Source organism: Ranitomeya variabilis, chromosome 3, assembly GCF_051348905.1.
Source record: "Ranitomeya variabilis isolate aRanVar5 chromosome 3, aRanVar5.hap1, whole genome shotgun sequence".
NCBI classification, from domain to species: Eukaryota; Metazoa; Chordata; class Amphibia; order Anura; family Dendrobatidae; genus Ranitomeya; species Ranitomeya variabilis.
The window spans coordinates 440,633,200-440,777,378 of NC_135234.1; positions in this window are offsets into that span (position 1 = coordinate 440,633,200).

The window sequence follows — 144,179 nt, forward strand, 5'->3', positions numbered from 1 at the left end:
TCGACTCCTAACAAATAGTGCATGGAAATAGCATATGGTGCTTAGCATAATTTTGATCAACTGACAGTTATAAATATGTCTGATATGACCACTCACCTCCAGATGACCAGAGAAGAAGATGTATGATTTAATTAAATAAATTAGTTTATATTGTATTGTTTACCTTAATTTGCTATTGATGCCTATCATTTTAACTTACTGTGATTAACATTACCCAAACAAAAATGTATTTTTGGTTAGAAGATTGGATTTCTATTATTATCTATTTTACCTCCCTGCGTATGAGCAGTGTTTTCAACAGCTCATATCTCAAGTCCTTGAATTTAGCACAAAATGATTATAATTTAATTGAGGCCAGATTAGTGTGGGACATACTTTTAACTCAGGAGGCCTTAATTCCTCAGAACCATAATGAACTAATAATGAATGTACTAAAGTCATTAAATCACATTTCCTAAAAGGATGAACACTGCTTTCTTTTATATTAAAGCAATTAAACTCAAATACACAGTAGCAAACCCTATAACATCTATGTGCTTTACACAGTTAGCAAACATGTGCTATGTAATCTACAATAATGAGGCTGGTAGAGTTGATATTTTTTAAGCTAGCTGTGTTATCTAAATGAAATATTTCAAGGTTACTGTATCTGTATAATTTAAAATGGGATGGGATATCGTCTGAGTCCCCCATGACCTGGCCTTAGGAGTGTCTTTTTTTACTGTATGGAAAAGCGCTGTAAACTGCACTTTACTATACACTAGGCCACTCGTTGGGAGTGATAATAGCACTTACACTGTGAAGTGAATGATGACTGTTACATTTCCTTGCCCCGCCTCAATGACTGGAAGCAGATGCGAGAAGCTGCAGGTAGGACGCAAGTTATTTTTCTCCTTGCCGCTGATCTTCCAGTAAATCAGCCAAACTTGATTTAAACTTCATTAACCTGTAGATTTATACAATATCTGCAGGTAAAAAGTGTTTTTGTAGGTGCCAGGTTCCATGTAGGAATTAAAAGGAGCCAGTTACTAGTTTTGGGTCCACATTATCATGATGTTATTTAAGCGATGTTTCTTTTACTTATTTTTTTCTTGTTTATGTCAAAATTGTACATTGCACAATTCTGTTTGGGCCCAAAGCCAGGGCACTCATCCTCAGACTAATTTATAGCTTCTTCATCACATGCTCTAATCTGATGGTCTTGACCAGGTACGGACTGGGGCTGAAATTCAATCCTGGCATTTGACATCACACAAGCACATGTTGTCCCTGTCCCCATGAACCAGATGGGATATATTACTAATATAACCCTGGATAGAGGAAAGGAAGATTTTCTACAAGACCAATATTTCTAATGATACCCGTGGCCTGCTGGGGTAAGTGATGGTGTCAGCAACTTTTTGCTCCATCACAACTTTTAACTGTATGGGTATCTTGAGGACACCGATTCTGTTAACAACATAGCAGACAAATCAGCCCATGACCAGACAAGCCCTTCTGGCATTTGCCAGAATTGCCAGAAGGCCAGTTCGGCCCTGGTTTTGACATAGGCATGATTAAAAAGCTAAACGTCACATTCATAATGACATTTTCATTGTTTAGCAGCCCCAAACATAGTGACTAGATGATTAATCATTTTAAAATTATAATTTGCCAGGTTTTCCAAAAATGAAATTCAATTGCAGGTAGTCCAGTTAATATGAAATGAGGTGGCTATCACTCTGATAATTTATAGTATTGTATGCTGCTTCTTTTAATGTGTTTAATGGGCTTCTGTAATTTGGAAGTGTGAGAAGGAGATGGAGACAGGCACAGCTCTGGCTCAGGTCAATATGTGGTAGTCTTGTTGCCCTATATTGACATGTGACCTCTTTCTTCATTTGCCATAATAATTGAAGACTTCTTATATAAATTAAAAATAGCTGAAAAAGGAACTATACGCATGAAACGGGTGCCACCAAAATGGGTCAAGTTGACAAGTCTGGACAGAGGAGAAATCAGAAGCTAATTACAGGAAGAAAGATATCAGTTTTCAGAGACATGTGCCACAGGCGCTTTAAGCCACATTATGCACTTCTTGGCAGGTACTCAGCAGCAGCAAACATGAGAATAGTACCTAAACTGTTACAAGTAACTACTACTACTATTACCCACAGTGCATCATGCTCACCTCAGATGAGAATTATTACTTAATGGCTAATAAGAGTCCTTGACTTAGAGGTAGACAGACCAGTTCCTGATGAGGGGATAATGAGAGAGATTAAATGTATTTGGAGGAAACCCAGGCAGTCTGTGATTGATGCAATCTACTTCAACATATAAAATAGTGACGGCCATTATTGGGCGATTTGCATCATTTGAAATGCTCATTGTTCAATTGTGTTAGGACTTTTGAATTTCAAGAAATTCTATTCGATTTCAATTTGCTTTAAATCAATTTGAACATTTCTAATTGTAACCAAATAAATAATGAATAATAAACCTACAATAAATTGGCAAATTGTAACTATTTCATATCAGAAATTAATATAACTCAAAGTTATACCCGTGTGGTTGATTAAGAGAAACATTAAATTAAAATGATGTGAACCAATAAAGATGAATTATATTGAATATCTTTAGAATGACGTCACATTATAAAGGAAATTGCAATTAATGTCAGTTATATGCTACCTTAATTGCATGAGAAATATTCATCTTAAAGAAATTAAGACCTGTGCCGAATATCATGCTTCAAAGGGGATTTTTATGCTACAGAATCACATCTATGGTTTTATTTATCTAGATCACAAGCATCATTTCAAAACAAACATACTTTATTAAGTGCAATAGAAATCTTAAATTGCTAGTCGGATGCATTTCAGTATGTCAAAAAAATAACGAAAACTCAGCCATAGAATAATAAATTTGTCACAGCCTAACTCAGTGTGATAGAATTCACACAAACATAGGAATTTAGAAAATTGACAGTATTGTACAAAATGCTAAAACAGTTCAAATTTCATGCTGTTATATAAACTGTGTTGTCAGTTTGAGAGCAATAGTATGCCCGCTGCGTACAATTTTACCCTGGACAAATTCTGAAATTGAACATACTCTTTAGTGATATCCAGAAACTGGCATGGCTTCTTCTGGGCAGAGAATTAAACTTTAAAGTTAAGCAATAACATAACAGCATTGTAACTGGTCATTTAAATTATTAACTCACAGTTTTTAAGTTACCCCCGAAGTATGACTTGTGGTAAATTGTTTTACTGCAATTGGATTTATTATGCTTTGTATAACACAAAAGTTCATTTAATTGTTTATTTTAAAAAAGTTGAAAATAATGGCATAAATAGGATAGTTCACTATGACTCATTTTCCCACCACAGCTATCAAGGCGACGTGTGCAATTGAGGCTCATTTATTTCCAAAGTGAAGATTTACAGTTCTTTACACAGCACCTATTCAGAAAAAATGACGAAGGTCTTTTGTCATGGTTGATTTTAAGTTGATTGCCAATAATATCCAAGTGAAAGCAAATAGTAACCATTAGGCCAGGGTCACACAAAATATTGTTCTCCATCTGCTCCTCACAGTGTGATATGGTTCTCTGATCTGAAAGAATCAGATCACACTACGCTGACACTTGGATCAGAGTTTGATCAGATTGTCATTAGCATAATTGACCCAATTATTTTGGATGAGAGGGAATCTACAGTCTTATGACCATGGCCATGAGTATATCTTATGATGCTCAAATTAGCCAACTTTGCAGAATTTTCCTCAAAACATTTGATTCACGGCAATAAATAAGTGTGAATCTCAATCTTGAAAAGCTTCTAATTGCCCAGACAATACACGTGGATGAAACAACAGAGATAGATCATAGCTGACATAAGATCTTACACTTTAAAGACAAGAGAGAGATAGAGGACCCCACTGACCATAACAGCTTACATCCTACAGGAGAGGGAGACTTACCAAATGACTCTTGAGCTGAAAGAATGCTCTGCTGTACAAACTGCGCTCCACTGCAAATAGTTGACCTATGACAGTTAAGGTACTGGCCACCATTGTGCAAAGTATGATAATCCGTAAAAGGTCATAGCTGCATGGCATTATGGGGAGGCCCACACAGCAACAGAAAATTACATTACCCTGTTTTCTGATACTTCCATATGGGAAATGATGCTGGGCAACTTTTCTTTTTTTGAACTGCGAATCGAATCTTACAATATTAGAAACCCCTTAATCCTTGAATTTCAGGAAATTCCATTCACTCGATCTTCTGTGGATTGATCTGCTAATCTCTACTAACCAATTGTCATCAATTTGCTAGAAATGCTTCTTTTGATACTGTTGATACTTCCAAGACCATGAGAAAAATATTTTCCTCAATCAAAACTGTTGCGTTGAATTACCAAGGACATTACTGCATGCCTTGCTAACATTATTAATGTTAAAATGCATGCTAAAAAAGACAGCTTTTCCATAAGCTCAGAGGTTCCACATAAAACTTTTTCACTAAAATTAGGTTGTGTTCTACAATTTAGTGGATGGGAATTCATGAGAATTTTGCATTTTCTGCAATTCTGGTGCAGTGAAATATAATGAAAACCGGGATGAACAGTAGACCTGACATTCGGTTAGTACATTCAAACTTTTCTGGGATTGTATTGTCAGCAGTTACTCTAGTCAATGCCAGTCAGTCTGGCACTAGTAAACAACAAATGGAAGAAGAATGTAGCCAAAATTGTCTTCCCAAGTTTTCTTGTGCTCTCGTCTTTTCTGATCCTTTTTCCAAGAGTGATTACTTTTTAAGCTTTATATCAATAAATCTGGATGAGTTTTAGTTTGGAATGGCACCATTCATTTTATTCAATGTACACAAAAATGGGAAAAAGATTCCCAGTGGGGTGACATTGTGAATACGCAATTACTAATAATTACTAATTTTCCCCCAGATATTGATTACGGTGTAGGAAAAAATAATGGATAGGTGAGGGATATTGTTGTTTTTTATTTTTGCTTCATTACAGGAGAACGAGGGCTTCGGTGGAATAGGTGTTTAGTGAGTATAACTGCATTTGTTATTTTTGAATAAAAAAGTAAAACTATGTTTAGTATTATTTCTAATAAAGGACTTTATTATGTCTGTGTTTTTATTTACCATTTATTTATAGGATTAGTACTAGATAGGTGTCTCATAAATGCCTCTTCGTTAGTAATCCATGGGCTTGATGTCACCTGACAATACAAAGGTGACATCAACCCCATAAATATCAACCCCACTTGTCACCGCTACAGGGCAAGTGAGAAGAGCCGGGAAAAGCACCAGAATTGGCGCATCTAATAAATGCACCTCTTCTGGGCAGCTGCGGGCTGCTATTTTTAGGCTGGGGGGTCAATATTGATGGCCCCTTACCAGCCTGAGAATACCAGCCCCCGGCTGTCTGCTTTAGCAAGGCTGGTTATCAAAAATGGAGGGACCCACGCCATTTTTTAAAAATTATTTATTTAAATCATTTTGAAAAACAGAGTGGGGACCCCTCTATTCTTTATAGCCAGCCTTGTTGAAGCTGACAGCTGAGGGTTGCAGCCCTAAGCAGTGAGTTTTGCCTGGCTGGTGTTAGGGCTGGCGGAATGCACCGAATAAATATAAAGATAGTAAAAGGTAATGGCGGCACTACGTCAGAATAAACACAGGTTCCATCACCAGGTATGTACAGATGCAAACTCTGTTGATTCACAGAGTCGCAGGGAAATGCTGCACCCTGTTAGCAGTCACAAGGTGCAGCAGATGAATGCTAGTGGGATCCCTGCAATTCACCCCCACTATGCTGGTGATTGATCTCGCTCTGACCCTCGATGGCTTTTGAGCCCGCACCTGAGAACACCCTGAGTCAGATGCTGCGATCAAGCGGGAGTTCCCACCCTACACTGACCAGTTGTCAGGAGTAATTAAAAATTGCTGCACAAAATGCATACAGCGCCGCACTGGCGGTCACTGATGGCTAGACGCTGTAAGGATCGTCCTCTTGTGTATAGGTTAGCACTGTCAGGTGCTAGGTAGCTCCAACATTTGCGAGCATTCAACATCACAAGTAATGGGAATGATTAAGGAGCAATCACCAGAACAGGCATACAACCAGACACACACGATAACAGGTTTATACTAGCGTATGGCCGTGCGGCCATGCAAACCTTTTATAGCTGTAGCTCTCCAGGACCTTCCTAATGGTCCATTAGGAGCTGCTACAGGACCTGAGTCTGTGACCCCCAACCTCCAATGAGAGGTCTTCCCTTGGGCATAATCAGAAGAAGAAAAGCAGTACTTAGTCCCAGGAGCGCCTGCTCGCCGCTAATCAGTACTGGTTATAATGGCTGAACCGGGAAGGGCAGCAGTAACCAAACGCACAGTATCTGCCTGAGCCAGGTGCTGGGACCGACATCTCTGCTGAGCTGGCTCCACTGTGGCTGGAAGAGAATGAGAGACCGCAGCGGAGATGGCATTTTTTTTACAGTACAGGAGCCAGCTAATGAATACACCCATCAGCTGCTCCTACTCTCTCTGTTATTAGTGGCCGTAGGTGTCAGATGATGAGAGCTGTAGTTCCATCTGCTGACACCAGTGACCAGAGTTAAGTTTTATACCTCCGATCACAGCTGAGCGCTCATGCTGTCTTTAGACAACATGGGAACCATGGATCTCTGACTGGCGGGGATAATTTCACCACTGATCAAACGAGGTGTTTGCCACGCTGTCATGCACATGACAGCGTGGCAAACACTGGATGTTAGGGCTCGCCATTCAAGTGAATGTGGTACCGGTTCAGGTCCAGCTACTGTTCTGGTACCCGAATCTGAACTTTTTGTAACTGTTCAGCCGAACCCGCCGGACCCAAATATCCAGGTGTCTGACATCTCTAAAATTGATACATTTTCACATTTTCAATATTTTCATAAATAAATGCAAATCATATTGACCAAAATTTACTGCTAACATGAAGAACAACGTGTGACAAAAAGTAGTCTCAGACTCACTGGTTTATGTGGAAGCGTTCCAGAGTTATTACCCCAAAGTGACACTGTTCAGAATTAAAAAGTCTGAAATGGTCAGAAAGGTGAAAACAGGCTTTGGAGTGAAGGGGTTAAGTAATTATTGTTTACAATTAGTGATGAGCAAATATACTCGTTTCTCGAGATTTCTCAAGCATGCTTGGGGGTCCTCCGAGTATTTTTTAGTGCTCGGAGATTTAGCTTTTCTTGCTGCAGCTGAATGATTTGCATCTGTTAGCCAGGATAAGTACATGTGGGGATTCCCTAGCAACCAGGCAACCCCCACATGTACTTATGCTGGCTAACAGATGTAAATCATTCAGCTGTGGCAAGAAAAACTAAATCTCCGAGCACTAAAAAATATTCGGAGGACCCCCGAGCATGCTCGAGAAATCTTGAGTAACGAGGATATTCGCTCATCACTACTTACAATTCTACCATAATTGCATTTCTTTTTAAGTTATATTACAATTTAAAACAAATAAATAAATAAAACAAAACAAAGCAATTTTTGTTTCATCTTACTACAATATTGATGAATTTACAATTAAACACTAATAAGCTAATTCACAACTCATCTAATTTATAAAATAATGGAGCAACACTTTGAGTGATAGTTTAATAAATGCTTCAGGTCATTTCATCATAGTTTGTGAAATGTGTCTAGTATGAGGTTTAACATGAAATATCATGCTCTAGTTGACTTGTTTATCAAAGTACTGTGTACTCCAGCAGTCCAGTCATCAGATGATAAGGGAAAGTGTGTGAATAACAGCTTTATACTTCACTCTCATCTACTTTTTCACAAGTGGGCCCAAGAGGAATGTCAGCATCTGACTACACATCCACATTTATTAGGAGACTGTTAAACGCAGTCCGTGTAGTGATAGAAGGAACATTGGTAATGTCATCTTTACTCATTTGTCATGATGTCTGTGGAGAGATTAACTGTCAGATTAGAAAATATTCCTCAAAGCCTTTTGGTACCTGGCAGAAGCAATTTTATGAGAATGTTAGATATTATTAAATCCTCATGCTAGTGAAGCGAACATACCTCACAGTTATATTACACTAATAACAAAATTCATTATAGTACCGGATCTCTTTCAATAAAGCTGGCAGTGTCAGCTCTGTTAGATTTTGTTAAATGCACTTTACTTGGTTTCACATAACTATTTATGCATATGCCAGTCTTGATGAGTCGACATGCTAGAGTCGGAGGCTCTCAATTCATGAAAAAGTGCACATTTCTTAATGAATAAGGTGCATCTGGAAAGTGGTGTGTGTCAGGCGTCGGGTTCCTGCCGCTGCACAGGGGAAATCTCTTGTCCACTGCAGTCTCCTATTCTTCTCCAGCTGCAGTGGAGCCTGCTCAGCAGAGACATCAGTCCCAGCGCCTTGCCAAGAGAGATTCTGCACATTTGGTTACTGCTTCCCTTCCAGGTTCAGCCATTATAACTAGTGCTGTTCGGCGGCAAGCAGGCGCTCCTGGGACGAAGTCCTGCTTTTCCCCTCCTGAGCATGCCCAGGGGAAGACCTCTCATTGGAGGTCGGGGGTCACACGCTCAGGTCCTGTAGCAGCTCCTATTGGTCCACTAGGAAGGTCCTGAACTGCTACAGCTATAAAAGGTTTGCATGGCTGCACGGCCATGCGCTAGTATCATTTGTGTTTGGCAGTATCCAGTGGATACTCTGCCACACTGTATATAAGTGGTGTGAGTCTGTTAAGCCTTGGGTCTGTACACTCAGGCAGGCAGCTAGCATCAGTGGGGGCAATTAGCCTTGGCTTAGCATCTGGTTCCTTCATGTGTGCGGTTAGCACAGAAGAGTTCCAGAGCAAGCACAACTTTTAGTTAGGGTTTTAGTCCATGTGTACAGCGCGATTCTGTGAGGCAACAGAGCTCGCTTTCATTTCACACGGGGTGAAGTTTAACCCACATGTGAGCTCAGTGTCCATCCGCCATTACTTGCATCAGGTATCTATGCATGTTGGACCCTGGGCTGCGAATGCACCTCGTATCTATCACCCTATTATTTGGTGCGTTCCGCTAGCCCTAACAGTATACTAGCACCAGGGTCTGGCTAGTAATGGCGGACGAACAGCAACTGCTGCGGTACATCCAGCAGCTGGAGGGCAGGTAGGCGGCTCTCCAGCGCACAACCTCAGCTGTGAATGTTTACTGTTATGGTTCTCAATGGCAAGAGAACATAGCCCAGCAAACATACGAACTAGCTCTTGGAAGGATGGAAACTAAACTGACCATGAACTAAACCTGCCGCACAACTAACAGTAGCCGGGTAGCGTAGCCTGCGTTTTATCCCTAGACGCCCAGCGCCGGCCGGAGGACTAACTAATCCTGGCAGAGGAAAATATAGTCCTGGCTCACCTCTAGAGAAATTTCCCCGAAAGGCAGACAGAGGCCCCCACAAATATTGGCGGCCTTTTAGATGAAATGACAAACGTAGTATGAAAATAGGTTTAGCAAAATTGAGGTCCGCTTACTAGATAGCAGGAAGACAGAAAGGGCACTTTCATGGTCAGCTGAAAACCCTATCAAAATACCATCCTGAAATTACTTTAAGACTCTAGTATTAACTCATAACATCAGAGTGGCAATTTCAGATCACAAGAGCTTTCCAGACACAGAAACGAAACTACAGCTGTGAACTGGAACAAAATGCAAAAACAAACAAGGACTAAGTCCAACTTAGCTGGGAGTTGTCTAGCAGCAGGAACATGCACAGAAAGGCTTCTGATTACAATGTTGACCGGCATGGAAGTGACAGAGGAGCAAGGCTAAATAGCGACTCCCACATCCTGATGGAAACAGGTGAACAGAGAGGATGATGCACACCAGTTCAATTCCACCAGTGGCCACCGGGGGAGCCCAAAATCCAATTTCACAACAGTACCCCCCCCTCAAGGAGGGGGCACCGAACCCTCACCAGAACCACCAGGGCGATCAGGATGAGCCCTATGAAAGGCACGGACCAAATCGGAGGCATGAACATCAGAGGCAGTCACCCAAGAATTATCCTCCTGACCGTATCCCTTCCATTTGACCAGATACTGGAGTTTCCGTCTGGAAACACGGGAGTCCAAGATTTTTTCCACAACGTACTCCAACTCGCCCTCAACCAACACCGGAGCAGGAGGCTCAACGGAAGGCACAACCGGTACCTCATACCTGCGCAATAATGACCGATGAAAAACATTATGAATAGAAAAAGATGCAGGGAGGTCCAAACGGAAGGACACAGGGTTAAGAATCTCCAATATCTTGTACGGGCCGATGAACCGAGGCTTAAACTTGGGAGAAGAAACCCTCATAGGGACAAAACGAGAAGACAACCACACCAAGTCCCCAACACAAAGCCAAGGACCAACCCGACGCCGGCGGTTGGCAAAAAGCTGAGTCTTCTCCTGGGACAACTTCAAATTGTCCACTACCTGCCCCCAAATCTGATGCAACCTCTCCACCACAGCATCCACTCCAGGACAATCCGAAGATTCCACCTGACCAGAAGAAAATCGAGGATGAAACCACGAATTACAGAAAAAGGGAGACACCAAGGTGGCAGAACTGGCCCGATTATTGAGGGCAAACTCCGCTAAAGGCAAAAAAGCAACCCAATCATCCTGATCTGCAGACACAAAACACCTCAAATATGTCTCCAAGGTCTGATTCGTCCGCTCGGTCTGGCCATTAGTCTGAGGATGGAAAGCAGACGAGAAAGACAAATCTATGCCCATCCTAGCACAGAATGCTCGCCAAAATCTAGACACGAATTGGGTACCTCTGTCAGAAACGATATTCTCCGGAATACCATGCAAACGGACCACATTTTGAAAAAACAGAGGAACCAACTCGGAAGAAGAAGGCAACTTAGGCAGGGGAACCAAATGGACCATCTTAGAGAAACGATCACACACCACCCAGATGACAGACATCTTCTGAGAAACAGGAAGATCCGAAATAAAATCCATCGAGATGTGCGTCCAGGGCCTCTTCGGGATAGGCAAGGGCAACAACAATCCACTAGCCCGAGAACAACAAGGCTTGGCCCGAGCACAAACGTCACAAGACTGCACGAAGCCTCGCACATCTCGAGACAGGGAAGGCCACCAGAAGGACCTTGCCACCAAATCCCTGGTACCAAAGATTCCAGGATGACCTGCCAACGCAGAAGAATGAACCTCAGAAATGACTTTACTGGTCCAATCATCAGGAACAAACAGTCTACCAGGTGGGCAACGATCAGGTCTATCCGCCTGAAACTCCTGCAAGGCCCGCCGCAGGTCTGGAGAAACGGCAGACAATATCACTCCATCCTTAAGGATACCTGTAGGTTCAGAATTACCAGGGGAGTCAGGCTCAAAACTCCTAGAAAGGGCATCCGCCTTAACATTCTTAGAACCTGGTAGGTATGAGACCACAAAATTAAACCGAGAGAAAAACAACGACCAGCGTGCCTGTCTAGGATTCAGGCGCTTGGCAGACTCAAGATAAATCAGATTCTTGTGATCGGTCAATACCACCACCTGATGTCTAGCCCCCTCAAGCCAATGACGCCACTTCATAGCCAAAAGCTCCCGATTACCAATATCATAGTTTCGCTCGGCGGGCGAAAATTTACGCGAGAAAAAAGCACAAGGTCTCATCACAGAGCAATCGGAACTTCTCTGCGACAAAACCGCCCCAGCTCCGATTTCAGAAGCGTCGACCTCAACCTGAAAAGGAAGAGCAACATCAGGCTGACGCAACACAGGGGCGGAAGAAAAGCGGCGCTTAAGCTCCTGAAAGGCCTCCACAGCAGCAGGGGACCAATCAGCAACATCAGCACCCTTCTTAGTCAAATCAGTCAATGGTTTAACAACATCAGAAAAACCAGCAATAAATCGACGATAAAAGTTAGCAAAGCCCAAAAATTTCTGAAGACTCTTAAGAGAAGAGGGTTGCGTCCAATCACAAATAGCCTGAACCTTGACAGGATCCATCTCGATGGAAGAGGGGGAAAAAATATATCCCAAAAAGGAAATCTTTTGAACCCCAAAAACGCACTTAGAACCCTTCACACACAAGGAATTAGACCGCAAAACCTGAAAAACCCTCCTGACCTGCTGGACATGAGAGTCCCAGTCATCCGAAAAAATCAAAATATCATCCAGATACACAATCATAAATTTATCCAAATAATCACGGAAAATGTCATGCATAAAGGACTGAAAGACTGAAGGGGCATTTGAAAGACCAAAAGGCATCACCAAATACTCAAAGTGGCCCTCGGGCGTATTAAATGCGGTTTTCCACTCATCCCCCTGCTTAATTCGCACCAAATTATACGCCCCACGAAGATCTATCTTAGAGAACCACTTGGCCTCCTTTATGCGAGCAAACAAATCAGTCAGCAGTGGCAACGGATATTGATATTTAACCGTGATTTTATTCAAAAGCCGATAATCAATGCACGGCCTCAAAGAGCCATCTTTCTTAGCCACAAAGAAAAAACCGGCTCCTAAGGGAGATGACGAAGGACGAATATGTCCCTTTTCCAAGGACTCCTTTATATATTCTCGCATAGCAGCATGTTCAGGCACAGACAGATTAAATAAACGACCCTTAGGGTATTTACTACCCGGAATCAAATCTATGGCACAATCGCACTCCCGGTGCGGAGGTAATGAACCAAGCTTAGGTTCTTCAAAAACGTCACGATATTCAGTCAAGAATTCAGGAATCTCAGAGGGAATAGATGATAAAATGGAAACCACAGGTACGTCCCCATGCGTCCCCTTACATCCCCAGCTTAACACAGACATAGCTTTCCAGTCAAGGACTGGGTTATGAGATTGCAGCCATGGCAATCCAAGCACCAACACATCATGTAGGTTATACAGCACAAGAAAGCGAATAATCTCCTGGTGATCCGGATTAATCCGCATAGTTACTTGTGTCCAGTATTGTGGTTTATTGCTAGCCAATGGGGTGGAGTCAATCCCCTTCAGGGGTATAGGAGTTTCAAGAGGCTCCAAATCATACCCACAGCGTTTGGCAAAGGACCAATCCATAAGACTCAAAGCGGCACCAGAGTCGACATAGGCATCCGCGGTAATAGATGATAAAGAACAAATCAGGGTCACAGATAGAATAAACTTAGACTGAAAAGTGCCAATTGAAACAGACTTATCAAGCTTCTTAGTACGCTTAGAGCATGCTGATATAACATGAGTTGAATCACCGCAATAGAAGCACAACCCATTTTTTCGTCTAAAATTCTGCCGTTCACTTCTGGACAGAACTCTATCACATTGCATATTCTCTGGCGTCTTCTCAGTAGACACCGCCAAATGGTGCACAGGTTTGCGCTCCCGCAGACGCCTATCGATCTGGATAGCCATTGTCATGGACTCATTCAGACCCGCAGGCACAGGGAACCCCACCATAACATCCTTAATGGCATCAGAGAGACCCTCTCTGAAATTCGCCGCCAGGGCGCACTCATTCCACTGAGTAAGCACAGCCCATTTACGGAATTTCTGGCAGTATATTTCAGCTTCGTCTTGCCCCTGAGATAGGGACATCAAGGCCTTTTCCGCCTGAAGTTCTAACTGAGGTTCCTCATAAAGCAACCCCAAGGCCAGAAAAAACGCATCCACATTGAGCAACGCAGGATCCCCTGGAGACAACGCAAAAGCCCAATCCTGAGGGTCGCCCCGGAGCAAAGAAATCACAATCCTGACCTGCTGAGCAGGATCTCCAGCAGAGCGAGATTTCAGGGACAAAAACAACTTGCAATTATTTTTGAAATTTTGAAAGCAAGATCTATTCCCCGAGAAAAATTCAGGCAAAGGAATTCTAGGTTCAGATATAGGAACATGAACAACAAAATCTTGTAAGTTTTGAACTTTCGTGGTGAGATTATTCAAACCTGCAGCTAAACTCTGAATATCCATTTTAAACAGGTGAACACAGAGCCATTCCAGGATTAGAAGGAGAGAGAGAGAGAAAGGCTGCAATATAGGCAGACTTGCAAGAGATTCAATTACAAGCACACTCAGAACTGAGAAAAAAAAAAAAATCTTCAGCAGACTTCTCTTTTCTCTCCTTTCTCTGTCAATTAATTTAACCCTTTTGGGCCGGTCAAACTGTTATGGTTCTCAATGGCAAGAGAACATAGCCCAGCAAACATACGAACTAGCTCTTGGAAGGATGGAAACTAAACTGACCATGAACTAAACCTGCCGCACAACTAACAGTAGCCGGGTAGCGTAGCCTGCGTTTTATCCCTAGACGCCCAGCGCCGGCCGGAGGACTAACTAATCCTGGCAGAGGAAAATATAGTCCTGGCTCACCTCTAGAGAAATTTCCCCGAAAGGCAGACAGAGGCCCCCACAAATATTGGCGGTGATTTTAGATGAAATGACAAACGTAGTATGAAAATAGGTTTAGCAAAATTGAGGTCCGCTTACTAGATAGCAGGAAGACAGAAAGGGCACTTTCATGGTCAGCTGAAAACCCTATCAAAATACCATCCTGAAATTACTTTAAGACTCTAGTATTAACTCATAACATCAGAGTGGCAATTTCAGATCACAAGAGCTTTCCAGACACAGAAACGAAACTACAGCTGTGAACTGGAACAAAATGCAAAAACAAACAAGGACTAAGTCCAACTTAGCTGGGAGTTGTCTAGCAGCAGGAACATGCACAGAAAGGCTTCTGATTACAATGTTGACCGGCATGGAAGTGACAGAGGAGCAAGGCTAAATAGCGACTCCCACATCCTGATGGAAACAGGTGAACAGAGAGGATGATGCACACCAGTTCAATTCCACCAGTGGCCACCGGGGGAGCCCAAAATCCAATTTCACAACAGTTTCCTCTGTAGCTGTTCAGGCTGCAAGCAAGGCTGCAGCAAGTTTGTCCACTGCCACCCCTGTTCCAACCTTATCCCGCCTCCCGCTGCCAGATAAATACTCTGGTGATAATGCATCTTGTATGGGTTTTGTGAGCCAGTGCGCAATATACCTCGAGCTCCTGGCTGCACGTTTTCCCACAGAGCGGGCAAAGGTGGGAAACATTATATCTCTTCTGTCGGACAGGGCGTTGGAGTGGGCTAAGCCGCTGTGGGTGCATCTTGATCATGTGGTGCAGAGTGCTCTGCTGTTCTTGAGCACTCTGAAACAGGTTTTTTTGGGACCTCGAGTCACCCATGATACGGCACTCCAACTGTTGGCATTGACTCAGGGCTCGTCCATGGTCAGCCATTTTGCCGTCCACTTCCGGACGTTAGCATCTGAGCTGGAGTGGTCAGATAAAGCCCTTATCCCTGTATTTTGGAGGGGGCTGGCTGATCATGTGAAGGACGCTTTGGCCACTAGGGAGATTCCCGCCACACTGGAGGAGCTAATAGCTGAATCCACTCAAATTGACCTCTGTTTTAACAGTAGAGGTTAGAGTGAGCCCAGTGTAGGCAGAGGTTTCGGCTGGCTTCCATCTTCGCCAAACCTTTGGAATCTCCAGTCCAGGCGCCCGAGTCACATGAGGCTATGGAGGTGTCACGAGCAGGATCTAAGTCCCGGACCGCTCGTGCACTCAAAGTCTGTCATGTCTGCCAGCAGTCAGGAAATCTTGCCACCCGATGTCCCAGCGATCGGGGAAACATCAGCATCTAGTGGTAGTAGGTGGAGGTACACGGCGACGTTTTCCTCCAAACTGTCCTTTAAGGGGACAATTACCATAGGCTCATCCACTCATTGGGTAGAGCTTTGTGTGGATTCCGGGGAGGAGGGCAATTTTATGTCATCTGCCTTCACCCAACGACACGCAATACCTTTGGTGATGCTCGCCAAACCAGTGACCCTCACAAATAACACACCAGACCATCCCATTTACTCTATCTATGTCGCCATCTCATCAGGAGATTATATCTCTGCTCGTCATTCCTGAGGGAATTGATGAGGTCCTGTTAGGGATACCTTGGCTACGGTACCACTCCTCTCATATTGAGTGATCCACAGGCAGAATTTTGGGATGGAGTGAATCTTGTGGGGTAGATGTCAGAGGGAATGCATTCAGGTTGCTACTACTTAGGTACCCGCAGATCTTTCCTCTCTCCCCATGCAATATTGGCCCTATGCGGACGTGTTCTCCAAAAGGGCTGCGGAGACCCTTCCGCCTCACCGCCCCATGACTGTCATATTGACCTCTTGCCTGGTGCTGAGCCTCCTCGGGGTCGAGTCTACCCGTTGTCTCTCCTGGAGACAGAGGCAATGTCTCAGTACATCCAGGAGAATCTGGCAAGAGGATTCATTAGGAAGTCAGTGTCACCTGCAGGGGCTGGGTTCTTCTTCATGCAGAAGAAGAATGGAGAATTACATCCATGCATAGATTACTGGAGTCTTAACGCCATCACGATTAAGAAGAAGTACCCATTGCCCCTGATATCTGAGCTTTTTGACAGGCTTCAGGGAGCAAGATTGTTTACTAAACTAGATCTGCGGGGTGCTTATAACCTAATTCGCACTCGTGGGGGGGACGAATGGAAGACGGCTTTTAACAAAAGGGATGAGCACTATGAATACCTGGTGATGCCCTTCGGGCTCTGTAATGCCCCAGCCTTGGTTGTGGGCTAACTGGATGATATTTTCATCTACTCTCCAGATATAGACTCCCTCCAGAGAAATGTTTGCAAAGTCTTCGACCTCTTATGGGCAAATTCCCTCTATGCCAAGTTGGAGAAGTGTGTGTTTGAGTGGCAGTATTTGCCTTTCCTGAGCTATATCATCTCGGCCTAAGGATTGGCTATGGATCCCGCCAAGCTACAGGCTGTGATGGACTGGCAGGAACCCCATTCTCTCAAAGCGGTGCAGAGCTTTATGGGGTTCATCAACTAACATCGCCAGTTCATTCCCCACTTCTCAACTTTGGTAGCTCCTCTGGTTGCCCTCACCAAGAAGGGAGCTAATCCCAAATTGTAGTCGGAGGAGGTCTCCAAGGCCTTCCTCTCTATTAAGTCACACTTCGCTGGTGCTCCCATTTTACATCGCCCTGATGTTGATAAAACATTTATCATGTAGGTGGATGCCTTTTCCGTCAGTGCTGGAGCAGTCCTCTTCCAGAAGGATGCTCAAGGTCTGAAGCATCCTTGCTTCTTCTTCTCCAGACCTTCACACCGGCGGAGAGAAATTATTCCATCGGGATAGGAAGTTGCTAGCCATGAAGTTGGCCTTTTTGGAGTGGAGACACCTCCTGGAGGGGCCTCGTTTTCCCTTCCAAGTTTTCACTGACCACAAAAATTTAGTGTATTTGCAAACCGCCCAGCGACTAAACTCTCGCCAGGCCAGGTGGTCCCTGTTCTTCTCCCAGCTCCACTTTACCCTCCATTTTCTCTCCTGGGAGAAGAACACTTGAGCCAACACTTTCTCCCGCTCCTTAGTGTCATCAGAGGAAGAGGAGGAGGAGCCTCGGCTTATTGTTCCTTCAGAGAGCCTGAGAACTGTGGCTCTGGTTTTGCTAGAGTCTGTGCCCCAGGAAAGACTTTTGCTCCATCTAATTTGTGACCGGAGGTTCTCTCTTGGGCTCACTCATCCAGGGTGGGTGGACATTTTGGGACCAAGAGGACATCTGAGCTTTTGGTGAGGATGTACTGGTGGCCGCATATGGCCTGTGACGTCGGGGACTACAGGTCCTTCTCAAAAAATTAGCATATAGTGTTAAATTTCATTATTTACCATAATGTAATGATTACAATTAAACTTTCATATACTATAGATTCATTATCCACCAACTGAAATTTGTCAGGTCTTTTATTGTTTTAATACTGATGATTTTGGCATACAACTCCTGATAACCCAAAAAACCTGTCTCAATAAATTAGCATATCAAGAAAAGGTTCTCTAAATGACCTATTACCCTAATCTTCTGAATCAACTAATTAACTCTAAACACATGCAAAAGATACCTGAGGCTTTTAAAAACTCCCTGCCTGGTTCATTACTCAAAACCCCCATCATGGGTAAGACTAGCGACCTGACAGATGTCAAGAAGGCCATCATTGACACCCTCAAGCAAGAGGGTAAGACCCAGAAAGAAATTTCTCAACAAATAGGCTGTTCCCAGAGTGCTGTATCAAGGCACCTCAATGGTAAGTCTGTTGGAAGGAAACAATGTGGCAGAAAACGCTGTACAACGAGAAGAGGTGACCGGAACCTGAGGAAGCAGTGGACTGAGTCTGGTGTGGAAACATCCAGAGCCACCGTGCACAGGCGTGTGCAGGAAATGGGCTACAGGTGCCGCATTCCCCAGGTAAAGCCACTTTTGAACCATAAACAGCGGCAGAAGCGCCTGACCTGGGCTACAGAGAAGCAGCACTGGACTGTTGCTAAGTGGTCCCAAGTACTTTTTTCTGATGAAAGCAAATTTTGCATGTCATTCGGAAATCAAGGTGCCAGAGTCTGGAGGAAGACTGGGGAGAAGGAAATGCCAAAATGCCTGAAGTCCAGTGTCAAGTACCCACAGTCAGTGATGGTGTGGGGTGCCATGTCAGCTGCTGGTGTTGGTCCACTGTGTTTCATCAAGGGCAGGGTCAATGCAGCTAGCTATCAGGAGATTTTGGAGCACTTCATGCTTCCATCGGCTGAAATGCTTTATGGAGATGAAGATTTCATTTTTCAGCACGACCTGGCACCTGCTCACAGTGCCAAAACCACTGGTAAATGGTTTACTGACCATGGTATTACTGTGCTCAATTGGCCTGCCAACTCTCCTGACCTGAACCCCATAGAGAATCTGTGGGATATTGTGAAGAGAAAGTTGAGAGACGCAAGACCCAACACTCTGGATGAGCTTAAGGCCGCTATTGAAGCATCCTGGGCCTCCATAACATCTCAGCAGTGTCACAGGCTGATTGCCTCCATGCCACGCCGCATTGAAGCAGTCATTTCTGCCAAAGGATTCCCAACCAAGTATTGAGTGCATAACTGAACATTATTATTTGATGGTTTTTTTGTTTGGTATTAAAAAACACTTTTATTTGATTGGTCGGGTGAAATATGCTAATTTATTGAGACAGGTTTTTTGGGTTATCAGGAGTTGTATGCCAAAATCATCAGTATTAAAACAATAAAAGACCTGACAAATTTCAGTTGGTGGATAATGAATCTATAGTATATGAAAGTTTAATTGTAATCATTACATTATGGTAAATAATGAAATTTAACACTATATGCTAATTTTTTGAGAAGGACCTGTATATTCGGGTGTGTGTCTTCTGCACCAAGAATCGGTTTCCTTGGCAATGGCCTGCTGGGCTACTTTACCCCCTGCGGGGGGCAAACAGGCCATGGGAGATGGTCGGGATGGACTTCTTGGTAGCTTACCCAAGTCTCGCAGCTGCACAGTTACTTGGGTAGTCACCGACTATTTTTCTAAAATGGCGCACTTGGTTCCACTTCCACGGTTACCTTCTTCACGGGCCTTAGCGGCATTGTTCATTAGACATGTTTTCCGTCTACATGGCATGCCTGACAAAATTGTCAGTGACCGTGGTCCTCCGTTTGCATCTCGGTTCTGGAGAGAGCTCTGTCGTTTACTCAGCATTGAGCTGAATCTCTCTTCTGCATACCATCCCGAGACGAATGGATTGGTAGAGAGGGCCAACCAGACTCTGGTCACATACTTGCAACATTTTGTCTCTGCCAGGCAGGATGACTGGGCAAACTCCATTTCTCCTTTATTACAGCCAGCATCCGCGTGTCCCTGTGCCCATGCCCATGTCATCCACCGATTCTAGGGTGGCAGACTGGGCGGTGGAGGCACGTGACATTTGGGACCACACACAGGATGCCATCTGGGCCTCCAAGGAGAGAATGAGGGTTTCTGCTGATGCACACTGGTGCCCCGCTCCAACCTTTGCTTCTGGCGACTTAGTGTGGCTCTCTGCCCGTAACATCAGGCTGCGAGTTGAGTCCACTAAGTTTGCGCTTCGCTACATAGGCCCTTTCAAGGTTCTGGAACAGGTCAACCCTGTGGTCTACCGTTTGGCTATTCCTCCGTGCCTAGGTATCCCCGACACTTTTTATGTATCCCTCTTAAAGCCCATCTACATGTCCCAGTTTTCTGAGTCATCTGTCGGGACATCAGTTTCGTCTACGGATGAGTACAAGGTGAATTCTATCTTGGGGTGCAAGGTGGTACGTGGCAAAAAATACTATCTGGTGGACTGGAAGGGCCACGGCCCAGAGGATAGAACCTGGGAGCCTGTGGAGCACATTCGGGCTCTGCTGCTAATTGCAGCCTTTGAGCGTAGCGAGGCCCAAGGGGGGCCCTAGGAGGGGGGTAATATTAGGCATCGAGTTCCTGCCACTGCACAGGGGGAATCTTGAGCCATGTCCGCTGCGGTCTCCCATTCTTCTCCAGCTGCAGTGGAGCCTGCTCAGCGGAGATGTCGATCTCAGCACCTGGCCAGGACAGATACTGCACGTTTGGTTTCTGCAGCCCTTCCAGGTTCAGCCATTATAACTAGTGCTGTTTGGTGGCGAGCAGGCGCTCCTGGGACTAAGTCCTGCTTTTCCCCTCCTGAGCATGCCCAGGGGAAGACCTCTCATTGGAGGTCGGGAGTCACATGCTCAGGTCCTGTAGCAGCTCCTATTGGTCCACTAGGAAGGTCCTGAACTGCTACAGCTATAAAAGATTTGCATGGCTGCACGGCCATGCACTAGTATCATTTGTGTTTGGCAGTTGCCAGTGGATACTCTGGCACACTGTATATAAGTGGTGTGAGTCTGTTTAGCCTTGGGGCTGTATACTCAGGCAGGCAGCTAGTGTCAGTGGGGGCAATTAGCCTTGGCTTAGCATCTGGGTCCTTCATGTGTGCAGTTAGCACAGAAGAGTTCCAGAGCAAGCACAACTTTTAGTTAGGGTTTTAGTCCCTGTGTACAGCGTGACTCTGTGAGGCAACAGAGCTCATTTTCATTTCACAGGGTGAAGCTTAACCCACGTTTGATCTCAGTGTCCATCCGCCATTACTTGCAGCAGGTATCTCTGCATGGTGGACCCCAGGCTGCGAACGCACCTCGTATCTATCACCCTATTACTTGGTGCTTTCCGCTAGCCCTAACAGTGTGTTTCTCATTGTGCCTCCCCACCAATCTTACTCCAATTAAAGACTGGAGTACGAGTTGTGGTTTAATGCATTGCGTAGCTTATATGAATTTGGATCAATTTTGCAGATCTGGTCAAAACTGGTCTGAAAAATTCTGCCTTACACAAAAATTTTGTGAACTTTCAACGTTTTGTATATGATTCATCTTTTTTCCTTTACCTATTTTTTTTCCACATTTCTATAGGTTTCTCTTAATATACTCTTAAGCTATAGAGTTTAAGTCCTCTTTTTCTCAGAAGAGGCAATTTGAATACTTTTTATGTGAACAAATTCTGGATGCTGACAGTCAGTATAAATATAGGCTAATATGCTTACTGCAAACTGTTTTATTATTACATCTACTCTCTAAAAATATGATGACACAATAATACATCAGTCAGTATTCTGGCATAAAAAGCTTTGAAAAGTCACATCATTTTTTCACAACTTGAGACCGCTTATCAGATTCATGAGCAGCAGTGTTCACTACACTTCAAATATTATTCCAGCAAGAGCTGGAAGAGAATTTGTGGTGAGGTATGGAGATGGGGGTGAACCTGAATGCCAATTCAGATCTGACTTCTTTGAACAGTAGATTTGTATGAAATACCTGGGTCCGACTGTTGCTGCCCGTTCTGAGCTGATGGCAATGCTGGACATCTTCTGATTTCATAGGGAAGTAAGCATGATATCTCTTTCATCTGCTGCACTAGGTTTCCTTGGCTGAACACTAAGTCTATGGTTTTCAATAGTGATGGGCGAACCCGAACGGTAAAGTTTGGGGTCTGTGCACAAACTCCGAACACAGAGTTCTCCTGAAAGTCATACTGTTCAGGTTCAGCAGCCTGAGCAAAGCTTGTTGAAAGGCTGCAGTGCAGCCAATCAACAAGCTTTACTGTGCTGGCACTTCCAGCTCAATGTCAGCCATGTCAAGTAATGGCATGTCTGTGATTGGCTGACACACACTGTGAAAAAAAAAAAAAGACGTGGCCGCTCACTGACATCAAGCCCAGGGGTTAGTAATGTAGAGGCATCTTTTATTCAAAATATAAAAATTCCCCAACCCTCTTTTACCCATTTACTCAACAAAAATAAAAATAAAAAAGCAAACAAGTCACTAGTGCGACCACACTTAGAATACTGCGTACAGTTCTGGTCTCCGGTGTATAACAAAAACATAGCTGAACTAGCGCGGGTGCAGAGAAGAGCAGCCAAGGTTATTAGAGGACAGTGGGGTCTGCAAAACTAAGATAGGTTATTACACTTGGGGCTGTTTAGTTTGGAAAAATGAAGGCTAAGGGGTGATCTTACTTTAATGTATAAATATATGTGGGGACAGTACAAAGACCTTTCTATTGATCTTTTTAATCATAGACCTGAGACAGGGACAAGGTTGCATCCTCTACATTTGGAGGAAAGAAGGTTTAAGCATAATAACAGACGTGGGTTCCTTACTGTAAGAGCAGTGAGACTATGAAACTCTCTGCCGTATGATGTTGTAATGAGTGATTCAATACTAAAATTTAGGAGGGAACTGGATACATTTCTTAAAAAGTATAATGTTACAGGTTATATAGACTAGATTGCTTGATAGAGCGTTGATCCAGGGAACTAGTCTGATTTCCGGATGTGGAGTCAGGAAGGAATTTTTTTCCCCAATGTGGAGCTTACTCTTTGCCACATGGTTTTTTTTTGCCTTCCTCTGGATCAACAAGTTAGGGCATGTTAGGTTAGTCTATGGGTTGAACTAGATGGACTTAAAGTCTTCCTTCAACCTTAATAACTATGTTACTATGTAAATTTATACTCACTTTTCTGCCAATAATACATTAAACCATTGTCCCAAAATGTTCCAAATGTTTTGGTAAGTGGACACATCAGTGATGCAACCTCTCACCACACCAGCCGGAACACACTAAGCTGCGCGTGAGAATGTGGCTGCAGTGACCGGCAGTAACCTTAAAGGGACTCTGTCACCTGAATTTGGAGGGAACAATTTTCAGCCATAGGGGCGGGGTTTTCGGGTGTTTGATTCACCCTTTCCTTACCCGCTGGCTGCATGCTGGCTGCAATATTGGATTGAAGTTCATTCTCTGTTTTCCATAGTACACGTCTGCGTAAGGCAAGATTGCCTTGTGCAGGCATGTACTACGGAGGACAGAGAATGAACTTCAATCCAATATTGCAGCCAGCATGCAGCCAGCGGGTAAGGAAAGGGTGAATCAAACACCCAAAAACCCCGCCCCTGTGGCTGAAAATTGTTCCCTCCAAATTCAGGTGACAGAGTCCCTTTAATGACATCCCCACCGGTCTCAGGCATCCACCTCCTCATTCTCTGCTCAGTGTGTTTCGGCTGGCATGGTGAGAGGTTGCATACAGATGACAGCGTGGGAAACGCCGGATGTTTGGACCCATTCTTTTGAATGGGGTCTAGGTTCAAATTCGAAGACCACTCTGGTACCTGAACAAAACTTTTTTTAATGTTCGGCTGAATACGACGGACCAAAACATCCACGAGTCTGCCCATCCTTAGTGAGGTACACGTAAAGGTGGATGTCACTCGTCCTATGCTTTTGAGCATTTTTTTAACTGGTTTAGGTTTCCAAAGAATGCTAACAATAACTTATGAAAAACATTGGTTAGAGATAAGGTGTAAACGTTCAAAAGAGTTAAAGGTAATAATCAACCAACATTTATGTGGACTTAATATGGACAAATCGTCATTAAAACACGCAAAACATAGGCTGGAAGCCTCACGATCAAAAACAGTTTTTGATCGTGAGGCTTCCAGCCTCTGTTTTGCAAAAAATGCTAAGTGGCAAAAAGAACCGATCTGACCATTCTTCAAGCTTTATCCACTCTATACTTTACAATACCAGTCAATAACAAAGCTCAAAAAAATACTTGGAAAACGCCAGGATGTCTTTTTGAACATTTTCAAATAGTATTTACTTCAGAAACTGCTATCAGTTTCTTCATTGTTGAATGGACAGAAAAATAAATTGGATAACACCAATAAAAAAGATGAAACAAAAACAATGGAAAAATGCGTACAAAAAAGCCAGAGGTTAAAAAAGAGTTTAAAAGATGTATACATACTCTATTGGTTTTTATTAATAGACATAAATGTATCATTTAACTTAACCTTTGCACAGGATTTAGTCTTGTCACATTTTCATACCTTTAAACCATTAGAATCACTAGTGTAATGCGAACAATTTATTGCAAATGCTACAGCACACTGTCCTATCCAATGTTATTTCTTTGCCTAAATCATATGTCATAGGATAATCTCTTGATCTCTGTTCTATCTGTTTTCCTAAAGAAATTTCTTTACATTTCATGCATTTTTCTTCACCACTATTCTTCAATTGGTTATTCTTTGCCACAGAAAAGGCTTTCTTGAAGACAACTCTCGTGTATTATCCTCAAACCCTATAATTTATGACATTGTACTTCCAAATAATGGAATTTGACCTACTGAGTTTTCAAGTCCTGTTACCATTCTGAGAACTCTATGGCTTTAGCATGCCAGCATTTGAACTCTGTTAACAATTAACATATGCAAATTGCCTCTTCTGAGAAAAAGAGGACTTAACTCTATAGCGCCACCTATTGGAAGTAGCGATCCTACAAGTCACAATCAACCCTTTAATGAGTCGTGCAATATGACTTAGGACTAAGTCATATTGCACGACTCATTAAAGGGTTGATTGTGACTTGTAGGATCGCTACTTCCAATAGGTGGCGCTATAGAGTTAAGTCCTCTTTTTCTCAGAAGAGGCAATTTGCATATGTAAATTCCCAGAGGAGCATTGCACGGCGAATAAGCCTCCTCACCTTGACAAGCCAGAGATGGTATGTCACTCTCCATAAGGAGAAACGTTACCCCTTAGACCCCGTTAACAATTAATACATTCTCACTGTGGGTTTGATGTTGATTGTGACTTGTAGGATCGCTACTTCCAATAGGTGGCGCTATAGAGTTAAGTCCTCTTTTTCTCAGAAGAGGCAATTTGCATATGTAAATTCCCAGAGGAGCATTGCACGGCGAATAAGCCTCCTCACCTTGACAAGCCAGAGATTGTATGTCACTCTCCATAAGGAGAAACGTTACCCCTTAGACCCCGTTAACAATTAATACATTCTCACTGTGGGTTTGATGTGTGCTTTTGTTTCAAGTGTTGTCACTTATCAGTAGAAATGAGCAGATATTTGAAATTCAAATTCGCCACCTTAACCAAATTTTCCCCAAAAGTTTGGTTTCTGGTAAATTTGAGCAATTTTCAATACTGAAAAGATTGTAATTCCTTGTATAATACATATGGAAGGAAGAAGAGCGAGAGAACATTACTAATCATAAGAGTTTAAACTTTCTAAGCGAGAGAAAGAGAGAACCTTACTGACCATAAAAACTTGCACTTTACAGATGTGAGAGAGTCTGACCATATGAACTTACACTTCATAGGAGAGAGCAAGAACCCCAATAAATATAAGAGCTTACAGTATATCCTACAAGATAGAAAGACTTACCTAGTGACTCTGGAGATGGTAAATGACTCTGCCGTACAAACTGTTCTCCACAGGTAACGTCTGATCGATCATGGCATAGGTACTGACCACCACTGAACATTGTATGATATTCTGTAAGTTGTCATAGCTGCAAGGAATTATGGGGAAACATACGCGGCAATTTAAAATAACCTCTGCCTACTCTGATGCTTTAGTAGTGTAGGAAATGGTGACAGGCATTTTTTTTAAGTTGCAAATTTAATCTCAACATTTCTTGACCTATGCTTATGCCTAGCATTATCTGTTAGTCCTGGTACATTGCTTGTGTTTCTCATATCAAAAACCTTCTCAACTAAAACTATGTTCTTATATCTCTAACTTAGTTTTTTTTTTCTTCATAGGCTATGTTGCTACAATGAGCTATTGATGAGTTTTTGATGTTGCAGATTTTCTCACAAATTGACATGTTGCAAATTTTAAACACGTACAGTCGGTCATTTTACGCTGCATATAAAGATAACAGTGTGGGCATGAGATTTGTAAAAATCCCATCCACATTTCTGGAAATGCAAGTTGCTGGGTTTTTACACAGCAAAAATACGCAGTCAAAAATTCTACTAAAAATTATTTGTGGTAATTTAAACTTAAGTTCATGTGTCTGTGACAATGTGTTCTATATTCCAATCTAGTTCAATGTCTGCCTTGTCTTCCTTCTGCCTATGTTAATCCAACTCATCATACATGCCTTCATTAATCATGTATACATAAATTATCATGTATTAAATAACATAAGAAGCTTACAGAAGCTTACTCACCAGGTAACATTATCAAGTGACAGAATATGTGATTGATACGTTTGGAAACTAGACACATTTTGAAATTTAAATTCTTATCTTAGCTTACAGTTGTGCTCAAATGTTTACATACTCAGGCAGAATTTTTGCTTTCTTGGCCTTTTTTCAGAGAATATGAATGATAAAACCAAAACTTTTTCTCCACTAATGATTAGTGGTTGGGTGAAGCCATTTATTGTCCAACTACTGTGTTTTCTCTTTTTAAATCATAATGGCAACCCAAAACAACCAAATGACCCTGATCAAAAGTTCACATACCCTGGTGATTTTGGCCTGATAACATGCACAGAAGTTGACAGAAATGAGTTTAAATGGCTATTAAAGGTAACATCCTCACCTGTGACCTGTTTGCTTGTCATCAGTGTGTGTGCATAAAAGCTGAGTGAGTTTCTGGGATCCAGACAGAGTCTTGCATCTTTCATCCAGCCACTGACATTTCTGGATTGTGAGTCATGGGGTAGCAAAACAATTGTCAACGGATCTATGGGAAAAGGTAGTTGAACTGTATAAAACCACAGTCAGGTAGAACAACAAAAATATCTTCCACAACTGCCAGGAAAATTGTTCGGGATGCAAAGAAAAACCCCAAAATTACATCAGCTGAAATACAGGACTCTCTGAAAACTGTGTGGCTGTTTCAAGATGCACAATAAGGAGACATTTGAAGACAAATGGGCTGCATGGTTGAGTCGCCAGAAGAAAGCCATTACTGCGCAAATGCCTCAAAGTATTTCACCTACAATGTGCAAAACAACACAGTGACAAGCTTCAAAACATCTAGAACAAGTTAATTTGGAGTAATGAGACCAAAATTTAACTTTTTGGCCACAACTATAAACTTTTCATTTGGAGAGATGTCAACAAGGCCTATGATGAAAGGAACACCATTCCTACTGTAAAACACGGAGGTGGATAGCTGCTGATGTTTTGGGGATGTGGGAGCTACAAAGGCACAGAAAAATTGGTCAAAGTTGAAGGAAATATGAAGAGCAGCACGTTATCAGCAAATATTGGAGGCAGATTTGCACTCATCAACCCAGAAGCTGTGCATGGGACATACTTTGACAATCCAACATGACAACAATCCAAAACGCAAGGCCAATTCGACCTGTCATTGGCGACAGCAGAACAAATTGAAGGATCTAGAGATAATTTGTATCAGATGGATGCCGATACAGTTGAAAGCAATGATGACACATGTGACGACACGCTCCCTCTCCCATCATTACTCCTTTGTGTCCGACGTCAATGATGTGGACACTGACAGTGAGTGCAATGACATCAGTACATGATGTCCGCTGCCCTGAGATGTGCAGGAAAGTGGAGGAACGAGGAGTAGAGGTGAGTATTGCCTTTTTTTCATGGGGAGTGTATTATACTGTGTGGAGGCCTATGGGGAGAGCATTATACTATTTGGATGACTATGGGAAGTGCATTGTACTATATGGAGGCCTATAGGGTGTGCAATATAATATAGAGGCCTATGGGGAGTGCATTTTACTATATGGAGGCCTATGGGGAGTGCATTATACTATATGGGCTATGGAGAGTGTATTATACTATATGGAGGCCTATGTGGAGGGCATTATACCATTTTGCAGGCCTATACAGAGTGCATTTCACTATATAGATGCCTATGGGAAGTGCATTATACTGTATAGAGGCCTTGGGGAGTGCATTATACTATAGAGGCCTATAGGGAGTGCATTATACAATATGGAGGCTTATGGGGAGTGCATTACACTATATAGAAGCTTATGAGGAGTGCAAGTATTCTATTTGGATGACTATGAGGTGAAATATCCTATATGGAGGCTATTTAGAGGACATTAATACAGTGTTGGGGATTATAGTGAGGAGGCGATCATACAGTGTGGGAGCTATTGTGGCGTCTTTGTACAGTGGGTATGGAGAGTATTCAGACCCCTTTAAATTTTTCACTCTTTGTTTCATTGCAGCCATTTGGTAAATCCAAAAAGAGTTCATTTTTTCACATTACTGTACACTCATATTTAAGGCTACTTTCACATAAGCGTTGTGTGACGCACGTCTCAATGCGTCGTTTTGGAGAAAAAACGCATCCTGAAAAGTTGCCCGCAGGATGCGTTTTTTCTCCATAGACTTTCATTAGTGATGCATTGCGATGCGTTGTGTTTTGGCGGACCGTCGGCACAAAAAACATTCCATGTAACTTTTTTGTGCTTCGAGTCCGCGCATGCGCGGCCGAAACTCTGCCCCCTCCTCCCCGCTCATCACACTGGGCAGCGGATGCGTAATAAGACTGCATTCGCTGCCCACGTTGTGTTTAATTAGCACAATGTCCGTCGGTACGTCGTACCGACGGATCAGTGTGAAAGTAGCCTAAGTCACATGCTGTCCATTTCCTTGTGATCCTTCTTGAGATGGTTCTACTCCTTCCTTAGTGTCCAGCTGTGTTTATTATAACTGATAGGACTTCAAAAGACCTCACAGCTCACAGTGCATGTCAGACCAAATGAGAATCATGAGGTCAAAGTAACTGGCCAAAGAGCTCAGAGACAGAATCATGGCAAAGCACAGATCTGGCCAAGGTTACAACAGAATTTCTGCAGTACTCAAGGCTCCTAAGAGCACAATGACCTCCATAATTCTTAAATGGAAGAAGTTTGGGACCACCAGAAGTGTTGTGAATCTGCTTTTGGGCTCCTTCTGGTGGTGGCTGGTGGTACTGGTGACTCGGGTGTGTTTTCTTTCTCAGTTCACCTGTTTTCATCAGTAGTGGGGAGTTCCTATTTAATCCTGCTCTTCAGTCATTGCCTTGCCGGCCATCAATGTAACCAGAGCCTTTCTGTTGCATGTTCCTGCTCCTAGACTACTGATCAGCTAAGTTGGACTCTTAGTCCTAAGTTTGTTTGCATTTTTGTTCCAGTTTACAGTTAAGTCTTTCTCTGTAGCTGGAAGCTCTTGTGGGCTGAAATTACCACTCCGGTGTCATGAGTTGACACATGAGTTTTAAAGTAATTTCAGGATGGTATTTTAAAAGGGTTTTCAGCTGACCGTGCAGTTCCCTTTTGTATCTTTCTACTATCTAGTAAGCGGACCTCGCTTTGCTGAACCTACCTTCATACTGCGTATGTCTTTTCCTCTGAACTCACCGTCAATATATGTGGGGGGCTTCTGTCTCCTTTTTGGGGGAATTTCCCTAGAGGTAAGCCAGGTCTGTTTTTTCCTCTACTAGGGTAAGTTAGTTCTCCGGCTGGCGAGAGACGTCTAGGGATAAAACGTAGGCACGCCCCCCGGCCACTACTAGTTGTGTGGTAGGTTTAGCTCACGGTCAGCTCGAGATTCCATCACCCAAGAGCTCGTTCGTTATTTATGTGTCCTGACGTTCCCCTGCCATTGGGAACCATGACAGTATGGCCGGCCGAGTGTTAAAACTGTTGGCAAAAGAAAGGAGAGAAAAAGAAGTCTGCAAATTTTTTTTTTTTTTTTTTTTTTTTCCCCTTGGTGCTTGCTCTATAGTTGAATCAGTTGCATTTCAGCTCTAATTGCAGTCTTTGTCTCCCTCTCCTTCTAACCCTTGAATGGCTCTGATCTCACCTGCTTAAAATGGATCCTCAGAGTTTGGCTACAGGTTTGAATAATCTTGCCACAAAAGTTCAAGATTTACAGGATTTTGTTATACATGCTCCTATATCTGAACCTAGAATTCCTATACCAGAATTTTTCTCCGGAGATAGATCTCGTTTTTTGAATTTCAAATATAATTGTAAATTATTTCTTTCTCTGAGACCTCGCTCCGCTGGAGATCCCGCACAGCAGGTTAAGATTGTAATTTCCTTGCTGCGAGGTGACCCTCAAGATTGGGCATTTGCATTGGCACCAGGGGATCCTGCGTTGCTCAATGTGGATGCGTTTTTTCTGGCTTTGGGGTTGCTTTATGAGGAACCTAATTTGGAGATTCAGGCTGAAAAAGCCTTGATGGCCCTGTCTCAAGGGCAAGATGAAGCTGAAATATACTGCCAAAAATTTCGTAAATGGTCTGTGCTTACTCAGTGGAATGAGTGCGCTTTGGCGGCGAATTTCAGAGAGGGTCTCTCTGATGCCATTAAGGATGTTATGGTGGGGTTCCCTGCACCTACAGGTCTGAATGAGTCCATGACAATGGCTATTCAGATTGATCGGCGTTTGCGGGAGCGTAAACCTGTGCACCATTTGGCGGTGTCTTCTGAGAAGGCGCCAGAGAATATGCAATGTGATAGAATTCTGTCCAGAAGCGAACGGCAGAATTTTAGGCGAAAAAATGGGTTGTGCTTCTATTGTGGTGATTCAACTCATGTTATATCAGCATGCTCTAGACGCACAAAGAAGGTTGATAAGTCTGTTTCAATTGGCACTTTACAGTCTAAGTTTATTCTATCTGTGACCTTGATTTGTTCATTATCGTCAATTACCGCGGACGCTTATGTCGACTCTGGCGCCGCTTTGAGTCTTATGGATTGGTCCTTTGCCAGGCGCTGTGGCTTTAATCTAGAGCCTCTGGAAGTCCCTATACCTCTGAAGGGTATTGATTCTACGCCATTGGCTAGAAATAAACCACAATACTGGATACAAGTGACTATGCGTATGACTCCAGATCATCAGGAGGTGATTCGCTTCCTTGTGTTGTACAATCTACATGATGTTTTGGTGCTCGGATTGCCATGGTTACAATCTCATAATCCAGTCCTTGACTGGAAAGCAATGTCTGTGTTAAGCTGGGGATGTCAGGGGGCTCATGGGGACGTACCTTTGGTTTCCATTTCATCATCTATTCCCTCTGAGATTCCGGCATTTTTGTCTGATTATCGTGATGTTTTTGAGGAGCCTAAGCTTGGTTCACTCCCTCCTCACAGAGATTGCGATTGTACAATAGATCTGATTCCAGGCAGTAAATTTCCAAAGGGTCGTTTGTTTAATTTATCCGTACCTGAACATGTTGCTATGCGAGAGTATATTAAGGAGTCCCTGGAAAAGGGACATATTCGTCCTTCTTCATCTCCCTTAGGAGCCGGTTTTTTCTTTGTGTCTAAAAAAGATGGCTCTTTGAGGCCGTGTATTGATTATCGACTCTTGAATAAAATTACAGTCAAATATCAGTATCCTTTGCCACTGCTGACTGATTTGTTTGCTCGAATAGAGGGGGCTAAGTGGTTCTCTAAGATTGATCTTCGTGGGGCGTATAATTTGGTGCGAATTAAGCAGGGGGGTGAGTGGAAAACTGCATTTAATACGCCCGAGGGCCATTTTGAGTATTTAGTAATGCCTTTTGGTCTTTCAAATGCCCCTTCAGTCTTTCAGTCCTTTATGCATAACATTTTCCGTGAATATTTGGATAAATTTATGATTGTGTATCTGGATGATGTTTTGATTTTTTCGGATGACTGGGACTCTCATGTCCAACAAGTCAGGAGGGTTTTTCAGGTTTTGCGGGCTAATTCCTTGTGTGTGAAGGGTTCTAAGTGTATTTTTGGGGTTCAAAAGATTTCTTTTTTGGGGTACATTTTTTCCCCTTCTTCCATTGAGATGGATCCTGTCAAGGTTCGGGCTATTTGTGATTGGACGCAACCTTCTTCTCTTAAGAGCCTTCAGAAATTCTTGGGCTTTGCTAATTTTTATCGTCGATTTATAACTGGTTTTTCGGATGTTGCTAAACCTTTGACTGATTTGACAAAAAAGGGTGCTGATGTTGCTGATTGGTCCCCTGCTGCTGTGGAGGCCTTTCGGGAGCTTAAGCGCCGCTTTTCTTCTGCCCCTGTGTTGCGTCAGCCTGATGTTGCTCTTCCTTTTCAGGTTGAGGTCGACGCTTCCGAGATCGGAGCTGGGGCGGTTTTGTGGCAGAAAAGTTCCGACTACTCCGTGATGAGACCTTGTGCGTTCTTTTCTCGAAAATTTTCGCCCGCCGAGCGAAACTATGATATTGGTAATCGGGAGCTTTTGGCTATGAAGTGGGCTTTTGAGGAGTGGCGTCATTGGCTTGAGGGGGCTAGACATCAGGTGGTGGTATTGACCGATCACAAGAATCTGATTTATCTTGAGTCTGCCAAGCGCCTGAATCCTAGACAGGCACGCTGGTCGTTGTTTTTCTCTCGGTTTAATTTTGTGGTCTCATACCTACCAGGTTCTAAAAATGTGAAGGCAGATGCCCTTTCTAGGAGTTTTGAGCCTGATTCCCCTGGTGATTCTGAACCTACAGGTATCCTTAAGGATGGGGTGATATTATCTGCTGTTTCCCCAGACCTGCGATGGGCTTTGCAGGAGTTTCAGGCGGATAGACCTGATCGTTGCCCGCCTGGTAGACTGTTTGTTCCTGATGATTGGACCAGTAGAGTTATCTCGGAGGTTCATTCTTCTGCGTTGGCAGGTCATCCTGGAATCTTTGGTACTAGGGATTTGGTGGCTAGGTCCTTCTGGTGGCCTTCCCTGTCTCGAGACGTACGAGTTTTTGTGCAGTCTTGTGATGTTTGTGCTCGGGCCAAGCCTTGTTGTTCTCGGGCTAGCAGATTGTTGTTATCCTTGCCTATTCCGAAGAGGCCTTGGACTCACATCTCTATGGATTTTATTTCTGATCTCCCTGTTTCTCAGAAAATGTCTGTCATCTGGGTGGTGTGTGACCGTTTTTCAAAGATGGTTCATTTGGTGCCTTTGCCTAAGTTGCCTTCCTCATCCGAATTGGTTCCTCTGTTTTTTCAAAATGTGGTTCGCTTGCATGGTATTCCGGAAAATATCGTTTCTGACAGGGGGACCCAGTTCGTGTCTAGATTTTGGCGGGCATTCTGTGCTAGGATGGGCATTGATTTGTCTTTTTCGTCTGCGTTCCATCCTCAGACTAATGGCCAGACTGAGCGAACTAATCAGACCTTGGAGACTTATTTGAGGTGTTTTGTGTCTGCGGATCAGGATGACTGGGTTGCCTTTTTGCCATTGGCAGAGTTTGCCCTCAATAATCGGGCTAGTTCTGCCACTTTGGTTTCCCCTTTCTTTTGCAATTCGGGGTTTCACCCTCGTTTTTCTTCCGGTCAGGTGGAGTCTTCGGATTGTCCTGGAGTGGATACTATGGTGGATAGGTTGCATCGGATTTGGGGACAGGTGGTGGACAATTTGAAGTTGTCCCAGGAGAAGACTCAGCATTTTGCTAACCGCCGTCGTCGTGTTGGTCCTCGTCTTCGTGTTGGGGACTTGGTGTGGTTGTCTTCCCGTTTTGTTCCTATGAGGGTTTCTTGTCCTAAGTTTAAGCCTCGGTTCATCGGTCCTTATAGGATTTTGGAGATTCTTAACCCTGTATCCTTTCGTTTAGACCTTCCGGCATCTTTCGCTATCCATAATGTCTTCCATCGGTCGTTGTTGCGGAGGTATGAGGTGCCGGTTGTTCCTTCTACCGAGCCTCCTGCTCCTGTGCTGGTTGAGGGTGAATTGGAGTATGTTGTAGAGAAAATCTTGGACTCCCGTATTTCCAGACGGAGACTACAATATCTGGTTAAGTGGAAGGGCTATGGTCAAGAAGATAATTCTTGGGTAACTGCTTCTGATGTTCACGCCTCTGATTTGGTTCGTGCCTTTCATAGGGCTCATCCGGATCGCCCTGGTGGTTCTTGTGAGGGTTTGGTGCCCCCTCCTTGAGGGGGGGGTACTGTTGTGAATCTGCTTTTGGGCTCCTTCTGGTGGTGGCTGGTGGTACTGGTGACTCGGGTGTGTTTTCTTTCTCAGTTCACCTGTTTTCATCAGTAGTGGGGAGTTCCTATTTAATCCTGCTCTTCAGTCATTGCCTTGCCGGCCATCAATGTAACCAGAGCCTTTCTGTTGCATGTTCCTGCTCCTAGACTACTGATCAGCTAAGTTGGACTCTTAGTCCTAAGTTTGTTTGCATTTTTGTTCCAGTTTACAGTTAAGTCTTTCTCTGTAGCTGGAAGCTCTTGTGGGCTGAAATTACCACTCCGGTGTCATGAGTTGACACATGAGTTTTAAAGTAATTTCAGGATGGTATTTTAAAAGGGTTTTCAGCTGACCGTGCAGTTCCCTTTTGTATCTTTCTACTATCTAGTAAGCGGACCTCGCTTTGCTGAACCTACCTTCATACTGCGTATGTCTTTTCCTCTGAACTCACCGTCAATATATGTGGGGGGCTTCTGTCTCCTTTTTGGGGGAATTTCCCTAGAGGTAAGCCAGGTCTGTTTTTTCCTCTACTAGGGTAAGTTAGTTCTCCGGCTGGCGAGAGACGTCTAGGGATAAAACGTAGGCACGCCCCCCGGCCACTACTAGTTGTGTGGTAGGTTTAGCTCACGGTCAGCTCGAGATTCCATCACCCAAGAGCTCATTCGTTATTTATGTGTCCTGACGTTCCCCTGCCATTGGGAACCATGACACAGAAGTCTTCCTAGACCTGGCCGTCCAGCCAAACTGAGCAATCATTGGAGAAGAGCCTTGGTGAGAGAGGTAAAGAAGAACCCCAAGATCACTGTGGCTGAGCTCCAGAGATGCAGTAGGGAGATGGGAGAATGTTCCACAAAGTCAATTATCACTGCAGCCCTCCACAGTCAATCATTTATGGCAGAGTGGCCCAATGGAAGTCTCTCCTCAGTGCAAGACATATGAAAGCCCACATAGAGTTTTCTAAAACAATATTTTGGTTATAACTCTAAGTGGCATGTGTGGAGAAAACCCGGCACTGCTCATCACCTGCCCAATACAATCCCAACAGTGAAACATGGTAATGGCAGCATCATGCTATGGGGGTGTTTTTCAGCTGCAGGGACAGGACGACTGGTTACCATTGAAGGAAACATGAATGTGGCCATGTACAGAGATATCCTGGATGTAAACCTCTTCCACAGTGCTCTGGACCTCAGACTTGACCAAAGGTTCACTTTCCAAGAAGACAATGACCCTAAGCACACAGCTAAAATAACAAAGGAGTGGCTTCAGAACAACTCTGTGACCATTGTTGACTGGCTCAGCCAGAGCCCTGACCTAAACCCAATTGAGCATCTCTGGAGAAACATGAAATTGGCTGTCCACCAACGTTCACCATACAAAATGACATAAATAGAGAGGATCAGCAAGAAAGAATGGCAGAGGAACCCCAAATCTAGGTGTGAAAAACTTGTTGCATCATTTCCAAGAAGACTCATGGCTGTACTAGCTCAAAAGGGTGCTTCTACTCAATACTGAGCAAAGGGTCTGAATGCTTATGACCATGTGATATTTCAGTTTTTCTTTTTTTAGAAATTTGCAAAAATTACTACATTTCTGTTTTTTTCAGTCATGAATAGTGTTGAGCATTCCGATACTGCAAATATTGGGTATCAGCCGATATTCGCTGTATCGGAATTCCGATACCGAGTTCCGATATTTTTGTGATATCGGAAATCGGAATCGGAAGTTCCAATAAGTTCCCAGGCGTGTGCGGTGCGTATGGTTCCCAGGGTCTGGAGGAGAGGAGACTCTCCTTCAGGCCCTGGGATCCATATTCATGTAAAAAATAAAGAATAAAAATAAAAAATATGGATATACTCACCCCTCCGACGGACCCTGGACCTCAGCGGTGCAACCGGCAGCCTCCGTTCCTAAGAATGCAGTGAGTGTAGGACCTGCGATGATGTCACGGCTTGTGATTGGTCACGTGAGCGGTCACGCGACCAATCACAAGCCGCGACGTCATCGAAGGTCCTTCACTCTGCATTCTTAGGAACGGAGGCAGACGCTTGCAGCGGTGACAGCCAGGACCTCGTCCGATGGTGAGTATATTCATATTTTTTATTTTTATTCTTTATTTTTTACATGAATATGGATACCAGGGCCTGAAGGAGAGTTTCCTCTCCTTCAGACCCTGGGAACCATCCAGGATCACTTGTGTCCCATTGACTTGTATTGGTATCGGGTATCGGTATCGGCGATATCCGATATTTTTTGGATATCGGCCAATCCAATCCGATACCGATACTTTCAAATATCGGAAGGTATCGCTCAACACTAGTCATTAATGAGAAAAAATTACTTTTTTTGAATTTAACAAATGGCTGCAATGACTCAAAGAGTGAAACATTTTTTTGTTTTTGTATTGTTGATGAGGTTTGCGCACATGTCAGGAGGAATTTTGGTCCACTCGATCTCGTAGGTAAAAAAGAGATTGATGTCATTGTTATTGAGTAACTGAATGAAAGACAGGAAGATATCCTCTGTACCCCCCCACCGGACAAAGACATTGTCAATAAATCTTATCCATAATTCAGTGAGAGAATGTAGAATGTAAGTCCTCAAGGACAGGGTCCTCTCCCCTCTGTACCAGTCTGTCATTGTAAATTCGCTTACTGTAAACGATATCTATAACTCTGCATGTAACCCCTTTCTCAGGTACAGCACCATGGAATTAATGGTGCTATATAAATAATAATAATAATAAGCTTAGTATAGTCCTTCAGAGTCTCTGTAAACACAATGGTATCCTCCCACCAGCCGAGGAACAGATTGGCATAGCTGGGTGCACACCAGCTGTCCATGGCAGTGACCCTGAGATGGTGGTGGATTTTACCACTAAAGGTGAAATAGTTGTTACCTAGAACAAAATCGAGAAGGGTTAACACCAATTAATTATGTGATGAACACTGGTGGCCCCTAGCTCCAAGAAAATGCTTCACATCGTTGATACCACAGTCTTGTGGTATCGATGAAAAGAGTTCTTCAATATCAATGCTGCCAGAGTTTTTTAAGGAGATCCATCTTGACCCTGATATAGGATGAGAGCATGCCCAAGAAGGACCTCAAAATCTGATCAAGAGAGATGCCAAAATCCTGATGATGACAGTTAAATTGAATATTTGTGAGACCAAACCATTTTCTATTTTTGAGCACTGGTTCATTTTGGGCACTAGTGCAGCGCCCCAGAGTCCTGGTCATTGCAGTACTGTTGCTCTGCCGCTAAGGGGAGTGATGGTACGTCTGATGGCACTTAAGGAGTTCACCTGACCAGGTATCACAGTCACACATTACACTTCACACTCTGGCCACCAGGGGGAGCAAAGGGTTCTATGATTAGGCCACTCCTCACAATCTGGTAAAACTGGGGGCTGGATAGGAAGTTAGGAGAGAAGCTGACTGGGTTTTGCCCAGGCAACACCTAGTGAGAGAAGGGGTTGCTTGGGAGGATTCAGGGGGGTCCCTGTCAGGGGTGGGATCCTGACAGAGGCCTAGCGAAAAGGACAGATTGTTACGGAACTGCGCCTGCACTTCATTGCGGCGGTATCTTAAGAAAGGACATGAAGCGAGGTTTATTGTGGAGAAGTGAGAAACGAGATCACAGCACAAAGGAGAATAGAACCAGTAGGAGTCGTGCCCCGAGATCGGCAACATCCTACTGAGGCGCGTAGCTGGTGGCTGGAACGCCGAGGAAGTATTGGGCTCCACACATTACTTCAAACAGCGGCAGGGCAGTTGACTTTAGGTTGGCTGTCTCACCTAAATCACCTAAGCAGACATAGGAGGCAATTGTGGGAGAGGGGCGACTCTAGGGTCCCGGAAGAACTCCAGGCCTACCCGTCATACGGGTGCATCCTAGCCATATCATCTGGGGGACGGAGAAGAACATCAGAACAGAAACGAGAGTTGTGAGAAAGAACATCAGAACCAGACACAACAGTTGTGAGGACTATCCCGTGGTGCTCAGCAGGGAGGTACTACAACACACAGGCGCTAGAAGGTAGGCACTGATTTCCAACTGCAAAGGGAACTCTGGATGTGCCTTTGGACCGGCCGGTCTCAGCCAGCCCTGTTAGCAGTGCTCTGGATTGCGGATTCTGAAGCCTTCAGTAAAGAGGCAAAGAGACTGCAACCCCGTGTCCTCATTATTCATCGCATCTTGCACCACGCACCATCATCACCCCTTTTATTGGACGCCCCTTAGCAGGGTCACGGACCGGGTCTAGCCACCGTGACAACCCCAGGACCGAGACAGAGAGGGCCGGTACCGAGTATCCCGCGGCCCTGCTTCTGGGGGCGCTCCACTAGTACTGTATCACACTGTCATGTCTATTGATGGTCGCCATATTGATTTTATTGTATGCTACAGATTACCTCAACATTTAAGAAATCTTGAGAGCAGAAGCTGAATGCTCTCTGAAGCACCAAAAGGTTTAATTGCAATGCGAAGAGTTGCAAAACCTGTACTCTTGCAAAGACCACAGACCATACACAGAGCCACAATGTACAACAGGACTATAAAATTCCTGGGACATTCACATGTTCCTTTTCCAATATGGTGTACTTAATTGTATACTAACGGGGGTCTCTGTGTTGGAGAAACAGGAAAGAAACTGAGAGCAAGGATAAGATCTCATTGCCACACGACTACAGACAAAAAAAAAACATCATCCTGTGGCTAAACATTTCTGTGGTCCAGGGCACAACATAAACAAAGTGAAAGTTCTGTAAACAAAATGTATTGCAGTCTTTGATATCCTCCATACAGGATTAACCCCTTCGTGACATGCGCCGTACTAGTACGGCGCTGCCGGCACTGCATTAGTGCCAGCCGCAGTACTAGTACGGCGCCCCGATCACCGCGGTCTCACGCTGAGCGCCGCGGTGATCGGGTGCGGGTGTCAGCTGTATATGACAGCTGACACCCCGCAGCAATGCCCACGATCGGCGCTGTCGCCGATCGCGGGCATTTAACCCCTCTGATGCCGCTGTCAATAGTGACAGCGGCATAGAGGGGGATCGCGCAGGGACGGGGGCTCCCTGCGCTCTCCCACCGGAGCAACGCGATGAGATCGCGCTGCTCCGGTGACCTGGAAGGAGTCCCCGGATCCAAGATGGCCGCGGGACTCCTTCCGGGTCATAAGATGACCCTGCTTGCCGGCGTCTGCTGAGAATCCTCATAGCAGGCGCCGGCAAGCCTCTGTTACGTGCCTGTCACATCGGTGATCAGACCGAGTGCTATGCACACGGTCTGATCACCGATCTGTGATGTCCCCTCCTGGGACAAAGTAAAAAAGTAAAAAAAAAAATTTTCCAAATGTGTAAAAAAAAAATAAAAAAAAATTCCTAAATAAAGAAAAAAAAAATAAATATATTCCCATAAATACATTTCTTTATCTAAATAAAAAAAACACCACACAATAAAAGTACACATATTTAGTATCGCCGCGTCCGTAACAACCCCACCTATAAAACTATATCACTAGTTAACCCCTTCAGTGAACACCGTAAAAAAAAAAAAAAAAAAACGAGGCAAAAAACAACGCTTTATTCTCATACCGCCAAACAAAAAGTGGAATAACACGCGATCAAAAAGACGGATATAAATAACCATGGTACCGCTGAAAACGTCATCTTGTCCCGCAAAAAAAAAGCCGCCATACAGCGTCATCAGCAGAAAAATAAAAAAGTTATAGCTCTCAGAATAAAGCGATGCAAAAACAATTATTTTTTATATAAAATAGTTTTTATTGTGTAAAAGCGCCAAAACATAAAAAAATTATATAAATGAGTTATCGCTGTAATCGTACTGACCCGAAGAATAAAACTGCTTTATCCTTTTTACCAAACGCGGAACGGTATAAACGCCCCCCCTAAAAGAATTTCAGGAATTGCTGGTTTTTGTTCATTCCGCCTCCCAAAAATCGGAATAAAAAGCGATCAAAAAATGTCATGTACCCGAAAATGGTACCAGCAAAAACGTCAACTCGTCCCGCAAAAAACAAGATCTCACATGACTCTGTGGACCAAAATATGGAAAAATTATAGCTCTCAAAATGTGGTGATGCAAAAACTATTGTTTGCAATAAAAAGCGTCTTTTAGTGTGTGACGGCTGCCAACCATAAAAATCCGCCCAAAAAACGCTATAAAAGTAAATCAAATCCCCCTTCATCACCCCCTTAGTTAGGAAAAATAATAAAATTTTAAAAAATATATTTATTTCCATTTTCCCGTTAGGCTACTTTCACACTAGCGTCGGTACGGGGCCGTCGCGCTGCGTCGGCCCGACATACCGACGCATACTGTGCAAGCGCCGCACAACGGGGGCAGCGGATGCTGTTTTTCCACACATCCGCTGCCCCATTGTGAGGTGCGGGGAGGTGGGGGCGGAGTTCCAGCCGCGCATGCGCGGTCGGAAATGGTGGACCGGCAGCACAAAAAAAGTTACATGTAACGTTTGTTGCTGCCGGCTGTCCGCCACAACACGACGCAACCGTCGCACGACGCTTGCGACGTGTGTCAATACGTCGCTAATGTTAGTCTATGGGGAAAAAACGCATCCTGCAGATGACTTTGCAGGATGCGTTTTTTCGCCAAAACGACGCATTGCGACGTATGCAAAAAAACGCTAGTGTGAAAGTAGCGCTAGGGTTAGGACTAGGGTTAGGGTTGGGGTTAGGGTTTCAGTTAGAATTGGGGAGTTTTCACTGTTTAGGCACATCAGGGGCTCTCCAAACGCGACATGGCGTCCGATCTCAACGCGTTTGTTTGCGTTAAAAACACATGCGTTTTTATAGAAAAAAAACAGAACACACTGAAAAGTCACCCACCACCATCAAGGTGATAAAGGGATCCAAACCCTAACCCTAACCCTACCCCTAAACTAATCCCTAACCGTTTAATGAACATTTTCTGACAGTCATAGTGCCACGTATTTCAGTGCCACGTATTTCAGTGCCACGTATTTCAGTGCCACGTATTTCAGTGCCACGTATTTCAGTGCCACGATATTTCAGTGCCACGATATTTCAATGCCACGATATTTCAGTGCCACGTATTTAAGTGCCACGGTATTTCAGTGAAATACGTGGCACTGAAATATCGTGGCATTTACGTGAAATACGTGGCACTTAAATACGTGGCACTTAAATACGTGGCACTTAAATACATGGCACTTAAATACGTGGCACTTAAATACGTGGCACTTAAATACGTGGCACTTATATACGTGGCACTTAAATATCGTGGCATGTACATGAAATACGTGGCACTTATATACGTGGCACTTATATACGTGGCACTTATATACGTGGCACTTATATACGTGGCCACTGAAATATCGTGGCCACTGAAATATCGTGGCACTTATATACGTATATACGTATATACGTATATAAACGTATTTCAGTGCCACGTATTTCAGGTTAGGGGTAGGGGTAGGGTTAGGGGTAGGGTTAGGGTTTTTTGTTTTTTTCTTGTTTTCTTGTGTTTTTCTATAAAAACGCATGCGTCTAAAAAAACGCATGCGTTTTACCGCGATTACATGCGTTTTTTCACACATGCGTTTTTAAAAAAAACGCAAGTGTGAAACCAGCCTTATCCTTGGGAAAATAAAAACATGGGGGCTAAAATATAATTTTCGTGGAAAAAAATATATTTTTTATTTTCGCGGCTCTGCGTTATAAACTGTAGTGAAGCACTTGGGGGTTCAAAGTTCTCACAACACATCTAGATAAGTTCCGTGGGGGGTCTAGTTTCCAATATGGGGTCACTTGTGGGGGGTTTCTACTGTTTAGGTACATCAGGGGCTCTGCAAATGCAACATGACACCTGCAGACCAATCCATCTAAGTCTGCATTTCAAACGGCGCTCCTTCCCTTCCGAGCTCTGCCGTGCGCCCAAACAGTGGTTTATCCCCATATATGAAGTATCAGCGTACTCAGGACAAATTGGACAACAACTTTTGTTGTCCAATTTCTCCTGTTACCCTTGGGAAAATAAAAATGTGGGGGCTAAAATATAATTTTCGTGGAAAAAAATATATTTTTTATTTTCGCGGCTCTGCGTTATAAACTGTAGTGAAGCACTTGGGGGTTCAAAGTTCTCACAACACATCTAGATAAGTTCCGTGGGGGGTCTAGTTTCCAATATGGGGTCACTTGTGGGGGGTTTCTACTGTTTAGGTACATCAGGGGCTCTGCAAATGCAACATGACACCTGCAGACCAATCCATCTAAGTCTGCATTTCAAACGGCGCTCCTTCCCTTCCGAGCTCTGCCGTGCGCCCAAACAGTGGTTTATCCCCATATATGAAGTATCAGCGTACTCAGGACAAATTGGACAACAACTTTTGTTGTCCAATTTCTCCTGTTACCCTTGGGAAAATAAAAATGTGGGGGCTAAAATATAATTTTCGTGGAAAAAAAAAATTCTTTTATTTTCATGGCTCTGCGTGATAAACTGTAGTGAAACACTTGTTGGTTCAAAGTTCTCACAACACATCTAGATAAGTTCCGTGGGGGGTCTAGTTTCCAATATGGGGTCACTTGTGGGGGGTTTCTACTGTTTAGGTACATCAGGGGCTCTGCAAATGCAACATGACACCTGCAGACCAATCCATCTAAGTCTGCATTTCAAACGGCGCTCCTTCCCTTCCGAGCTCTGCCGTGCGCCCAAACAGTGGTTCCCCCCAATGTATGGGGTATCAGCGTACTCAGGACAAATTGGACAATAACTTTTGTGGTCCAATTTCTCCTGTTACCCTTGGGGGAAAAAAAATTGCGGGCTAAAACATCATTTTGTGGAAAGAAAAAATGATTTTTTGATTTTCACAGCGCTACATTCTAAACTTTAGTGAAACAACTGGGGGTTAAAAGTGCTCACCACACATCTAAATAAGTTCCTTAGGGGGTCTTCTTTCCAAAATGGTGTCACTTGTGGGGGTTTCCACTGTTTAGGCACGTCAGGGGCTCTCCAAACACGACATGGGTTCCGATCTCAATTCCAGCCAATTTTGCATTGAAAAGTCAAATGGCGCTCCTTCCCTTCCGAGCTCTGCCATGCGCCCAAACAGTGGTTTATCCCCATATATGAAGTATCAGCGTACTCAGGACAAATTGCACAACAACTTTTGGCATCCAATTTATCCTGCTACCCTTGGGAAAATAAAAAATTTGGGGCAAAAAGATCATTTTTTGTGAAAATTAATATTAATTTGTTTTTACGGCTCTACATTATAAACTTCTGTGAAGCACTTGGAGGTTCAAAGTGCTCACCACACATCTAGATAAGTTCCTTAGGGGGTCTTCTTTCCAAAATGGTGTCACTTGTGGGGGTTTCCACTGTTTAGGCACGTCAGGGGCTCTCCAAACACGACATGGGTTCCGATCTCAATTCCAGCCAATTTTGCATTGAAAAGTCAAATGGCGCTCCTTCCCTTCCGAGCTCTGCCATGCGCCCAAACAGTGGTTTATCCCCATATATGAAGTATCAGCGTACTCAGGACAAATTGCACAACAACTTTTGGCATCCAATTTATCCTGCTACCCTTGGGAAAATAAAAAATTTGGGGCAAAAAGATCATTTTTTGTGAAAATTAATATTAATTTTTTTTTACGGCTCTACATTATAAACTTCTGTGAAGCACTTGGAGGTTCAAAGTGCTCACCACACATCTAGATAAATTCCTTAGGGGGTCTTCTTTCCAAAATGGTGTCACTTGTGGGGGTTTCCACTGTTTAGGCACGTCAGGGGCTCTCCAAACACGACATGGGTTCCGATCTCAATTCCAGCCAATTTTGCATTGAAAAGTCAAATGGCGCTCCTTCCCTTCCGAGCTCTGCCATGCGCCCAAACAGTGGTTTACCCCCACATATGGGGTATCAGCGTACTCAGGACAAATTGCACAACAACTTTTGGGGTCCAATTTATCCTGCTACCCTTGGGAAAATAAAAAATTTGGGGCAAAAAGATCATTTTCTGTGAAAATTAATATTAATTTTTTTTACGGCTCTACATTATAAACTTCTGTGAAGCACTTGGAGGTTCAAAGTGCTCACCACACATCTAGATTAGTTCCTTAGAGGGTCTACTTTCCAAAATGGTGTCACTTGTGGGGGTTTCCACTGTTTAGGCACGTCAGGGGCTCTCCAATCGCGACATGGGCTCCGATCTCAATTCCAGCAAATCTTGCATTGAAAAGTCAAATGGCGCTCCTTCCCTTCCGAGCTCTGCCATGTGCCCAATCAATGGTTTACCCCAACATGTGGGGTATCGGCGTACTCAGGACAAATTGTACAACGACTTTTTTGGTCCAATTTCTCCTGTTACCCTTGGTAAAATAAAACAAATTGGATCTGAAGTAAAAATTTTGTGAAAAAAAAGTTAAATGTTCAATTTTTTTTAAACATTCCAAAAATTCCTGTGAAGCACCTGAAGGGTTAATAAACTTTTTGAATGTGGTTTAGAGTACCTTGAGGGGTGCAGTTTTTAGAATGGTGTCACTTTTGGACATTTTCTGTCATATAGACCCCTCAAAGTCACTTCAAGTGTGAGGTGGTCCGTAAAAAAAATGGTTTTGCAAATTTTGTTGCAAAAATGAGAAATCGCTGGTCAACTTTTAACCCTTATAACTCCCTAACAAAAAAAAATTATGTTTCCAAAATTGTGCTGATGTAAAGCAGACATGTGGGAAATGTTGTTTATTAACTATATTATGTGATATAACTCTCTAATTTAAGGGCATAAAAACGAAAAATTTGAAAATTGCTAAATTTTCATAATTTTCGACAAATTTCTGTTTTTTTCACAAATAAATGCAAGTCATATCGAAGAAGTTTTACCACTATCATAAAGTACAATATGTCACGAGAAAACAATCTCAGAATCACCAGGATCCGTTGAAGCGTTTCAGAGTTATGACCTCATAAAGTGACAGTGGTCAGAATTGTAAAAATTGGCCGTGTCACTTAGGTGAAAACAGGCTTTGGGGTGAAGGGGTTAAATCAAGGATTTATGATTTACTATAAAATCTGAGGAATCTGCTCCATCTCAGAGTCAGTGAGGGCATCAGGTCTGAAACAAAAAAAACTTTCACACCACATATCTAAGCTAATGTAGAATTCACTCCTTGAGCTCAGTTTGTTTTTAAAATGTCCATTTATTATGTAATGTCTCCGCTCTTTTTGTGTATATGTTTGTTTCTTCAAATACATTGTGATACGTGATGAAGAAACCTAAGTATTCTAGAAAGCTTGCTTTATAAAATCACTTATTATATTTTTGTTAGCCATTAAAAGGTATCATAAATATAAGATTATTATTTGGTTTCTCCCACTGAGAACAATTATTGCAAATCAATTCATGTGAATCATTTTTGGGGAGAAAATTTTATAAAGCTGATGAATTTATATTTGAAAACAATGCTAATTTCCTAGAAAAACAATTGAATCAAGGTAAATGCCTGCTACTATCATGTAAAGAAACACTGTTGTCATTTCTTGCTTGTAGAAATATTTAGACAAACTTGTCGTGAGTAGGGTTGAGCGAAACGGATCGTTGATTTTCATAAGTCGCCGACTTTTGGCAAAGTCGGCGCCTCATGAAACCCGACCCGATCCCTGTGTGGGGTCGGCCATGCGGTACGCGACTTTCGCGCCAAAGTCGCATTTCAATGATGCTAAAAGCGCCATTTCTCAGCCAATGAAGGTGGACGCAGAGTGTGGGCAGCGTGATGACATAGATCTCAGTCCCCACCATCTTAGAGAAGGGCATTGCAGTGATTGGCTTGCTTTCTGCGGCGTCACAGGGGCTATAAAGGGGCGTTCCCGCCGAACGCCATCTTACTGCTGCTGATCTGAGCGTAGGGAGAGGTTGCTGCCGCTTCGTCAGAAGCAGGGATAGTGCTAGGCAGGGTACATTCACCCCCAAACCGCTTGTGCTGTAGCGATTTCCACTGTCCAACACCACCTTTTGTTTGCAGGGACAGTGGAAGCTACATTTTTTTTTCCTCAGCGTTGTAGCTCATTGGGCTTCCCTAGAAGGCTCCCTGATAGCGGCGTTGCTGTGTGTGTACGCCGCTGTGCAAACCAACTGCTTTTTTCAAAGCACAAATCCTGTTGTTCCTTCCTTTCTGCACAGCTATCATGTTTGTTTGTCCACACTTTTGTGTGCAGCAGTCCTTTTTATAGCTGCCTGCCATACTTTTCTGAGATTACTGCAGGGAGATAAAGATTGGCAAGTCTGCCTCTGTGCCAGTGCTGTGTGTGGCATCTGTCTCTCATTGTGTGCCACAGAAAACCTAGTGTGTAATACTGGGCCATTTTTTTTTTTTTTAAATTCTCCCTGAAAAAAAATAAATAGTGGGAGATAAAGATTGGCAAGTCTGCCTCTGTGCCATTGCTGTGTGTGGCATCTGTCTCTCATTGTGTGCCACAGAAAACCAGTGTGTAATACTGGGCCATTTTTTTTTTTTTGTAAATTCTACCTGAAAAAAAAAAAAATAGTGGGAGATAAAGATTGGCAAGTCTGCCTCTGTGCCATTGCTGTGTGTAGCATCTGTCTCTCATTGTGTGCCACAGAAAACCAGTGTGTAATACTGGGCCATTTTTTTTTTAAATTCTCCCTGAAAAAAAAATAAATAGTGGGAGATAAAGATTGGCAAGTCTGCCTCTGTGCCATTGCTGAGTGTGGCATCTGTCTCTCATTGTGTGCCACAGAAAACCAGTGCGTAATACTGGGCCATTTTTTTTTTGTAAATTCTACCTGAAAAAAAAAAATAAATAGTGGGAGATAAAGATTGGCAAGTCTGCCTCTGTGCCATTGCTGTGTGTGGCATCTGTCTCTCATTGTGTGCCACAGAAAACCAGTGTGTAATACTGGGCCATTTTTTTTTTGTAAATTCTCCCTGAAAAAAAAAAAAATAGTGGGAGATAAAGATTGGCAAGTCTGCCTCCATGCCATTGCTGTGTGTGGCATCTGTCTCTCATAGTGTGCCACAGAAAACCAGTGTGTAATACTGGGCCATTTTTTTTGTGTAAATTCTCCCTGAAAAAATAAATAAATAGTGGGAGATAAAGATTGGCAAGTCTGCCTCCGTGCCATTGTGTGTGTGGCATCTGTCTCTCATTGTGTGCCACAGAAAACCAGAGTGTAATACTGGGCCATTTTTTTTTTTGTAAATTCTCCCTGAAAAAAACAAAAATAGTGGGAGATAAAGATTGGCAAGTCTGCCTCTGTGCCATTGCTGTGTGTGGCATCTGTCTCTCATTGTGTGCCACAGAAAACCAGTGTGTAATACTGGGCCATTTTTTTTTTCTTGTAAATTCTACCTGAAAAAAAATAAATAAATAGTGGGAGATAAAGATTGGCAAGTCTGCCTCTGTGCCAATGCTGTGTGTGGCATCTGTCTCTCATTGTGTGCCACAGAAAACCAGTGTGTAATACTGGGCCATTTTTTTTTTTTGTGTAAATTCTCCCTGAAAAAAAAAAAAATAGTGGGAGATAAAGATTGGCAAGTCTGCCTCCGTGCCATTGTGTGTGTGGCATCTGTCTCTCATTGTGTGCCACAGAAAACCAGTGTGTAATACTGGGCCATTTTTTTTTTTGTAAATTCTCCCTGAAAAAAAAAAATAGTGGGAGATAAAGATTGGCAAGTCTGCCTCTGTGCCATTGCTGTGTGTGGCATCTGTCTCTCATTGTGTGCCACAGAAAACCAGTGTGTAATACTGGGCCATTTTTTTTTCTTGTAAATTCTACCTGAAAAAAAATAAATAAATAGTGGGAGATAAAGATTGGCAAGTCTGCCTCTGTGCCAATGCTGTGTGTGGCATCTGTCTCTCATTGTGTGCCACAGAAAACCAGTGTGTAATACTGGGCCATTTTTTTTTTGTGTAAATTCTCCCTGAAAAAATAAATAAATAGTGGGAGATAAAGATTGGCAAGTCTGCCTCCGTGCCATTGTGTGTGTGGCATCTGTCTCTCATTGTGTGCCACAGAAAACCAGTGTGTAATACTGGGCCATTTTTTTTTTGTAAATTCTCCCTGAAAAAAAAAAATAGTGGGAGATAAAGATTGGCAAGTCTGCCTCTGTGCCATTGCTGTGTGTGGCATCTGTCTCTCATTGTGTGCCACAGAAAACCAGTGTGTAATACTGGGCCATTTTTTTTTTCTTGTAAATTCTACCTGAAAAAAAAATAAATAAATAGTGGGAGATAAAGATTGGCAAGTCTGCCTCTGTGCCAATGCTGTGTGTGGCATCTGTCTCTCATTGTGTGCCACAGAAAACCAGTGTGTAATACTGGGCCATTTTTTTGTGTGTAAATTCTCCCTGAAAAAATAAATAAATAGTGGGAGATAAAGATTGGCAAGTCTGCCTCCGTGCCATTGTGTGTGTGGCATCTGTCTCTCATTGTGTGCCACAGAAAACCAGTGTGTAATACTGGGCCATTTTTTTTTTGTAAATTCTCCCTGAAAAAAAAAATAGTGGGAGATAAAGATTGGCAAGTCTGCCTCTGTGCCATTGCTGAGTGTGGCATCTGTCTCTCATTGTGTGCCACAGAAAACCAGTGTGTAATACTGGGCCATTTTTTTTTTTGTAAATTCTACCTGAAAAAAAATAAATAAATAGTGGGAGATAAAGATTGGCAAGTCTGCCTCTGTGCCATTGCTGTGTGTGGCATCTGTCTCTCATTGTGTGCCACAGAAAACCAGTGTGTAATACTGGGCCATTTTTTTTTTTGTAAATTCTCCCTGAAAAAAAAAAAAAAATAGTGGGAGATAAAGATTGGCAAGTCTGCCTCCGTGCCATTGCTGTGTGTGGCATCTGTCTCTCATAGTGTGCCACAGAAAACCAGTGTGTAATACTGGGCCATTTTTTTTGTGTAAATTCTCCCTGAAAAAATAAATAAATAGTGGGAGATAAAGATTGGCAAGTCTGCCTCCGTGCCATTGTGTGTGTGGCATCTGTCTCTCATTGTGTGCCACAGAAAACCAGTGTGTAATACTGGGCCATTTTTTTTTTGTAAATCCTCCCTGAAAAAAAAAAAAATAGTGGGAGATAAAGATTGGCAAGTCTGCCTCCGTGCCATTGTGTGTGTGGCATCTGTCTCTCATTGTGTGCCACAGAAAACCAGTGTGTAATACTGGGCCATTTTTTTTTTTGTAAATTCTCCCTGAAAAAAAAAAATAGTGGGAGATAAAGATTGGCAAGTCTGCCTCTGTGCCATTGCTGTGTGTGGCATCTGTCTCTCATTGTGTGCCACAGAAAACCAGTGTGTAATACTGGGCCATTTTTTTTTCTTGTAAATTCTACCTGAAAAAAAATAAATAAATAGTGGGAGATAAAGATTGGCAAGTCTGCCTCTGTGCCAATGCTGTGTGTGGCATCTGTCTCTCATTGTGTGCCACAGAAAACCAGTGTGTAATACTGGGCCATTTTTTTTTTGTGTAAATTCTCCCTGAAAAAATAAATAAATAGTGGGAGATAAAGATTGGCAAGTCTGCCTCCGTGCCATTGTGTGTGTGGCATCTGTCTCTCATTGTGTGCCACAGAAAACCAGTGTGTAATACTGGGCCATTTTTTTTTTGTAAATTCTCCCTGAAAAAAAAAAATAGTGGGAGATAAAGATTGGCAAGTCTGCCTCTGTGCCATTGCTGTGTGTGGCATCTGTCTCTCATTGTGTGCCACAGAAAACCAGTGTGTAATACTGGGCCATTTTTTTTTTCTTGTAAATTCTACCTGAAAAAAAAATAAATAAATAGTGGGAGATAAAGATTGGCAAGTCTGCCTCTGTGCCAATGCTGTGTGTGGCATCTGTCTCTCATTGTGTGCCACAGAAAACCAGTGTGTAATACTGGGCCATTTTTTTGTGTGTAAATTCTCCCTGAAAAAATAAATAAATAGTGGGAGATAAAGATTGGCAAGTCTGCCTCCGTGCCATTGTGTGTGTGGCATCTGTCTCTCATTGTGTGCCACAGAAAACCAGTGTGTAATACTGGGCCATTTTTTTTTTGTAAATTCTCCCTGAAAAAAAAAATAGTGGGAGATAAAGATTGGCAAGTCTGCCTCTGTGCCATTGCTGAGTGTGGCATCTGTCTCTCATTGTGTGCCACAGAAAACCAGTGTGTAATACTGGGCCATTTTTTTTTTTGTAAATTCTACCTGAAAAAAAATAAATAAATAGTGGGAGATAAAGATTGGCAAGTCTGCCTCTGTGCCATTGCTGTGTGTGGCATCTGTCTCTCATTGTGTGCCACAGAAAACCAGTGTGTAATACTGGGCCATTTTTTTTTTTGTAAATTCTCCCTGAAAAAATAAATAAATAGTGGGAGATAAAGATTGGCAAGTCTGCCTCCGTGCCATTGTGTGTGTGGCATCTGTCTCTCATTGTGTGCCACAGAAAACCAGTGTGTAATACTGGGCCATTTTTTTTTTGTAAATCCTCCCTGAAAAAAAAAAAAATAGTGGGAGATAAAGATTGGCAAGTCTGCCTCTGTGCCATTGCTGTGTGTGGCATCTGTCTCTCATTGTGTGCCACAGAAAACCAGTGTGTAATACTGGGCCATTTTTTTTTTTTTTGTAAATTCTACCTGAAAAAAAAAAAATAAATAGTGGGAGATAAAGATTGGCAAGTCTGCCTCTGTGCCAATGCTGTGTGTGGCATCTGTCTCTCATTGTGTGCAACAGAAAACCAGTGTGTAATACTGGGCCATTTTTTTTTTTTTGTAAATTCTCCCTGAAAAAAAATAAATAAATAGTGGGAGATAAAGATTGGCAAGTCTGCCTCCGTGCCATTGTGTGTGTGGCATCTGTCTCTCATTGTGTGCCACAGAAAACCAGTGTGTAATACTGGGCCATTTTTTTTTGTAAATTCTCCCTGAAAAAAATAAATAAATAGTGGGAGATAAAGATTGGCAAGTCTGCCTCTGTGCCATTTCTGTGTGTGGCATCTGTCTCTCATTGTGTGCCACAGAAAACCAGTGTGTAATACTGGGCCATTTTTTTTTTTAATTCTCCCTGAAAAAAATAAATAGTGGGAGATAAAGATTGGCAAGTCTGCCTCTGTGCCATTGCTGTGTGTGGCATCTGTCTCTCATTGTGTGCCACAGAAAACCAGTGTGTAATACTGGGCCATTTTTTTTTTGTAAATTCTCCCTGAAAAAAAATAAATAAATAGTGGGAGATAAAGATTGGCAAGTCTGCCTCTGTGCCATTGCTGTGTGTGACATCTGTCTCTCATAGTGTGCCACAGAAAACCTAGTGTGTAATACTGGGCCATTTTTTTTTTTTATTCTCCCTGAAAAAAAAAAAAAATAGTGGGAGATTAAGATTGGCATTTCTGCTTGCGTGCCGGTCGTGTGTGTGCCATCTGTCTCAAATTATTGGGGCACAGAAAACCTAGTGTGTAACATTTGGCCTGGTTTTCCTTTCAGTGTCAGCCACCTATAAAGGTGTATATAAATCCTACAGAAGTTTGAGTTCACCTTATAAGTTGTTTTACAGTAACAAATACCGTTACTTTGGTTACGTTTTGCAAACAATGAGGAAGTCAGGTGGAAGAGGTCGTGGCCGTGGGCGGTCATTGTCAGCTGGTAATGACTGTAGTGGTGGTGGAGCATCAGGTGGTCATGGTAAAAGCAGTACAGCACCTAAGTCTCGAGTTGTTGAGCAAGGTTCGTCATCTGGCTACACAAGGCCTCGAACGCTCCCTTTTCTGGGAGTAGGAAAACCGCTTTTAAAGCCGGAGCAGCAAGAACAATTTTTGGCTTTCCTTGCTGACTCAGCCTCTAGCTCTTTTGCCTCCTCTTCTGAAAGTGCAAAATGTAAAAGCAGCGTGTCGTTAGTGGATGTTCACGGTCAGGGACAAGTCGCTTCCTTGTCTTCTTCACCCAGAACAAGAGAGAAGGATGCGTCAGGAGACACAACGGGTTACTCCATGGAGCTTTTTACACATACCGTTCCTGGGTTAGACAGTGAAACAGTTAACAGGCCATGCCCATTAGAAGTTGAATCGGACATGGAGTGCACTGATGCACAGCCACAGCCAGATTACTATGCTGTTCCTTTGACTCAGACCAGAACATTGCCCTCGCAGTGTACTGAGCCAGAATCAAACCCAGCTGAGACTATGGTGCCCCGTCACGAACGCTATACCACCGGCTTACACGGTGACACAGACGAAGTTGCACACGAGATAGAAGAGGAGGTCATAGATGACCCAGTTGTTGACCCCGATTGGCAGCCATTGGGGAACAGGGTGCAGGCGGCAGTAGTTCTGAAGTGGAGGAGGAGGAGGAGCCGCAGCAGGCATCAACATCACAACAGGTTCCATCTGCCGGGCCCGTATCTGGCCAAAAACGCGTGGCAAAACCAAAACCAGTTGGAGGACAGCGTGGCCATCCGGTTAAAGAAGCTCAGTCTGCAATGCCTGAAAAGGTATCCGATAGTAGAAAGAGTGCAGTCTGGCATTTTTTTAAACAACATCCAAATGATCAGCGCAAAGTCATCTGTCAAAAATGTTCAACTACCTTAAGCAGAGGTCAGAATTTTAAAAGTCTAAATACAAGTTGCATGCATAGACATTTATCCACCATGCATTTGCAAGCCTGGACTAACTACCAAACGTGCCTAAAGGTTGCAGCACACTCGGCCAATGAAGCTAGTCAGCAACGCTACATCCCTTCCCTCACTGTAAGCCCACCATTTACCGCAACACCTGCAGTATCTGTGCAGCTTTTTTCTCCAGGCCAAAGCAGTCAGGGAATCACCAGGTTCGTAGTAGGAAACACTGCATGTAGGGCACCGGCAAGAATACCATCTCCAACCCTCTCTCAGTCTGCCATGTCCACCGGCACCACCGCTAGTTCCACGATCTCCAGCTCTCCAGTCCAGCTCACCCTACATGAGACTCTTGTTAGGAAAAGGAAGTACTCATCCTCGCATCCGCATACACAGGGTTTGAACGCCCACATTGCTAGACTAATCTCATTAGAGATGATGCCCTACCGGTTAGTTGAAAGCGAAGCTTTCAAAGCGCTGATGGACTACGCTGTACCAAGCTACGAGCTACCCAGTCGACACTTCTTTTCTAGAAAAGCCATCCCAGCCCTCCAACAGCATGTTAAAGACCGCATCATCCATGCACTCAGGCATTCTGTGACTACAAAGGTGCACCTGACAACAGATGCATGGACCAGTAGGCATGGCCAGGGATGTTACTTGTCCATCACGGCACACTGGGTGAATGTGGTGGATGCAGGGTCCACAGGGGACAGCAATATTGGAACAGTTCTGCCTAGCCCACGGTCAAGGAAAGAGTTGGCTGTAGGCGTTCGCCCCCCCTCCTCCTCTTCCTCGTCCTCCTGCAGAAGCGAGAGCTCGACCGCAGTCGCACATCCACTCCATCCGCAGCTGCCACTGTTGCACGCCAGGTGTGCCATTATGGGACAGCTAGTGGCAAGCGTCAGCAGGCTGTATTGGCAATGAAGTGTTTGGGCGACAACAGACACACCGCGGAAGTTCTGTCCGAGTTCTTGCAGAAAGAAACTCAGTCATGGCTGGGCACTGTACATCTTGAGGCAGGCAAGGTAGTGAGTGATAACGGAAGGAATTTCATGGCTGCCATAGCCCTTTCCCAACTGAAACACATTCCTTGCCTGGCTCACACCTTAAACCTGGTGGTGCAGTGCTTCCTGAAAAGTTATCCGGGGTTACCCGACGTGCTTCTCAAAGTGCGCAGACTTTGCTCGCATATCCGCCGTTCGCCCGTACACTCCAGCCGTATGCATAACTATCAGCGGTCTTTGAACCTTCCCCAGCATCGCCTAATCATCGACGTTGCAACAAGGTGGAACTCCACACTGCACATGCTTCAGAGACTGTGCGAACAGAGGCGTGCTGTTATGTATTTGTGGGAGGATACACGGGCAGGCAGTTGGATGGCAGACATGGAGTTGTCAGGTGTGCAGTGGTCGAAGCTACAAGACCTGTGTCAAGTCCTTCAGTGTTTTGAGGAATGCACATGGCTGGTTAGTGCAGACAATGCCATAATAAGCATGAGCATCCCCCTAATGCGTCTGCTGATGCAAAGTTTGACGCACATAAAGGAGCAGGCGTCTGCAGCCGAGGAAGAGGAAAGCCTTGATGACAGTCAGCCATTGTCTGGTCAGGGCCGTGTAGAGGACGCGGTAGCGGGCGAAGAGGAGGAGGAGGACGAGGAGGATGATGTGGATGAGTACTTTTTTAATGAGGAAGCTTCTCCTGGGACAACAGAAATTAGTGGCGTTGCAAGGCCGGGTTCTGTTTTTTTAAGGGAGACAAGTGACGTAGATTTGCCTGTAACTGCACCTCAAACCAGCACAACCGCAGATTTGACAACTGGAACTTTGGCCCACATGGCGGATTATGCCTTACGTATCCTCAAAAGGGACCCACGCATTATTAAAATGATGACCGATGACGATTACTGGTTGGACTGCATCCTTGACCCTCGCTATAAAGGCAAATTGCAAAATATTATGCCACATGAGAACCTCGAACAAATATTAGCAACCAAACAATCAACTCTTGTAGACCGTTTGATGCAGGCATTCCCAGCACACAGCGCCGGTGATGGTTCTCACACGAGCTGCAGGGGGCTACAGGGCAGAGGTGTTAGAGGTGCACAAATCAGAAGTGGCATTGGACAGAGGGGTTTTCTGAACAGGTTGTGGAGTGATTTCGCAATGACCGCAGACAGGACAGGTACTGCAGCATCTATTCAAAGTGACAGGAGACAACATTTGTCCAGTATGGTTACTAACTATTTTTCATCCCTTATCGATGTTCTCCCTCAACCGTCATTCCCATTTGATTACTGGGCATCAAAATTAGACACCTGGCCTGAATTGGCAGAATATGCGTTGCAGGAGCTTGCTTGCCCAGCAGCTAGTGTGCTATCAGAAAGAGTATTCAGTGCTGCTGGTTCAATATTAACCGAAAAAAGGACTCGTCTGGCTACCCAAAATGTGGATGATCTAACCTTCATTAAAATGAACCACTCCTGGATTTCAAATTATTTTGCCCCAGGTCTTGCTTGTGGACTGGTCTTACTGAGTGTTCCAATCTCTTAATTTGCAGCAGCTGTTTGTCCAGCATACGACATGTTTACACCTCCCTCAATGGGAAAACTCCCCCCACGGGGCCGTGGTCTCGCCACTTGGCGCAAGCACCCGTTAGAGTGCCGTTTGTCTGAAGAGGTGGGTGTGCCCGCTTTTGGTCGACGGCACTGCCACTGGGTCCCTCATAGTACAATAAAGTGTCTCTGGCGGTGGTGGCGCGCACCCAACGTCAGACACACCGTTGTAACATGAGGGGCCCTGGGATGGTACCGCCGGCCACAAGAGAGATCACCCCCCCAGCTCAAACTGTGCTCTACCACGTGCAAAATTATCTCTCACAGCTCCACCAATGTTTAGTCTATGCGCTGACATCATTCAATGCCTGGCACTGACAATACCAATTTGTTGACATCTATGATGCTAGTTAAAGTAGTCTGGGTCAGTGTCCTATATTGACAACAGTAAATACTTACTGCCAAATTACTATGTCAGAAACTCAGCAGATGAGCCCACCCCTGTACCTAAGTATGCCACCCTTTTTTTTTTTTGTTGTTGTTTTGCGAGACATTAACATCTATTTATTTTTTGTGAGTACTAACTGTCAGACACTCCTTGCAATCGTCCTCCGCTGACCACAACAATGCTGCCTGTGTACCCATGTAACCTATTTAAAACTGCATAGAGCCTATTTTTATTTATTTTAGGCCTAGTAAGCCTGTCTGCAGTCCCTCCTTGCAATCCTCCTCCGCTGACCCCAACAATGCTGCCTGTGTACCCCTGCGAGATAACTCTAAGTGCCTTGAGCCTATTTTTATTTATTTTAGGCCTAGTAAGCCTGTCTGCGGTCCCTCCTTGCAATCCTCCTCCACTGACCACAACAATGCTGCCTGTGTACCCATGTAACCTATTTAAAACTGCATGGAGCCTATTTTTATTTATTTTAGGCCTAGTAAGCCTGTCTGCGGTCCCTCCTTGCAATCCTCCTCCGCTGACCACAACAATGCTGCCTGTGTACCCCTGCGAGATAACTCTAAGTGCCTTGAGCCTATTTTTATTTATTTTAGGCCTAGTAAGCCTGTCTGCGGTCCCTCCTTGCAATCCTCCTCCACTGACCACAACAATGCTGCCTGTGTACCCATGTAACCTATTTAAAACTGCATAGAGCCTATTTTTTTCTTTTATTTAATATTAATAAAGCCATGATGGACTACGCTGTACCACGCTACGAGCTACCCAGTTGACACTTCTTTTGCGAGAAAAGCCATCCCAACCCTCCACCAGCATGTAAAAGACCGCATTGTCCATGCACTCTGTCAATCTGTGAGTACAAAGGTACACCTGACAACAGACGCATGGACCTGTAGGCATGGCCACGGAAGGTTACGTGTCCATTACGGCGCAATGGGTTAATGTGGTGGATGCATGGTCCACAGGGGACAGCCTACTAAGTCTGTCTGCAGTTACTAATTCAAATTGTCCTCAATTAAGGTTTTCGGGCTTTTTTAAAAAATAGGAAACTGCATTTGGGCTACTAGTTTGGTTGGGGCCTACTGTTGATGTCTGACGCTCCTGGGTGTTCTCCTCCTCCTTCGTGTTCTCCTCCAGGTTTCCTTGTCTGAGCTTCAACCTTCTGGCTCTCATTAAGTGCTGTTTTTTAAAAAAATGGTGGTTAGGGCCTACTAACGGTGTCTGCCGCTCCCTGGTGTTGTCCTCGACTGTATAAATCTGAGCTTCAACCTTCTGGCTCTCATTAAGTGCTGTTTTTAAAAAAATTGGTGGTTAGGGCCTACTAACGGTGTCTGCCGCTCCCTGGTGTTCTCCTCAACTGTATAAATCTGAGCTTCAACCTTCTGGCTCTCATTAAGTGCTGTTTTTAAAAAAATTGGTGGTTAGGGCCTACTAACAGTGTCTGCCGCTCCCTGGTGTTGTCCTCAACTGTATAAATCTGAGCTTCAACCTTCTGGCTCTCATTAAGTGCTGTTTTTAAAAAAATTGGGGGTTAGGGCCTACTAACGGTGTCTGCCGCTCCCTGGTGTTGTCCTCAACTGTATAAACCTGAGCTTCAACCTTCTGGCTCTCATTAAGTGCTGTTTTAAAAAAAATTGGTGGTTAGGGCCTACTAACGGTGTCTGCCACTCCCTGGTGTTGTCCTCAACTGTATACATCTGAGCTTCAACCTTCTGGCTCTCATTAAGTGTACTCTGCCATCTTCGCCTGTGGAAGTACTGTGCCTTTAAGCTACTGGGTGTATTCTGCAACCCCACCTGTGGGAGTACTGTGCTTTTAAGCAACTGTGCATACTCTGCTACCCCTCCTATGGGAGCACTGTGCTTTTAAGCCATTGTGTGTACTCTGCAACCTGACCTATGGGAGTACTCTGCCAAAAGGCAATGTGTGTTCTCTGCAACCCAACCTATGAGAGTACTGTGCCAAGAGCCACTGTGTGTACTCTGCAGCCAAGTCTCCATGAGCAGGTTTTTAACATTAGATAGTGTAGGACAATCCCGAACGGGGTCACCTTGCCAATGGTGGAATGGCTTTTATGCTATTTTCGATCAACAATATTACTAAGAACCCTATGTTATTTAAGTGCACTTTTGCTTTTTACTTACCATATTTTTCAGATTATAAGATGCACTTTTTTCCCCAAAATTTTTGGGGAAAATGGGGGTGCATCTTATAATGTGGATATACCTTACCGGCCGCTGTGGAGCATGGTCCCAGGGTCGTAGCTGGAGGAAGAAAGAGTGGAGCATTGCTGCAGTCTGCAGGGGGTGTCCAGATGTATGGCGCACCACTGCAGGTGGTGTACGATGCTGTGGGTTGTATCAGGTGCTGCGCGTGGTGTCTGGCGCTGTGGGGGGTTCTGCCGATAATTTGTGAAAGGCCAGAGCCTCCGCAGTTCCATGGTTTCGTATGCGGTGGACTCCAGGAAAATGACTGCTGGGGGCGGTGCATGCGCAGATGGAGATCTCGGCATCAATATCTCAGGAGATTAGATCTCAGTTATCTCATCTGAACACTCCCTCATCCCAGCCAGCGGCCTGAAGCAACGCTCCACTCTTGCCTCCTCCAGCAGCGACCCTGGGACCCCGCTTCACTGGAGCCACCACCCCCGGTAAGCAATAAGATGCATGGATTACAGGAAGCACCGCCATTTTATTAAAAAAAGTTTTTTTTCTGTTTTTCTCCTCAAAATTTGAGGTGCGTCTTATAATCTGGAGCGTCTTATAATGCGAAAAATGTGGTATTTAGTTACAGCAGTTTTTATGTTCATTTTGCTTCTTGTCGGTTTTGTATGCTTTATGACCAATGTGAACATGTGTTTATGGGCTGCATGTATATCAATTTAAACCAAGGTGAATTTTTGTATTTTTTCTTTGTATGTTTGCATTTTGTGCTAAGCCAGGTCTTTCACCGGGAAGGAACAACCACGGGAAGGGCAGCATCCAATAAAGGAAAACCACCTATGCCAAAACATGGTATCCATCCACAGACAGCTGTTTCGGGGTATTTGCCCCTCATCAGTGTGGAGTAAAAAACTGGCTATTAGGAGCAGTGCCTAGTGAAAGGACTATAAACATAAGGATGAATGACCTCGAGGAGATCAAAACATCCAACACCGCGGAGACATGAGTGGTCATGCGACCAATCACAAGCCGCGACATCATCGAAGGTCCTTCACGCTGCATTCTTAGGAACGGAGGCTGCCGGTTACATCGCTAAGGTCCAGGGGCCGCCGGAGGGGTGAGTATAGCTATATTTTTTATTTTTATTCTTTATTTTTTACATGAATATGGATCCCATGGCCTGAAGGAGAGTTTCCTCTCCTTCAGACCCTGGGAACCATCCAGGATACCTTCCGATACTTGTGTCCCATTGACTTGCATTGGTATCGGGTATCGGTATCGGCGATATCCAATATTTTTTGGATATCGGCCGATCCCATCCGATACCGATACCTTTGAGTATCAGAAGGTATTGCTGAACGCTAGGTACTATACATGTAATCTTGTGTAAATGATACTAAAAAGGAATAACCTTCATAGTTATAATTGTACATCTGCTAGATAAATATAAATAGACAAATTGGAGCAAAACACTAACCAATAGGAAAAAAAAAATGATTTTGATAGATAGGGAATGTGGTAGCAAAGAAAACAGAGTGTACACATACACATATAAAATATAGACAATGAAGCATAAAAGGTTTTATAAAATGATTATAGTCACCAGACACTGCCAGGTAGAAATATATACTGTATGTATGTAGTAACATAAACTGATGTTAATAATGGAACAAAACATAAAAGCCATAAACCAAACTGGCTTCAAAAATAGACCACGTCTATTATTATTATTATTATTATTATTATTATTATTATTAATTATGATAGCGCCATTTATTCCATGGCGCTTTACATGTGAGGAGGGGTATACATAATAAAAACAAGTACAATAATCTTGAACAATACAAGTCACAACTGGTACAGGAAAAGAGAGGACCCTGCCCGCGAGGGCTCACAATCTACAAGGGATGGGTGAGGATACAGTAGGTGAGGATAGAGCTGGTAGTGCAGTTGTTTGGTCGATTGGTGGTTACTGCAGGTTGTAGGCTTGCCGGAAGAGGTAGGTCTTCAGGTTCTTTTTGAAGGTTTCGATAGTAGGTGAGAGTCTGATATGTTGTGGTAGAGAGTTCCAGAGTAGGGGTGATGCGCGAGAGAAATCTTGTATGCAATTGTGGGAAGAGGAGATAAGAGGGGAGTAGAGAAGGAGATCTTGTGAGGATCGGAGGTGGCATGCAGGAAAGTACCGGGAGACGAGGTCACAGATGTATGGAGGAGACAGGTTGTGGATGGCTTTGAATGTCATGGTTAGGCTTTTGTACTGGAGTCTCTGAGTAATGGGGAGCCAGTGAAGGGATTGACAAAGGGGAGACGCCGGGGAATAGTGGGAGGACAGGTGGATTAGTCGGGCAGCTGAGTTTAGAATAGATTGGAGGGGTGCAAAGTGTTAGAGGGGAGGCCAGAGAGCAGAGCAGATCCTTGGTTTAGGAATGGGATGAGTGAAATATTTTTGAGTTGAAGGCAGCAGGAAGTGGAAAGGGCTTGGATATGTGGTTTGAAGGAGAGATTAGTGTCCAGGATTACCCTGAGACAGCGAGCTTGTAGGACTGGGGAGAGTGGGCAGCCGTTTACTGTAATGGATAGGTTCGTTGGGGGGTCGCGTGAGATGGAGGAAAGATGATGAATTCTGTTTTCTCCATGTTAAGTTTTAGAAATCTAGCGGAGAAGAAGGATGAAAAAGCAGATAGACATTGAGGGATTCTGGTTAGTAGGGTGCTGATATCTGGTCCAGAGATGTAGATCTGTGTGTCATCAGCATAGAGATGATACTGAAAACAGTGAGATTCTATGAGCTGTCCCAGCCCAAAATTGTAAATGGAGAAGAGCAGGTGCCCTAGAACTGAACCTTGCGGGACTCCGACAGATAGGTGGCGAGGTGAGGAGGTGGTGTGTGAGTGGGAGACGCTGAATGTCCAGTCAGTTAGGTATGATGAGATCCAGGATAGGGCCAAGTCTGTGATGCCAAGAGATGAGAGGGTCCGCAGCAACAGGAAAAGGTAGACAGTGTCAAAGGCAGAGGACAGGTCCAGGAGGAGGAGGATAGAGTAGTGTCACTTGCTCTTGGCGGTTAATAGGCCATTGGTGACCTTAGTTAGGGCAGTTTCAGTGAGTGGTGTGACCGGAAGCCTGATTGTAAGCAGGCGAAGAGGGAGCAGGAAGATAGATGGGAGGACAGTTCAAGATGAACGTGTTGTTCCAGTAGTTTTGAGGCATAGAGGAGAAGTGATATAGGGTGATAGCTTGATACAGAGGATGAGTCAAGAGAGGGCTTTTTGAGGATAGGTCTGATTGAGGCATGTTTAAAGCTTGAAGAGAAATCACCAGTTGTTTGAGATAGGTTGAAGAGATGGGTTAGGGTTGGGATGAAGACTGTGGCGAGGTTTGGGATGAAGTGGTATGGAATCGGGTCAAGTGCACAGGTGGTGAGATGCGATCTTGAGAGTAGAGTGGTGGAGGGATGGGTAGTTGGAAGGAAGGGCTCTGGGGGTTGTTGACTAAAACTGTCTCTGATTTTCTCAATCTTCTGCTTGAAAAATGAGGCAAAGTCTTCAGCTGAGATGAGTGGGGAGGGAAGGAGGAGATGCTGGGGGATGGAGGAGAGAGTTGAAGGTGTTGAATAACTGTTTAGGGTTGTGAGACATGGAGGATATGAGAGATGAGAAGTAGGTTTGTTTTGCTGTGGCGAGTGTGGTCTTGAAAGTAGTGAGGGACTGTTTGAATGCGATAAAGTGCTCGTTGGAGTGGGATCTTTTCCATCTCCGCTCAGCAGCCCTGGAAGCTCACCTCAGTTCTTTGGTCAGGCTGGTGTGCCAGGGCTGTCTGTTGATTTTGCAAGCTTTGGTATGTGTGAGAGGGGCAAGAGATTCCAAAACTACAGCTATTGAGGTGTTATATAGAGCGGCAGCGTCATCCGCATTGTGTAGGGAACTTATGTCGGTGAGAGGGAGGAGGGATTCAGAGAGTGAGTGTAGATCAAGGTGTTTAAGATTTCTGCGAGGGTGTGCAAGTTTGTGGGGTGGACATTGTAGACAAGGAATAGACAGGGAAGAAAATGTGAGTAGATTGTGGTCAGAAAGAGGAAGAGGTGAATTAGAGAGGTTAGATAGGGAGCAGAGGCGGGTGAAGATGAGGTCCAGTGTGTGGCCATCTTTGTCAGTGGCTGCAGAAGACCATTGAGTGAGGCCGAAGGAGGAAGTGAGAGATAGAAGTTTAGTGGCAGCTGAGAGGGAAGTGTCAATGGGTATGTTGAAGTCGCCCATGCTGATAGTGGGGATGTCCGCAGAAAGGAAGTGAAGCAGCCAGGTGGTGAAGTGGTCAAAGAAGGTGGTGGCTGGCCCCTGGGGGGTGGTAAATGACAGCCAGTTGGAGGTTGGAGGGGGAGTAGATATGCACAGAGTGCACCTCAAAGGAAGGGAGGGTAACAGATGGTGGCAGTGGGATTGGGGTGAAGGAGCAGTTATCTGACAGGAGAAAACCAACTCCTCTGCCATGCTTGCTGCTGGGGCAGGGTGTGTGAGAAAGGTGGAAGCCACCATATGAAAGAGCAGCAGGAGAGGCTGTGTCAGAAGGGGTGAGCCAGGTTTCGGTGATGGCGAGGAAGGAAAGTTTGTGAGTAATAAAAAGATCATGGATGTAGAAAGCTTGTTGCAGACAGAGCAACCGTTCCACAGAGCTCCTGTTAGTGGGATTGGGGAAGCGGGGGCTGGGCGATTGGGTATATGGGTATCTATGAAACAAATAATGGAAAAAAACATATATTGCACATACCCTGGGCCTTTGATGAATAAAGTGCAATATAGAGTTATATACTCTACTTTTCCAGGCATGACATCCCTGCCCTTCAGACACATGTTGTGGACAAAGTGTGCACTGCACAACATTATCAGTAGCAAGGTCCACATAACCACTGTTACATGGACAAGTAAGCACAGCCACGGATGTTACAGTTCCATAACTGCCCACTGGGTAAATAGAGTGGCATCTAGATCACAGGCAGAAGAGATTCTAGCACATGTCCTATCACCACCGAAGATTGCTGAACGTTTGTCTGTCCAGGTTGCCTCCTGCTTCCTCCAACTCCTCCTCATCTTGTTAAAGTAAGTCGTGCACCACCAACTTCAGTACAGCTAGAGGGAAATGACAGCAGGCTGTTCTTAAACTCCTTTGTTTGGGGGACAAATCCCACACGGCACAGAAGCTGTGAACCAGGATCAAACAGCAGACAGACAAGTGGTTGATGCCAGTATACCTCAAGCCCAGCCTGGTGGTGTGTGATAAAGGGGGAGAAATCTTGCAGCAGCTTTTGGGCTGGCAGGTTTGACACCATCCCGTGCTTAGCACATGTGGTGAACTTGGTGGTACAGAGCGTCCTAAATAACTAACCACATATTGTATTTTTCTGACTATAAGATGCACTTTTTTCCTCCGAAAATGTGGAGGAAAATGGTGGGTGCTAGGGTTGAGCGAAACGGGTCGATCATTTTCAAAAGTCGCCGACTTTTGGCTAAGTCGGCGTCTCATGAAACCCGATCCGACCCCTGTGCTTGTCGGCCATGCGGTACGCGACTTTCGCGCCAAAGTCGCGTTTCAATGACGCGAAAAGCGCCATTTCTCAGCCAATGAAGGTGAACGCAGAGTGTGGGCAGCGTGATGACATAGATCCTGGTCCCCACCATCTTAGAGAAGGGCATTGCAGTGATTGGCTTGCTGTCTGCGGCGTCACAGGGGCTATAAAGGGGCGTTCCCGCCGACCGCCATCTTACTGCTGCTGATCTGAGCTTAGAGAGAGGTTGCTGCCGCTTCGTCAGAAGCAGGGAGAGCGTTAGGCAGGGTCCACTAACCACCAAACCGCTTGTGCTGTAGCGATTTCCACTGTCCAACACCACCTTCGGTGTGCAGGAACAGTGGAAGCTATTTTTTTTTTTTTTTTCCTCAGCGCTGTAGCTCATTGGGCTGCCCTAGAAGGCTCCGTGATAGCTGTATTGCTGTGTGTACGCCACTGTGGAAACCAACTGCTTTTTTCAAAGCACATATCCTCTTGTTCCTTTCTGCACAGCTATCTTTTTTGTTTGTCCACACTTTTTATTTAATTTGTGCATCAGTCTACTCTTATTGCTGCCTGCCATACCTGGCTTAGATTACTGCAGGGAGATAGTAATTGTAGGACAGTCCCTGTTTTTTTTTTTTTTTTTGTGGGAGATTAAGATTGGCATTTCTGCTACAGTGCCATCCCTGTGTGTGCCATCTCTCACTGAGTGGGCCATAGAAAGCCTATTTATTTTTTCCGTGATTTGTGTTCTAAATTCTACCTCAACACAAAAACACTACATCAATCAGTGGTAGAAAAATATTGGCCTCAGTCAGGGCTTGTGTGCCACTGCTGTGTGTGCTATCTCTCATTCAGTGGGCTATAGAAAGCCTATTTATTTATTTATTTTTTTTCTTATTATTTGGTTTCTAAAGTCTCCCTGAAAAAAAAAAAAAAAAAAAAAACAGTGGGAGAGTAATATTGCCCTTTCAGCTTGTGTGCCAGTCTTGACTCCTGGGTGTGCCACCTCTCTCATTCAGTGGGCCATAGAAAGCCTATTTTTTTTTTTTTTAAATATTATTGGGTTTCTAAAGTCTCCCTTAAAAAACAAAAAATACATAAAAAAACAGTGGGAGAGTAATATTGCCCTTTCAGCTTGTGTGCCAGTCTTGACTCCTGGGTGTGCCACCTCTCTCATTCAGTGGGCCATAGAAAGCATTTTTTTTTTTCCTTGATTTGTGTTCTAAAATCTACCTCAACACAAAAACACTACATCAATCAGTGGTAGAAAAATATTGGCCTCAGTCAGGGCTTGTGTGCCACTGCTGTGTGTGCTATCTCTCATTCAGTGGGCTATAGAAAGCCTATTTATTTATTTATTTTTTTTCTTATTATTTGGTTTCTAAAGTCTCCCTGAAAAAAAAAAAAAAAAAAAAAACAGTGGGAGAGTAATATTGCCCTTTCAGCTTGTGTGCCAGTCTTGACTCCTGGGTGTGCCACCTCTCTCTCATTCAGTGGGCCATAGAAAGCCTATTTATTTTTTTGGTTTTTTTAATATTATTTGGTTTCTAAAGTCTCCCTGAAAAAAAAAACAACATAAAAAAACAGTGGGAGAGTAATATTGCCCTTTCAGCTTGTGTGCCAGTCTTGACTCCTGGGTGTGCCACCTCTCTCATTCAGTGGGCCATAGAAAGCCTATTTATTTTATTTTTTTAAATATTATTGGGTTTCTAAAGTCTCCCTTAAAAAACAAAAAATACATAAAAAAACAGTGGGAGAGTAATATTGCCCTTTCAGCTTGTGTGCCAGTCTTGACTCCTGGGTGTGCCACCTCTCTCATTCAGTGGGCCATAGAAAGCATTTTTTTTTTTTCCTTGATTTGTGTTCTAAAATCTACCTCAACACAAAAACACTACATCAATCAGTGGTAGAAAAATATTGGCCTCAGTCAGGGCTTGTGTGCCACTGCTGTGTGTGCTATCTCTCATTCAGTGGGCTATAGAAAGCCTATTTATTTATTTTTTTTCTTATTATTTGGTTTCTAAAGTCTCCCTGAAAAAAAAAATAAATAAAAAAACAGTGGGAGAGTAATATTGCCCTTTCAGCTTGTGTGCCAGTCTTGACTCCTGGGTGTGCCACCTCTCTCTCATTCAGTGGGCCATAGAAAGCCTATTTATTTTTTTGGTTTTTTTAATATTATTTGGTTTCTAAAGTCTCCCTGAAAAAAAAAAAACATAAAAAAACAGTGGGAGAGTAATATTGCCCTTTCAGCTTGTGTGCCAGTCTTGACTCCTGGGTGTGCCACCTCTCTCTCTCATTCAGTGGGCCATAGAAAGGCTATTTATTTTTTTGGTTTTTTTAATATTATTTGGTTTCTAAAGTCTCCCTGAAAATAAAAAAAAAAAAACTTAAAAAAACAGTGGGAGAGTAATATTGCCCTTTCAGCTTGTGTGCCAGTCTTGACTCCTGGGTGTGCCACCTCTCTCTCTCATTCAGTGGGCCATAGAAAGGCTATTTATTTTTTTGTTTTTTTTAATATTATTTGGTTTCTAAAGTCTCCCTGAAAAAAAAAAAAAATAAATTAGGTGGGAGATTAATATTGACATTAGTGCTTGAGTGACAGTCCTGCGTGTGTGTCATCTCTGTGATTTTGTGCCACAGAAAACAGAGTGTGTAACATTGTGCCTGATTTTCCTTGTGGTCTCACCAACCTGTTAAGGGATATTGAAATCATACTGAAGTTATAGCTCACCGTGTAAGTTGTTTGACAGCAACAAATAAAGTTACTTTGGTTAAGATTTTAAAACAATGAGGAAGTCTGGTGCAAGAGGTCGTCGTGGGCGTTCATTGTCAGCTGGTAATGATGGTAGTGGTAGTGGAGCATCAGGTGGTCGTGGGGATAAAAATATTCCACCTAAGTCTGGAGCTGTGGAGCCAGTTTCGTCGTCAGGCTACACAAGGCCTCGAACGCTCTCTTTTCTGGGAGTAGGAAAACCGCTTTTAAAGGCGGAGCAGCAACAGCAAGTTTTGGCTTACATTGCAGACTCAGCCTCTAGCTCTTTTGCCTCCTCTTCCGAAACTGGTAAATGTAAAAGCAGCGCGTCGCTTGTGGATGTTCACGGTCAGGGACAAGTCGCTTCCTTGTCCTCCTCAGCAAAAACTACAACAAGAGAGAAGGATGCAGCAGGCGACACAACGGGTCACTCCATGGAGCTCTTTACACATACCGTCCCTGGCTTAGAAAGTGAAACATTTAACAGGCCATGCCCATTACAAGTATATTCTGACATGGAGTGCACTGATGCACAGCCACAGCCAGAGTACTATGCTGCTCCTTTGACTCAGACCACCACATTGCCCTCTCAGGGTACAGATCCACAATCAGACCCTGATGAGACTATGTTGCCCCGCCACGAACGCTATACCACCGACCGACACAGTGACACAGACGAAGTTGCACACGAGCTCGAAGAGGAGGTAATAGATGACCCAGTTATTGACCCCGATTGGCAGCCATTGGGGGAACAGGGTGCAGGCGGCAGTAGTTCAGAAGCGGAGGTGGAGGAGGGGCCGCAGCAGGCATCAACATCGCAACAGGTTCCATCTGCCGGGCCCGTATCTGGCCCAAAACGCGTGTCAAAGCCAAAACCTGTTGGAGGACAGCGTGGCCATCCGGTTAAAGCTCAGTCTGCAATCCCTGAAAAGGGATCTGAGTCTAGGAAGAGTGCAGTCTGGCATTTTTTTAAACAACATCCAACTGATCAGCGCAAAGTCATCTGTCAAAAATGTTCAACTAGCTTAAGCAGAGGTCAGAATCTGAAAAGTCTAAATACTAGTTGCATGCATAGACACTTAACCACCATGCATTTTCAAGCCTGGACTAACTACCAAACGTCCCTTAAGGTTGTAGCACCCTCGGCCAATGAAGCTAGTCAGCAACGCAACATCCCTTCCGTCACTGTAAGGCCACCATTTTCCGCACCACCGGCAGTATCTGTGCAGGTTTCTTTGCCAGCCAAAAGCAGTCAGGGTCAGGGAACCACCAGTTTTGTAGGAGGAAATATTGCATCTAGGGCACCGGCGGAAACAATACCGTCTCCAACCGTCTCTCAGTCTGCCATGTACACCGGCACACCCGAAAGTTCCACGATCTCCAGCTCTCCAGTCCAGCTCACCCTACATGAGACTCTGGTTAGAAAAAGGAAGTACTTATCCTCGCATTCGCGTACACAGGGTTTTAACGCCCACATAGCTAGACTAATCTCGTTAGAGATGATGCCCTACCGGTTAGTTGAAAGCGAAGCTTTCAAAGCCCTGATGGAGTACGCTGAACCACGATACGAGCTACCCAGTCGACACTTTTTTTCCAGAAAAGCCATCCCAGCCCTGCACCAGCATGTTAAACAGCGCATCGTCCATGCACTCAGGCAATCTGTGAGTACAAAGGTGCACCTGACTACAGATGCATGGACCAGTAAGCATGGCCAGGGACGTTATGTGTCCATCACAGCACACTGGGTGAATGTGGTGGATGCAGGGTCCACAGGCGACATCAATTTAGGGACAGTTGTGCCTAGCCCACGGTCTAGGAAACAGTTGGCTGTAGGCGTTCGCACCCCCTCCTCCTCCTCCTCCTCGTCCTTCTGCAGAAGCTACAGCTCTTCCACAGAACGCAGTCTGCCAACCACTCCATCGGCAGATGACACTGTTGCACACCAGTTGTCCCATTATGGGCCAGCTACTGCCAAGCGTCAGCAGGCTGTATTGGCTATGAAGTGTTTGGGCGACAACAGACACACCGCGGAAGTTCTATCCGAGTTCTTGCAACAAGAAACGCAGTCGTGGCTGGGCACAGTAGATCTTGAGGCAGGCAAGGTAGTGAGTGATAACGGAAGGAATTTCATGGCTGCCATCTCCCTTTCCCAACTGAAACACATTCCTTGCCTGGCTCACACCTTAAACCTGGTGGTGCAGTGCTTATTGAAAACTTATCCTGGGTTCTCCGACCTGCTCCTCAAAGTGCGTGCACTTTGCTCACATATCCGACGTTCGCCTGTACACGCCAGCCGTATGCAGACCTATCAGCGGTCTTTGAACCTTCCCCAGCATCGCCTAATCATAGACGTTGCAACAAGGTGGAACTCAACACTGCACATGCTTCAGAGACTGTGCGAACAGAGGCGTGCTGTTATTTATTTGTGGGAGGATACACGGGCAGGCAGTAGGATGGCAGACATGGAGTTGTCAGGTGTGCAGTGGTCTAAGATACAAGACATGTGTCAAGTCCTTCAGTGTTTTGAGGAATGCACACGGCTGGTTAGTGCAGACAACGCCGTAATAAGCATGAGCATCCCCCTAATGCGTCTGCTGATGCAAAGTTTGACGCACATAAAGGAGCAGGCGTCTGCACCAGAGGAAGAGGAAAGCCTTGATGACAGTCAGCCATTGTCTGGTCAGGGCAGTGTACAGGACGAGGTAGCGGGCGAAGAGGAGGTGGAGAACGAGGAGGATGATGGGGATGAGTATATTTTTAATGCCGAACCTTTCCCGGGGGCACAGGAAATTGGTTGCGTGTCACGGCCGGGTTCTGGTTTTTTGAGGGACACAAGTGACGTAGATTTGCCTGCAACTGCCCCTCAACCAATCACAACCGGAGATTTGACAACTGGAACTTTGGCCCACATGGCGGATTATGCCTTACGTATCCTAAAAAGGGACACACGCATTACGAAAATGATGAACGATGACGATTACTGGTTGGCCTGCCTCCTTGATCCACGCTATAAAGGCAAATTGCAAAATATTATGCCACATGAGAACTTCGAACTAATATTAGCAACCAAACAATCAACTCTTGTTGACCGTTTGCTTCAGGCATTCCCAGCACACAGCGCACGTGATCGTTCTCACACGAGCTCCAGGGGGCAGCAGACTAGGAGTGTTAGGGGTGCACACATCAGAAGTGGCGTTGGACAGAGGGGTTTTCTGACCAGGTTGTGGAGTGATTTTGCTATGACCGCAGACAGGACAGGTACTGCTGCATCAATTGAAAGTGACAGGAGACAACATTTGTCCAGTATGGTTACTAACTATTTTTCATCCCTTATCGATGTTCTCCCTCAACCGTCATTCCCATTTGATTACTGGGCCTCCAAATTAGACACCTGGCCAGAATTGGCAGAATATGCATTGCAGGAGCTTGCTTGCCCGGCAGCAAGTGTCCTATCAGAAAGAGTATTCAGTGCTGCAGGTTCAATATTAACCGAAAAAAGGACTCGTCTGGCTACCCAAAATGTTGACGATCTAACATTCATTAAAATGAACCACAACTGGATTTCGAAATCTTTTGCCCCACCTTGCCCGGCCGACACCTAGCTTTCCTATGAAAAGCTCTTGCCTGTGAATTACTTTTCTAATGTCTAATTTGCTGCAGCTGATTGTACAGCATACGACATGTTTACACCTCCCTAAATGGCAAAACTCCCCACACGGGGCCGTGGTATCGCGACTTGGCGCAAGCACCCGTGAGACTGCTGTTTGTCTGAAGAGGTGGGTGTGCTCGCTTTTGGTTGACGGCATTGCTACTGGGTCCCTCATAGTACAATGTAGTGTCTCTGGCGGTGGTGGTGCGCATCCAACGTCAGACACACCGTTGTAACATGAGGGGCCCTGGGGCGGTCCCGCCGGCCTCAAGAGAGTTCCCCCCTACCCCAGCTCAAAATGTGCTCTACCACGTGCAAAATTATGTCGCACAGCTCCACCAATCTTTAGTCTATTCGCTGACATCATTCAATGTCTGGCACTGACAATACAAATTTGTAGACATCTATGATGCAACTTAAAGTAGTCTGTGTCTGTGTCCTATATTGGCACCATTAAATAGTTACTGCCAAATTACTATGTCAGAAACTCAGTAGATGAGCCCACCCCTGTACCTAAGTATGCCACCTTTTTTTTTGTTTTGGTTGTTTTGCGAGACATTAACATCTATTTATATTTTGGGAGTACTGGGACAGACACTCCTTGCACTACTCCTCCACTCACCACCAAGCTGCCTGTGTATCCATGTAACCGCTGTAAAGCTGCCATGAGCCTATTGTTTGTTATTTTAGGCCTTTGATAGCCTGTCTGCGGTCCCTACTTTAACCCTGCTGTTCTGTTCGGGTCATAGTGACCCGAACAGACTTTTTGCGGCCCTGTAGATTTTTTTCTGTAAGTCTATAAAACTTGAGACTCCTTGACTTTTCCTCATTTGGGGGGACCTACCTATAAGTATTTTTTTTTTTTTTTTTTTTCGTTTACTTTTTGCTACACGCAAAAAGTTACACTTGTTGTGTTCGGGTCATAGTGACCCGACATCGTTTTTTCCAGCTGTGAGGCCATATTTTCAGTGAAATAAAGGAGTTATAACCTCAGTTGGGTCTATTTATTGCATCTACTATTGTATATCAATTGATTTTTTTCCTAAATTATTTCAATGGGGTCGTACGCGCGCTCTACCGGGGGTATGCATTGAGATCTGCGCACCATAAAAATGGCTTAATATTGATTATTTTTGGTGCGCAGTCTATTCTAAAATGTAGAGTGCATCTGGAGAGATCACTAGGTGTGCACTACACGTGTATATTATGCGCAGAACGGACTGCTCAGAACGCGCTGTCTAAGACAGTTTTTTTTTGTAAATCTGAGCTGTAAAGTCTTGCAAATAATTTTTTTTGGCTAAGTAAGTCTGTCTTCCTAGCTTATCTGCTTGTTTTCAGAAGTTTTCAAAATGTTTGATTTAATTGTTTTGATTTTTTTTTTTTTACAAAAATATGTGTATTTTTCTATTTTCGTTTTGCTCATTGATCTGTTTTTTTCAGAATAAAAAAAAAAAAAGATTTCTAGTTCATTTTTCTTTTTTTTTTTACTACCAAACATGTTCACAAACAGTCTAGTAAGCAAAAAGTATAAAAAAAATGGAGTTAGAGTGTCTAAAATCAAGGTTTAAGATAAGCCGGGTCATAGTGACCCGGAACACTACAAGTGTATAGTAAATGCGAACAAAACAGCAGGGTTAAATACTCCTCCACTCATCACCAGCTGCCTGCCCGTGTATCCATGTAACCGCTGTAAAGCTGCCATGAGCCTATTGTTTGTTATTTTAGGCCTTTGATAGCCTGTCTGCGGTCCCTACTTTAAATACTCCTCCACTCACCACCAAGCTGCCTGTGTATCCATGTAACCGCTGTAAAGCTGCCATGAGCCTATTGTTTGTTATTTTAGGCCTTTGATAGCCTGTCTGCGGTCCCTACTTTAAATACTCCTCCACTCACCACCAAGCTGCCTGTGTATCCATGTAACCGCTGTAAAGCTGCCATGAGCCTATTGTTTGTTATTTTAGGCCTTTGATAGCCTGTCTGCGGTCCCTACTTTAAATACTCCTCCACTGACCACCAAGCTGCCTGCCCGTGTATCCATGTAACCGCTGTAAAACTGCCATAAGCCTATTGTTTGTTATTTTAGGCCTTTGATAGCCTGTCTGCGGTCCCTACTTTAAATACTCCTCCACTCACCACCAAGCTGCCTGTGTATCCATGTAACCGATGTAAAACTGCAGTATTTTGCTTATAAAAAAGAAAATACTGGAGAGATATCAAATGCAGACATTTTAACATTAAAAACAAAAACACATACAACAAAAAACTGGTACAGTACAAAAATTGGCCACCAGCTACAAAAACTTTCTCCTGCAAGTAGTTAACTGAAAGGTTTTTTTCCATTGAAAACACAGATATGGCATCCACCGAGTGTTGTCCTGTCGCGTCTTCTTTATATTATTGCCAAGAAGCTGCAACTGAATAAAGCTGAGCTTCTACCTTCTGCCTCTTATTAACTGCTTTTTTTAAAAAAAATTGTCCACCAGCTACAAAAACTTGCTCCTGCAAGTAGTTAACTGAAAGGATTTTTTCCATTGAAAACACAGATATGGCATCCACCGAGTGTTGTCCTGTCGCGTCTTCTTTATATTATTGCCAAGAAGCTGCAACTGAATAAAGCTGAGCTTCTACCTTCTGCCTCTTATTAACTGCTTTTTTTTTATAAAATTGGCTGTTCCGGCCTACTAAAGGTGTCTGTCTGCCCCTGCCTGGTGTTGTCCTCAACTGAATAAAGCTGAGCTTCAACCTTCTGTTCCAAATTACCATTTTTAAAAATGCAATTGGCTGTTCCGGCCTACTAAAGGTGAATGTCTGCCCCTGCCTGGTGTTGTCCTCAACTGAATAAAGCTGAGCTTCTACCTTCTGTTCCAAATTACCATTTTTAAAAATGCAATTGGCTGTTCCGGCCTACTAAAGGTGAATGTCTGCCCCTGCCTGGTGTTGTCCTCAACTGAATAAAGCTGAGCTTCTACCTTCTGTTCCAAATTACCATTTCTAAAAATGCCATTGGCTGTTCCGGCCTACTAAAGGTGAATGTCTGCCCCTGCCTGGTGTTGTCCTCAACTGAATAAAGCTGAGCTTCAACCTTCAGTTCCAAATTACCATTTTTAAAAATGCAATTGGCTGTTCCGGCCTACTAAAGGTGTCTGTCTGCCCCTGCCTGGTGTTGTCCTCAACTGAATAAAGCTGAGCTTCTACCTTCTGCCTCTTACTAACTGCTGTTTTTTTTAAAAATTGGCTGTTCCGGCCTACTAAAGGTGTCTGACTGCCCCTGCCTGGTGTTGTCCTCAACTGAATAAAGCTGAGCTTCAACCTTCTGTTCCAAATTACCATTTTTAAAAATGCAATTGGCTGTTCCGGCCTACTAAAGGTGAATGTCTGCCCCTGCCTGGTGTTGTCCTCAACTGAATAAAGCTGAGCTTCAACCTTCAGTTCCAAATTACCATTTTTAAAAATGCAATTGGCTGTTCCGGCCTACTAAAGGTGTCTGTCTGCCCCTGCCTGGTGTTGTCCTCAACTGAATAAAGCTGAGCTTCAACCTTCAGTTCCAAATTACCATTTTTAAAAATGCAATTGGCTGTTCCGGCCTACTAAAGGTGTCTGTCTGCCCCTGCCTGGTGTTGTCCTCAACTGAATAAAGCTGAGCTTCTACCTTCTGCCTCTTACTAACTGCTGTTTTTTTAAAAAAATTGGCTGTTCTGGCCTACTAAAGGTGTCTGTCTGCCCCTGCCTGGTGTTGTCCTCAACTGAATAAAGCTGAGCTTCAACCTTCTGTTCCAAATTACCATTTTTAAAAATGCAATTGGCTGTTCCGGCCTACTAAAGGTGAATGTCTGCCCCTGCCTGGTGTTGTCCTCAACTGAATAAAGCTGAGCTTCTACCTTCTGTTCCAAATTACCATTTCTAAAAATGCCATTGGCTGTTCCGGCCTACTAAAGGTGTCTGTCTGCCCCTGCCTGGTGTTGTCCTCAACTGAATAAAGCTGAGCTTCAACCTTCAGTTCCAAATTACCATTTTTAAAAATGCAATTGGCTGTTCCGGCCTACTAAAGGTGTCTGTCTGCCCCTGCCTGGTGTTGTCCTCAACTGAATAAAGCTGAGCTTCTACCTTCTGCCTCTTACTAACTGCTGTTTTTTTTAAAAATTGGCTGTTCCGGCCTACTAAAGGTGTCTGTCTGCCCCTGCCTGGTGTTGTCCTCAACTGAATAAAGCTGAGCTTCAACCTTCTGTTCCAAATTACCATTTTTAAAAATGCAATTGGCTGTTCCGGCCTACTAAAGGTGTCTGTCTGCCCCTGCCTGGTGTTGTCCTCAACTGAATAAAGCTGAGCTTCTACCTTCTGCCTCTTACTAACTGCTGTTTTTTTAAAAAATTGGCTGTTCCGGCCTACTAAAGGTGTCTGTCTGCCCCTGCCTGGTGTTGTCCTCAACTGAATAAAGCTGAGCTTCAACCTTCTGTTCCAAATTACCATTTTTAAAAATGCAATTGGCTGTTCCGGCCTACTAAAGGTGAATGTCTGCCCCTGCCTGGTGTTGTCCTCAACTGAATAAAGCTGAGCTTCTACCTTCTGTTCCAAATTACCATTTCTAAAAATGCCATTGGCTGTTCCGGCCTACTAAAGGTGTCTGTCTGCCCCTGCCTGGTGTTGTCCTCAACTGAATAAAGCTGAGCTTCAACCTTCAGTTCCAAATTACCATTTTTAAAAATGCAATTGGCTGTTCCGGCCTACTAAAGGTGTCTGTCTGCCCCTGCCTGGTGTTGTCCTCAACTGAACAAAGCTGAGCTTCCACATTCTGGCTTTCGCCCTATACTATCAGATATTAAACTGCATTTGGCCTACTAGTGTGGTTATGCCCTTGAAACAGTGTCTGCTGCTCTTGGGTTTGCTACTCCACTGAACAAAGCAATGCCGCCTGTTTAGTCCTGTTACCAATTTTGAACTGCATTTAGCCTACTTTATTCTTTGGCCCTATATCTGTTTCCTCCTCATCCTGCCCATTGCCCAGCCACTGCTAGATGAGTCTGCTGGTACATTGACCTAGACCACTACATTCCCCTTATACTCTACACAGCCAGAATCTGACCCTGCTGAAAGTAAGGTTCCCCTTCCCGCATGTTATACCACCTTACACAGGGACAGAGAGGAAGGTGCAGATGAAAGTGCAGGTTCCTTCATCAGGTGGGGGGGCATACTCGTTGGCGACGTCACTGGCACAGGGCCCCTCAGAGTATGCAAAAGTGTCGCTGCTGGTGGGAGGCGCCCCCGCCATGCAAACACACATCGCTGTACTTTGAGGGGCCCTGTGCCAGTGCCAATGCGAACGAGTGGGCCCCCCCTGCTTGCTCAGGATCACAGCACTTGCAACGTTGAAATACTTACCTTTCCCTGCAACACCGCCGTGACGTAGTCCGCATTTCCTGGGCCCACGAAAAACTTGAGCCGGCCCTACTCCCCCCACAACTTTTGCCAAATGACCCCCAATTCCCTATGCCCAACTATTATTATAAAGTTAATTAAGATTGACAAGCTTCAGAAACAAGAATGGATGTTTTTGGCATTAAAATGGGCACTGTAGGTGTTTTCCTGGCCTCCACTCACTGCCGACTATGCTTCCCCATTGACTTGCATTGGGTTTCGTGTTTCGGTCGATCCCCGACTTTTAGCGATAATCGGCCGACTGCACTCGACTCGACTCTGGACAAAATCGGGTTTCACAAAACCCGACTCGATCTTAAAAAAATGAAAGTCGCTCAACTCTAGTGGGTGCATCTTATAGTCTGGGTGTATGGGCTCTGGCTATGGTGGGGAGGCAGGGGAGCGGTTTCGGAGGAGCATCGGGTCACAGGACACTGGATCTGGTGGCACCGGCTAACTCTTGTGCCCTCTGCTAAAGAGAAATGAATATGCACTGCATTCCATGCCCATAGGCATGGAGGGCAATGAATATGCATTTCTTTCTGACATCCTGGTATGATTGGCCCCAACCTGTTGCTGGTGTGATTGGTCCCATCAGAAAAGATAAAAAAAAACACATTACACTTACCTTCCTCTTCTCCCTTGCAGTGTCCTGCTCCATTGCCTGCAGCTGCCAGAATACTCACCGTTCATCACAGAGCGGTGCGTATCCATTCCTCTTCAGTAGCACGCAGTGTCAGCCGGAGCCTTCCTGCTGCTGACAGCGGTCACTTGAGCCGATACTTAAGAGAAATGAATATTCTGAATATTCAATTCCCTTAAGTATCGGCACACATGACTGCTGCAGCAGCAGGAAGCCGCTGGCTGACACTGCATGCTACTGAAGAGAAATGGATACTCACCGCTCTCTGCGATGAACGGTCCCGGTGAGTATTCTGGCACCTGTGCTCTGCTTGTGAGCAGCGCATGATGTCCCTTCCATTTAAAAACATTAAGCAGCTGCTGGCACCGGAGCAGGATGCTGTGACTGCAAGGGAGCAGAGGAAGGTGAGGGTAATGTTTTTTTTTTTTTTTTTATCTTTCCTTATGGGGCCATGCATACCAGAAACGGGATGGGGCCAATTATAAAAGGAAAAGGATGGGACAAATCATACCAGGAACAGGATGGGGCCATTTATACCAGAAAAAAGAATGGGACCAATCATACCAGGACCTTGATGGGGTCAATCATACCAGAATAAAGATGGGATTAATCATACCAGGACTTTAATGGGGACAATGATACCAGAATAAGGATGGGACCAATCATACCAGGAAAGGGATGGGACAAATTATGCCAGAATATGGATGGGACCAATCATACCAGGAATGAGATGGGGCCAATTATACCAGAATAAGGATGGGACCAATCATACCAGGAATGGGATGGGGCCAATTATAATATAATAAGGATGGGACTGTCAGGACTCTGAACATTTTTTACCTTTTGTGCATTACTGCCCTTTTCCAACATGGCGTCTTTGGTCTCATGTGCACCTGTCTTCCTGCTATAAAACTCCACCCCAGCCTTCAGTCTGTGCTAGATTATTCTGCTTTGCATCCAGCTCCTGATAACTCCCTGGCCTTGCACCTGCACCTGCACCTGCTCCTGTGAACCTGTGTTGGAGATCCTGCCACTCTGCTCTGAGTTCCTGCTGCATACACCAGTGTTCAGTAATCCTCCTTCATCTGCTGCTCGTGTTACTTCCATCTGCATTTGCTGGACATGTAAGCTGTTTCTGCTCTGCAAAACCTGAGACTATTAACCAGGCCTCCCTGGTTGAGCTAAGATATGATTTGAACTGCCTAAGAGCATATCTATCTGTGTCTGGACTAAGTCAAGGATCTATTCGTGTCAAGTTTCCTCAAGTATAACTGTGCTTCATAGACTTTCTGTTTGTTTGCATCTACCTCTGAAGTTTCCTACTGACTGCTAAGCTGTGTTTATTATTTGCACCAAGTGTTGTGGACTTGAGTTTCTCTCTGCACCTGCTTGAATCACCGTGTGATAATATAAACTTTACCACTTATAAAACTGTGTCCTGCTGTCTTGTTCCACGCAAAGAGTCTCCTGAATTATCCCCTATAATTATTACAGGGACCAATCAAACCAGGACCGCGATGGGGACAATCATACCAGAATAAGGATTGGGCCAATCAAACCAGGACCTTGATGGGGCCAATCACACCAGGACTGGGATGGGGTCATGCATATCAGGACCGGAATGGTGCCAATCATACCAGGATAAGGATGGGGCCATGCAAACCAGGATAGGGATGAGGGGGCCATGCATACCAGGATAGGGATGAGGGAGCCATTCATACCGGTATAGGGATGAGGGGCCATGTGTATCAGAATGGGGATGAGAGGACCAAATATACCAGGATAGAATCATATAATCATAGAATCATAGAATGTTAGAGTTGGAAGGGACCTCCTGAGTCATCTGGTCCAACACCCTGCTCAAATCAGGATTCACTAAATCATCCCAGACAGGTGTCTGTCCAGCCTCTGTTTGAAGACTTCCATTGAAGGAGAACTCACCACCTCTCGTGGCAGTCTGTTCCACTCATTGATCACACTAACTGTCAAAAAGTTTTTTCTAATATCTACTCTGTTTCTCCTCTCATTCAGTTTCATCCCATTGCTTCTAGTCTTTCCTTGTGCAAATGAGAATAATGATGATGATCCTTCAACAACAGTGTTTCTCAACTCCAGTCCTCAAGACCCCACAACAGGTCATGTTTTCAGGATTTCCATTGTATTGCACAGGTGATAATTTCATCACCTGCTCAAGCATTAATTCCATCGCCTATGCAATACTAAGGAAATCCTGAAAACATGACCTGTTGTGGGGTCTTGAGGACTGGATTTGAGAAACACTGTTCTACAATGTGACAGCCTTTGAGATATTTGTAGACAGCTATTAAGTCTCCTCTCAGTCTTCTTTTTTGCAAGCTAAACATTCCCAAATCCTGAAACCATTCCTTATAGGACATGGATTGCAGACCATTCACAATTCTGGTCGCTCTTCTCTGAACTTGCTCCAGTTTGTTGATGTCTTTTTTAAAATGTGGTGCACAAAACTTGACACTGTATTCCAGATGAGGTCTGACCAAAGAGAAGTAGAGGGCAATTATTACTTCACGTGATCTAGACTGTATGCTTCTGTTAATATATCCCAGAATTGCATTTGCCTTTTTTGCTGCTGCATCATAGTGTGGACTCATGTTCAGTTTATGATCTATTAGTATACCCAAGTCTTTTTCACATGTACTGTTGCTTAGTCCTATTCCTCCCATTCTGTATATGCTTTTTTCATTTTTATTGCCCAGATGTAGTACTTTGTATTTTTCCCTATTAACAATCATTCTGTTAATTGCTGCCCACTGCTCCAATTTATTTATATATTTTTGAATCCTCTCTCTCTATTAGCTATCCCTCCTAGCTTTGTGTCATCAGCAAGTTTAATCAGTTTACCCTAAATTCCTTCATCTAAATCATTGATAAAGATGTTGAACAATACAGGGCCCAGGACAGAGCTCTGTGGTACCCCACTTGAGACATTCTTCCAACTGGATGTGCAGCCATTTACGACCACTCTTTGGGTCCAATCACAATCAATTATGAATCCACCTAACAGTTGCCTTGTCCATTCCATACTTAGTCATTTTTTCCAATAATGATTTTGTCAGATACTTTATCAAATGCTTTGCTGAAGTCAAGATATAATATATCTACAGCATTTCCCTGATCCACCCAGTCAGTGATTCTGTCATAGAGGGAAATTAGGTTAGTCTGACATGACTTATTAGTTACAAACCCATGCTGACTCTGTTTAATCACTTCATTCTTATCCAGGTACTTACTAACATGATTTTTAACAATGTCTTCAAAGACCATTCCTGGTATAGACGTCAGACGCACCAGCCTATAGTTGACTGGGTCCACCTTATTCCCCTTTTTGAAGATAGGAACAACATTTGCTCTTCTTCAGTCTTCTGGGACTTCTCCTGTTCTCCAAGAATTTTCAAAGATTATGGAGAGTGGTTCAAAAATTTCTCCTGCTATCTCCTTCAGTAATCTGGGGTTTAATTCATCTGGACCCGGAGGCTTAAATTAATTTATGTTAGCTAAGTGTTTCCTCACTATCTTTCTGTTTATAGATATCCTGGATTCTTCTATTCCCTTAATAGGACAGTGAAAATCAGTTGATGTTACATTTTCTTTCTGAGAGAAAACAAATGCAAAATATGAGATATTAAGTACAGAACTGACCATTTTTTGTTTCAATTTTTTTTCCTAATTTCCTCCTCTAAAACCTAGGTGCGTCTTATGGTCCAGTGCGTCTAACAGTCCAAAAAATACGGTATATCAGAGCTGATGCTGAAAGTTTGGGTAGTCTGTGGGCACTTTTGCCATTCTCACCCTGCTGCAGCTCATCTGTCTGCTCTGGAGGGTCACTTTTGCCTTCCTGCTCACTGGCTGATGTGCTTGAGAGACTGTGAAAGCAGCAAGCAATAGTGCAGTTTCAGCTGCAGCACGCACTGGTAAGTCGCTCTGCAGAACAACACTACTTCAACATCAATGACTGAGCCTCCATGTGGGACATGTGTGCCGTGTTGCATTGCTTTGAATATTCCAGCAATATGGCAAGTGCTGATGACACCATCGTCAGCATTTCTATACCATTTATATGCCTGCTGTAAAAAAAAATTCAGGTGATGATGGATGAGGTTTTGGCACAGGAGGAAGAGGAGCAGTAGGAGCAGGGCCAATTCACACTGTTGTCAGGCCTGTCATCTACGCAAGGCTTGGATGTTCGGTTACTTTCCCAACGTTGGCCGCAAACCCAACTGTACAGTCAGGGGACAGTTTGGGAGGATAAGGAGGCAGAGGGGGAGGAGGAAGAGGAGCAACAACAACCATGTTCAAAGCAGGGTGGCTTTCAGAGCAGCTCACGTGTATCACTGGATTGTGTCTGGGGGAATACAGAGTACCCAGACGATACACCTTCCACCAAGGACAGCGTCTTGTTGCCTCTGGGCAGCCTGAGACACGTGAGTCAGTACATGCTGCTGTGTCTGAACAATGATTGCCAATTTGAGCATATTGTAACTAAAGCAGATTATTGGGTAGCCACTCTGCTGGATGCCCACTAAAAGGACAATGTCCCATCATTACTTCCTTCACTGGAGAGGGAGCACAAAATGCATGAATACAAAAACAAGCTGTCAGAGAAACTAACTACTAATGGATTTCCCACCTGAAAGCCGGGGCTTAGTGAAAGAACAAGGCAGAGGAGGAATTCGCCAAAGTACCTGGGGCACTGCCCACACCTAGAAAAGGAGGGTTAGCATGGAATAAATATGGCAAATCTTTATGAGCACGCCACAACATCTAGCACCACCATCTGATAAGGTCCATATGAGCAGGAGGCAGAATTACAACAACATGATGGAAGAGTACCAGTCCTAACATCTCCATGTACTAACTGATGGTCTGCCCCATTTAACTTCTTAGTCTCCAAACTGGACACATTGCCTAATCTTGCCCTTTAGGTTTTGAAGGTGTTGGCCTGCCGTGCGGCAAGTGTACTGTCGGAACGTGTGTTTAGCATGGCAAGGGGGGTGATCGCAAACAGGTGCATCCATCTGACCACATCCAATGTGGGGAAGTTAAGATTCCTTAAAATAAACAATTTGTGGATCCCACCAGACTTGTCCTTACCTTTGGATGACTAGACAGCTATAGCAGCTGCACCCAGCCCATCTTCATTTCTATTTGCCATTCGGTTCATCTGAGTGCCTCTTCCCCAAATAAAAAGCCCACCACTTCTTCCTCCTCCTCCATCTCCTCCTCCTCCAATTGGACCTCCAACTTCTGGTTGTATCTTGTTAGTTTATCTTCAGTTTATTCTATGTTCTTTTAAGTAAGTTCCCTAAACAAAAAACCCCAAAAATAGAAGAAAATTAATAAAAAACAAAAACAGTGTTGAATTACTCCTCCCTTGCCTCTTCAACCTATGCCGCCATGTCCACCTCTTCTTCCACTTGAACCTATGCCTCCTGGTTCTATACTGCTAGTTTTAGTTTGTTTTTAGTCCGTTCTATAAATAAATATATACTGTATATATATATATATATATATATATATATATATATATATATATAAACTATGGAAGAAAATATATTTAAAAAATACACAGGAAAAGTTTTGCATTACTCCTCCCTTGCCTCTTCCATCTTTACTGCTATGTCCACCTCCTCCTCCATTTAGACGGGTTCCTCCTGGTTCAAGATTATTACCATATTTTATAAGACGACTGGGCATATAAGACGACCCCTAACTATTCCAGTTAAAATATAAAATCTTAAAAGTCGGGGGTCTTCTTATATGCCATGTGTCATCTTCCAGGGCGGGTGCGGACCAAACTGCATATGGTAGGGGGAGTGGTCCCGATGACAAAGGGAGGGGGTCTCCCACAGGGAAGGTGTAAGTGGAGTATCCCCCATTACCTCATTGTGGCAGCAATGCTCTCTGCGGGTCTCTGTGCTGGGGGCGGTGGCTCCTCTTTGTGCAACGTGGGGACTCTGTGCTGGGGGCGGTGGCTCTTTGTGCTGCATCAGGGCTCCGCCGGCATTTCCTCAAAGCCCGGAGGCCCCAGCAGCTCCAGGCACCATCTTACCTCAGGAAAGATGGTGTCGGCATCCCAGGGGTGTCCCCGCCCACCCGCATTCATGATCGCTGTGATTGGCTGTTCAATTCTGAACAGCCAATCGCAGCCTCTCTCATTGTTTCAGTCAATCAGATTGGCTGAAACAGTGATGTGCCAGCCTAGGATGGAGTGCCTAGGGAAGGCCTAGCATGGCCTGCAGCTGCTGCTTGGTGCGATCAATGTAATCATCGATCGCGCCAATCACATGGTACAGCTGTGGTGTGACCGTGCTGTGCCCTGCTGGTGAAATGCCGGTGACCTGCCAGGATCGGAGCTGTGAGCTCCAATCCTAGACCTTTTCCTTGCAACATTGGCATCACTACAGCCAGCTCTGATTGGTGGGATCGATGTGATCATCGATCAGACCAATGACAGGTCACAGCAGCGGTATGTCACCTGTGTGTGACCTGTCTGACTGCTCTACAGGAATCCTCACACTAGCTGAGGATTCCTGCAGAGCGGTCACACTGCTAGATCTCCTGCTGTGCTGGGCATTGTGGTGCCACAGAAGCCTGTGACACCACAATTCCTGCTGAATACAGAAGAAAGAGGAGAGACTACAACTGTAAGTGTTGATCCCTGATCCCTGCCTGATCTCTCTTCATCTACCCCAATCCCCCCTTCCCTTTCCCCATCTTTTTACCTCCTCCAACCCCTCTTTGCGCCACCTCCTTGCGCACATTTAACAGCCGTTGAATGTTGATTGGTGACGCAGTCCATCGATCAACACTCGTGCTCGCTTTTCTTTCTCACCACCTTTGCGCCACCTCCATACGCACATCCAGCAGCCACCAAACTTTGATAAGTGACGCAGTTCATTTATCAGAGCTCATGCATGCTGTTTTCCATTTTCATTTTCACCGCTCCCATGCACCACATCCAGCAGCCGCCAATCTTTGATAAGTCAAACAGTTCACTTATCAGAGCTCGTACCTGCTGTTTTACACTTTTCTTTTCACTTGCATTTTTTTTCTCCCTGGTTCTTTTTTTCTTTTAGCTTTTTCTTTCCAGACAAGTTTGCACCAAGCACTATCCCCACCACACATACACAAACAGTTAAACATAGAGTACTAAACACAAGATCCACACTCATAAAAAATGTCTTGCCCCAACTAGTGATGAGCGAATATACTCATTACTCGAGATTTCTCGAGCACGCTCGGGGGTCCTCAGAGTATTTTTTAGTGCTCGGAGTTTTAGTTTTTCTTGCTGCAGCTGAATGATTTACATCTGTTAGCCAGCATAAGTACATGTGGGGGTTGCCTGGTTGTTAGGGAATCCCCACATGTACTTATGCTGGTTAACAGATGTAAATCATTCAGCTGCGGCAAGAAAAACGAAAACTCCGAGCACTAAAAAATACTGGGAGGACCCCCGAGCATGCTCGAGAAATCTCGAGTAATGAGTATATTCGCTCATCACTAGTCCCAACAGCGCTATTCAGTGGAGGAGGCATATGCTTTCCTTGCCTTGCATTTCTTAATTTCTCTGATTCTTCATCCTCATCCTCTTCCTCCTCCTCATCTTTCTCCTCAGGTCCTGTGGATCCACCACGCAGATGTCCCAGGACAGAAGATGAGGCAGCGCCCACCATTCCAGAAGATGAAGCTGAACCAGTGCACCCCTTTGCAGACCCCAAAAGGACCTCAAAATTATGAGCCACTGATTCCTGATTTTGTGGCAGAATCAGGAATCAAGTTTGACACCACCGGCCTCACAGAAATAGACTTTTTCAACGTTTTTGTCTATGAGGATTTTGTTAACCTCATGGTGGGCCAAACTAATTTATATGCTCATTAGTGTTGAGCATTCCGATACCGCAAGTATCGGGTATCGGCCGATATTTGCTGTATCGGAATTCCGATACCGAGATCCGATACTTTTGTGGTATCGGGTATCGGTATCAAAACAACATTAATGTGTAAAAGAAAGAATTAAAATAAAAAATATTGCTATACTCACCTCTCCGACGCAGCCTGGACCTCACCGAGGGAACCGGCAGCGTTCTTTGCTTAAAATGCGTGCGTTTCCTTCCTTCCGTGACGTCACGGCTTGTGATTGGTCGCGTGCCGCCCATGTGGCCGCGACGCGACCAATCACAGCAAGCCGTGACGTAATTTTCAGGTCCTTCTAGGCATTCAGTATTTTAAAATAACGTTCCGGCTTTGTGATTGGTCGCGTCGCGGTCACATGGGCGACGCGACCAATCACAAGCCGTGACGTAATTTAAAAAATGCGCGCGTTTCCTGCCTCCTGTGACGTCACGGCTTGTGATGGTCGCGTCGCCCATGTGACCGCGACGCGACCAATCACAAAGCCGGAACGTTATTTTAAAATACTGAATGCCTAGAAGGACCTGAAAATTACGTCACGGCTTGCTGTGATTGGTCGCGTCGCGGCCACATGGGCGGTACGCGACCAATCACAAGCCGGGACTTCACGTAAGGAAGTAAACGCGCGAATTTTAAGCAAAGAACGCTGCCGGTTCCCTCGGTGAGGTGAGTATAGCAATATTTTTTATTTTAATTCTTTCTTTTACACATTAATATGGATCCCAGGGCCTGAAGGAGAGTTTCCTCTCCTTCAGACCCTGGGAACCATCAGGGATACCGTCCGATACTTGAGTCCCATTAACTTGTATTGGTATCGGGTATCGGTATCGGATTGGATCCTATACTTTGCCGGTATCGGCCGATACTTTCCGATACTGATACTTTCAAGTATCGGACGGTATCGCTCAACACTAATGCTCATCAATTTTTGGCTCAAAACCCCGGTTCATCATATGCTAACTGATCTCCTGCAGATGCTGTTGAAATGATGCAGTTTTGGGGCCTGGTCCTCCACATGGGGATCCAGAAGAAGCCAGAAATTCGGCACTATTGGAGTGTTGATATTTTATACAACACTCCAGTGTTCCAAATGATCATGGCCCGGATCGGTTTTGGGGACATCCAAAAATTCCTGATTATACCGATAATGCACAGTGTTCCCCACGAGATGACCCCAACTTTGACCCATTTTCCAGTACATCATATCATTGAAAAAATGGTGTCATTCAAAAGTACACCTCATCTCACAAAAAAACAATCCCTCATATGGCTATGATGGCTATGTGGATAGAACAATAAAAAAGTTATAGCTCTTGGAAGAATGGAAGGAAAAAGCAGAAGTGCAAAAATGTTAAACCGCCTATTCGGAAATGGGTTAATACATGCACTATGCGCATAATAACTATGGCTAAGGAGAAGTTAATGAAAAAAAGCTAATCGGTAATTTAAGGTGTTTTAAATGGTTATGTAAATTTTTTTTAAAATCTTTTAAATTGTATTTTTCTCAATATTTCTTAAAATGTTTTATGGCATGTCTTTTGCCATTCTTTTTGATTTTTATAAAGCAATTTTTAGGTATTTTATGTGACTTTATAGAAGACCCTTACAGTATACAACACCAATTCTATACATGCACTGTGCCCGTAATATCTATGGCTAAGGAGAAGTTAATGAAAAAAAAGCTATTTGGTAATTTAAGGTGTTTTTAAATGGTTATGTAACAATTTTTTTTAAATCTTTTACATTGTATTTTACTCAATATATCTTAAAATGTTTTACGGCATGTCTTTTGCCATTCTTTTTGAATTTTATAAAGCAATTTTTAGGTATTTTATGTGACTTTATAGAAGACTCTTACAGTATACGATACCAATTCTATATAACCTACGGGACATCAAATCGAACTGGAATCTTACTTTATATCAGCATAGTTGTAAAATTCAATTACCTCTTTGCCTCAATTCACAACTGTTTAGGAAATACACATAGGACACACAGTAGTGCTGTGCTCTATGAAATGAATGCTCAAACCTGCCCAATAACTAAATATTTGGTAGAGCGGTACAGCTTGTTTAACTTTTAATTTGTCCTAGGCTTATTAAGGTAACATTGTTTTTCTGCCATTGATCTGCTTTTAGATTCCCTTGCTATGTACTGCCTTGAAAACATTAGTCATATATTTATTATCCAACAGTAGGGGAAAAAGTCTCTTATCTTAATGAGAGCAATCTTTCATCCTGTCTGAGCCTGGAAATGTTCCCAAACCTCTGCAGCTAAAACAAAGTTAAGAAAAAAACTCAACTCAATGTATAAAAATTCTAGGACATTTTATCAGTTTAAACGTCTTGAGCTGCCAGTGGAGGTTATTTGTTTCTGTGCCTGAGTAGAGATGATCGCAGGAGTATGACAAATTCATTTTATAATGAGTGCTGTTTGATTTTCCAACACTGACGAAGAATAGCCATCAAAATAACGATGTTCATGTTCTCAGTAAAGGATAAAAGTCATAAAGATGTTAGTAATAAAATTTGAAATCTAAATGATAAATGTGTTTTGGCACTCAATTAGACCACCAGACCACTCTTCTAGTATCTGTAAATGACCATATATAACTATAATAGCTAAAGAGGTCAAAACAGTATCAGAAATATGTTCTTGATAAATGATACAATGTATAAGGCTAATGTATTAATTTGAGTTTAATTAAATGGCAATTGTTTGGTATGAAATATTGTATCTGGAATGTAGTAACTAGCGAAATGGCAGCTACAGGATTATGTATCACCAGGACAATACTTGAAGTAGAGGAGCTTGTTGCCAAAGTTTAAATGCCTAATCTAAAAAAATAAGATCTGACTTCAGTCATTTTCTCAATGGTCCAGGCAGCAAAATAAATTGAATTTGCAGATATTCTGCGGCAGGCAGCATAATAAAATAAATTCACTTGTATTGACTATATAGACTACAAAAAATCTGAAAATATTGCTGCATTTGAATTTTGAATGTAATTGTAGTAAATATCTTTCAATCTAGAGAACTTAACTTAAGAAAAATCCTTTTGACTTCTGTAGAACTGCTGTAATTATGCTTTGTATTGAAATACAAATATTCAAAGAACATATATATAATTATTTATTACTAGATGGTGGCCCGATTCTAATGCATCAGGTATTCTAGAATATGTATGTAGTATATAGCACAGCCCACATACTATATTGCACAGCCACGTAGCATATAGCACAGCCCACGCAGTATATAACACAGCCCACGTAGTATATAACACAGCCACATAGTATATTGCACAGCCACGTAGTATGTAGCACAGCCACATAGTATATTACACAGCCACGTAGTATATAACAGCTGACGTAGTATATAGCACAGCTACATACTATATAACACAGCCCACGCAGTACATAACACAGCCCAAGTAGAAAATAACACAGCCCACATAGTATATAGCAATGTGGGCACCATATCAATGTTAAAAAATTAAAATAAAAAATAGTTATATACTCACCTTCCGGCGGCCCCCAGATCCAGGCCAGGCCTTTACCGATGCTCGTCGTGACACTCCGTTCCCAGCAATGCCTTATGGCAATAACACGTGATGATGTAGTGGTCTCGCGAGACCGCTACGTCATGTACGGTCATTGCCGCAATGCATTCTTGGAACCGGAGCGTCGTGAGGACCGGGAAAGGCTGGCGCAGACTACGGAAGTTGAGAATATATTGTTTTTTTAATTAATATTTTTATCATTATATGTTTTTACTATTGATGCTGCATAGGCATAGGCATAGGCATAGGCAGCATCAATAGTAAAAAGTTGGGCACACTTACACTGTTAATGGCAGTGTTAATGGACTGCGTTACACCGCTTTATGCCGCGGTGTAACGCAGTCTTAAAACGCTTTGTGGGCGCTGACTGGAGGGGAGTATGGAGGGGGCACTGACTGGATGGAAGTAGGGAGGGGCCAATTCGTGGCCAGACTGTGCCTGTCACTGATTGGTCGTGACCAGCCGGCCGCGACCAATCAGCGACCCAAGATTTCCATTACAGACAAACAGACGGAAGTACCCCTTAGACAATTATATACAGTACAGACCAAAAGTTTGGACACACCTCATTTAAAGATTTTTCTGCATTTTCATGACTATGAAAATTGTACATTCACACTAAAAGCATCAAAAGTATGAATTAACACATATGGAATTATATACTTAACAAAAAAGGGTAAAACAACTGAAATTAACTGAATATAAATTCTAGGTTCTTCAAAGTAGCCACCTTTTGCTTTGATGACTGCTTTGCACACTCTTGGCATTCTCTTGATGAGCTTCAAGAGGTAGTCACTGGGAATGGTCTTCCAACAATCATGAAGGAATTCCCAGAGATGCTTAGCACTTGTTGGCCCTTTTGCCTTCACTCTGCGGTCCAGCTCACCCCAAACCATCTCGATTGGGTTCAGGTCTGGTGACTGTGGAGGCCAGGTCATCTGGCGTAGCACCCCATCACTCTCCTTTTTGGTCAAATAGCCATTACAGAGCCTGGAGGTGTGTTTGAGGTCATTGTCCTGTTGAAAAATAAATGATGGTCCAACTAAACGCAAACCGGATGGAATAGCATGCCGTTGCAAGATGCTGTGGTAGCCATGCTGGTTCAGTATGCCTTCAGTTTTGAATAAATCCCCAACAGTGTCACCAGCAAAGCACCCCTACCATCACACCTCCTCCTCCATGCTTCACGGTGGGAACCAGGCATGTAGAGTCCATCCATTCACCTTTTCAGCGTCACACAAAGACACGGTGGTTGGAACCAAAGATTTCAAATTTGGACTCATCAGACCAAAGCACAGATTTCCACTGGTCTAATGTCCATTCCTTTTGTTCTTTAGCCCAAACAAGTCTCTTCTGCTTGTTGCCTGTCCTAAGCAGTGGTTTCCTAGCAGCTATTTTACCATGAAAGCCTGCACAGTCTCCTCATAACAGTTGTTGTAGAAATATGTCTGCTGCTAGAACTCTGTGTGGCATTGACCTGGTCTCTAATCTGAGCTACTGTTAACCTGTGATTTCTGAGGCTGGTGACTTGGATAAACTTATCCTGAGAAGCAGAGGTGACTCTTGGTCCTCCTTTCCTGGGGCGGTCCTCATGTGAGCCAGCTTCTTTGTAGCGTTTGATGTTTTTTGCCACTGCACTTCAGGACACTTTCAAATTTCAAAACACTTTCTGATTTCAAAACAGCGCTAAGGAGGCGGCGCCCGGCACCAAGAAGACTTGAGTGATGGCTGTGCGGCGTCTGCAGCAGGGGGGAAAGGCCTGCCTCCAAGACTGAAGAAAGGTATTTAGGACAAATTACAAAACGGATTATTTCTGCAGTTACAGCACCAATAACTAAAAAAGCCACCTTGTCAGAATGCAGCAATACTGCTGCACAAGGTGGCTCTTTTAGTTTCAAACGCCTGGGGGGGGGGGGGGTGACAGGTTCCCTTTAAGCATATAATTCCACATGTGTTAATTCATAGTTTTGATGCCTTCAGTGTGAATGTACCATTTTCATAGTCTTGAAAATACAGAAGAATCTTTAAATGAGGTGTGTCCAAACTTTTGGTCTGTACTGTATATAGATAGATAGAGACATATTGATATCAGTCTCTTCATCAGTATATGAAAGAATAAGGGGAGTTGTCACTCCAATATAGTTGCCTACATATGAATACCTAAGGTATTCACTACAGCACTCCACATATATTATAAAATATTTTTTTAAACAAAATTAAAAACATTTAACATGCATGATACACAAAAATGAGACTTCAAGAGGAAGAAACAACTAAAAAAGATAGGAAATCCTAGTAAGCAGGGTCAGTTTTCAATTCTTATGGTATACTAAAGATGGCTGCCGTACATATATATATATATATATATATATATATATATATATATATATATATATATATATATATATAATATTGACCCAAGTAAAACCATACAAATCAAGTAGTGAAGTGTCACTTCTTACCAATAGTATAGTATAGGGACTACTACAATTGCCCCCAAAGTGCATTTCACACAGGTGCTTTCTCAAGGCGAGTGTCAAGGCTAAATTAAATAGATTGTTGAAAACCTCTTATCCTTGGCAGCTGTGGGATTTGATCCCACTCCTCAGAAGAAACTGGAGCTGAAATCCTGCTCCCTAGACCACTCAGCCATGCTATCGTTAAACAAATACTAAATTCAATAGGTTGCTGAAAACCTCTTAGGGTACCGTCACACAGTGGCACTTTGGTCGCTACGACGGTACGATCCGTGACGTTCCAGCGATATCCATACGATATCGCTGTGTCTGACACGCAGCAGCGATCAGGGACCCTGCTGAGAATCGTACGTCGTAGCAGATCGTTTGGAACTTTCTTTCGTCGCTGGATCTCCCGCTGTCATCACTGGATCGTTGTGTGTGACAGCGATCCAGTGATGCGTTCGCTTGTAACCAGGGTAAACATCGGGTTACTAAGCGCAGGGCCGTGCTTAGTAACCCAATGTTTACCGTGGTTACCAGCGTAAAAGTAAAAAAAACCAAACAGTACATACTTACATTCCGGTGTCTGTCCCCCGGCGTTCTGCTTCTCTGCACTGTGAGCGCCGGCCGGAAAGCGAGCACAGCGGTGACGTCACCGCTGTGCTTTCCGGCTGGCACAGACACAGTGGAGAGAAGCAGAACGCCGGGGGACAGACACCGGAATGTGAGTATGTACGGTTTGTTTTTTTTTACTTTTACGCTGGTAACCACGGTAAACATCGGGTTACTAAGCGCGGCCCTGCGCTTAGTAACCCGATGTTTACCTTGGTTACCCGGGGCCTTCGGCATCGTTGGTCGCTGGAGAGCTGACTGTGTGACAGCTCCCCAGCGACCACACAACCACTTACCAACGATCACGGCCAGGTCGTATAGCTGGTCGTGATCGTTGGTAAATCGTTATGTGAGACGGTACCCTTATCCCTGACACCAGTGGGATTCAATCCCACTCCTCAGAAGAGACTATATTAAACTATATATTTGTATGGCAGCCATCTTTAGTATTCAATAAGAAGTGAGCACTGACCCTGTTTACTAGGATTTACCATGTTTGTTTTTACTTGATCCTTCCTCTTTAAGCCTCATATTTGTGTATTATGTATATTACATGTTTTTAATTTGTTTAATAAAACGTATTTTACAATTTATGTATGAGTGCTGTAGTGAATACCATGGTATTCATATGTAGGTAATCATACTATGCTTTGTAAGTAGAGCAGCCACACTATGTATAGAGCATAAACATTGCTATGTACTATTTAAACATATGTACAAGAGAACTGGTGAACACACTCAGGAGAGGGCCTCTTTGCAAGAACAGTATATGGCCCCTTTGCAGCCCAAGTGCTTATCATAATGCACAATTCCACTTGCATTGGCCCCATTACCATTTATGCCTTTGTGGAGCCGCAGTGGTTGCACAAATGATATGTTTTTCCCTGTAGAAGATCATCTATAACAGTCTTGAGAAAAACATAAAGCCAACAATCTTAGTTTATTTTACTTGAACACATCAACATGTGAAAAATGCAGGGTATACAGTGGGGAAGATAAATATTTGATCCCTTGCTGATTTTGTAAGTTTGCCCACTGACAAAGACAAGAACATTCTATAATTTAAGGGTAGGTTAATTTTAACATTGAGAGACAGAATATTAAAAATAAAATATATAAAATCACATTGTATAAATTATATAAAGTTATTTGCATTTGGCAGTGAGAAATAAATATTTGATCCCTCTGGCAAGCAAGACTTAATGCTTGGTGGCAAAACCCTTGTTGGTAAGTACAGCACTCAGACGTTTTTTGTAGTTGATGATGAGGTTTGCGCACATGTCAGGAGGAATCTTGGTCCACTACTCTTTGCAGATTATCTCTAAATCATTAAGATTTTGAAGCTGTTGCTTGGCAACTCGGAGCTTTAAATCCCTCCTTAAGTTATCTATGGGATTAAGGTCTGGAGTCTCCATGACCTTAATGTACTTCTTTTTGAGCAACTTCTTTGTTGCCTTGGCTGTATGTTTTGGGTCATTGTCTTGTTGGAAGACCCAGCCATGACCCATTTTTAATGTCCTGGCGGAGGGAAGGAGTTTGTCACTCAGGATTTTATGGTACATAGCTCCATCCATTATCCCTTTGATGTGGTGAAGTAGTCCTGTGCCCTTAGTAGAGAAACAGCCCCAAAACATAATGTTTCCACCTCCATGCTTGACAGTGGGGATGATGGTCTTTGATTCATAGGCAGCATTTATTTTCCACCAAACACGGAGAGATGAGTTAATGCCAAAGACCTCAAATTTTGTCTCATTTGACCACAGCACCTTCGTCCACTCACTCACAGAATCATCCAGGTGTTCAGTAGCAAACTTCAGATGGGCCTGCACATGTGCCTTCTTGAGCAGGGGGAGCTTAAACTTTTAAAGCGTAATGTGTTACCAATGGTTTTCTTGGTGACTGTGATCCCAGCTGCCTTGAGATCATTAACAAGTTCCCCCAGCGTAATTTTCTTTCACCTTCTTCATGATCAATGACACCCCACGAGGTGAGATTTTGCATGGTGCTCCAGATCGAAGTCTATTGACAGTCATTTTGTATTTCTTCCATTTTCTTACTACTGCACCAACAGTTCTCTCCTTCTCGCCCTGTATCTTAATTTAGCTTTGTAGCCCATTCCAGCAATGTGCAGGTCTATGATATTGTCCCTGACATTCCTATAAGGCTCTTAAGTCTTGCCCATGTTGTAGAGTTTAGAGTCTGACTGATTATTTGAGTATGTGGATAGGAGACTTTTATAAAGGTGACTATGTAACACAGCTGTCTTTAATGTAGGTAACAAATTGATTAGGAGTAGTGTTGAGCATTCCGATACCGCAAGTATCGGCCGATATTTGCTGTATCGGAATTCCGATACCGAGATCCGATACTTTTGTGGTATCGGGAATCGGTATTGGGATCGATATTAATGTGTAAAATAAAGAATAAAAATAAAAAATATTGATATACTCACCCTCTGACGCGCCCTGGTTGTAACCGCCAGCCTCCGTTCATAAGAATGAGCGCTTGAAAGTCCTTAGATGACGTCGCGGCCTGGGATTGGTCGCGGAGCGGTCACGTGACCGCTCCGCGACCAATCACAGGCCGCGACGTCATCTAAGGACTTTCAAGCGCTTGAAAGACCTTAGATGACGTCACGGCTTGTGATTGGTCGCGTTGCGGTCACGTGACCGCTCCCCGACCAATCACAGGCCGCGACATCATCTAAGGACTTTCAAGCACTCATTCTTATGAACGGAGGCTGGCGGTTACAACCAGGGCGCGTCAGAGGGTGAGTATATCAATATTTTTTATTTTTATTCTTCATTTTACACATTAATATGGATCCCAGGGCCTGAAGGGGAGTTTCCTCTCTTTCAGACCCTGGGAACCATCAGGATACCTTCCGATACTTGGTGTCCCATTGACTTGTATTGGTATCGGGTATCGGTATCGGCGATATCCGATACTTTTCGGGTATCAGCCGATACTATCTGATACCGATACTTTCAAGTATCGGACGGTATCGCTCAACACTAATTAGGAGCGTCTAACAAGATCAGCAAGGTATCAAATACTTAATTCCCCCACCGTACCTGCAAATAAAAGAAGTGGAAATGTGTTCTACATGGAAAAAGAAAAAAAAAGAACTTTCTTGCATTAATGAACTCCTGTCCTCATCTTCAGGAGTGCAATTCCGATACTGCTGACCCTCAGAAATGTCCAAACAAAAAAAGAAAATGGGTAGGCACATCTAAATTTATTAAAATCTGTAATACAGCTTGAAGATTTTTATATATTTTAATGGAAATGCATTGCAAAGAAATATTGTAAAATCCTTAGACATCTCCAGAGATTTGACATATCACCCTTCCAATGAACAAATGGGATTAATTATAACCTTGGAAGTGTGAAAAACCTGACACTCCAACCTCCAATGAAGTAGGACCTCCTGCTGTGAACAGGTAATTTCAAAAGGGGATCTTTTGAAAACCAGCCACCAAGTGTAGATTTGTATACTCATAGGAGGAAAAGGAGAGCTTCCTGTGTTGAAAGGAATTATCTCTTTATTATACTCTAAAGCCAGAGGTTAGTGATGTATATTGGGGTTTGCATCAATCTAATTTTTATGGGAGATATATTTTCAGTTTCATGGCGATTGGATGAGCATAACACATTCACTCACATCCCCGTAAGGTCAGCCTAACACCTCTAACTTAAATGTTGGTCAGATGGATGACACTATACATACCATGTTTCATCTCTACAAAAAGATAAAATTGTGATAGGAAACATGACAACAATATCTCCTGCCTGGGACCTCTAGAGGCAAAGATATCCTGAAAGATGGGGATCTCATAATCTTCTAAATACCTAGCATATCTCTCCATACATCTCACAATACCAACCAGTATGAGCTCACCAAGGGGAGGGGGGTGGGTGTAACATTGAGCTAATAAAAATCAGTGTTTAGATTTTTGTCATTTGTCAGTTCCGGAAGACACAGTACTCTTTGGTTTTGTTCGTTGTTCTAAGGAGTTGCTCTAAAGAGTGCTTTCCTCTGCTAACCTCTGAGCCATTTCCGTGACACAGGTTTAGTACTTTTTCTTTTGTTATCTCTTTTATTTATGTGATTGTATGTTTCATATTGTTTTGTTCTCAATTTGTAAAATCTTTGTATACTTTTTATAAACATTGCCTACTATTTCAGATTAAATACATAAAATGTAACAGCTCTGTTCCTCGTGCTCTGTAAACCCCACTTCTGAAGCCATATGCTACCTGTTGGGTATCCAATTGGCCTGTATGGGCAATTGGTGGTGGCTAGTAATGAGCATTCCGATACTGCAAATATCGGGTATCGGCCGATATTCGCTGTATCGGATTTCTGATGCTGAGTTCCGACACTTTTAAGATATCGGATACCGAAATTGGAAGTTCCTATAGTGCAATGATGCACTATATTGGAGTGTGGGCGGTGCGTGGGCGGAGACTGCATGTCTGTGTGTTCGGCTGGGGTCTGTATGTGACCGTGGGGGTCTATGCGGGCCTGCCGGTGGTCTGTACGGGCCTGCCGGGGGTCTGTGCAGCCTGCCGGGGGTCTGTGCGGGACTGCCGGGGGTCTGTATGGGCCTGCCAAGGGTTTGTACGGGCCTGCCGGGGGTCTGTGTGGCCTGCCAAGGGTCTGTGCGGCCTGCTGGGGATCTGTACGGGCCTCTCGGGGGTCTGTGTGGCCTGCCGGGGGTCTGTACGGGCCTCTCGGGGATCTGTGCGACCTGCCAGGGGTCTGTGCGGCCTGCCGGGGGTCTGTACGGGCCTCTCGGGGTCTGTGCGGCCTTCCAGGGGTCTGTGCGGCCTGCCGGGGGTCTGTACGGGCCTCTCAGGGGTCTGTGCGGCCTGCCGGGGGTCTTTGTGTTTGTATGCAGGCATCGTCCGGTGGGACTACAAGTCCCATCGGACTATGCCTGCTACAATGGCAGTGATTAATACATTAGCCAATGATGGGACAGTAGTAGTCCCATCATCCTGCTAATGTGTTGAATGTAAAAAAAAAACTACATACATACTACATACATACATACTACATACATATTACATACAACATACATACTACATACATACTACTTAGATACATATATACTACATACATACTACATACAACATACAAACTACATACATTCTACATACATACATGCATACATACTACATACATACTACATACATACTACATACAACATACATACTACATACTTTCTACATACATACATGCAGCGCCCCAGAGTCCTGGTTGTTGCAGTACTGATGCTCCGCCACTAAGGGGAGTGATGGTACGTCTGATGGCACTTAATGAGTTCACCTGACCAGGTATCACAGACACCAATACACTTCACAGTCTGGCCTCCAGGGGGAGCAAAGGGTACTATGTATTAGGCCACTCCTCACAATCTGGTAAAACTGGGGGTTGGATAGGAAGTTAGTTAGAAGCTGACTGGGTTAGAACCTGGCAACATCCTGTGGCAGGGGGTGTTGCAGGGGAAAGATTCAGGGGGGTACCTGTCAGGGGTGGGATCCTGACAGAGGCCTAGCGAACAAGCCAGAGCGTTAAGGAACCGCGCCTGCACTAGATTGCGGTGGTATCTCAAGAAAGGACAAGAAGCGAGGTTTATTGTGAAGAGTGAGAAATGAGATCACAGCAAAAAGGAGATTACACCAGTAGGAGTCGTGGCAACACCCTACTGAGGCGCGTAGCTGGTGGCCAGAACGCCGAGGAAGTATTGGGCTCCAAGCATTACTTCAAACCAATGGCAGGACAGTTAATTATAGGTTGGCTGTCTCACCTAAATCACCTAAGCAGACATAGGGGGCAACTGTGGGAGAGGGGCGTCACTAGGGTCCCGGAAGAACTCCAGGCCTACCCGTCATACGGGTGCGTCCTAGCCATATCATCTGGGGGACGGAGAAGAACATCAGAACAGATATAAGTTGTGAGAAAGAACATCAGAAACAGACACAACAGTTGTGAGGACTATCCCGTGGTGCTCAGCAGGGAAGAACTACAACACACAGGCGCTAGAAGATAGGCACAGATTTCCACATGCAAAGGGAACTCTGGAAGTGCAATCGGACCGTCCGGTCTCAGCCAGCCCTGTTAACAGTACTCTGGATTGAGGATCTTGAAGCCTTCAGTAAAGAGGTAAAGAGACTGCTACCCTGTGTCCTCGTTATTCACGGCGACCTACACCATGCACCACCATCACATCTTTCATTGGACGCCCCTTAGCAGGGTCACGGACCAGGTCTAGCCACCGTGACGACCCCAAGACTGAGACAGAGAGGCCCGGTACCGAGTACCCCACGGCCCTGCGTCTGGGGGCTCTCCATACATACTACATACATACTACATACAACATACCATATACATACTACATACATACTACATACAACATACTACATGCATACTACATACGTGCATACTACATACATACATACATATTACATACATACAACATAATACAAACATACTACATACATACTACATACATACAACATACTACATACTGTACATACATACATACAACATACTACATACATACTACATACATACATACTACATATATATATATATATATATATATACAACATACATACAACATACATACTACGTACATACATACATACTACATACATACTACATACATACTGTATACATCATACATACTACATACATTTTACATACATACATACATACATACATACTACATACATACAACATACATACTACATACATACTGCATACATACTACATACAATATACATACTACATACATACTACACACATACTAGATACAATACTTTCATACATTACATACAATACATACATACAGACATAAAGTACATATAACATAGAGTACATACTCACCATCACTTGTCATTTTGATCCCCGAAGCCAGTGTCATCTGTAAAAAAGATTAAAATAACAAACAACCAATATACTCCCTGATCCACAGAAATCCACGAGTGTCCCACGACGATCCCCCGTGGAGAACGGCAGCATCAGCAGATGCGACTGCTCTCTAGGGGCTCCAGGAATACAATGATGAAGGAAGGTATCCTTCCGCACTGTATTCCTCCGCCGCTGTAAAAAAATAGTCCCTAGTCTCACTTTTGGCATTGCTGTGTGAGAAAATTTTCCACGCAGCAATTGCCATAAAGTGAGACTTTGAACTCTAGTAACCTCTCAGTGATGCACTGCAGGAGCCATTGTCTCCTGTCAGTGTGTCACTGAAGGTCCTATAGAGCAGTGACATCACCCAATGTCACTGTTCTATAGGGGAGATCATCGTGGGATGCTCGTTATTAATTGGACTACGGCGGACAGGTAGTATACGGTTTATTATTTTACGTTTTTTGCAGGCGCTGAAGTATGGTAAGTATGGGTAAATGAAGAATATTAAAATATTTTTTCCTAATGTGTGTGTTTTATTAACCATTTACTAGTATTGGATTAATAATCGATAGGCGTCTTATTGACGCCTCTCCATTATTAACCCAACTTAATGTCACCTTACAATAGCAAGGTGACATTAACCCCTTATTACCCCATATCCCCCCGTTACACGAGAGGGGCTAAGTTTTGGAATTGGCGCATCTTGCAAAAAACAGTTTTTGATGCAGGTTTTGATGCAGTTTTTGGTGCCGTTTTGAGGGCTTGTTCACACTTTGCAGATTTTGCTGCGGATTTTTCCGCAGCGGATTTGGAAAAACCGCAGCGCAAAACCGCTGCGGTTTTCACTTCGGATTTTCCTGCAGTTTCTTCTGCTGATTCCTCTGCAGGTTTTCAACAGCACTTTCCTATTGGTGCACGTTGAAAACCGCTGCGGAATCTGCAGAAAGAAGTGACATGCTCCTTCTTTTTTTCCGCAGCAATTCCGCGCGGTTTTTAAAGGGATTTTCCGCAATGTGGGCACAGCGGTTTTTGTTTTCCATAGGGTAACATTGTACTGTACCCTGCATGGAAAACTGCTGCGGATCCGCAGCGTCAAATCCACTGCGGATCCGCAGCAAAAATTGCAAAGTGTGAGTGCGGTTTTTGATGCAGTTTTGATACAGTTTTTGGTGCAGTTATTATGCAGTTTTTGGTGCAGTTTTTGATGCGGTTTTTATGCAGTTTTTGGTGCAGTTTTGATGCAGTTTTTGGTGCAGTTTTGATGCAGGTTTCGATGCAGTTTTTGGTGTGGTTTTTGATGCAATTTTTGGTGCAGTTTTGATGCAGTTTTTGGTGCAGTTATGATGCAGTTTTTGATGCAGTTTTGGTGCAGTTTTGATGCAGTTTTTGGTGCGGTTTTTGCGTGGTTTTGATGCAGTTTTTGGAAATAAAGAAATGGAAAATGTGCATTATTTGAATGGAAACATGCATGAAAAAACTGATTCGGAGGCCGGATTCATAATTTCACATCTGAGTTTAATCCGTTTTTGCCGGATCCGTCGCTATGCGTTTTTTTGCTGGACAGAAGAACCGTTCCTCTGTATGTGTTTTCCATCCAGCGGATACAGCTTTTTTGATGGATCCGGCAAAAAATTGATGAAACATGTGGCCATCAGGCGCAATCCGGCACTAATACAACTCTATGAGAAAAAAAACGGATCCGGCGGAAAAATATGGATCCGGCAAATGTGCTCGCAGGATGCGTTTTTTTACCCATATAGTTGTATTAGCGACGGATCGCGACGGATGGCCACATATCGCGTCCGTCGTGCAACGGATCCGTCGTGTTTTGGTGGACTGTCGGCACGAAAAAACGTTCAAGTGAACTTTTTTTGTCCATCGCGTCCTCCATTTTCTACCGCGCATGCGTTGCAGAAACTCCGCCCCGGACTTCAGAATGGGTAGCGGATGCGTTGAAAAACTGCATCCGCTGCCCATGTCATGCACAAATTTCACAACGTGCGTAGGTACCTCGGCCTGATGCATAGCGACGGACGTGTACCAACGCAAGTGTGAAAGAGGCCTTAATGAGCGTTTAATTTAAAAAAAACGAAAAAAACGGCGTGGGCTCCAGCGCAATTTTCTGCACCAGAGGGGGAAAGCCGACGGCCGGGGGCCAATATTTGTAGCCTGCTATGAATATCAGCCTGCAGCTGTCTGCGTAGCCTTTCTGGCTATAAAATATAGGAGGACCCCACGTAATTTTTTACTGGCTATAAAAATAGGGGGACCCCAAAAAAATTAAGTGGGGTCTCCCCTATATTTTATTGCCAGAAAGGCTATGCAGACAGCTGCGGGCTGATATTCATAGCCTAGAGAGGGCCATGGATATTGGCCCCCCCGGCTACAAATACCAGTCCGCAGCCGCCCCAGAAATTACGCATCTGTAAGATGCACCAATTCCGGCACTTAGCCCCTCTCTTCCCACTCCCGTGTAGCAGTGGGATATGGGGTAATAAGGGGTTAATGCCACCTTGCTATTGTAAGGTGACATTAAGCTGGGTTATTAATGGAGAGGCGTCAATAAGACGCCTATCCATTATTAATCCAATACTAGTAAATGGTTAATAAAACACACACATTAGGAAAAAATATTTTAATATTTTTCATTTACCCATACTTACCATACTTCAGCGCCTGCAAAAAACAGTCTGTAAAATAATAAACCGTATACTACCTGTCTGCCGTAGTCCAATTAATAACGAGTGTCCCACGACGATCTCCCCTATAGATCAGTGACTTTGGGCGATGTCACTGCTCTATATGACTTTCAGTGACACACTGACAGGAGACAATGGCTCCTGCAGTGCATCACTGAGAGGTTACTAGAGTTCAAAGTCTCACTTTATGGCAATTGCTGTGTGGGAAAATTTCTCACACAGCAGTGCCAAAAGTGAGACTAGGGACTATTTTTTTACTGCGGCGGAGGAATTCAGTGTGGAAGGATACCTTCCTCCTGTCTTTGTATTCCTGGAGCCCCTAGAGAGCGGTCGCATCAGCTGAAGCTGCCGTTCTCCATGGGAGATCGTCGTGGGACAATCGTGGATTTCTGCGGATCAGGGAGTATATTGGTTGTTTGTTATTTTAATCTTTTTTACAGATGACACTGGCTTCGGGGATCAAAATGACAAGTGATGGTGCGTATGTACTGTATGTTATATGTACTGTATGTCTGTATGTATGTATTGTTTGTAATGTATGAATGTACTGTATGTAGTATGTATGTAGTATGTATGTTGTATATATGTAGTATGTATGTAGTATGTATGTATGCATGTAGTATGTATGTAGTATGTTGTATGTATGTATGTACAGTATGTAGTATGTTGTATGTATTTAGTATGTATGTAGTATGTATGTAGTATGTTGTATGTATGTAGTATGTATGTATGTAGTATGTATGTAGTGTGTATGTGGTATGTTGTATATAGTATGTATGTAGTATGTATGTATGTTGAATGTATGTAGTATGTATGTTGTATGTATGTAGTATGTAGTATGCATGTAGTATGTATGTAGAATGTGTGTAGTATGTATGTAGTTTGTTTTTTTTTTTTTTACATTCAACACATTAGCAGGATGATGGGACTACTACTGTCCCATCATTGGCTAATGTGTCAATCACTGCCATTGTAGCAGGCATAGCCCGATGGGACTTGTAGTCCCACCGGACAATGCCTGCATACAAACACAAAGACCCCCGGCAGGCCGCACAGACCCCTGAGAGGCCTGTACAGACCCCCGGCAGGCCACACAGACCCCCAGCAGGCCACACAGACCCCCGAGAGGCCCGTACAGACCCCCTGCAGGCTACACAGACCCCCGGCAGGCCAAACAGACCCCCGAGAGGCCCATACAGACCCTCGGCAGGCCGCACAGATCCCCGGCAGGCTGAACAGACCCCCAAGAGGCCCGTACAGACCACCGGCAGGCCCACAAAGACCCCCACGGTCCCACACAGACACGCAGTCTCCGCCCACGCACCGCCCACACTCTTCCCCCCTCCGGAACAAGATGTACAAGGAAAGAAAGGGCTTATTTTCATTCCGATATTTGTGTCCCATTGACTTGCATTGGTATCGGGTATCGGTATCGGCGATATCCAATATTTTTTTAGATATCGGCCGATACAATCCGATCCCGATATTTCCGAATATTGGAATGTATCGCTCAACACTAGTGGTGGTAGCTAGTTTTTTTTGCGGGTTATTGGAAAGCTTGGAGGTGACCATACTAGAGTTTATATATACAGTTGTATGGAATTATTTGCCCTCTTTCTGATTTCCTATTCTTTTGCATATTTGTCACTAAAATGTTTCAGATCACCAAACAAATGGAAATATTAGCCAAAGATAACACAAGTAAAGACAAAATGCAGTTTTTGAATGAAAGTCTTTATTATCACGGGAAAAATAAATCCAAACTTACAGGACTGGATGGGATATCCTTAGTAGAGATGAGCAAACGTGTTCAGAAAACATTAGTCAATCTCAAATTTGCCAGGAACATAGCATATTTGGATTTGTGTTCGCTTTCACAAGCATTTTTACTCAAAATCGACAAAAGTCCGTCATGGTTCGCTAAATTAACGCGTTTCCACTAATGCTTTTGTTATTACTTTGGCTATGATACTGGTGCTGTTTAACCCCTTCATGACTCAGCCTATTTTGACCTTAATGACCTGGCCGTTTTTTGCAATTCTGACCAGTGTCCCTTTATGAGGTAATAACTCAGGAACGCTTTAACGGATCCTAGCGAGTCTGAGATTGTTTTTTCGTGACATATTGGGCTTCACGTTAGTGGTAAATTTAGGTCGATAATTTTTGTGTTTATTTGTGAAAAAAATGGAAATTTGGCAAAAATTTTGAAAATTTAGCAATTTTCAAATTTTGAATTTTTATTCTGTTAAATGAGAGAGTTATGTGACACAAAATAGTTAATAAATAACATTAACCAACATATCTACTTTAAATCAGCACAATTTTTACAAAGAAATTTACAAAACCATTTTTTTAGGGACCACCTCACATTTGAAGTCAGTTTGAGGGGTCTATATGGCTGAAAATACCCAAAAGTGACACCATTCTCAAAACTGCACCCCTCAAGGTGCTCAAAACCACATTCAAGAAGTTTATTAACCCTTCAGGTGCTTCACAGCAGCAGAAGCAACATGGAAGGAAAAAATGAACATTTAATTTTTAGTCACAAAAATGATTTTTAGCAACAATTTTTTTATTTTCCCAAGGGTAAAAAGAGAAACTGGACCACAGAAGTTATTGTACAATTTTTCCTGAGTACAGCGATACCCCATATGTGGGGAGAACACTGTTTGGGTGCACGACAGGGCTCAGAAGGGAAGGAGCGCCATTTGACTTTTTCAATGAAAAATTGGCTCCAATCTTTAGCGGACACCATGTCGCGTTTGGAGAGCCCCTGTGTGCCTAAACATTGGAGCTCCCCCACAAGTGACCCCATTTTGGAAACTAGACCCCCCCAAGGAACTTATCTAGATGCATAGTGAGCACTTTGAAACCCCAGGTGCTTCAAAAATTGATCCGTAAAAATAAAAAAGTACTTTTTTTTCGCAAAAAATTTCTTTTAGCCTCAATTTGTTAATTTCCACATGGGCAAAAGGATAAAATGGATCATAAAATGTGTTGGGCAATTTCTCCTGAGTACACCGATACCTCACATGTGGGGGTAAACCACTGTTTGTGCACACGGCAGGGCTCGGAAGGGAAGGAGCGCCATTTGAATTTTGAATGAGAAATTGGCTCCAATCGTCAGCGGACACCATATCGCGTTTGGAGAGCACCTGTGTGCCTAAACATTGGAGCTCCCCCACATGTGACCCCATTTTGGAAACTAAACCCCCAAGGAGCTTATCTAGATGCATAGTGAGCACTTTGAACCCCCAGGTACTTCACAAATTGATCCGTAAAAAAGAAAAAGTACTTTTTTTTTGCAAAAAAAATTCTTTTAGCCTCAATTTGTTCATTTCCACATGAGCAACAGGATATAATGGCTCCTAAAATTTATTGGGAAATTTCTCCTGAGTACACTGATACCTCACATGTGGGGGTAAACCACTGTTTGGGCACACGGCAGGGCTCGGAAGGGAAGGAGTGCCATTTGACTTTTTGAATGAAAAATTAGCTCCAATCGTTAGCGGACACCATGTCGCGTTTGGAGAGCCCCTGTGTGCCTAAACATTGGAGCTCCTCCACATGTGACCCCATTTTGGAAACTAGACCTCCCGTGGAACTAAACTAGATGTGCGGTGACCACTTTAAACCCCCAAGTGCTTCACAGAAGTTTATAACGCGGAGCCGTGAAAATAAAAAATCATTTTTCTTTCCTCAAAGATGATTTTTTAGTCTGTTATTTTTTATTTTCACAAGGGTAACTGGAGAAATTCGACCCCAAAAGTTGTTGTCCAGTTTGTCCTGAGTATGCTGATACCCCATATGTGGGGGGGAACCACTGTTTGGGTACACGTCGGGGCTCGGAAGGGAAGTAGTGACATTTTGGAATGCAGACTTTGATGGAATGGTGTGCGGGCATAATGTTACGTTTGCAGAGCCCCTGATGTGCATAAACAGTAGAAACCCCCAACAAGTGACCCCATTTTGGAAACTAGACCCCCAAGGAACTTATCTAGATATGTGGTGAGCACTTTGAACCCCCAAGTGCTTCACAGAAGTTTACAACGCAGAGCCGTGAAAATAAAAAATAATTTTTCTTTCCTGAAAAATGATGTTTTAGCAAGCAATTTTTTATTTTCGCAAGGGTAACAGGAAAATTGGACTCCAGTAGTTGTTGCTCAGTTTGTCCTGAGTATGCTGGTACCCCATATGTGGGGGTAAACCACTGTTTGGGTGCACGTCGGGGCTCGGAAGGGAGGGAGCACCATTTGACTTTTTGAACGCAAGATTAGCTGGAATCAATGGTGGTGCCATGTTGCGTTTGGAGACCCCTGATGTGCCTAAACAGTGAAAACCCCTCAATTCTAACTCCAACACTAACCCAAACACACCCCTAACCCTAATCCCAACTCTAGCCATAACCCTAATCAGAGCCCTAACCCCAACACACCCCTAACCACAACCCTAACCCCAACACACCCCTAACCCTAATCCCAACCCTAACTCAACCCTAACCACAACCCTAACCCCAACAAACCCCTAACCACAACCCTAACCCCAACATACCCCTAACCCTAACCATAACCCTAACCACAAGCCTAATCTTAACCCTATTTCCAACCCTAGCCCTAAATCCAACCATAACTCTAATTCCAACCCTAACCCTAAGGCTATGTGCCCACGTTGCGGATTCGTGTGAGATTTTTCCGCAGCATTTTTTAAAAATCCACAGGTAAAAGGCACTGCATTTTACCTTTGGATTTCCAGTGTTTTTTGTGCGGATTTCACCTGTGGATTCCTATTGAGGAACAGGTGTAAAATTCTGCGGAATCCGCACAAAGAATTGACATGCTGCGGAAAATACAACGCAGTGTTTCTGCGCAGTATTTTCCGCACCATGGGCACAGCGGATTTGGTTTTCTATAGGTTTACATGGTACTGTAAACCTGATGGAAAACTGCTATGAATCCGCAGCTGCCAATCCGCTGCGGATCCGCAGCCAAATCCACACCGTGTGCACATAGCCTAATTCTAAGGGTATGTGTACATGCTGAGGAAAATGCTGCGGATCCGCAACATTTCTGCAGCTGCGGATCCACAGCAGTTTCCCATGAGTTTACAGTTCAATGTAAACATATTGGAAACAAAAAATGCTGTGCACAGGCTGCGGAAAAAAACTGCGTGGAAACGCAGCGGTTTACATTCCGCAGCATGTCACTTCTTTCTGCGGATTCCGCTGCTGTTTTACAGCTGCTCCTATAGAAAACCGCAGTTGTAAAACCGCAGTGAAATCCACAGAAAAACTGCAGAAAATCCACGGTAAATCCGCGATAAATCCGCAGCGGTTTTGCACTGCGGATTTATCAAATCTGCTGTGGAAAAATCCACAGAGGACCAGAATATGTGTGCACATAGCCTTACCCTAACCCTAATTCTAACCCTAGCCCTAACCCTAACCCTAGCTCTAACCCTAACCCTAACCCTAGCCCTAACCCTAACCCTAACCCTAACCCTAGTTCTAACCCTAATTCTAGCCCTAACCCTAGTGAAAAAATAAAAGTAAATATATTTTCTTCATTTTATTATTGTCCCTACCTATGGGGGTGATAAAGGGGGGGTTCATTTACTATTTTTTTTATTTTGATTACTGTGATAGGTTTTATCACAGTGATCAAAATGTACATGGAATGAATCTGCCGGCCGGCAGATTCGGCGGGCGCATTGCGCATGCGCCCACCATTTTGGAAGATGGTGGCGCCCATGGGACAGACGGACGGACACCGGGAGGCTCGGTAAGTATGATGGGGGAGGGATCGGAGCACGGGGGTGGGATTGGAGCACAGGGGAGCGGACAGGAGGACGGGGAGCGGACAGGCAGACGGAGGGAAGCGGAGCACAGGATGGAGGACTGGGGAGGAGATCGGTGGTGGTGGGGGGCAGATCAGGGTTTCCAGCCATGGCCAATGATATTAGAGCATCGGCCATGGCTGGATTGTAATATTTCACCACTTTTCTTAGGTGAAATATTACAAATTGCTCTGATAGGCTGTTGCACTTTCAACAGCCAATCAGAGCGATCGTAGCCATGTGGTGGCAAAGCCACCCCCCTGGGCTAAAGTACCACTCCCCCGTCCCTGCAGATTGGGTGAAATTGGAGTTAACCCTTTCACCCGATCTGCAGGGATGCGATCCCTCCATGACGCCACATAGGCATCACAGGTCGATTGGCACAGACTTTCATGACGCCTACGTGGCGTCACAGGTGGGGAAGGGGTTAATGAGTTGGAGGGGGCAGGGGGAAAAGTTTGGTTACAGCAGTGGTGTGGTGTGGCAGTCTCCGGATGCTTCATTAGCTACTCCAAATTGTTTGTGCTAACGCTGTGTTTCAGTGGCAAATCAGAAAGTCAGATTTTCACTTAAAAATCATTAGGCCTCAAATAGTGTTGCAGTCTGGAGGGCCAATTAGCTACTCCAAATTGTTTGTACTAACACTGTGTTCAGTAGCAAAGGCTGGGTTCAGATGAGTGTATGGCATCCGATGCGATATGCTAATGACCCTCAGCTCCTGCTCTGATGCGAGCGGGAGCCGAGTGTCATGCCTGTGCTCCAAGCCTTTTGCACAGAGAGGATCGGAGCACAGCTGCAGAGGAGGCGGAGAAATTAATTTCTCCATCTCCTCCATTGCCGGGGTCACATATATCGCACATCACTCGGATGATATGCATTTCCTCACTTGCACTCATAGGCTTATATGGGTGCGAGTGAGCCGAGATTCGGCCGAATGTCGGTGACAATTGAAGCATGCTGCAATCTCACTCGCACGTTGGAAACGGCCGATATAAAAAACGATGATGTGAGCTGAACCATGAATACTGGTCCAAGTGCTATGCGATGTTTTATTGCATAGCACTCATCCGTTCTCATCACTAGTGTGACCCCAGCCTAAGGTTGTGAATCAACAGGGTACAAGAGGGGAAAGCTTCTAATAACATGAGTGAGAAAAAGCGAGGTCATGGTGGAAGGGGGAATAGGCTTGTTTTTTGACATGTACATGTATGGGTTAGGCTTTATGTGAACGAAAGCTCAACTGAACAAATAACATCTCATCCTATCCAAAGACCACTGACAGCATCTGTTACTGGGAGGCCTTCCCAACTCCCTTTCTTTGGCAGCCACACAGTGTTTCGCCTTGTAGATGAGGTGCTCGAGTGGATGGCAAGCACTGCATCAAGTGATCTCTCCTCCTCTTCCTTCACCTTAACATCACACACAGTACAATCCTCAGAGGTGGCAAACCAATCACCCTTGTTTCCCCCACATCAAAAATTTCAAAACACCCAACTGACTGTGGAGAACCTCAGATGGGCCATTCTGAAGAGCTGTTCACACATTGTATTCCACGGGCATCAGAGGTCTGCTCTGAAGAATCACAGAATCTAAGGAGGAAAGCATCTGCACCGATGCCCAAAATATTTTCATGTTGAATCCGCGGATGAACAAAGTAGGGTCCGAGCAGAATCCAGACCCTCATCACCAGATGATAAACATCAAGGGTGTAGGTGATCCTGATGATGCTCAGATACCAGAGGCGCACGCGGAATCTACTGTGGTGTCATTACAGGAAGAGGAGGAGGGTGACTCTCAGGGTGAGGAGTGTGAGAACAGACACAATGATGATGAGGTTGTAGATCTTGTTTGATGTGAACCCAGATGTATGCAGCTGAGTAGCCCAGCAGAGAAGGTGGAGGAGGAGGGAGATGAGGAGGTTACGTTGTGGCTTCCCACACAGATAAGAAGTAATGCAACCACAAGAAGCACTGCATCTTCAGCCTCAACTCTGTCTATGGCCAACATCAGTCATGAGAGTGCAGTTTCGCAGGGGCAGCAAGGGTTGACTAGCCTCGGTATTTTTTCAGACTGCAAAGTATGACCCAACACACGTTATCTGTCAAATTTGCAAAGAAAAACTCAGTAAGGGCAAAAATTACAATAATTTGACAACTATATGCATTAACCGGCACATGTGCAATCAACATGCCTTAGTGTGGGAATCTCAGTGCGCTAAAATGTGGTCTAGTCGGCTTCACTGACCACTGGCTGTCCCATCAACCCCATCTGCTGTTTCTTCCTCCTCCATCACTATTTTAAGTGTTCACACACAGGTTTCCAGCTACAGAAACTACAATTGTTTACCCAGCACAGGAGGGGTCAGTGAGAGGCGGTCAGCTTTTGCGAGAGTGGACACGACTGCTTTTTGTTTCACCTAGCACAACCAACATTACCTCTACACCTGCACCTCACTCACAGTCCATCAGTTTGTTTTGTTCACCATATTCTGCCCTCTTTCAGCACAGCAGCTATCTCTCTAAGAGCTTGAACTCCACCCTCTCCAATCTGTTGGCCATGGAAATGTTGCCTTTCTACCTGTTTGATGCAGATGGTTTCTGAAAGTTTATGGCCGTTGCAGTCCCCCAGTACCAGTTGCTCAGTCGCTATTACTTCTCAAAGAAATCTGCACCTGTGCTAAACCAGCATGTAGCCGACAACATCACACGTTCCCTGAAAAAAAATCTGTGTCTGCCAGGGTGCATTTCATCACTAAAACCTGGATGAGCAAGCATGGGCAGGGGCATTACATCTCGCTGACTGGACACTGGGTGACTCTGGTGGCTGTGGGACAGGCTGCCAAGGGTTGCTCTACAAGTCATTGAATCCCCAAGGCTTGCAGTACAGACCTCTGTATCTAACAATACCTTCCCTGCTTCTGCCTCCTCCACCTCTTCTAGGGCCTCCAACTGTGCCCTCAACATCTACCTTAATCAGACCCACATTCCAGCTGTGCAAATAGAATCTCCCCCACCACCATACTGTGCTGCCATGACTTACCACAATCAGGCAGTGTTTAAATTATTATGCCTTGGAGATCGCAGTCACACAGCTCAAGAGTTGTGGACAGGTATCCAGGCCTAGTTAGAGCAATAGCTATCTCCACTAAACCTGGATCCAGGGAAGGCTAAGTGTGATAACGGTGCAAACCTGGTGGCGATCCTACACCATGGGACCTCACACATGTGCCTTGCATGCTTCACATCCTCAGCCTGATGTTACAGCAATTTTGACACCACTATCTTGGTCTGGATGTGCTGTTGCAGAAAGCACAGGCTCTCTGTGCTCAGGTACAACGATCGCACCCCACAGGTCATTGACTTGCATCTCTACAAAGGTTTTTCAGTCTATCGGTTAACCGTTAGATTAGCGATGTTCCAACAAGCTGGAATTCCTCTCTGCACATGTTGCAGCGATGAGCCCTAGCGCAGTATGTCCTTTTGCATAGCTTTGGCCAACGAAGTCCAGCCGTGGTGCATGTTTGCAAAGTAGGAACAGGTGAAGGACCTCTGCACTCTTCTGCACAGTTTTGAAGTTTCTACTGAGTTGGTTAACACTGACGATGCCGGCATCAGCATCACTATTCCGGTCATCTAAATGCTGGAGCACTCTTTGAATAGTTTGCTTGAGAAGGTGTTGGTCAGGAGATGAAGAAGATAATGATATGCTCTCTGTATTCCATGGTAGACAGGAGGGGAAGGAGGTAGCAACCTTGAGTTTTACCCTGCCACCAACACAGCATGGACTTGCGCCTCATGGAAGCGCCCAACACAAGAATGCCTTCTGGCTGCACTTCTTCAACATGATGCCCATATTCTTAGGGTTAGAAATAGTGCTGACTACAGGGTTGCCATTCTGTTAGATCCATGGTACAAGGGTAAATTTAGCCTGATGCTTCTCCCCCTGGAAAGGGATGCGTGAATGCTGGAGTATCAAAATACACTTGTAGACAATCTTAAGGGTGGTTTTCCCCAAGACAGCAGTTAGGCACGGAGTGTGCATCCCAGTTGTAGATGTCCAACCCTGGGAACATCAAGGTGTCTTAACCAAAACATTAGCAACAGCAGCAGTGTAAGTGGCATAAGCAATTTCTGTGAGTCATTTAACACACAGTGTACAAGTCTGACACGTTGTGAACAACTGGAGAGGATGGTGCAGAAATATCTGGAGCTCAATATCAATGCCATCAGGAATGGTTTGGACCCTTTTACATTTTGATCTTCAAAAATGGAAGAGTGGCCAGAGCTCACCTGGCATGCCTTGGAGGTTTTTTCATACCCGGCAGCCATTGTTCTCTCAGAGCGTGTCTCTGATGCTGCTAGTGGTGTTCTGACGGATAAGCACATGAACAAGTCATGGATCTCCAATGACTTTTGCACCCCAGTACAGATTGGGCAAACTAGGTGATTAGGTCGTTTTGAATGTCTTGTATTGATCTTGCGTTATTGCAGCCTGTGCCATCTTTGTGGTGTCTTCTGTGCCTGCTATTGTTATTGCTGCTGATGTTACAAACAATTTTTTTAAATGTGGAAACTCAAAGTTGGGTCTCTATCTGGTATGTTACCTGTGGTGGAAGGTGTGTCAGAGGCCTATTATAATATTTAAAGAAAGTATATATGCTATATTGACTGGATTAGTATAGAACAAGGCTCACAAAAAAACTAATACCATAAAAATGTATAAAGTTTATTCAAAAAACTAAACCAAACATAAAAATAATAACACCAGGTCACTAATGGCTATATTGCGTTCAAGAGGGTGCCAACCTCCGCTGTTAGGTAGGGTTAAGTTAGGGGTGGAGAGGGTGAAATAGGTATACTTATACCCCAACCTTCCTATGATTTGGTCTAGTATGGTGGGTCATTAGTGACCTGGTGTTATTGTTTTTATGCTTGGTTTGGTTTGGTTCTTTGAATAAATTTTATAGATTTTTATGGTATTAGTTATTTGTGAGCCCTATTATAATATTTATATTCTGTGGAAATTTTTGCCACTTTAGTGCTGTTTGACAATTATCTTTTGAAATGTGGAGACACCAAGTTTGGTCTCCACCTGGTGTGTTGCCTGTGGTGAAAGGTGTGTCAGAGGCCTATTATAATATTTCTACTCTGTGGAAATTGATGCCACTTTAGTGGTGTGTGACAATTATTTTTTGAAATGTGGAGTCTCCATGTTGGGTCTCCATCTGGTGGGTTGTCGGTGTAAGTAGGTCTCCCAGACAGTCAGGTCTACACTTACTTTCAGTCAACTACCTGTGTTACTTTCCTTACATTTTTCTACCTTAAAAACTAATAGTACTCTATAAAACAGATGTTTATGCCATCTGAGTGTGTCTAGAATAAAAAAAAATTGGAGGTGTTGCATGAGGTGTGATGTCTTCCAGCTAAGAATTCTTACACCTCTCCCTTAACAACCAGGTACTCATTAAAACTTCAATTCCAAGCTGTAAATGCTGAGCCACGCCCTGGTACCTCATGCATGGTCCTTGGCGGTTTGCTTGTTTGCAATTGGGTCAATTGATCAGTCAACTACCTGTGTTACTATTCTTACATTTTCTATCAAAAGAAATATGTTATGAACGACATTGGTAAGAAAGTTAAATATATACTCATACAGTGCTTAATATACCATGGATAATACCAATGGAAAAATGGGACTTAATGAGGACAAATCGTCAACTTATATAAGGTGAAAGAGGAGCGAAAAGGAATGGGGAAGCCACAACTGTATGAAACACACAAAATAGTACATGAAATTACTTGCAGAGGACTTGCAGAATCCAAAAGAGCGGCATATTCGGTAGTTCACTCATATAATGATAGTAGATGTAAACATTACAAAAATCCCATATACTGTAATTAAGATATATGTAGTTACTAGTGTTGAGCGATACCTTCCGATATGCATTGGTATCGGTATCGGATAGTATCGGCCGATACCGGCAAAATATCGGATCTCGCCGATACCGATACCCGATACCAATGCATTTCAATGGGACGCAAAGTATCGGAATGGTTCCCAGGGTCTGAAGGAGAGGAAACTCTCCTTCAGGCCCTGGGATCCATATTCATGTGTAAAATAAAGAATTAAAATAAAAAATATGGATATACTCACCTCTCCGGTGGCCCCTGGACTTTACCGATGTAACCGGGAGCCTCCGTTCCTAAGAATGAGCGCGTGAAGGGCCTTCGATGACGTCGCGGCTTCTGATTGGTCGCGTGAGCGGTCACATGAGCGCTCACGCGACCAATCAGAAGCCGCGACGTCATCGAAGGCCCTTCACGCGCTCATTCTTAGGAACGGAGGCTGCCGGTTACAGCGGTAAGATCCAGGGGCCGCCGGAGAGGTGAGTATATCCATATTTTTTATTTTAATTCTTTATTTTACACATGAATATGGTTCCGATAACGATTCCCGATATCACAAAAGTATCGGAACTCGGTATCGGAATTCTGATACCGCAAGTATCGGCCGATACCCGATACTTGCGGTATCGGAATGCTCAACACTAGTAGTTACACATTATGTCAGTGGGACTTTAGGCTACCGAACTACAGTGGGGAAAAAGTATTTAGTCAGCCACCAATTGTGCAAGTTTTCCCACTTAAAAAGATGATAGAGGCCTGTAAAGGACAGCATAGATAGACCACAATTATGAAAGTCAAAATGAGAAAACAAATCCAGAAAATCATCTCAATATTTTTTTATATATCCTTTGTTGGCAATTAGGGTTGAGCGCAACGGATCGGACAAATTCAAAAATCGCCGATATTCGGCAAAGTTGGGTTTCATGAAACCCGACCCGATCCTAGTGTGGGATCGGCCATGAGGTCGCCGATCTGCACGCAAAAGTTGCGTTTCATATGACGGTTTCAGCGCCATTTTTCAGCCAATGAAGGAGGACGCAGAGTGTGGGCAGCGTGATGACATAGGTCTCGGTCCCCACCATCTTAGAGAAGGGCATGACAGTGATTGGCTTGCTTTCTGCGGCATCACAGGGACTATAAAGGGGCGTGCACGCCGACCGCCATCTTACTTCTGCCGATCTTAGCATAGGGAGAGGTTGCTGCAGCTTCATCAGAAGAAGAGATATAGTTAGGGAGGGAAGATTAACCCCCAAACTGCTTGTGCTGTAGCGATTTCCATTGTCCAACACCACCTTTCTTTTGCAGGGACAGTGGAGGCTATATTTTTGTGCATCAGCTCTGTAACTTATTAGGCTGCCTTATAAGGCTCCCTGATAGCTGCATTGCTGTTTGCACGCTGCTGTGCAAACCAACTGCTTTTTTAAAAGCAAAAATCCTGTTGCTCCTTTCTGCACAGTTATCTTGTTTATTTGTCCACACGTTTGTGTGCACCAGTCCTTTTTATTGCTGCCATACTTGTCCTGAGATCATTGTAGGGAGATTGAAATTGTACTACAGTTCTTGTATTTTTTCATATATCTTCCAGCCACTTTCTGCCACTTACATTGTGTTGTTTTATACACTGGGCCTGAGTTTTGGCTCAGTCTCCAAAAAAAAGTGAGATTCAAATTCTCACAAAGTGGATATACTTCAGTCCTGTTAGTTTGTCGTATGTCAGCCAGCCACTTTCTGCCACTTAGATTGCGTTGTGATATACACTGGGCCTGAGTTTGGTTCAGTGTATAGGGTAAAAATCTATGGGGTAAAAATATATATATGGCCCACAATATGAGCAATTATTCTAATCATACATCATAGAAAGTGCAAGGTGCATTGTGCAATGAGGTGGCAAAAAAAGCCCAAGGTGCATTGTTTGGATTCGGTATCGCCGGTAAAGGTACAGGAATTCCTAGCTATTTTCCTCCCACTATTACCTTGTGTTCATACACAGTTTGTTGTAGAATTGGCACCTTGGGCTTTTTTTGCCACCTCATTGCATAATGCACCTTGCACTTTCTATGATGTATGATTAGAATAATTGCTCATATTGTGGGCCATATATATATTTTTACCCCATAGATTTTTACCCTATACACCCTTATTATATATAGATATATCTGTTATATCTTATATATATATATGTATATATATATATATATATATATATATATATATATATATATATATATATATATATATATATATATGTTTTCGGCACTTGTGGCACATATTCTTTTACTTTTTATTGTTTTTTAAAAGGATTCCTGATATTAACCCTTCCTTTTATGGCGTACCTTATACCTATTTAGGTTTTTATATATACTGGTGATTTTATGTATTATATTATTATATTTTCCAAACATGTGCACATATGATATGTTGTTACCATTACAAATAAAATAAAGTAATATTTTGATAAATATGTATGTCCGTGCCACTTTCTTCTTGGAAATTGGGTCTAGCTCTGGTGGTTGGTTTCTACTATTCCCCATAATCCTGTAGAATGTAAGCCCGCAAGGGCAGGGTCCTCTTCCCTCTGTACCAGTCTGTCATTGTTAGTTTTGTTTACTGTAAGTGATATTTGTATTTTGATGTAACCCCTTTTCATGTACAGCACCATGGAATTAATGGTGCTATATAAATAAATAATAATAATAAGGTGCAGATGAAAGTGCAGGTTCCTTCATCAGGTGGGGGGCATACTCGTTGGTGACGTCACTGGCACAGGGCTCCTCATAGTACGCAAAAGTGTCTCTGCCAGTGGGAGGCACCACCCACCGTCAAACACACCACCATACTATGAGGGGCCCTGTGCCATTGCCAACGAGTGGCCCCCCTGCTTGCTCAGGATCACAGCACTTGCAAAGTTGAAATACTTACCTCTCCCTGCTCCACCGCCGTGACGTATTCCGTGTTTCCTGGGCCCACGAAAATCTTGAGCCAGCCCTACCCCCCCACAACTTTAGCCAAATGACCCCCAGTTTTCAATGCCTATTATTATAAAGTAAATTAAGATTGACAAGCTTAAGTAATAAAAATTGATGTTTTTGGCATTAAAATGGGCACTGTAGGTGTTTTCCTGTCCTCCACTCACTGCTGACTTTGATTCCCCATTGACTTGCATTGGGTTTCGTGTTTCAGTCGGCCCCCGACTTTTCGCAATAATCGGCCGATTTCACCCGACCCGACTTTTGACAGATATAAGCAATAAAATACTTGGCACTCAGGAGATCTTATTTGCAAGACAAGAAATTTGTTTATTCGGTGCATCCAGTTCAAAATTTAAAGGTTTCGGTCTAATCACAAGACCTTCATCAGAAACAGTTTTTTTTTAACACTGCACCCCTGCATCATGGTGCTGGTGTTCTCCGAGGTTACAGCGCTACTGCCCCTGCGAGCATCTCGCCTCTCTGCAGCGCTTACCCCCCATACCTCCAGATTGATCAAGGCGCTATCTTCTCCCGGTCTCCATCTGACGTTGGCACCCATTTGGGCCCATACACATATTTTGTGGTCTCCAGTGTTAAAAAAAACCTGTTTCTGATGAAGGTCTTGTGATTAGACCGAAAACGTTTAAATTTTGAACTGGATGCACCGAATAAACGAATTTCTTGTCTTGCAAATCAGATCTCCTGAGTGCCAAGTAATTTATTGCTTATATTTGACGGGTTGGATACCTAACTTGTGCACCACTGAGAAGCCTTGAGTGCCGTGTCTACTATTACTATACTACTGACTTTTGACAAAGTCGGGTTTCGCGAAACTCGACTCGATCTGGAAAAAGTAAAAGTTGCTCAACTCTATTGGCAATGACAGAGGTCAAACGTTTTCTGTTAGTCTTAACAGGGTTGGTACACACTGTTGGTGGTATGTTGGCCATTCCTCCATGCAGATCTCCTTTAGAGCAGTTATGTTTTGGGCCTGTCGCTGGGTAACACAAACTTTCAACTCCCTCCAAAGGTTTTCTATGGGGTTGAGATCTGGAGACTGGCTAGGCCACTCCAGGACCTTCATATGCTTCTTACGAAGCCACTCCTTAATTGCCCTAGCAGTGTGCTTGGAATCATTATCATGCTGATAGACCCATCCACGTTTCATCTTCAATGCCCTTGCTGATGGAAGGAGGTTTGCACTCAAAATCTCATGATACATGGCCCCATTCATTCTTTCTTGTCCATGGATCAATCGTCCTGGCCCCTTTGCAGATAAACAGTGCCAAAGTATGATGTTGCCACCCCCATGCTTCACAATAGGTATGCTGTTCTTTGGATGCAACTCAGCATTCTGTCTCCTCCAAACACAATGAGTTTTCTTTCTACCAAACAGTTCTACTTTGGTTTCACCAGACTATATGACATTCTCCCAATACTCTTCTGGATAATCCAAATGCTCTCTAGCAAACATCAGATGGGCCCGGATATGTACTGGCTTAAGCAGGGGGACACATCTGGCACTGCAGGATCTGATTCCCTGGCGTGTAGTGTGTTACTGATGATAGCATTTGTTATGGTTGTCCCAGCTCCATGCAGATCATTCACTAGGTCCTCCCGTGTGGTTCTGGGATTTTTGCTCACTGTTCTTCTGATCATTTTGACCCCACAGGGTGAGAACTTGTGTGGAGCCCCAGATCGAGGAAGATTATCAGTGCTTTTGTATGTCATCCATTTTCCTATTATTGATCCCACAGTTGATTTCATCGCACCAAGCTGCTTGACTATTGCAGGGCTTTAATTTTGTTTCTGGTGTCCTTCGACAGCTCTTTGGATACAGCAAAAAAGAGAAAAGACTAAACTAATGATGGTATGCACACCCAAAAATTGTAAAAAAAAACAGAAAGCTAGTTTTTTTATTCTTTTACAATTTTTGGGTGTGCATACCATCATTAGTCTAGTCTTTTCTCTTTTTTGCTGTATCCAGTTTGCCCTACAGACAAGGTTTTGCACCCTGTATCATTATTAGTATAGGGGTGCACCCTTTTACATATATTTACTTCGACAGCTGTTTGGTCTTCACAAGAGTGGAGTTTGGAGTGTGACTGTTTGAGGTTGTGGACAGGTGTCTTTTATACTGATAATAAGTTCAAACAGGTGCTATTACTACAGGTAATGAGTGGAAGACAGAGGAGCCTCTTAAAGAAGTTACTGGTCTGTGAGAGCCAGAAATCTTGCTTGTTTTTAGGTGACCAAATACTTATTTTCCACCATAATTTGCAAAATAAATCTTGCAAAATCAGACAAGGTGATTTTCTAGATTTGTTTTCTCATTTTGAATCTCATAGTTGTGGTCTACCTATGATGGCAATTACAGGCCTCTCTCATCTTTTTAAGTAGGAGAACTTGCACAATTGGTGGCTGACTAAATACTTTTTTCCCCCACTGTATATAATCCCTGTAATCTGGTGTAAGTAAAGACCACATCCTGTGCTTGTTACATAAACAGCAAGGCCCTATTTTTATAATGTTCAATGGTAAAGTGCAACAGTGCAGTGAATTAGTCAAGATGAGTACAAAGAGGACAAAGGCTTAATTCCTGGGGAATAATGCCTCACAGGGTCCGCTTGTCTGCCCCTATGTGCATTTCGGATGGCACCTTTGTCAGGGGGCATAGTGTACAATAAAAGGCAGGAGTTTATAAAGGAGTGCACACCGGAAGTGACGTTGCCACGGACCGAAGTAGCGCATCCATCACCTCGGCAACCGTGACGCCGGCCGGTGCCCGCATCATGCAGCAGGAAACATCAGAGACACTTAATCCCTACATGACCTGATGCCTGAAGCTGCATATAGATGTGGGGAACTGGCGGGGATGGCAGCGATGAGGCGCGCATACGCACTGTGCAAACAATCACTGTGTGTATGACAAATACAACTATAACCAGGAGGGTACCTGCACAATAGCAGAGTGTGCCGAATAGGATTCAAATCCACATATTATATGGATCTACCTAATACTGTATATATAAAAAAAACTGAAATTATATTACTATGCATATTATATGTGGTTTACCATAGTATTAATATTCTGATCCCTCTTTTTTTACACAGTTATATGAAAAAGTTTGGGCACCCCTATTAATCTTAAGCTTAATGTTTTCTAAAAATTGTTTTTTTTGCAACAGCTATTTCAGTTTCATATATCTAATAACTGTTGGACACATTAATGGTTCTGCCTTGAAATGAGGTTTATTGTACTAACAGAAAATGTGCAATCTGCATTTAAACAAAATTTGACAGGTGCATAAGTATGGGCGCCACACCAGAAAAGTGACATTAATATTTAGTAGGTCCTCCTTTTGCAAAAATAACAGCCTCTAGTCGCTTTCTGTAGCTTTTAATGAGTTCCTGGATGAAGGTATTTTTGACCATTCCTCTTTACAAAACAATTCCAGTTCAGTTAAGTTTGATGGTCGCCGAGCATGGACAGCCCTCTTCAAATGATCCCACTGATGTTCAATGATATTCAGGTCTGGGGACTGGGATGGCCATTCCAGAACAGTGTAATTGTTCCTCTGCATGAACGCCTGAGTAGATTGGGAGCGGTGTTTCGGATCATTGTCTTGCTGAAAGATCCATCCCCTGCATAACTTCAACTTTGTCACTGAATCATGAACATTATTGTCAAGAATCTGCTGATACTAAGAGGAATCCATGCGTCCCTCAACTTTAACAAGATTCCTGGTGCCGGCATTGGCCACACAGCCCCAAAGCATGATGGAACCTCCACCAAATTTTACTGTGGGTAGCAAGTGTTTTTCTTGGAATGCTGTGTTTTTTTTGCCGCCATGCATAACGCCTTTTTGTATGGCCAAACAACTCAATCTTGGTTTCATCAGTCCACAGGACCTTCTTCCAAAAAGAAATTGGCTTCTCCAAATGTGCTTTTGCATACCTCAGCCGACTCTGTTTGTGGCGTGCTTGCAGAAATGGCTTCTTTCGCATCACTCTCCCATACAGCTTCTCCTTGTGCAAAGTGCATTGTATAGTTGACCGATGCACAGTGACACCATCTGCAGTAAGTTGATGCTGCAGCTCTCTGGAGGTGGTCTGAGGAGTGTCCTTGACTGATCTCACCATTCTTCTTCTCTGCCTTTCTGATGTTTTTCTTGGCCTGCTACTTCTGGCCTTAACAAGAACTGTACATGTGTTCTTCCATTTCCTTACTATGTTCTTCACAGTGGAAATTGACAGGTTAAATGTCTGAGACAGCTTTTTGTATCCTTCCCCTGAACAACTATGTTGAATAATCTTTGTTTTCAGATTATTTGACAGTTGTTTTGAGGAGCCCATGATGCCACTCTTCAGAGGAGATTCAAACAGGAGAACAACTTGCAAGTGGCCACTTTAAGTAGCTTTTCTCATGATTGCATACACCTGGCTATGAAGTTCAAAGCTCAATGAGGTTACAAAACCAAAAAAAGTGCTTTAGTAAGTCAGTAAAAAGTAAGTAGGAGTATTTAAAACAAGAAAATGATAAGGGTGCCCATACTTATGCACCTGTCAAATTTTGTTTGAATGCAGATTGCACATTTTCTGTTAGTACAATAAACCTCATTTCAAGGCAGAAACATTACTGTGTCCAACAGTTATTAGATATATGAAACTGAAATAGCTGTTGCAAAAAAAACAATTTTTATAAAACATTAAGCTTAAGATTAATAGGGGTGCCCAAACTTTTTCATATAACTGTATATACTGTATTGGGTAAGCTATGTAAAGAGGTTGCATTGCGCTGAATTGAGAGCCCCTTTGTTTCACCCATTTTTTATAATAAGAGATTGTCCCCCTTAGGTGTGGTTCCCAGAAAAACAAAACAGGAAAATTCAGTTTAAATCACCTTTCTCACTCAAAAGTTTATAACAAGAGAATGACGGTATTTCTCCAAAGGAGGCTTTGGTTTCCTATGTTTGATTTGATAAAGAAGTATTGCTCATCAGAATATCAGGTCATGGGGCTCTTCTTGCAAAGTCAATCATAGAATCTGCCTTTCTCCTCCTTCAAGTCCATCTTAATGTTACCATCTCCTGGGTTGCCAGATGGAAGGCCTTTTTATTTTGATACCTGCCTTCCTATGGGGTGTTCCAAATCATGCCTCTATTTTGAGAGATTCAGTTCTTTCCTTGAATGTGTGTTATGATTTAAAACTGGTTTCAGTACAATTATCCATTACCTCAATGACTTCCTCTTTTTGGCGGCAGGTGATGATGACCAATGCAGTCACATGTTGTCTACGTTTTGTTAGGCGGATGTACCTGTCTGTGGCTGGGTGGCCAGCATATCTCTTCCCAGCTCCCCAGTCTAATAATGACTGATATGCCTTCTGGTAGATCGACTCACTCAGCTGTACACGGAGGTAGACACGTGAACACTGTGGCTTTAGGAATGCACTTGGTTTATTAGATGTGGCATAAACTAAAGTCAAACACCAAGTAAACATGGCCCTCTGGGCAAAACAGCAAAACAAAATGGTAGCACTAGGCACACACCTTGAATTAGCAGGGATAAGCCTGCTCAGAGTTAGCAAGACCCATGGCTCAGACATAAGCAAAAAAAACACAAACACTTCTCTGTAGTGTTCCTCTCTAGATACTAAACACTACTGCATTTGGAGGCCAGCTACTTAAGCCCCAGAACACACCCAGGGGTGGAGATAAGGTGGACATCCTCCCACCCGCTCTATGGATGTCCACATAAAAGCCAGCCCATTATATAAATTAGCTTAATCTCACACTGCATTTAGTGTGCTGTAGGAAAATCGCTGGGTTTTATATCCCTCACAATATTAAGCGCAATGAAATATATCTCCCCTCCAGCACTTTGCCAGTGACTTTGTCACGGCCTTAATGAGGCTATTGCTGGTTTAAATAAATGCTGTGACCGACCTTTATCCAGCAAAAGCATTACAGTTTGTTTGGCCTTGTTATTTCTGATAGTTTTAAGGGGAGGTTAATATAAGGGGAATAGAAAGTTGGAGCATTTGAGGGGGTGGGTCGCCATTTAATGCAATTACTTGCATGTCAGCAGTCATACAAAACCCAGATGGAACATTTACTGTAATCAGTCAGAGTCATTTTGGAATCCATCTGATTTCTGTTCCTGTGGTATGCATTTTTTTAGGCAACCACAAAAGTGCCATTGACCACAGTTTTGTGCACAAGGCAATAGTGTGACAATATTTTTTTTTTTTTTAGATTGGATAGTTTCAGATACCAAATAATAGAATTGAACAAATCTTGCAATTTTTTTTATAATAAATACATAAGGATTTTTTGCAAAAACAAAAATAAGCAAAAGTACATATAGGTAGTAGAGTTGGGTGAATTTATCGTTATTTGTTCATTCTTTATTTTGTGGGGGGTCAACATGTTTGCAATTTTTCTTTCACTTTTTTCATCCATTCTAATTATATCTGTAAACTACCATAGCTATGTTAAAATACTTACCGTTCTCCATCTTACCGGGGTTCCAGCCCAAGTCTGGTTCTCTTCTTGGTCACGTGAGTGTGGGGAGGTGCTACTTCAACCAATATAACTATGAAGCCTCAGAGTGAGACTCCACAGACTTACACTGTGAAACCGACTACCAATCCACAAGTAAACACCTGACATCCGGATAGTCTGATTTGAGATCACGTGATATAGAAGAGTACAAAAGTGACCTTGGAAACTAGAGAAAATGGCAATTTGTAAGTATTTTAATGCACCTACATTACATTAAAGACATATTTAGCAGTGATAAGACAATAAAATATTTGATGCCAGTGCTTTTCAAATAGAGTTTCCCAATTCAGACTATCCTTGTTTTGTGAAACAAATCATTGACTTAAAATCAAAGGTCTGTCAATCTTATGCATGGCATGCTGGATCTACACTGGCTGACAGATAGATGAGAACCCAGAACATTTGATTTATATTTTTAAATGTTTTTCCTAAATCAGACAACTCTAGCATTTTTCATGAACTCAATTTTACAATAGAATACCACTTCCAGAAAATAGAATTATTTTATGATATAAAATGTGTTCTTACGGTTAGCAAATGACATCAATCTCCCAAGTGACGGTTAATGTGTCCAGCTATGAAAACAAGTATCTGGAAATACAGTGTGTGGAATGTAACCTCCTATTAAACTTGTAAACCACATACTCGGTAAGCATTTGTATGCAGGCTGGGTTTACAATGCCAGAGGAAGAAATGTTATTCTCCTTCTAGATTAAGTAGTACAGCAAGGTACATCTCCAAATAAGATTAGGTAGACAATAGCATATTTTTTCATATATATAACTCCTAGTCGTTTAACTTGCAAGAATTGAATAGCTACTCCAGAGAGCTATGTCAATCAATAATTGTTTGCACAGCAATATCACAGGTGAACAAAGGAGTTATTTTGTAATGGGAAAAGAACAGTGTTCTTTAGTCATTTGTGATGTGCCATGAATAGGAATTAATGTTAGAAGCCTTACAAATGACGGGGACCAAAAGTAACATGATTTTACCTGTTTAATAAGAGAAAGAAAAATAGCTTTTAAATTATTGTTTTTGTTACCGTATAGGTGATTTGTAAAACATATCCATATTATCATCTTATCTATTTGTACTGTATAAGAGGTATGAGATTAACTTTTGCCAGAACTGTTCTCAGACAACTTACAGTGCTTTTTCACATTTTTCAATACTTGGCACAGATTCACTGTGATGTCCATATATTTCATATTTATTTTCCTTTGGTAACATATATATTACACATTATTCCTCAGATATTATCACTGTTCACATACATTTGGACCAAATTCACCCCAAATCACAATTACCTACTCAAATACAATTACACTAAGCACAACAGTCAACTTCTTGGGAGGCCAATAATAAGAAATAAAGTAGGTGTGCCCCAAGGAAAGCTATACAGTTTTTGAATCTACTGTAAATCTCTTTATCTCATGTATAAACACAGTAATAAAATATTTTCTTCATTTGAACCAAACTAATTTATAATATGATTGAAAACACAGGTATGCAAAATTTTGGTTTATGAAAATTGTATCAAATATAATGACTGATTCTTATGTTTGCCTATACTCTGATATTAAAAAATGCTCCTATTTTTAACCATCATGAATGGATTTTGCACAAAAAACACATGAAATTAAGTACAAGCAAGATAAACAGAGATGGATGAACCCAAACAGTAAAGTTTGGCATCCATACCGAACACCTACTGTTCGGGCACAGACACCAGACATGGACTTCACCAGGAAGTCCATGTTAATGTTTGGGTTCGGCTGCCCGAACACCGGGTGTTTGTCGCGCTGTAATGTGCATGGCAGCGCAAAAAACACCACTTTTGAATGGCTGATTGGCGGTGAAATCATCCCTGCCGGTCAGATAGCCATGTTCCCACGCTGTGAAAAGACAGCGTGAGTGCTCTAATGTGATTGGAGGTATAAAGTTTACCTCCAGTCACTGGTGTCAGCTGATGGGACTACTGCTCTAATCATCCGACACCTGCTGCCACTAATAACAGCGAGAGCAGGAACTGCTGATATGTGTATTCATTAGCTAGCTACAGCGCTGTAAATAAATAACTAAAAAAACAGCATGGGTTCCCCTGTGTTTTTGATAACCAGCCAGGCAAAACTCACAGCTGGGGGCTGCAACTCTGAGCTGTCAGCTTCAACAAGCCTGGTTATCAAGAATAGAGGGGTCCACATGCTGTTTTTTTAAATTATTTCAATAATTAATTTTAAAAAGTGGCATGGGGTCCCCCCCATTTTTGACAACCAGTCTTGATAAAGCAGACAGCTGGGGGCTGGTATTCTCAGGCTGGTAAGGGGCCATGGATATTGCCCCAGCCTAAAAATAGCAGCCTGCAGCGGCCCAGAAAAGGCACATCTATGAGATGCGTCGATACTGGCGCTTTACCCAGCTCTTCCCACTAGCCCTGTAGCATTGGCAAGTGGGGTTAATATTTGTGGGGTTAGTGTTAAAGGTGAACTTCAAGCTCATGGAACATCAGTGTCAGATGGCACCATCCGTCCTTGTATGAGCCAAAGTGGACTTCATGGGAGATGACCAAGGAGGACACCATTGTTAAAAAAAAATCATAAAAAAGACAGACTGGAATTTGCTAAACTACATGTTGACAAGCCGCAAAGCTTCTGGAAGAAAGCCTATGGACAGATGAGACAAAAATGGAACTTTTAGGCAAGGCTCTATGTTCACAGATGGAAAAAATGAAGCATATAAAGAAAAGAACACTGTCCCTACTGTGAACAATGGAGGAGGCTCTGTTATGTTCTGGGGCTGGTTTGCTGCATCTGGCACAGGGTGCCTAGAATCTTTCCAGGGTACAATGAAATCTCAAGACTATCAAGGGATTCTAGAGAAAAATGTGCTGCCCAGTGTCAGAAAGCTTGGTCTCAGTCACAGGTCATGGGTCTTACAACAGCATATTGACCCAAAACACACAGCTAAAAACACCCAAGAATGGCTAAGAGGAAAACATTGGACTATTCTGAAGTGGCCTTCTATGAGCCCTGGCCTAAATCCTATTGAGCATCTTTGGAAAGAGCTGAAACATGCCGCCTGGAAAAGGCAACCTTCAAACATGAGACAACTGGAGCAGTTTGCTCTTGAGGAGTGGGCCAAAATACCTGTCGAGAGGTGCAGAAGTCTCATTGACAGTTACAGGAAGCATTTGATTGCAGTGATTGCCTCAAGGGGTTGTGCATCAACATATTAAATTAAGGGTACCATCACTTCTGTCCAGGCCTATTTCATGACTTTTATTTTTTTTTAATTCTGTGGAAGCATGGTTGAAAAGCAATGTCTGACTTTCATTTGTTCATTTTCAGAGATCTTTTATTTATTACTAGATGGCAGCCCGATTCTAAAGAATCGGGAGTCTAGAATCCATATATACTTTATTTATTCAAATGTAAGAATAATACAATTAATAAATAATAGTAAGAAAGAACAAAAAATGGCTGCACTCACCAGCTCTTGACAATTCTTGACAGTACGGCACATTTCTGATTGGTCGCTCGCGGCAGGCGGCAACCAATCAGAAAAGTGCCGCGCACCACGAAGGCATATATCTTTGTCCACCCTGAGCGGGTGTATGACGCTGGTGATGTCACTTATCTCCGGACATTATCTCCGGACAAAGCCACGGAAGTTGGCACAAATTGCCGGAAGTAGTATTCTAGGCAATTATATATTAGATTTTAATGTTATCAGTGTTTACCTTTGAACATTTATATTGTATTGTCCTGTCACCAGCCATGTGTACGATTATCGGCCAAAAGCCTCTCTGGAACCAATAATCACCCCATGTAAAGGTATCTTTATAAGTTAAAGATTCAGAATACTATGACTTTTATCATATCCTGAACAGTCAAGTTTTTTATGAACCGTTAAGGTTTTCTGGTTGAAGTAAAAAAAACTCTGAGTGTTTACAGTTTGAAACCATAAAATGTTGAAAAATTATGTCATTCTTGAGTATATCACTCAATGGTGCTCATAAACGTGTCAAATTTGATCTATAATATACTTTAATATACGTTACTTTAATCTTTAATATACTTAAGAACAGGGCCCCAGACATCACACAGGGGGTCTGAAACACCGCACAGTGGTCCAAAATATCGCTGTGCTCTGCCTGGGGCCCCATATGCTGCCTGGGGCCCCTGTGCTCTGCCTGGGGCCCCATATGCTGCCTGGGGCCCCTGTGCTCTGCCTGGGGCCCCATGTTCTGCCTGGGGCCCCTGTGCTCTGCCTGGGGCCACTGTGCTCTGCCTGGGGCCCCATATGCTGCCTGGGGCCCCTGTGCTCTGCCTGGGGCCCCATATGCTGCCTGGGGCCCCTGTGCTATGCCTGGGGCCCCATAGGCTGCCTGGGGCCCCTGTGCTCTACCTGGGACCACTGTGCTCTGCCTGGGGCCCCATATGCTGCCTGGGGCCCCTGTGCTCTGCCTGGGGCCCCTGTGCTCTGCCTGGGGCCCCATGTTCTGCCTGGGGCCACTGTGCTCTGCCTGGGGCCCCATAGGCTGCCTGGGGCCCCTGTGCTCTGCCTGGGACCACTGTGCTCTGCCTGGGGCCCCATATGCTGCCTGGGGCCCCTGTGCTCTGCCTGGGGCCCCATATGCTGCCTGGGGCCCCTGTGCTCTGCCTGGGGCCCCTGTGCTCTGCCTGGGGCCCCATGTTCTGTCTGGGGCCCCTGAGCTCTGCCTGGGGCCACTGTGCTCTGCCTGGGGCCCCATGTTCTGCCTGGGGCCACTGTGCTCTGCCTGGGGACCCATAAGCTGCCTGGGGCCCCTGTGCTCTGCCTGGGACCCCATATGCTGCCTGGGGCCCCATATGCTGCCTGGGGCCCCTGTGCTCTGCCTGGGGCCACTGTGCTCTGCCTGGGGCCCCATATGCTGCCTGGGGCCACTGTGCTCTGCCTGGGGCCCCATATGCTGCCTGGGGCCCCTGTGCTCTGCCTGGGGCCACTTTGCTCTGCCTGGGGCCCCATATGCTGCCTGGGGCCCCTGTGCTCTGCCTGGGGCCCCTGTGCTCTGCCTGGGGCCCCATATGCTGCCTGGGGCCCCTGTGCTCTGCCTGGGGCCCCTGTGCTCTGCCTGGGGCCCCATGTTCTGCCTGGGGCCCCTGTGCTCTGCCTGGGGCCACTGTGCTCTGCCTGGGGCCCCATATGCTCTGCCTGGGGCCCCATATGCTGCCTGGGGCCCCTGTGCTCTGCCTGGGTGTAGGACACTGGTGACGTCACTTATCTCCGGACATTAGCTCCGGACATTATCTCCGGACATTAGCTCCGGACAAAGCCACGGAAGTTGGCACAAATTGCAGGAAGTAGTATTCTAGGCAATTATATATTAGATTACTTTTGTCAGATTCAAGTTATATCTGTGACCATTGTGGATTTTTCTGTTATTAAACGAGGGGTACCCACAATTTTGACCACGTGTGTATGTGCCAAGTAACTTATTTTCACTGAAAATTTTCAATAGCAATATTACAGTTCCAATTCTCCAAACTTCCATATGTACAAAATGTAGCAGTTACCTATTTTTATGGCAATAATACAGTTCCAATTTTCTAAATGTACTATTCTTAACATTCCTGAGTGCTGATTTGTTTTTCTCCGAAATGTTGTGTTAGCTAGTACCTGTTTACACCAGTTTGGATGTGCTGGTCAATTTTTCTGTCTGTAGAAAACTCCTGTGACATGTGCACTCCTACTCTCATCAGCCCCAGTGGGCTAAGTTAGCTGGTTCCTTTCTGCCCCATAAATTGTAGGATTTTTAGTCCAAGAGAGGTGTCTTATCAGGACAGGGACCCAACAATTATGTATGCCTTGACAGTGACTGTTGGGCTCTTATACAGAATGCCCTAGAGGCACTGAAGCATATTTACTGTCATTGTTCAGTAGCACAGCAGCTTTCAGAATTATTTTTGGATGAATCTAATATATAATTGCCTAGAATACTACTTCCTGCAATTTGTGCCAACTTCCGTGGCTTTGTCCGGAGCTAATGTCCGGAGATAATGTTCGGAGCTAATGTCCGGAGCTAATGTCCGGAGATTAATTGCCTAGAATACTACTTCCTGCAATTTGTGCCAACTTCCGTGGCTTTGTCCGGAGCTAATGTCCGGAGCTAATGTCCGGAGATAAGTGACGTCACCAGTGTCCTACACCCAGGCTGAGCACAGGGGCCCCAGGCAGCATATGGGGCCCCAGGCAGAGCACAGTGGCCCCAGGCAGAGCACAGGGGCCCCAGGCAGCATATGGGGCCCCAGGCAGAGCACAGTGGTCCCAGGTAGAGCACAGGGGCCCCAGGCAGCCTATGGGGCCCCAGGCAGAGCACAGGGGCCCCAGGCAGCATATGGGGCCCCAGGCAGAGCACAGGGGCCCCAGGCAGCATATGGGGCCCCAGGCAGAGCACAGGGGCCCCAGGCAGCATATGGGGCCCCAGGCAGAGCACAGTGGTCCCAGGCAGAGCACAGGGGCCCCAGGCAGCCTATGGGGCCCCAGGCAGAGCACAGTGACCCCAGGCAGAACATGGGGCTCCAGGCAGAGCACAGGGGCCCCAGGCAGCATATGGGGCCCCAGGCAGATCACAGGGGCCCCAGGCAGCATATGGGGCCCCAGGCAAAGCACAGGGGCCCCAGGCAGCATATGGGGCCCCAGGCAGAGCACAGGGGCCCCAGGCAGCATATGGGGCCCCAGGCAGAGCACAGTGGCCCCAGGCAGAGCACAGGGGCCCCAGGCAGCATATGGGGCCCCAGGCAGAGCACAGTGGTCCCAGGCAGAGCACAGGGGCCCCAGGCAGCCTATGGGGCCGCAGGCAGAGCACAGTGGCCCCAGGCAGAGCACAGGGGCCCCAGGCAGAGCACAGGGGCCCCAGGCAGCATATGGGGCCCCAGGCAGAGCACAGGGGCCCCAGGCAGCATATGGGGCCCCAGGCAGAGCACAGGGGCCCCAGGCAGAGCACAGGGGCCCCAGGCAGCATATGGGGCCCCAGGCAGAGCACAGTGGTCCCAGGCAGAGCACAGGGGCCCCAGGCAGCCTATGGGGCCGCAGGCAGAGCACAGTGGCCCCAGGCAGAGCACAGGGGCCCCAGGCAGAGCACAGGGGCCCCAGGCAGCATATGGGGCCCCAGGCAGAGCACAGGGGCCCCAGGCAGCATATGGGGCCCCAGGCAGAGCACAGGGGCCCCAGGCAGAGCACAGGGGCCCCAGGCAGAACATGGGGCCCCAGGCAGAGCACAGGGGCCCCAGGCAGAGCACAGGGGCCCCAGGCAGCATATGGGGCCCCAGGCAGAGCACAGGGGCCCCAGGCAGCATATGGGGCCCCAGGCAGAGCACAGTGGCCCCAGGCAGAGCACAGGGGCCCCAGGCAGCTTATGGGGCCCCAGGCAGAGCACAGTGGCCCCAGGCAGAACATGGGGCCCCAGGCAGAGCACAGGGGCCCCAGGCAGAGCACAGGGGCCCCAGGCAGCATATGGGGCCCCAGGCAGAGCACAGGGGCCCCAGGCAGCATATGGGGCCCCAGGCAGAGCACAGTGGCCCCAGGCAGAGCACAGGGGTGCCAGGCAGAACATGGGGCCCCAGGCAGAGCACAGGGGCCCCAGGCAGCATATGGGGCCCCAGGCAGAGCACAGAGGCCCCAGGCAGCATATGGGGCCCCAGGCAGAGCACAGTGGCCCCAGGCAGAGCACAGGGGCCCCAGGCAGCATATGGGGCCCCAGGCAGAGCACAGTGGTCCCAGGCAGAGCACAGGGGCCCCAGGCAGCCTATGGGGCCCCAGGCAGAGCACAGTGGCCCCAGGCAGAACATGGGGCCCCAGGCAGAGCACAGGGGCCCCAGGCAGCATATGGGGCCCCAGGCAGAGCACAGTGGTCCCAGGTAGAGCACAGGGGCCCCAGGCAGCCTATGGGGCCCCAGGCAGAGCACAGGGGCCCCAGGCAGCATATGGGGCCCCAGGCAGAGCACAGGGGCCCCAGGCAGCATATGGGGCCCCAGGCAGAGCACAGTGGCCCCAGGCAGAGCACAGGGGCCCCAGGCAGAACATGGGGCCCCAGGCAGAGCACAGGGGCCCCAGGCAGAGCACAGGGGCCCCAGGCAGCATATGGGGTCCCAGGCAGAGCACAGGGGCCCCAGGCAGCATATGGGGCCCCAGGCAGAGCACAGCGATATTTTGGACCACTGTGCGGTGTTTCAGACCCCCTGTGTGATGTCTGGGGCCCTGTTCTTAAGTATATTAAAGATTAAAGTAACGTATATTAAAGTATATTATAGATCAAATTTGACACGTTTATGAGCACCATTGAGTGATATACTCAAGAATGACATAATTTTTCAACATTTTATGGTTTCAAACTGTAAACACTCAGAGTTTTTTTTACTTCAACCAGAAAACCTTAACGGTTCATAAAAAACTTGACTGTTCAGGATATGATAAAAGTCATAGTATTCTGAATGTTTAACTTATAAAGATACCTTTACATGGGGTGATTATTGGTTCCAGAGAGGCTTTCGGCCGATAATCGTACACATGGCTGGTGACAGGACAATACAATATAAACGTTCAAAGGTAAACACTGATAACATTAAAATCTAATATATAATTGCCTAGAATACTACTTCCGGCAATTTGTGCCAACTTCCGTGGCTTTGTCCGGAGATAATGTCCGGAGATAAGTGACGTCACCAGCGTCCTACACACGCTCAGGGTGGACAAAGATATATGCCTTCGTGGTGCGCGGCACTTTTCTGATTGGTTGCCGCCTGCCGCGAGCGACCAATCAGAAATGTGCCGTACTGTGACACACTCCGCCTGCCATTTTGGTGTGATTTTTGAATTTTTACCTCACAGCAAGTTTCTACTGCGTGGAGGCGGTCCCAGTGACGTCGCTCTTCAAGCTCCTGCCGAATTTCGTCAAAAAAATGATAATACCATTTACCAAAACTATATATATTTAGTTGTGAAGTGGTTCAGTGACATTTTCACACCAATTTTGAACTTTTGTTTTGTGTTTTCTCCATATACTGCCTATTATTCACTGACTGTTATACTGAGAGACTGCCGTTTATTAACCTCTTCTTTGCCACACTGGGTATATTGCTCTATTATTTGCCACATAAGGACATTGTCCATTATTGCCCAGCAATTTCTCTGCAATATAAACTGCCTATTTATTAATATCTGTATTCCTGCAAAGAACTATTGCCTATTATTAACTGGCTATTTTCCTACTACCTGACACTGCCTCTTATTAACCTGTTGTTTGCCACCACCACGCTTAAAGCTGTTTAGCTTAGCCAACATGAGCTCTAATAGTAAGGATACTAATGACACAGAGCCCAAAGCTGCTGATGGTGCACGTAAGATTAGGTCTGATATAAAGTATACTAATAATGCAGAGCAAAAAGACGCCGATGCCGCACGTAAGCGTAAACAGCGTGCTAACAAGAGTACAGAGGATAGATGCAAGCGCCTGAACACTGTTAAGTATAGTAATGACACAGAGTCCAAAGCTGCTGATGGCGCACATAAGATCAGGTCTGATATAAAGTATGGTAATGATGTAGAGCGAAAAGCCGCCGATGCCGCACGTAAGCGTAAACAGCGTGTTAACAAGAGTACAGAGGATAGATGCAAGTGCCTGGATACTGTTAAGTATACTAATGACACAGAGCCCAAAGCTGCTGATGGCGCACGTAAGATCAGGTCTGATATAAAGTATGGTAATGATGCAGAGTGAAAAGCCGCCGATGCCGCACGTAAGCGCAAACAGCGTGTTAACAAGAGTACAGAGGATAGATGCAAGCGCCTGGATACTGTTAAGTATACTAATGACACAGAGTGTAAAGCTGCTGATGGCGCACGTAAGATCAGGTCTGATATAAAGTATGGTAATGATGCAGAGCGAAAAGCCGCCGATGCTGCACGTAAGCGCAAACAGCGTGCTAACAAGAGTACAGAGGAGAGATGCAAGCGCCTGGACACTGTTAAGTATACTAATGACACAGAGCCCAAAGCTGCTGATGGCGCACGTAACATCAGGTCTGATAATAAGTATACCAATGACGCAGGGCGAAAAGCCGCCGATGCTGCACGTAAGCATAAACAGCGTGCTAACAAGAGAACAGAGGATAGATGCAAGCGCCTGGACACTGTTAAGTATACTAATGACACAGAGCCCAAAGCTGCTGATGGCGCACGTAACATCAGGTCTGATAATAAGTATACCAATGACGCAGATCGAAAAGCCGCCGATGCTGCACGTAAGCACAAACAGTGTGCTAACGAGACTACAGAGGACAGACAGAAGCGCCTGGACACTGTTAATGCTGCTTGCAATAAACGCATTACTAATGAGTCTTTTGAGGACAAAACTAATTGATTAAGTAATAAAGCTGCTGCTGCACGCTCTCAACATTGCAAACATAATATTTCCACATCCTCAGTCATAGATTCTGCCCACAATACAGCTTCTTTGTCTCCATTCATAGAATGTGTGCAGCCTCAAGCTCCTTTAACCGTTGGTAAATCTGCACGTAAGCGCAAACACTGTCCTACTTACACTCCAAATGATAAACGCCGTCGCCTGTACACCGTTGTCTGCTTATAAGACATGCTTCACACCTGACTCTTCTAAGGCAACAAACAAACCATTACCAAATGCAGCTGGTGCACGCCGTGAACGGCGCAAAAAAACCGCTTGCACCTCCATATTAATAAACCCTGACCATGATACACCTTCCAACTCCTCAGTGATTGAATCTGTGGACAGTGAAGATCCTCTACCAGGTCCACGCTTTATATATGTTGGCTTAAAGAAACATTCCAATGCTCCGTTACCACAACCTGTACCTCAACATCCTACAGGTTTTACTAATGATGACAGTACCATAGTAGAACACTCCTGTGGTCCTATGAACTATTTATGTGAACATTGTCAAGCATTACATTTTAATGCTGAGATACCAGCAGATAAAAATTTTACTCTGTGTTGTCACAAGAGTAAAGTGCATATACCTATACCCCAATATCCCGAGGTCTTTAAACGATTGCTGACAGGGGAGAGTGAGTTCAGTAAGAATCTCATGGAAAATATTCGTAGTATTAACAGCTCATTTGCTTTCGCCTCCATGGGTGCCAATATATCCCCTCCACCTGGACATGGCCCTTACTGTTTCCGTATACATGGACAAATATATCATCGTACTGGAACCCTACATCCCAGTGATGATCAAGTTCCAGCTTATGCCCAACTGTATATTTTGGATACCGCTACCGCGAATGAACAACGTTTGAACTGTGAACAAAATCAAAAATGTCATCCCACTTTGATGAGTATAATTGCTCTTCAGTTAGACAATGTGAATCCCTTTGTTGCTGCCTACAAAATGTTACGAGATGTGGAACATCAAAACCAACAAATGCCCAGAAATATATTAAAGGACAAAAAACTCAAGGAACATTAGCAACCACAAGTGGATAAACCACAGCACAATAGAGTATAATCCTTATCAAATATTTTTATTGAAGGAACAATAAAATGAACATGAAATACATATTAAAATGAGAAAAAACTGGATGACCAATAACAGGACACAAAGAGTGCCTGGCACATATAACCTGTAACAGTAGAGTAGAAATTCACTGCCCCATAAAGTGCTAATAGTGATTTAATCATAAAGAAAGTGAATATCTAAATAGTACACGCTACAGCGATCACACCATGAAAACTATATATGGTGTCAAAGACAACCAAATGGTACATAATATGTGTAATAGCTAAGCCCAGTGAAGAGGGTATATATGCTGCTAGATAATAAGTAACAGATAGCTAGCATTATCCCACATTGAAATCAATGTATAATGTGGCTAAATAGAACAACAGGCGTAAGCCTAAAATAAGAAAATATATTGGAAAGAGGCATGATATACTCACTGAATGTTATAAAGGTTAAGTGCCGGCACCACGTGGGTCCCTGCCGCCCCAACGCACGTTTCGTAGAGACTTCCTCAGGAGGCGTGCATTGGGGGGAGGGTTTCAACCATTCATACAATGTCAAGCCAATCACAACATAAGACAAAGCCTAATTGAAAACGTGTAACAGATGTACGCTGCCCATATTAACATCTGATGATATCCGGTAATGACGGCGCATGCGCGGCCGCCACAGCAACCAAAGGACCATCCAGTAAGCGGCGGTGGAACGCAAGCAGGAAGGGCCGTCATGGAGACGGCTCTGCATGCCGCGCGCCGGGCGCCGCCCACCAGATGATCCGGCGCCATGGAAGCGGCGCATGCGCACACCGGATAACGGGCAATCAAAGGAGAAGATGAACATTGAGGTAAATGTATCGTAGTACAGAGAAGACATAGCGCTAACCTGAAGTGAAAGTGACTGTGTGCATATTGATGCTGGTGTGCAGAAGATAAATAAAAAATAAATAATTAGCCAATGCTCATGAACTTATGTGCAATATATCCAATAGTAATTCGTGTGAGTGAAAACCTCATAATAAAACAGTCAATCTAAATATGAGCAAGTGAATAAAGCACATTACAATACTAAAACGCATAAACAGGATATTAAAATACAAGGTAGATATAAAACTAATGTGCATACATAGATAATCTCACCAAATACAAAAAAATTTTTTTTTTAAATACTGAACAATGACATAACATAAATGGGTAAAAATAAATGCAGAACAAATAAAAACTGTGAAACAATAAAGAGGAAAAACTCCTCACAATCAACCGAAAAAACCTAGTAAAAATGGGTGTGAATACATAGATAGACGCGCATAAAACATAGATGGTGTTTTCAATTGAAGAGTGGAAGACTTCATGCGATAAAAACCTCAAGATCTTCATGAACACGGATAGAAGTTCAATATAATGGGCAGAGTGCGCACAACAAAATCAGAACTAGAATATAGGAAAATGAAAAAACAGAACATAAATAAAAAATACAAAAAATACACATTATTAAAAACAATATAAAAATGGATAACAAAACCCCCACTCCCTAAAAAACGTGAATGATGTCTCTATAGAAATGAACCGAAACCAAACCCCTCGTTAAGGCCACCCGGGGTAACTGTCTTAAGTCGATATATCCACCGGCTTTCAACACGGGCCAAGGCTCGAAATAAATCACCACCTCGAGGCCCAAGTGATACTTGGTCAATAGCCTTAATTTTGAGCTTACTGGGATTACATTCATGGTGCAAAAAGAAATGACGAGGTAACGTTTTTAATGAGCTAGGGTCTTTAGATGTTTTTGCTTTCTCTATATCACGGACATGCTCTCTTGTCCTAATCTTTAACTCACGGGTAGTCATCCCTATGTAAACTTTATTACATGGGCACTGTGCGTGGTAAATTACCCCTTTTGAGGCACATGTAAGTCTGTGGCGAATTTTAAAAACGCGGCCATCTTGGGGATTAGAAAAATCCTTGCTCTTCACATGATTTTGGCACCCTTTGCAAAATGTACACGGAAAGAAACCCTGTATAGAGTCACTAGCTTTTTTAATCTTTCCATCATTTGGGGAATAGTGGCTATGAACTAGCAGGTCACGAAGATTGTCAGACCTCTTAGCCGTTATAGATGGTCTATCAGGTAGGAGAGATTTGAGAATTGGATCTGAGCGTAAAATTCCCCAATGTTTGGTGACAATTCCAACCAGATCATTCCACTGGCTGTTGAATGGGGTAATAAGTCTCACCTGCGTATCTTCTTTATTTTTCCTTGGAGTTTGATAGAGAAGGTCATTACGTGATGTAGAACATGCTCTCTTGTAGCCCCTACGTATTTGTCGATGGCTATAACCTCGTTCTCTAAAGCGGCCATATAGATCACGAGATTGTTTTTCAAATTTGTCTTGACTTGAACAGATGCGTTTTACACGTAGAAATTGCCCAATTGGGATACCATTAATGGTTGACTGACGGTGTGATGAACTTGCATGTAGTAACGTGTTAGTAGCCGTTGGTTTACGAAATACAGTAGTCTCTATTACTCCCTGAGGCGAAATATTGACATCCAGATCCAAAAAATTAACCTGTTGACCATGTACAAAGGTAAGTTTGATATTGAGATCATTGATATTGAGCTCATCCATGAACTCATTAAGATGTTCCACAGTGCCTTCCCATATAAAAAATACATCATCAATATAGCAAATCCAGTGATGCACCTTATCAATGTGCACCACTGGATTGCAAAGGAAAATGTCCCTCTCCCAGGCACCCAAAAATAAATTTGCGTAAGATGGGGCACAGGCAGCCCCCATGGCGGTCCCCTGAAGCTGGAGATATGTCTGATCTGCAAACATAAAGCAATTATGAGTAAGTATGAATTGCAGCAGTTGTAATATAAAATCTGCCATGGGTTTATCAACATCTCCAGCCTCAAGAAACCAGGAGACTGCCCTGAGCCCATCACAATGCCTGATAGACGTATATAGGCTTTCTATATCTGCTGTAACAAGAATCATGTTCTGTTGAATTGAGAGACCATCAAAACTGCGTAGGGCCGCTGTAGTGTCTTGGATAAAGGATGGCAATGTATGGACAAGCGGCTTAAGATAAAAGTCAACAATTTTACAAGCCAATTCACAGATTCCCTCATTGCCAGAGACAATTGGTCTCCCTGGGGGGTTAGTAGGATCTTTGTGAATCTTGGGAATAAGATATAGGGTAGACATCCTAGGTTTCATAAGGATCACTGTATCAAGCAATTTCTTTGGAACAATTCCTATCTCGAATGCATGAGTGACAATAATTTCAAGATCTTGTTTAAATTCGTTGAGGGGGTTATAATGTAATTTTTTGTAGCACGCTTTGTCAGCCAATAGCTTTTGAGCCTGTTTTTCATATTGACAATTGGGCCATATTACCACATTACCCCCTTTATCGGCCTGTTTGATGGTCACATCTGTCCACTGCTGGATTTCATTGATAGTTTCAAAATCCCTACGATTCTTGCAAAAATATTTACAAGAGCAAAGCTGTTCTATATCATTGGAGACCATTTTTACAAAAACATCCACTGCAGGACATGTGCTGAGAGGGGGAAACTTTTTGGATTTATTGAAAAGGTGAGTGGGAAAATTACTCACCGAGCTAGGATATTGTTCCTCCAATAGGGATTCTAACACTGCCAGTACTTGTTGATCTTCAGTTACTTCAGACTGAAGATTGTTGGTAGATCTTTCATGGTATCTCTTCAAGATAAGTTTACGGGCAAATAGGTGAACATCCTTCACTACCGTGAATTGATCTAAAGATTTCGCAGGAGAAAAGGTTAAGCCACGTTGTAACAGCTCTTCCTGTTCAGAAGTCAATATATGGTTAGACAAATTAATTACCTTAGGTTGGTCATTTTTTGGGCCTTGTTTCCTTTGCTGTCTTGGAGGACCATAGTTGTTCCATTTACCACCAAACCTGGTTTTCATATTTGGAGACCTTATCCTATCCATGTCATGTGTGGAAAATTGACTGGACTGGGATGAGATAGACGTAGTAGACGAACTTCTAGATAAAGTGTCTCTCTTTTCTTTACGAAATTGCCATTTAAATATTCTTCCTGTCTCATAGTCATTGAGATCTCTTTCAAATTTTTTAGATTTAGTATCACACACATCTTTCTCCCATCTCTCCATATCTTTATCAATATCCAAAAAAAATTGATTCATCTGTTCTTTAGAAAAATCTAGCACCATTTGTGTTTGCATAGCACTGATTTGTGAATCAAGATCGCTCAATAATGCTGTATTTTTATCATTTATAATTTCTATAAATTTTAGAGAGCAAGCTGTTGCGGTTTCTTCCCACCTGCTGTTAAGGGCAGCATCACCCAGTTCAAACGTTGGATATAACTGGACTCGTAAACCCCTAGGGATAATGTTACATTTGTGATAATTCTGTAATGAGGCCCTTGTCCACCATATCCGCATTTTTTTATGTATTAGGTTTCGATATTTCTTGGTAGAATCCTTAAAATTATTTGAGACATCATTAGTGGCTCCAGTAATTCTCAATTTAAAAACATCACCAAGGCGGTCTTGCCAGGACTTTTCCCTGGCTTTATGATCCATAGTGATCAAAAATCGGACACTTGAATATTCTGTTCAAAAAACAGTAACAATTAGTATCAAAACCAACAAATGCCCAGAAATATATTAAAGGACAAAAAACTCAAGGAACATTAGCAACCACAAGTGGATAAACCACAGCACAATAGAGTATAATCCTTATCAAATATTTTTATTGAAGGAACAATAAAATGAACATGAAATACATATTAAAATGAGAAAAAACTGGATGACCAATAACAGGACACAAAGAGTGCCTGTCACATATAACCTGTAACAGTAGAGTAGAAATTCACTGCCCCATAAAGTGCTAATAGTGATTTAATCATAAAGAAAGTGAATATCTAAATAGTACACGCTACAGCGATCACACCATGAAAACTATATATGGTGTCAAAGACAACCAAATGGTACATAATATGTGTAATAGCTAAGCCCAGTGAAGAGGGTATATATGCTGCTAGATAATAAGTAACAGATAGCTAGCATTATCCCACATTGAAATCAATGTATAATGTGGCTAAATAGAACAACAGGCGTAAGCCTAAAATAAGAAAATATATTGGAAAGAGGCATGATATACTCACTGAATGTTATAAAGGTTAAGTGCCGGCACCACGTGGGTCCCTGCCGCCCCAACGCACGTTTCGTAGAGACTTCCTTCACTGGGCTTAGCTATTACACATATTATGTACCATTTGGTTGTCTTTGACACCATATATAGTTTTCATGGTGTGATCGCTGTAGCGTGTACTATTTAGATATTCACTTTCTTTATGATTAAATCACTATTAGCACTTTATGGGGCAGTGAATTTCTACTCTACTGTTACAGGTTATATGTGCCAGGCACTCTTTGTGTCCTGTTATTGGTCATCCAGTTTTTTCTCATTTTAATATGTATTTCATGTTCATTTTATTGTTCCTTCAATAAAAATATTTGATAAGGATTATACTCTATTGTGCTGTGGTTTATCCACTTGTGGTTGCTAATGTTCCTTGAGTTTTTTGTCCTTTAATATATTTCTGGGCATTTGTTGGTTTTGATACTAATTGTTACTGTTTTTTGAACAGAATATTCAAGTGTCCGATTTTTGATCACTATGGATCATAAAGCCAGGGAAAAGTCCTGGCAAGACCGCCTTGGTGATGTTTTTAAATTGAGAATTACTGGAGCCACTAATGATGTCTCAAATAATTTTAAGGATTCTACCAAGAAATATCGAAACCTAATACATAAAAAAATACGGATATGGTGGACAAGGGCCTCATTACAGAATTATCACAAATGTAACATTATCCCTAGGGGTTTACGAGTCCAGTTATATCCAACGTTTGAACTGGGTGATGCTGCCCTTAACAGCAGGTGGGAAGAAACCGCAACAGCTTGCTCTCTAAAATTAATAGAAATTATAAATGATAAAAATACAGCATTATTGAGCGATCTTGATTCACAAATCAGTGCTATGCAAACACAAATGGTGCTAGATTTTTCTAAAGAACAGATGAATCAATTTTTTTTGGATATTGATAAAGATATGGAGAGATGGGAGAAAGATGTGTGTGATACTAAATCTAAAAAATTTGAAAGAGATCTCAATGACTATGAGACAGGAAGAATATTTAAATGGCAATTTCGTAAAGAAAAGAGAGACACTTTATCTAGAAGTTCGTCTACTACGTCTATCTCATCCCAGTCCAGTCAATTTTCCACACATGACATGGATAGGATAAGGTCTCCAAATATGAAAACCAGGTTTGGTGGTAAATGGAACAACTATGGTCCTCCAAGACAGCAAAGGAAACAAGGCCCAAAAAATGACCAACCTAAGGTAATTAATTTGTCTAACCATATATTGACTTCTGAACAGGAAGAGCTGTTACAACGTGGCTTAACCTTTTCTCCTGCGAAATCTTTAGATCAATTCACGGTAGTGAAGGATGTTCACCTATTTGCCCGTAAACTTATCTTGAAGAGATACCATGAAAGATCTACCAACAATATTCAGTCTGAAGTAACTGAAGATCAACAAGTACTGGCAGTGTTAGAATCCCTATTGGAGGAACAATATCCTAGCTCGGTGAGTAATTTTCCCACTCACCTTTTCAATAAATCCAAAAAGTTTCCCCCTCTCAGCACATGTCCTGCAGTGGATGTTTTTGTAAAAATGGTCTCCAATGATATAGAACAGCTTTGCTCTTGTAAATATTTTTGCAAGAATCGTAGGGATTTTGAAACTATCAATGAAATCCAGCAGTGGACAGATGTGACCATCAAACAGGCCGATAAAGGGGGTAATGTGGTAATATGGCCCAATTGTCAATATGAAAAACAGGCTCAAAAGCTATTGGCTGACAAAGCGTGCTACAAAAAATTACATTATAACCCCCTCAACGAATTTAAACAAGATCTTGAAATTATTGTCACTCATGCATTCGAGATAGGAATTGTTCCAAAGAAATTGCTTGATACAGTGATCCTTATGAAACCTAGGATGTCTACCCTATATCTTATTCCCAAGATTCACAAAGATCCTACTAACCCCCCAGGGAGACCAATTGTCTCTGGCAATGAGGGAATCTGTGAATTGGCTTGTAAAATTGTTGACTTTTATCTTAAGCCGCTTGTCCATACATTGCCATCCTTTATCCAAGACACTACAGCGGCCCTACGCAGTTTTGATGGTCTCTCAATTCAACAGAACATGATTCTTGTTACAGCAGATATAGAAAGCCTATATACGTCTATCAGGCATTGTGATGGGCTCAGGGCAGTCTCCTGGTTCCTTGAGGCTGGAGATGTTGATAAACCCATGGCAGATTTTATATTACAACTGCTGCAATTCATACTTACTCATAATTGCTTTATGTTTGCAGATCAGACATATCTCCAGCTTCAGGGGACCGCCATGGGGGCTGCCTGTGCCCCATCTTACGCAAATTTATTTTTGGGTGCCTGGGAGAGGGACATTTTCCTTTGCAATCCAGTGGTGCACATTGATAAGGTGCATCACTGGATTCGCTATATTGATGATGTATTTTTTATATGGGAAGGCACTGTGGAACATCTTAATGAGTTCATGGATGAGCTCAATATCAATGATCTCAATATCAAACTTACCTTTGTACATGGTCAACAGGTTAATTTTTTGGATCTGGATGTCAATATTTCGCCTCAGGGAGTAATAGAGACTACTGTATTTCGTAAACCAACGGCTACTAACACGTTACTACATGCAAGTTCATCACACCGTCAGTCAACCATTAATGGTATCCCAATTGGACAATTTCTACGTGTAAAACGCATCTGTTCAAGTCAAGACAAATTTGAAAAACAATCTCGTGATCTATATGGCCACTTTAGAGAACGAGGTTATAGCCATCGACAAATACGTAGGGGCTACAAGAGAGCATGTTCTACATCACGTAATGACCTTCTCTATCAAACTCCAAGGAAAAATAAAGAAGATACGCAGGTGAGACTTATTACCCCATTCAACAGCCAGTGGAATGATCTGGTTGGAATTGTCACCAAACATTGGGGAATTTTACGCTCAGATCCAATTCTCAAATCTCTCCTACCTGATAGACCATCTATAACGGCTAAGAGGTCTGACAATCTTCGTGACCTGCTAGTTCATAGCCACTATTCCCCAAATGATGGAAAGATTAAAAAAGCTAGTGACTCTATACAGGGTTTCTTTCCGTGTACATTTTGCAAAGGGTGCCAAAATCATGTGAAGAGCAAGGATTTTTCTAATCCCCAAGATGGCCGCGTTTTTAAAATTCGCCACAGACTTACATGTGCCTCAAAAGGGGTAATTTACCACGCACAGTGCCCATGTAATAAAGTTTACATAGGGATGACTACCCGTGAGTTAAAGATTAGGACAAGAGAGCATGTCCGTGATATAGAGAAAGCAAAAACATCTAAAGACCCTAGCTCATTAAAAACGTTACCTCGTCATTTCTTTTTGCACCATGAATGTAATCCCAGTAAGCTCAAAATTAAGGCTATTGACCAAGTATCACTTGGGCCTCGAGGTGGTGATTTATTTCGAGCCTTGGCCCGTGTTGAAAGCCGGTGGATATATCGACTTAAGACAGTTACCCCGGGTGGCCTTAACGAGGGGTTTGGTTTCGGTTCATTTCTATAGAGACATCATTCACGTTTTTTAGGGGGTGGGGGTTTTGTTATCCATTTTTATATTGTTTTTAATAATGTGTATTTTTTGTATTTTTTATTTATGTTCTGTTTTTTCATTTTCCTATATTCTAGTTCTGATTTTGTTGTGCGCACTCTGCCCATTATATTGAACTTCTATCCGTGTTCATGAAGATCTTGAGGTTTTTATCGCATGAAGTCTTCCACTCTTCAATTGAAAACACCATCTATGTTTTATGCGCGTCTATCTATGTATTCACACCCATTTTTACTAGGTTTTTTCGGTTGATTGTGAGGAGTTTTTCCTCTTTATTGTTTCACAGTTTTTATTTGTTCTGCATTTATTTTTACCCATTTATGTTATGTCATTGTTCAGTATTTTAAAAAAAATTTTTTTGTATTTGGTGAGATTATCTATGTATGCACATTAGTTTTATATCTACCTTGTATTTTAATATCTTGTTTATGCGTTTTAGTATTGTAATGTGCTTTATTCACTTGCTCATATTTAGATTGACTGTTTTATTATGAGGTTTTCACTCACACGAATTACTATTGGATATATTGCACATAAGTTCATGAGCATTGGCTAATTAGTTATGTTTTATTTATCTTCTGCACACCAGCATCAATATGCACACAGTCACTTTCACTTCAGGTTAGCGCTATGTCTTCTCTGTACTACGATACATTTACCTCAATGTTCATCTTCTCCTTTGATTGCCCGTTATCCGGTGTGCGCATGCGCCGCTTCCATGGCGCCGGATCATCTGGTGGGCGGCGCCCGGCGCGCGGCATGCAGAGCCGTCTCCATGACGGCCCTTCCTGCTTGCGTTCCACCGCCGCTTACTGGATGGTCCTTTGGTTGCTGTGGCGGCCGCGCATGCGCCGTCATTACCGGATATCATCAGATGTTAATATGGGCAGCGTACATCTGTTACACGTTTTCAATTAGGCTTTGTCTTATGTTGTGATTGGCTTGACATTGTATAAATGGTTGAAACCCTCCCCCCAATGCACGCCTCCTGATGAAGTTTCTACGAAACGTGCGTTGGGGCGGCAGGGACCCACGTGGTGCCGGCACTTAACCTTTATAACATTCAGTGAGTATATCATGCCTCTTTCCAATATATTTTCTTATTTTAGGCTTACGCCTGTTGTTCTATTTAGCCACATTATACATTGATTTCAATGTGGGATAATGCTAGCTATCTGTTACTTATTATCTAGCAGCATATATACCCTCTTCACTGGGCTTAGCTATTACACATATTATGTACCATTTGGTTGTCTTTGACACCATATATAGTTTTCATGGTGTGATCGCTGTAGCGTGTACTATTTAGATATTCACTTTCTTTATGATTAAATCACTATTAGCACTTTATGGGGCAGTGAATTTCTACTCTACTGTTACAGGTTATATGTGCCAGGCACTCTTTGTGTCCTGTTATTGGTCATCCAGTTTTTTCTCATTTTAATATGTATTTCATGTTCATTTTATTGTTCCTTCAATAAAAATATTTGATAAGGATTATACTCTATTGTGCTGTGGTTTATCCACTTGTGGTTGGAGATGTGGAACATGAAGAACATCTTAAAGCTGAAGCTAATGGCACTCTCATGCCAAATATCATCATGGCCCTTAAACAAGATCGGAATCAAGACCCTCGCCGATATAATAATCCAACTGTCAATGAAGTTGCTGTCGTATTTGAAAATGACAATGGAGAGCCACCATTTAATCGTGATACTTTAATACATTTACAACCGGACCCCAAAAATCCTTTGGCGCCAAGAACACAACAGGTCAGCATTCTACACAGTAATTTAGATGCTTTACTCTATCCTTTATTTTTCCCTTACGGAGACCAGGGCTGGCATGATGGCCTCAAGCAACAAGGGCAAAGTCCACGCAGAGTTACACAACTGCAATATTACTGCTATGTGCTGTCTGTCCGTAATCAGTTTAATCCACTCCTGAATGGTGGCAAACTCACTCAGCAGTACTTAGTGGATGCTTATGTGAAAATCGAGGCAAATCGCCTAAATTATATCCGTCAACACCAAAAGGATTTGAAAGTAGAGGATTATTGTGTACTCCAGGAACATCTCCAGAAAAAATCCATTGAGAAGGGCATCCCCATTGGAAAAACGGTCATTTTACCATCTTCGTTTGAAGGCAGTCCCAGGAATATGCAGCAGCGGTACCAGGATGCCATGGCTATTGTGACTAAATATGGTCATCCTGATCTATTCATCACCATGACCTGTAATCCGAAATAAAATGAGATTACTGAGAATTTGGAACCTTGGCAGCGTGTGGAACATAGACCTGATTTGGTGGCACATGTTTTCAAAATAAAACTGGAAGCACTCTTAAAAGACATTAACAACGGATTATTTGGGAAAGTTTGCGCTATGGTTCA